At 49.2% G+C, this 121,896-nt stretch overlaps 2 protein-coding genes and 1 pseudogene across 3 annotated transcripts; 1 reads left to right on the top strand and 2 right to left on the bottom strand.

The window, feature by feature from the left end:
- Window positions 1-1,313: 1,313 nt before the first annotated feature.
- On the bottom strand, window positions 1,314-27,234 carry LOC130839657 (AMSH-like protease; annotated as a pseudogene).
- Window positions 27,235-27,762: 528 nt separating this feature from the next.
- PRKAR1A (protein kinase cAMP-dependent type I regulatory subunit alpha) lies at window positions 27,763-45,355 on the top strand. 2 transcript variants are annotated; one of them, XM_057716583.1, is made up of 11 exons: window positions 27,763-27,918; window positions 31,168-31,347; window positions 36,015-36,185; window positions 36,968-37,059; window positions 37,265-37,326; window positions 38,165-38,211; window positions 38,871-39,029; window positions 40,305-40,365; window positions 41,429-41,550; window positions 42,493-42,574; window positions 42,907-45,355. In XM_057716583.1, exons 2-11 carry the CDS (start codon window positions 31,174-31,176, stop codon window positions 43,077-43,079), a joined length of 1,143 nt encoding a protein of 380 aa, XP_057572566.1. In that variant the 5' UTR covers window positions 27,763-27,918; window positions 31,168-31,173; the 3' UTR covers window positions 43,080-45,355. The 2 variants fall into 2 exon arrangements, with proteins under 2 accessions (XP_057572566.1, XP_057572565.1); XM_057716582.1 differs by lacking the exon at window positions 27,763-27,918 and adding an exon at window positions 29,034-29,188.
- Window positions 45,356-45,611: 256 nt separating this feature from the next.
- FAM20A (FAM20A golgi associated secretory pathway pseudokinase) lies at window positions 45,612-95,869 on the bottom strand. The gene is made up of 11 exons (XM_057716581.1): window positions 95,387-95,869; window positions 61,425-61,609; window positions 60,684-60,734; window positions 59,246-59,324; window positions 54,812-54,904; window positions 53,830-53,945; window positions 53,143-53,323; window positions 52,141-52,250; window positions 51,377-51,458; window positions 50,895-50,954; window positions 45,612-49,678 (listed from the first exon to the last, which is right to left on the bottom strand). Exons 1-11 carry the CDS (start codon window positions 95,749-95,751, stop codon window positions 49,414-49,416), a joined length of 1,587 nt encoding a protein of 528 aa, XP_057572564.1. The 5' UTR covers window positions 95,752-95,869; the 3' UTR covers window positions 45,612-49,413.
- Between the last annotated feature and the right edge of the window lie 26,027 nt (window positions 95,870-121,896).

Here is a 121,896-nt window from a genome sequence, read left to right as displayed (position 1 = left end):
GATTGGTTCTAGGCAAACGTGGATGTCCTCAGCACACCTGAGCAGCAGGGAGAGTGTAAGCAAAGGTGATTCGCAAAATCAGACGTGCATCTTCGAAGGCTCATTGCAGGAGTGGAGGACAGAGCAGAGGCACGAGTACATAGAGGCAGAGATCAGGCTGGAGGCTGGTCCGCTGATCCCGTCTGGAGGTGAAGAGACCCAAACTTGGGGGACAGCTGGGGAGGGAGGTCGAAGTTACAGGACTCAGCGGCCAATTAAACCACATGCTGATGTCCATTGTGACAGCACCGAAGTTTTGTTTTTCCTTTCCCGTAGTTTTTCTGCTTTTAGTAAAATGGCCATTTGTTTTCTCTGATCTTAGGTTAATCGGGTGAACTACATTGATTAATTTTTTAAATTTATTTTTATTTTATTTGTTGGTTGTGTTGGGTCTTCGTTGCTGTGCACGGGCTTTCTCTAGTTGCGGTGAGTGGGGGCTGCTCTTTGTTGTGGTGCACAGGCTTCTCATTGCAGTGGCTTCTCTTGTTGCGGAGCACGGGCTCTAGGGCACGCGGGCTTCAGTAGTTGCGGCACGTGGGCCCAGCAGTTGTGGCACACGGGCTTAGTTGCTCTACAGCATGTAGGATCTTCCCAGACCAGAGATGGAACCCGGGTCCCCTGCATTGGCAGGCGGATTCTTAACCACTGCGCCACCAGGGAAGTCTGATTAATTTTTTAATTGAGGTGAAAGTCACATTCAACCCCTCTGTTTATTTGCAGCACAACTTATTTTCTGGTCACAGTATTTGGATATATTAATAGACATAGATTTAACACCTTTGTGACTTCTCTGGAGACAGAGCAGCCCAAAAAGAAAACTTCAGAATGTACATGAACAATAAATACCAAACTTTCTGATCTACAAATGTGTACTTAGAAAATACCAGCCATTTCTGGAATCATCTTACAAAAATCCGGTGACCACACGTTCACGGCTAGGTGTCTGGTGTTGGCAGTGCTAATTGTTGGAACGTGTCACATCCGATGGGCCCAATTATGTTTATGGCATTTCCCAAATGTGCCTGCAGAGACGGGGAGGCCTGGGGTCCTTGGTGGATGAAAGCCCTTCTCTTTACGAGCAGAAACCCCAAGCAGGCCGGCTGCGCTGGTGAGCCTGAAGATGTCCCTGTCTTTACACTTTGGTGAACAAGACCAGCGCTGGACGAGACTGCAGTTCGGGTCGAGGTGTCTGGATCCATCCTGTTGGCCCTGAACGCGGAGTAAGTCTTCCACTTTCTCTGTGTGGCAACCGTCCTGTCCCACAAAGTGCTTCCTCACGACCACGTGAATGACAGTGAGTTCACCTTGCGTCCGTTTCCACGGGTTTCCATTCCTCTCGCGGTGTGAGATCTGCCAGCTGCAGAAATGGGTGGCTGAGATCTCTTGATAAACTGTGCATCGCAGCCTTTCAACCGCTAGATGCCGCACATTAGATAAGCGGCTGCTACAAGGCCCTGTTTACGAGAGGGCACTGGCGAGCGGAATTGATCGCATCACTTTATTGGGCTGATCGGTGGATACGTCAGCAAGGAGCTGTTCTGGTGCGGTGGAGAGCGGGCCAAGCAGCCCCGTGAATCTGCTCGTGAATCTGCCCCCGCGGAGCGGGGTGGGGGGGGTGGGGGGCTGGGGGTGTGCGGTTCCGGGCTCCCCTTGTGACCTTGGGCTAATTCTTGCTTCTCGAGTTGACCTTCGGACACCAGAACCTGCTCCCACGCGAGCGTCTGCTGGCCCACCTGAGCAGTTTGCTTCCTTTCTGTCTCTAAAAATCTCAGATGCTTCCGTTTTTTGAAAATTTCAGCTTTATATTTGTTTTGCTTTGCGAATAGTCTTGGTATTCCACGTTCTAGTTCTTTAAAAGGTCCTTTTTCAGTTCCTCCGTCCTTGGGAATGCCATCGCCTCGGTTTCTTCATAATATCCCGCTTTTCGGGTACTCCGTATTGCTGGTGGTCCTAACCCCTGGGAAGCCTTTCTACAAACGAGATAATAAAGTGATTTTGAAGAACAAAGGCATTTTCCAAGTTTCTTTCTCCCAAATCCACGAATGCCGTCCTCCTCATTTCTATTCCAGATCTGAAGTAGTGCCCCCGACCCCCAGGCAGAAAACGAACTTAGGGTTACCAAGGGGAAAAGGAGGGAGGGACAAATTAGGAGGTTGGGATAAACATAAACACACTGCTGTATATAAAATAGATCATCAACAAGGACCTACCGTACAGCACAGGAAACGATACTCAATATTTTGTAATAACCTACGAGGGAAAAGAATCTGAAAAAGAATATATATCTACATATATATATATGCACACGTATGTATAATTGAATCACTTTCCTGTACACTTCAAACTAACACAATATCGTACATCAACTATACTTCAATTAAAAATTTACCAGAAAAAAAGGAGTGGCCTGGAGTGATATCTTTCTTGATGGCAGTATTACGGCTAAGGTTGCCTAGAACACGGACCCATGCTTCCGGGCTGAGGGAAACATCTCATTGCCAGGCACAGATAGCAGCTACATTTTCCCCCAGAATTCACAGAAAATTTCTGATACGTGTTGTCCTGTCTACAACATAAAGGTGTTCGCTGCTTCTTCTCAATTACTTCATCATGGTGCTTCAGTCTAACCGGAAGTGTAGTGGGCCACAAGAGTTAGATCAGTGGTTTATTAGAAAAGGATGTAACTCAGGAACAGGCAGATGGAAGAGATGCTGAGGGCGAGGGATGTGGGAAGGCGCTCGGAGCTCCCGGACCCTTCCCACCTGCCGCTCCCCCAGCACCTCCACGTGTTCACCAACCTGGAAGCTCCAAAATTAACCTTTTTATAGCAAACGTGTCAGTGGCATTTAGTATATTCACATTACTGTGCAACCGCCCCCTGTATCTAGTTCCAGAACAGTCTACTGCTGCAAAAGGGAGCTCTGGACCGTTAAGCAGTTACTTCCCACCTCCCTGTGCGCATCTCCTGGCATCGCCAGTCTGCTTTCTGTTTCTGTGGATTTACCAATTCCGAATATTTCATACACATGGGGGCCCTACCATATGTGACCTTCTGTGTCTGACTTCTTTCGCTGAGCATAAGATGTTCACGGTTCACCCATCGGAGCGTGTACAGTACTTCATTTCCTTTCATGGCTGAAGGATATTCCGTTGAGTGTGTACACAATTTGTTCATCCATGCATCAGCTGATTTGCTCCTCTTGGCTACTGTGAGCAGTGCTGCGCGAACACGTGTGTGCATGTAATTATTTGAGTCCCTGTTTTTAGTTCTCGTGGGTATAGACCTAGGAGTGCAGTTGCCGGGTTATATGGTAAGTCTACGTTCAGCACCTTGAGGAACTGCCAAACCATTTTCCGCAGAGGCTGCACCATTGTACAGTCCTAGCATTGCGCGAGGGCTCCAATTGCTCCCCGTCCACGCCAACACTTGCTATTTTCTGGTTCTGTTTTGTTTTTAGTTACTGTGGCAGGCCCCGTGGATGTGAGGAACACTGAGGTTCTGTGCCCTGCCTGCGGAGTTCCAAACGCCTGGGACATCCAAGCAGTGCTGGGGCCCCCAGCTGAGCCAAAGCTGTGCTATATTCTCAAGGTTCCCACAGCTATTCTGGGTCACACTTTGGGCAACAAAGCTTTGTATCATATAGAAATTCGTTCAGCTTCAACATGTAAACAAATGTGAATCCATGGGGCCAAGTCAAGGGACCCGTATCTGAAGCAGGTTCTGGGCTGCCATCTCTGGCCTGTTCTTTCCATTCTGATCTTTTATTCTCTAGGTCGGTCCTCTTGAGGCACCACTGGTTCTCCAGACATGCTGGAACGTACTCCTCAGACAAGCCGGGGGATCTCCGCCCTGCAGGTTTCTCGTTAGGGTGGAAGGTGGTGCCAATCACGGCTGATACAGGAGGACAAACAGCTTTGGGGACCAAAGGCTTCGGTTCCTTTGAACCAAAGATACTGCGTGACATCAAAGAGGGAACATATTAGAGGCACATCTCAGAGGCGGCTAATGCCTGTATCCCAGCCATAGCGTAGAAATATGGGATGGAGAGAGAGAAGCAGATCATTGGCGAAGAGGTAGTGGCTGAAGCCAGGAGAGCAGGTAACGTGTAACAGAACATGCGTCAGTTGGTGGAGAGCTGGAATGAAGTGTCCTGGTTTGATGTTTGGAGTATTCCTTTATCTTTAGTTACACTACCGGGAGGGAGGCTGGCTCGCATGCTGAGCTGGCCAGGGCAGCTCTAAGTCACACATTGCTGATGAGTGAGGACCTCTGTTATAAATGGAAATGTGAACTGTCAAATGCTCATTGGCTGAAACTAAGTGCCCCGCTTTATTTTGGTGCCTAATATCCCCAGGATCGTCTGTTTTCCTTATTGATTGCAAATACCGCAGGGGCTAAAAAGCTGGTGTGTTTTCCAAAAACACGACTGAGAGTTTTCATGGCTGCATATCTGAAGTGGGCGTGATTTAGACATTTCATGATTTCTCTGAGGTCAGAAACATCCTTTGGTGGGGTCCCAATTTCCTATGGAAGTTTGGTTCCAGAGGTTATTTAAGAGCCTTTAGGGAAGACATCGAGTGGACAAGACGTATCTTAAAATATTGAAAGTGGCAATTTCCCAGGCCCTCAGTTCTTCCCTTTCTGCTCTCTCCCCAGGGATCTATTCCCACACTTGGGGGTTTAAGTCAGCCTCTATCTACAGATGACCCTGGCCTGACCTCGCTCTCTGGAATTCTCTGCCTGCCTCTGACTTCCACGGCTCAGCCACACGCACTCCGATGGCATCCCTGATGGCATCTCTGTCTCCTGAGCCCTCGGAAGAATCCCGCTTCAGCAGCCCCCAGGGCGTGGTGAGACAGGTGTTCTTTAAAAAGGGACTTGCTGCACACCAAGGACAGGAGTCGTTTGTTTTGCACCCTTTCATGCATGGACCATTTGGTCCTTGGACGGCTGTTCATTTCCATTCTCCTGGTCTCCCGGTCTATGAACATAGCATAGATGCTGAGGTCTTCCTGACCCAGGTCTGTAATCTCCCGTGCACAGTAGCCCCATGCCTTCCAGCCCCCGGGGTTTTTATCCCATTAGCCTGTGTGTTTCCCTCAGAGCACTTACCGCAACCTGAAATGATCTTGTTTGTTTGTTTGCATGTTTACTGCCCATCACCTCCAGCTAGAAGGTTAAACTCCAAGAGAGCAGGGTCTCCTCCTAGCATCTAGAGCAATGCTTGACCACGTGGTAGGAGCTCATGAAATATTTGCTGCATGACTGACTTACAGAGTCAATAATTTAAACATCATATAAAAGTCATTAATTAAACTTATAAATTTATAAGTTATAGTCAAGCGTTCCAGGAACGCGTCATCAGTGTCGTTTCTGGTCTCTCTCAGACAATGATGCGTCCACAGTTAATCAGTATTGTGACCAAACGTCAATTAACTGTATTAGTGGCTCTCGAACTTTTTGGATCCCCTTGGCACTCAGCAACTCCTGAGAACCCCACAGGGCCAGTGTTTGTGTGGGGCACACCTATCATGATTCGGTGCCATAGAGGTGCAAACGGAGAAGAGCTCAGAATATTTGTTAATTGATTCATTAAAAATAGTGTGGGGCACATCTATCATGATTCGGTGCCATAGAGATGGAAACGGATATTTGTTAATTGACTCATTAAAAATAATAAACCCATCATATATTAACATTAATGCCATATTTTTTTTCCTGTTTCCAAAATGAACAAAACATGGGGAGGAGGGGCATTGTTTTACATGTTTACAAACCCCTTCAGTGTCTGGCTTAACAGAAGACAGCTGGGTTCTCTCAGCGGCTTCTGCGTTGAGCATGTGGTGGCATCACGTGTCGTGTAGCCTTCGGCAAACCCCGCTGTGCACTTACGAGAGGACAAGAGTGAAAAAGGTGAGGCATTCCTTAGCGTTATTTTGAAAATAGTTTTGAATTCACAGGTGCCTCAGGAGATTCTTGAGTAGCCGCAGAGATCCCTGAAGCACATTTCGAGAGGAAATGAACAATTTTAATGGAGAGGAATACTTTTCTTTGCCTTTGAACTACATCACCTTTAAACACTATATCTTCCTCTTCAACATCCTTTGCTTAGCTTACTATAAAACTCTATTCCTCAAAAATATGTCCTTGCCAAAGGCGGCCAGGAGGCACAGTGAGGGTTGAATGATGGAAAAGTGAACCGAAGGTCAATGTTGATCGCTCTCTGACCCGTTCACACAGAAACAAAAACATCAATAATAAAAACATGAGCCTTTACTGCATGCTCCGTATTCTCCCAAGACTCCCTGCTCTTCACAACAACACTTCCGGGTGGGAATTACTGGCCTCGTTTCTGGACAAAGAAAGGAAAGCTCAGAAAACCTAAGCAACGTATCCACGGTCCCCAAGCTGACGAGTGACAGAGTGATGACTCTTTTACTCCGAAAGCATATGCTCTTTTACCCTCACATGCTAGGTTACCACCCCACGGGAAGAAAAAACCCAGAAACAATGGAGAGTTCACTGTACAAACCAACCTTGTTTTGCATAAATGAATCAAAGAATTTTAAAAATACAGTTTTTCCTTTCTCTTTCAATTATGTGTAACTGAAAAGAAGTCAATGCTTTTTTTTCCTGGTTTGATAAGTAATACATCTACAGCAAAAGACTGAAGAGCAACAAATATCCATCAATAGAAGACAGGTTACATTAACTTTGGCCCGTGGATAGATGGGTGACTATGTGGTCATTGGAAACAGGAAGGCGCTTCTCCAGGTACTGACATGGAACCATCCCTGAGAAGCGTTCTATGAAAAAATAAGGTAGTGCAAGGTCTGCTTCTAATCAAAAAAAGTGTGTCTTGATGTGCACAGGTAATGTGTCTTCCGTGAACTCAATGAGAGGACAATCTGTGACCCTGGTCCCTTCCTCCCGCATATGCACACTTTGAGGTATCGTCTGGGCAGCTCCCTAACTTTTCAGGTCCTTCCAGAGAGTAGAACGAGTCCCTCTCATAGCCAATCCAAAACCACCATCTCTACCTTTCCTCCTTCCCCACCTCCTGCTCCCCACTCCATCTCCAACTTCTTCTGCGTTGAGACCAGGAGAGATTAGGGGACTGGGGTGAAATCTGGGTCCGTGACATCCCTGTAGGTTTCTCCCCGCCCCAACCCTCTCCCCCATTAGGGCAGCATCTCCAAATGCCTCCAAAAGCCTGTCGCTCTCACGGGCCCCCTTTGTGGTTACTCAGAGGGCTCTCGTGGGCCCCCCGGCACTGCCTGCTTCCTGATCTGGGTGACGTGCTCTTTGGCTGACCTCCCAGGGCTCTCATCCTAGGCTTCTTCCCCCAGCAGCCATCCACAGCCTCTGTCTTCTGCTGCACTGGTGGGTGGCAGGTGGGGCCCTTCAAGTAGCTTCTGTCTTTTTTTCTCCCATACACACTACTAGATATAAAATATAGAACCAACAAGGACCTCGGTAGAGCACAGGGAACTCTACTCAGTACTCTGTCATAACCTATCTAGGGAAAAAATCTGAAAAAGAACAGATATATGTATGTGTATACGTGATTCATTTTGCTGTGCACCTGAAATGAATGCAACATTGTACATCAACTATACACTACTATAAATAAGAATTAAATTAGAAAACAAAAGGGATGGCTTCTGTCTTGACAGTTTCTCCAGCCTCCGTTACTCTGGGAGCTCACCAGTCCTCACTCTGACAAGGCTGGGTAGAGACTTCCCCACCACTGTCCTCTCTCCCCTCACCCTCCATCTTTCTCCCCCATCTTCTAGGGGACCCAGGACGAATGCCCAAGAACCTTCCTCCTCTCTCTGCTCAGACACACTGGCTTGGGCCTGAGAGTCTTCACAGCACAACAAAGCTTCTATCCAGGACCAGCGGCATAATTTTCAGGACCCACTGCAAAATGGAAATGCAGGGTCCTTTGTTCCAAAAGCAAGAAAAAGTATGATTTAAGGCACTAAACTATAAAGCTTTTTCCTTTAAAAATATTTTATTAGTTGTAAAACGTAATGGGGGACTTCCCTGGTGGCGCAGTGATTAAGAATCTGCCTGCCAATGCAGGGGACACGGGTTCAAGCCCTGCTCTGAGAAGATCCCACATGCCGCGGAGCAACTAAGCCTGTGTGCCACAACTATTGAGCCTGCGCTCTAGAGCCTGCAAGCCACAACTATTGAGCCCGTGTGCCGCAACTATTGAAGCCCACGTGTCTAAAGCCCGTGCTCCGCAAAAAGAGAAGCCACTGCAATAAGAAGCCTGCACACCGCAATGAAGAGCAGCCCCCGCTCACAGCAACTAGAGGAAGCCCATGTGCAGCATCGAAGACCCAGTGCAGCCAATCAATCAAGCAATCAATCAATAAAACGTAATGGTGATAAGAAAAATACACGGGTGGCAACATGACGTACAAACAGCAAACAATACCATCTGGGGCTGGAGTGTATCTCACGCAGTGCTTCGCTGCTGTGATACACTGATTGGTCTTCAGGAGTTCCTGGCTCACTTTTCTGCTAATTCATTTATGCGGTTGTCAAATGTTATGCTTTTAGTAACCTTATTTTTAATCGATGTGATTGAAAGTGATGTCAGCTGCTTTCATCAAATGCCTGATTGTAAACCTTTTTGAAGTTTGAGGATTACTCTGCAGGAGCAAGTTTCAGTTTCTTGTACGATCCCCGTAAGTTACAGCAGGCATCAGAGGAAACATTAAAATTGTTAGTGTACAAATTTACACATAAATAACTCAGACTACACAGAACAGATTCTCCTGATCTATTAAATAAATGTACCCATCAATTGGCCTGTGTCTCTTGGATACGCATCACTGATTTCTGGAAAGGGGGGTGATTTCAACTTTGCTTCCCATTCCAAAAGCCTTGGAGATTAGGGGAAATGGAGTGGAAGTGGGGGCTTCCTAGGTGGCGCAGTGGTTGAGAATCTGCCTGCCGATGCAGGGGACACGGGTTTGAGCCCTGCTCCAGGAAGATCCCACATGCCGCGGAGCAACTAAGCCCATGCGCCACAACTATTGAGCCTGCACTTTAGGAGCCTATGAGCCACAACTATTGAGCCCATGTGCTGCAACTACTGAAGCCCACGCGCCTAGGGCCTGTGCTCCGCAACAAGAGAAGCCACAGCAATGAGGAGCCCGTGCACCACAACGAAGAGTAGCCCCCACTCACTGCAACTAAAAAGAAAGCCCACGCACAGCAAAAAAGACCCAACACAGCCAATAAAATAAATAAATAAATAAATTTATTAAAAAAAAGGAGTGGACGGGAGCTTACTCTTTTATTTGTAGGATTTGCCACTGTTTGGCTTTTTTTTTTTTTTAATTTTTAAAATCTTTGTTTTGCTTTTTAAACACGGGCACATCTTAACTGTTCAATTTGAGAACTTGTTGACAAGAAAAGGAACCCTGCAAGAAAGAAACGCATGGTGCCTCGCAATCTCAGTGCCCAGCCGCTCACTGGTAATATGCGGGCCCTTGCTAATCTTCCCAACGCCGTTAATGGTTACATTTTTATAGCATTCCTTTTGTATTAGACACAACTATCAGCATCTCCAATTCAGCTGAAAAATGGTAAGCTTGAAAAATTGCCAAATGTCAAGCATTAAGTCAGATCAACTCTGCTTTTTCCTGGGGCTAAGTTTTTGGAAAGGTAGGGGGTCAGCTGTCATTTTGGTGGTTGTTTTTAGAAAGACGAGGTGTGCTTGCTAACGAATGAAGAGGATGCTGACAGAAGGTTATTTCCTGCATTGAACACGCTGTGTGTGTGTGTGTGTGTGTGTGTGTGTGTGTGTGCGCGCGCGTGTGTGTGCACGCAGGAGGAGCCACGGGCTGGCTGCCCTGCACAGCGGTGCCCCAGGGGCTGCTTGAGCTCTGGCTGCCTGCCATCGGGCGTAGTGGGAAGGCTGGCACCAGGCAGGCAGGGCTGCCTCCGGTCGCATGAAGAGGTGTCAGCAGAGCAGGATGTCAGGTGCTTGCTCTCACAGTGGCCCCGCATCAAGGCCTCTCCATCAGCTCCTCAGATAAAAAGCCAAGAGCACCAACATTCAAAATCGCAACCCCCAAGTCTTCCTATTCGGTGAAATAAGTACATAAAACATTTAAATGATCTTTTTGTAAAAATTACAAAATCCAGATCCGGTTTATTTCTATTGATTTCCATTTGCATGGAATATCTTTTTCCATCCCCCCCCTTTCAGTCTGCATGTGTCCCTAGATGAGAAGTGGGTGTCTTGTAGACAGCATACGCACGGGTCTTGTTTTTGTGTCCATTCAGGCAGTCTGTGTCTTTTGGTTGGAGCATTTAATCCATTTCCATTTTAGGTAACTATCCATATGTATGTTCTTATTGCCATAGGTTAATTGTTTTGGATTTGTTTTTGTAGGTTGGATTTATTTCCATAATGAGAGGACGGTTTCACACTCAAAGATCAATGAACACATTTAATGCAATTTTAACATATTAATGGACAAAGAGGGGAATGTAACCCTCTTGATAGATCTTCTAGTCGATTGATACGTTCCAGTTCATTCAGGATGTGAATTCTCAGCCAGCTGGAAATAGAGGGGAATTTCCTTAACCTAATAAAAGGCATCTACCAAAAACTTCCAACAAATAGCACACTTGCTGTAGAAACATGGCAAGAATTTCCTGGGAGTCAGGTCTGCATATCCTATGTCTCTGCACAGCCCTTAGATGAGATAATCTTTATCAATCAGCAAAAAACCTCAAGAAGCATAACACTGAGCAAATAAAGCAGGCAAAGTAGCAGAATGGGTGTCACGCGAAACAGTTCCTCTAAGTCCTGCTTTAGCCGCGGCCCAGCTGTTTCAATACATAGTCTTGTCATCCTGCTGATGTCAGAACATTTTCTAATTTCCATTATGGTCACATATATATATGTGTGTGTGTGTGTGTGTGTGTGTCTAAATATTTAAAAGAATACTAAAAATTTTACTTTTTTAGTATTTATATATGTATACGTATATTTAGGAATACTAAAAAATCTCTATGTGTCAAGTTTTTATTTGTTCTTCCTATCTTTAAAGTGGATTTCAGATTTTACAGAGAAGATGATGACGTCGTGTTTGTTTGGGGGTCACTTGATTTCCTCCTAGCCCAATGCATCTGCGCGTGTGTTTGTGCTGGGGGGGCCTGGTCCATCCTGGTACACGTTGTATCGTGTTTAAAAACACTCTGATGCACTAACTGTTGGGTCCCAGAGCTCTCTCCATACGTTCATCAGATCAGTCTTTGAAATTGTTCAGACCTTGTATTTTCTTGCTGATGTTTCGGGTTGGTCTATTGGACAGTTACTAGGAGACAGGATGTTAAAAAATCATTCCCCGTGGCTAAAATGGTTGTACATTCTGTATAGAATCACCAGGTATTTGCTGCCCAAAGGATTTCTGGATATCTACTCTGTCACACTGGGGAAAGTAGAAGTCTCTGTTTCTCCCTTTCTTAATTATAAGAGAGATTTTTGGGGAATAGCTAATATATGCATGTAGTTCATAATTTGAAAGTACAGAAAGGCATGTGAAAAAGTATGTCCCCATCCTCCCCCGCCTCCACTGCCGCCCTGGCCCCTCCACCCGGGGCCATGGTCACCCAGCCTCCCTCCCTGGGGGGAGCTAGTCTTACCTGTTTCTTGTGAATCATTCCAGAGATTGCCTGTCTGTCTGCCTTTCTCCTTTTCTAACATAGACATTCATGCAATATAGACGGTTTCCTGTTCTCTACCTAGTTTTTATTTTTTTAAAAAAAATTTTATTTTTTTATATTTATTTTATTTTATTTATTTGGTTGTGCTGGGTCTTCGTTGAGGCAGGCCGGCTCCTTAGTTGCGGCTCATGGGCTTCTTAGTTGTGGCATGTGACCTCTTAGTTGTGGTCCACACGTGGGATCTAGTTCCCTGACCAGAGATCGAACCCAGACCCCCTGCATTGGGAGCTTGGAGTCTTAACCACTGCACCACCAGAGAAGTCCTTCTACCTTGTTTTTACTCCTTTAGAGATGTTCAATGAAAAATCTCACCATAGGAGAACATTTGTTTCATCTTTGGATGGCTGCTTTTTCCATTGTGAGAAAAAATATATATCTTTATATATTATGTACGTTATTATATATCTTATATGTATTAGTGAACTACCCTCTGTTAATGGCTATTTGTAGTGTTTCTAATGAAGATTCTTGCACCTGTACCGTTCCTGTGTGGACCTGGAGGAAGCACGTCTGTGAAGTTCAAGGTCATGAGCACCTTAAGTTTTTCTGGATGACTCGCCAGTTCTCTCAACATGGTGCACTGGGGAGTTCATTCTCCCCTTGTCAGCTGGAAATGCTGTCTCTATTGAAAGTTAAAATGTCTATATGTTTGAGTCTATTTTGATCTTTTCTTTCCTGAGCCCCTGGTGTGTGTGTGTGTGTGTGTGTATTCATGCCATGCTTGGTAATAAATATATTAATATCTGGAGGGACAGTCCCGCCCTCATTATTTTCTAGACTATTGTTCATTTTTCCATAGGAGCCTTACAATTTGTTTACTTTTGCAAAACAAAATCAAAGCATAAAACAAAAATATAAAACTTTGTGTTTTTTATTAGTTAGATTTATGAATTTGTTTGGGGTCATCAACACTGCTGTGATGCTGCAGGACGAGGAGACGTGTTCCACGTGTTCGAGCCGCTGAGCGGTCCTTCCGGGCGCTGCTAGTTTTCTCCAGGTGGGTCTGTCACTCCTCTTGTTAAGCTGACCTGCAGGTCCTTCATGCCTTTGTCACACGGCTTCGTACATTTCCGGGCCACGTGGTTAGGGATGTACAAGTACGAAATTACTACATCTTCTCTTTTTTGCTCTTTTATCATTATGTGACACATCTCTATTTCTAATATTATCTTTTTGCCTTAAGTACTGTATTTTTCTCCAACATTAATAGAGCTTTATTAGCTTTCTTTTGACTAGTATTTACCTAATATATCTTTTCCCCATGTTTGGCTTTCAACTGTTCAATGTCATTTTAGGTATACTACTTTTTTAAAATTGAGACGTAATTGAGATATAACATCATATATTTTTATTTATTTTAATTTTATTGAGTATAGTTGATTTACAATGTTGTGTTAATTTCTGCTGTATAGCAAAGTGACTCAGTTATACATACATACTTTTTCACGTTCTTTTCCATTATGGTTTATGCCAGGATATTGCATACAGTTCCCTGTGCTACACAGTAGGACCTTGTTGTCTGTCCATCCTATATATAACAGTTTGCATCTGCTCATCCCAAACTCCCACTCCATCCCTCCCTCATGCCCTCCCCCTGGACAACCACGAGTCTGTTCTCTCTGTCCGTGAATCTGTTTCTGTTTCGTAGATAAGTTCATTTGTGTCATATTTTAGATTCCACATATAAGTGATATTATATGGTGTTTGTCTCTATCTGACTGACTTCACTCAGTAGGATAATCTCTAGGTCCACATCCACATCATATTAGTTTCAGGTACATAACGTGATTTGATATTTGTATACATTATAAGACGATTACCACAATAGGTCTAGTTATCATCCATCCCCACACAGAGTCACAAAAATTTTATTTTTGTGATGAGAACTTTTAAGATCTACTTTCTGAGCAACTTTCAAATACACAATGCAGCCTTACTAACTGTAGTCACCGTGCGGTGCAGTGCACTCCAGCACTTACTTTCTAATTGGAAGTTTGTATATTTTGACCCCCTCCACCCATTTCACCTCTTTGGGCAACCACCAAACTGTTCCCTGTATTTATGAGTTTTGTTTTTTGTTTTTTGTTCTTATTTTTTTAGATTCCACATATAAACACTGTGACATCATACAGTATTTATCTTTTAATGTCTGACTTATTTGACTTGGCATAATGCCCTCAAGTTCCATCCACGTTGTTGCAAATGAAAAGATTTCCTTCTTTTTTATGGTTAAATAATATTCCTTATTTTCCTTTGAAAATTTTTTTTTAAATTGAAGTATGGTTGATGTACAGTAATATTATACAAGTTACAGGTGCACAATATAGCGGTTCACAATTTTAAAGGTTATGGTCCATTTATAGTTATTATAAAATATTGGCTGTATCCCCTGGGTTGTACAATATATCCTTGTTGCCTTTTGTTTTTTATAAATGTATGTATGTAAGTATGTATGTATGTATTGGCTGCACTGGGTCTTCGTTGCTGCACGTGGGCTTTCTCTAGTTGTGACGAACAGGGGCTACTCTTCGTTGCTGTGCATGGGCTTCTCATTGCTTCCCTTGTTGAGAGAAGCACAGAGCGGAGCACAGGCTCTAAGCGCTCAGGCTTCAGGAGCTGAGGCTCGTGGGCTCCGTAGTTGTGTCTCACAGGCTCTAGAGCGCAGACTCAGTAGTTGTGGCGCACGGGCTTAGTTGCTCCGCGGCATGTGGGATCTTCCCAGACCAGGGCTCGAACCCGTGTCCCCTGCATTGGCAGGTGGATTCTTAATCACTGCCACCAGGGAAGCCCCTTGTGGCTTATTTTATACCTAATAGGCTGTACCTCTTACTCCCTTCCCCCATCTCCCCTCCCTGCTTCCCTCTCTCCGCTGGGAACCACTAGTTCGTTCTCTAGATCTGTCAGTCTGTTTCCTTTCTGTTATATTCACTAGTTTGTTGCCTGTCTTTAGATTCCGCAAATAAGTGATATCGTACAGTGTTTGTCGTTCTCTGTTAATATTCCTTATTTTTTTCTCCACTTATCCACAGATGGACTCTAAGGTTGCTTCCACGCCTAGGCTGTTGTAAATAACGCTGCAGTGAACATGGGGGTGCAGATATCTTTTCGAGTTATTGTTTTTGTTTCCTTTGGATAAATACTCAGAAGTGGAATTGCTGGATCATAATGTAGTTCTATTGCTAATTTTTTGAGGAACCTCCATCCTCTTTTCCACAGTGGCTGCACCGATTTGTCTTAGAGATATCATTGTCCTGGGACTACTTACAATGTTAATTCATCTGTTCAAGGGTTCCCAGACAATCCAGCTACTATACAGATCCACTTGAGGCTGGAGGTTTCAGAGGAAATTTTCCATTTTACCCGGAACTCAGAGGAAGACAGGCTTCTTTGTCTTTCTGAGCTATTGCACAGTTTTTCGCCCTTTTACGGTGGGGGTAGACCTTCAAAGACGTCGCTTTTATGCAGGGGTCTTAGTTTCATTTCCCTGCCTCATGTAGGTCTAAGGCTTCACCTCCTATTTCTGTGTAGGCTACACAATCTAAGCCTGCTGTTCACCAGCCCTAATAGCCTGTCTCTCCCTACCAGTCATAGCATTGGCCCACCCCCTCCCAGATCTGCTCTTTTTGTTCATACTTTTTATTTGCCACGTTTGCCTGTGCCATGTTGTGGCTGCTCAGGTTTCCCTTTCCTTATTGGGAACTTAAGCCAAACATTGAAAACATTGTTATATGCACTCGAAAATTCCCAGGTGATAATAATCAGAAACTTTCCCTTTTACCATAATCTTCTGTCTTCATAGTGACTCATCCATCCAGCCGTTCGTTCATTTATTTGTGTGCTATTACTTCAGCACCTAATACGTGCCAGGTGCTGGTGATACGAAGGGGACAGGAATACATAAAACCCAACGGCACCCCCCCACACGCACGGTCACTATGTGAGTTGATGGCTATGTTAATTAGCTTGCTGGTTTAATCATTATATAAGGTATACTTAATAGCAAAACATCACATTGCATACCTTAAAATATGCAATTTTTAAGTTTGTCAATCATACCTCAATACAGCTGGGGAAAGAAAGACAATAGAAGCTAGAGTTGACGAAGAAAACTTCTCAGAGGGGGTGGAACTTAAGCTGAGCCGTGAAGATTAAGGGAAAGGAGACCGAGGTGTATCGAGCGCTCAGTGTGGGCTGGGGGCTTTCTTGGTGCTCAGGTGCAAAATGGGAGAAAAGCTCTACCTTTTTTTTTTAAACTTGGAAATGAAAACAAAACAATTTTATTATATCTTGGATCAAAGAAGAAATAAAAGTTAAAATTACATTATGTAGAAAATAATAATAACACTATATTTTTAAGGACTTTTATTGAGATATAATTGACATACAATAAGCTACATATATTTAAAGTGTACAACTTGATATTTTTTCTTATTAGTAATGTATATATGCAATCCTAATCTCCCAATTCATTCCCCCCCAACCCAGCAAATCATCGTGGAGAAATCCTGAGAAGAGCAGTAGCTTATACACACAGTACTATTTGTCTAGAGTCAAAGGGAAGCTCAACAGAGAAGAATGGGAGACCTTGACAGACTTCATTTCCACAAAGGGTTGGATGCCATGTGAGCTCTTAAACCAGCTATTGCCGTCTGTACAAGGATATCATCGCAGACCTCGGAGTGACCCCGTGTCCTTGGATTATGTTGTATTAATACAGCAGTAGGTTTGCTTTGTGAAAGACGGAGGGCAGAGTAAAAACAAGAAGACATCTGCTACTTCTAGTGAGTTAAGCCTTCTAAAAATATTTCTCTTTTAGTGACCGCTTGCTCTTTTGACCCTTTGATCTTTTACTCTGGAAATAGGGCCTTTTAAACTTCCCTACTTCCCTCTCTATGTTTGTAAAATGGTGATAATGCCTGAACCACAGAAGCAGAGGCTTCACTCGGCATCCACAGCTTTTGGAGATGAGAGGTTGTGGGGATAAAGGAGGAAACCTCCCAATTCTTGCAAAGATGGAAGAGCTTCATTCACAAAAATCATGTTCGTTCCATTGATTCTCAAGAGATATTCTTGAAGCTCAGTGACCACGTCTGACCTGTTTAGTGATTCAGTGAACGGCTGACTGATCAACAAGAGAGAGAAGATTCTCTCAGGAACCAGCCAACTTCGCAATCCATTTCACGTTCGTCAGACCGATGTTGGGACCAGGTTTTGCAATGTCTGCATGATTACGGAGTCCTGAAAGCTTCAATGGCTTTCCAGGGGACTGTCCCGTGAAAGTCATTGGGTTGGGGTCTGCGATGGTGTCAGGAGGCACAGGCGTTTGAGGTTAAGGAGATGCTTCTTCTCTGTTTTCCTCTCTCTTCCTCTTCCTCTCTCCTCCCTTCCTACCCCCTCCTTCTCCCCTTCCCCCCTTTCTCCTCTTCCTCCTTCTCCTCTTTTTCTTCCTTCCTCTTTTAAATAAGCGTTCCCCCTCCTTCTTCATAGCCTAAGAATAAGATGTCCTCACTGTGGAAAGGAACAGCGCGCTGTGGCTCCTGCTCCAGAATCAGCCTTGAGTCAGAAATCCGGCCCCACTGCCGATGCGCTGGGTCACCCTGCAGAAGTCGCTCACCGGATCCACCCCAGCTACCCAGGTGTTAGTGGGTGTCCTTGGGCTGGTTACCGCCCAGAGCTGACGTTGTGTGGATTTCACCAGCGCTTCGTGGTCACATGTGTGTCAGACACGTAGCGAGAGCGCCAAGTACTGTTCTATTCATAAAAATCCAAAAAACAGAGACAACTAAAACTACCCATAATTCACGGCTGGGAAACACGTGTTACCTGCAGGTACACTTTTACCATCTCAAGCTTTCAAATGAAGGTCAGCCGAATGAGTTAATGAGTATCTATTTAGCCGGATACTCTGCTATGTAGCGAGAGGCATGTAGCCACAGTTATAACTTAGTCAACATCTTTTGGCCGTCTCCTGTGCTGATTACCTTTCTAGTGTTCATTTCTTCATCCTGGACTCATTCAAAGGCACTTTTTAAGCACTTTTTTATGAACCAGATGCTGCTATAAGTACCGGAGGCACAATAGGGATGAAAACAAAAACTTTGCTCTTGTGAATCTTACATTTCTGTGTGTGTGTGTGTGTGTGAGAGAGAGAGAGACAGAGAGAGACACACACAGAGAGACTAAAACTAGCAGAATATATATAATACGTCATATAGTGATAAATGTGCATCGGATGCGGTGGTATTGGAGGTGGGTAGAAGGTTGCGTTTGGAATAAGACAGGCAGCTGGCGTGTGAGCACAGACCTAAAGGAGGTGGGGCCGCGCCCCAAGGCCGTCAGCGGTTCAGGTGGACGGAACAGCCAGCCCTGAGTGGAGGTGGGTCTTCCGCGTCTGAACAACAGCAAGGACAGCAGTGCTGCTGGAGGATGGATGGGCGGGCTGAGATCGGAGGGGCGGGCAGGCCGCTGGGAGTCTCCTCTGCACCATTTCCAACCTCGCTGGCCTGAGATCTGCTTTGACCAATGAAAGGCGAGAGGAACCTTCCTGCACGGAAGCTTTAAGAGCTAGCATTTCTGTCCCGCTGCCACGATGTTCTAGAAAGAGGCCACTTTTGAAAACTGAGATCTGGTGTGAAGACAATATGGAATGAAATTTCAGGCCACCTGGTAGGTCTGTAGCGTGAGTGAGAAATAAGCTTTCAAATGGCTCGTTTTCCAGCCTGTTTCTGGCTTGGGCTTCTCCTGAAGTTGCACTTGCAAAGCACTTCTTCTAACGTTGTACAAAGTTAAACTGTCCAACAAACTAAGTGCGGGGAAGCTCCTGGGTCAGCCAACGTCTCCCCTCCCCCTCCCCTGCTTTCTGCCTCCGAGCCTGGGAGGGAGCACGGCCTCCACTGTAGCAATAGCAGCCCCATCTGTCTCCCTGCCAAACTCTTCCCCACACTGAAGCCAAAGTAATGTTTCAACATGCACATTTAAGAATGTCTCTTTCCTATTTCAAGTCCCCCAAGTGGAAAAGTACAAAAATATATGGAGAGTCTGAGAGAACAGAACGTCAAAAACATTAAAAGGGAATTCTTCCCAGTGCTACGCGATCGTTCCTGGATAGTGGGCTTGCGGGTGATTTCTAATGTTCCTTTTTTGTATTTTTCCATATTGAAAATGTAAAAGAAAAACCCCACACAGTCCAAAAAAGAAACAGAAGCCCTCTGCCACCTCCCTATTCTGTAACAGACGTGGCAGGTGAATGACGGCCCAGGAGCTCCGACGCGCCTTCCATCGAGAGATGAGCTTCGAGGCCCTTGCCTTTGGAACCGGGCGGGCTGAAGTCTTGTGTTTGACCAAGAGGGTGTGGTGGGAAGAAGTTCTGGGACTTGCGGGTTAGGTCATCAAAAGCCATGCGGGTTTCACCTGGCCCTCTAGGGACTCTCTCTCGGGGAGGACTGCGCCCTCGTGGAAGACGTCTGGCATCTTGAGACGTCCGTCCTGTGAGTCAGCAGAGGCCCTGTGAGTAGGGCCACCTGATTCCTTCCCACCAGCCAGTCCTCTGGCTGAACACCACCCAGTGACCTCAGTGGGCACCGCGTGGAGCACAGGAATCACCCAACCGAGTTCTGCCGACATTCCCGGTCCACGAAGTCAGGAGACACCTTACAACGACTGCTGCATTAAGCGCTGGGTTAATGGTGGCGACGGGTAACTGGAATTCCAGGATGCAGAGAAAGGCTCGGGCAGGGCTGAGGGCCTCCCAGACCTGCCTCCACCCATGTTTCCCTCCCTCCCTCCCTTCCTTTCCTACCGAGCTCCTGCTAATCTCAGACTTCTTATAGGTTCTTGAACCCGCTGTGGTCTTTACTCTCTGTGCTTTTGTCCATGCTGGGCCTCTTTTTTTTTTTTTAACAGCAGCTTTATTGAAGTATAATTGATATTTTTTTAAAAAAGGACACGTTGAATGTATATGTGTGTGTGTGCGCGGTAAGAGGGCTTAACGTGAGATCTGCCCCCTTAACGAGTGTTCAGGTGCACAATATTCTAACGCCGGAGACAAGGCTTTACAGTAAGTAGATCGCCAGAACTTACTCATCTTTAAAAAAATTTTTTACTTTATATTGGAGTATAGTTGATTTACAACGTTGTGTTAGTGTCATAGAACTTACTTGCCTTGTGTAACTGACACTTTCTACCCTTGAGCAACATCTCCCCACGTGCCCCTCCCCCAGCCCCTGGCAACCCCCTTTCTAGTCTCTGCTTCTGTGAGTTGGACTGTTTAGACTCCTCCGAGCAGTGGAATTTTACATGCTGAGGGAAATACGCCAGTCTTTTCTCTTCTACTAGTCTGTGTATGAGTACCTGTTGCTGCTGTAACAAATTAGCACAAGCTTAGTGTCTTGAAACAATGCAAACTTAGGATCTGGAGTCCTGAAAGTCAGCAGTCCTAGGCGAGTCTCACCAGATTAAAATCAAGGTGTTGGCAGGGCCACCTTCCTTCCTGGAGGCTCCAGGGGAGAACTTGCTTCCTTGCGTTTCACGTTGTCTGGAAGTCACCCACGTTCCTGACTCAGGGCCCCCTGCATCTTCAAGGCCGGCAACAGCTGGTCAGGTCTCACATGGCACGTCTCTGACTCCGGCTCCTCTGCCTCCATCTCCCATATTTAAGGATGCTTGGGATTACCTCGGGGCACCCAGATAAGGGCACCTGCAACCTTAGTTCCGTGTGGAACCTTGACTCACCTTTGCGAGGTGATATAAGATACCACAGATTCTGGGGAGTAGTGTGTGGACATCGCTGGGGGCCATTATCCTGCAGACTATAGTCTGCGAGCTCTTCAAATGCACAGGCTGTGACTTCTGCATGACTCCCCTCCAATGCACAACAGGACACCCACAAATAGGTCTTCCAGGATACAGAGACGGGAGATTTGTGCAGAAGGAGCTCAAATGCTAGAGCAAGGGTCAGCAAACTATGGTCCGTCCTTTTCGAACAGCTCACAAGCTAGGAGTGATTTCCCTGTTTTTAAGTGGTTGAAAAAATCTGAATAATATTCTATGAAATGCGAAAACCATAGAGATTCCATAAATAGAGTTTTCTGGGGTGTGGCCATGCCCGTTCATCTATGCATTATCTGTAGCTGTTTGGATGCTACGTTGGCAGAGTTGAGTAGTTGCAACGATGTGACTGCAAATCTAAAATAATTACTGTCTGAACCTTTACAGGAAAAATAAATGCCAGTCCTTGCTGTAGACCCATGCTGTCCAATAGAACTTTGTGAGAATGGAAATGTTCTAGGTCTGCTGTCATCCAGTATGGTAGCCACTGGCCACCCGTGGCACTTGACACGAGGCTAGAGCCGGTGAAGAACAGACTTTTACACTTTTTTTTAAATTATAATTAATTTCAGTTTAAAGAGCCACCTGTGGCCACTGCAGTGGGCAGCTCAGCACTGGGAGAGGAGATGATGAAGATGAGGATGCCATGAGTTCAGGTGTCAGGAACCCTGCAAAGAGAACAAGGACGATGTTCTTCTAATTCCCATTGTACAGATGAGAAAACTGAAGCCACGGGAGGCAAAATGGTCTGCCTAAGGTTATGTGGCTTCTCAGTGTCAAAGGCAGAACCTAGGTAGGTGGACTTTGAAGTTGTCACTCTAACCACGGAGCCAGAGGAGTCGTGTCCACACTGAATTGTAGCGTGGAATGTGCTGTGTGCTATGAAATAAGGGAAAACGGGGCAGGGAAATAAATGAGGGAAAAACATCTGACCAGGGAGGAAAGAGGCATCTTCATGGGTGCCAAACTCCTCAAGCTGAGCTTGGACACCTGGGCAGGATTTTTTTTTTTAAGCAGTAATCTTTTTTTTTTTTTTTTAATAAATTTATTTTATTTTTGGCTGTATTGGGTCTTGGTTGCTCTGCACACGGGCTTTCTCTAGTTGTGGTGAGCAGGGGCTGCTCCTCGTTGCGGTGCGTGGGCTTCTCATTGTGGTGGCTTCTCTCGTTGCAGAGCATGGGCTCAGCAGTTGTGGCTCGCAAGCTCTAGAGCGCAGGCTCAGTAGTTGTGGCGCACTGGCTTAGTTGCTCCGTGGCATGTGGGATCTTCCCGGATCAGGGGTCGAACCCGTGTCCCCTGCATTGGCAGGTGTATTCTTAAACACGGCGCCACCAGGGAAGCCCTGGACAGGATTCTAACTGAGAGCTGTGTGCTTGACCCAGGTCAGGGAGTGGCCTTGGGAGAGGAGAGCGCTGCAGGGGGCCGGGAGAGCAGCGCAGTTGGAAAACCCATGTCAGAACTCCGCCAGCCCAGGGCCACGAAAGTTTTCTCCACAGAGGGGTGCACTTCCTCTTTTCTATCAATAACAACCACGTACAGGACCTTGTCTCCCTTCTCACTTTGACTAGGAGCTTAGCGTCAAACTTGAACGTGACAATAGCACCAGGAGGAGAATCTTACAGCTTGAATATTTGTCTTTCATCCTCACTCTCCCCCCCGCCCGGCTTGATTTCTGCTCTCATGTATGGGTTTTTTCCTGATTTAATATTTGCTCTTATTCATGTTCTAGCAGAAGTTCCTTATGTGCTTATGAACGTGTCCGGGTGTGCATAACCCAGTAGGTCCCAGTTGGACGAGGATCGAGGGTGAATTCCGAAAGCTAAGTTGGAAAAGTTAAGTTGGTGTCAGCATCCCCGCCCTCGCTGCCTCTAGAGGTCAGGCTCACGCAGGCAAACCGCCCAGAGCCAGCCAGGTGCATCCCCTGCAGCCTTGGCGGGCTGTTGGTCAGACCCCCCACTCCGTTCTCGGAAACCTGGCGATCCCCCCAAAGCCAGCGTGTGCTGCTGCCCCGCTGCGTCCCGGGCTGGCCCTGATGTCTGCGGGCATCTTCTTTCAGGGTTAACTCCCAAATATCCTTGGTTTCAGCCTTGGCATCAGGGAACGTGTGCGCATCCTATACGCTTTCTAAAGCACGCCCTGGACTCGCCACACAATTGTGACTTTTGACGAGGTGACCGCAGTCACCCTCCAGTGGTTTTTTCCCTTGGTTGACATGAAGACTGTGCATTAACAAACAGGTCATTTCCTAATTATTCAACGAGAGCCTGGAGATTTTTATACTGCTATTTTCCAGGAGAGGGTAAGGGACTTATATCACTCAGAGTTCTTTTATGTAAGCAAAGAAACAAACCCTTGATGACACAAGTAGAAAAGGAATGTACTGAACGTTTGCTGGGTAACTCCCAGGACTTCTGGGAAGGCAGGAGAACAGGCTCGGGCAACATGCCAGGTGGGGGCAGCACCGGAAACCACGGTGCAGAGGTGGCTGGGAAGAACACCACTCGGGGTTCACTCCGTGGGCTGTGAGTAGAAAAGCAGGCACTAGAAACAATGCAGCCTTGACCTCTGTGTATTTTCCCCGTGCCTTTCGAGGGATACAAGTTTCAGCACAACAGCCTCATGATTATTTATTGTCTAGTCTCTGGCTAGCTGGTCACACAAAGGCGTCCACGTGGAAAAACAGCTCTGAGCATCCTTTCCCCCTTGATGGCAGCTTGGAAGTGTCATCTTGGTTCCTAGGGTTCCTCCTGTGCTGTGAATTGCCCGGACTCTTCATTTCTTATTCCGTCTCTTGGCAGCATCTGTCTTCTTCTCAAAATGCTCACTCCCCTCGGCTTCTGCAACCTCTGTTCTCTCCTGGTTCGCAGCCTGGTTTCTGGCATCCCTTCCTCCCGCTATCTTCTTGTTCTTGGTCCTCCTCGTGCCATCATCCTTCTTCCCTTTGCTTTTCTCTCAACACCCGCTCCCAGGAGGGATGTCAGTCACGCCCATGGCTTTGTAATTAATAAGCTGATGATTTGAAAGCCCTCAGCTTTCTTCTGAGCTTCCGACCAGCACACAACCAACAGCCCCTCGTGGATGACTCATGGCCCCCCATCCCACCCACCCTCGCTGCTCCTCCCGTGTCCTCTGACTCACCGAAGGGCAGCAGCGTTGAGTCACTGGCTGAGACAGAAACCTGGGGATCATGCTTGAGTCTCCCCTCCTCCTGGTGCCCCACATCAGTCCCCAGGTCCTGTCTCTCCTGTTTCTTTAGTATTTCTGGAATATGCCCAGCTCTACTCACCTGCATCAAAACATTGTTAGTTTAAGCCATCCCCACCCCTCCCCTGGATCACTGCAACAAAATCCAACAAGTGTCTTTGCTCCAAGCTCCCTCACACACCTTGGCCCTGCCCTCGTTTCCTTAGAGGCGGAGGGATGAAGTGTGGACTTGGCCATGTGTCTTCCCTGTACGTGACCGTTGGATGATTCCACAATGGCTGTAAGGAGAAAACCCAAACTTCTAAGGCAGGGGCCGGCAACGATATAGTCTGTGGGCTGACTCTGGCCCATGATATGCTTTTGTGCAGCTCAGAAGCCGCAAATAACTTTTACATTTTAAAATTGTTGAAAGAAAGCAAAAGAATGTGATGTGAAAATTATATGAACTTTATTCAAAATACACAAGGAACTCTTAAAACTCAACGATGAGAAAACAAACAACCCGATTCAAAAATGAGCAAAGGATCTTAATGGACACCTCATCAAAGAAGATATACAGATAGCCAATACACATGCAAAGCCGTGCTGAACATCACAGGCTGTTAGGGAACCGCAGATTAAAACAGCAATGACATAGCACTACCTACCTGATAAAATGCCTAAAACCCAAAACGCTGACAACAGTACATGCTGGTGAGGATGTGGAGCAACGGGACCTGTCATTCACTGCTGCTGGAAACGCAAACTGGCTCAGCCACTGTGGAAGACAATTTGGAGGTTTCTTACAAAAGTAATCATAATGAGACTTCCCTGGTGGTGCAGTGGTTAAGAATCCACGTGCCAATGCAGGGGGCACAGGTTCGAGCCCTGTTCTGGGAAGATCTGGAGCAGCTAAGCCCGTACACCACAACTACTGAGCCTGTGCTCTAGAGCCTGCGAGGCACAACAACTGAGCCGATGTGTCACAACTACCGAAGCCCGCATGCCTAGAGCCCGTGCTCCAGAACAAGAGAAGCAACTGGAATGAGAGGCCCGTGCACCACAATGAAGAGTAGGCCCCTCCCCCCCACTCGCTTCAACTAGAGAAAGCCCACGTGCAGCAATGAAGACCCAATGCAGCCAAAATAAATACATAAATAAATAAATAAATAAATAAATAAATTTATTCAAGTAAAAGGTAATCATACCATGTGATCCAACAGTTGTACTCCTTGCTTTTGAGGGCGGGGCCGTGGCTCATGCTTCATCCTTCTCTGCATCCCAGGCACCTAGGGCCTGCTGTGTGGATGCTCAGGAAATATCTTTTAAGGCTCCTGAACCTGAGGTCCAGGCACGGATGAGTGTCAGTATCTGTGGACCCACTGAAATCAGACACTAAATGTCATGTGTGGATCTGCTTGGGCATATCTTCTGGGGAGAAAGAAGCCCATTGTTCCCGTGAGCTTCTCAGAGGAATCTATGACCAAATTTTTCTTTTTACTGGAGTGTATATGATTGACAACATTGTGTTAGTTTCAGGTGTACAGCATGATGGTTCAGTTGTCTTTATTATATTCCATTCTGGGTTGTTTGAAGATACTGACCAGAACTCCCTGTTTACATGGTAAATCCAGGCAGCTTATCATCACCATGTTTTCTTTAAAGCCCCAAACCTGTGACCTATGATTCAGGGTTAGCATGAGTTAAAACTAGCAAAGGCATAGGAGACCCACGTCTAGGAGAAGAATATTTAGAAGAGACTCGTGTGTATATCTGGGCTTGACTCGACGCGTGCTTGTGACAGTTAATTTTATGAGTCAACTTAGCCAGGCCCTGGTACCCAGTTTTTGGTCACATACTAGTCTGGTTGTTGTTGAGAAGGTATTTTTTTTAGATGTGATTAACCTTTAAAGCAGTACCCTGTAAGTAAAGCAGATCACCCTTCAGAATGTGGGTGGGCCTTACCTAATCAGTTGAAAGCTTTCAGCAAAAAGATTGAGGTTCCCCGAGGAGGAACTTCAGCCTCCAAAATGTCTTCAGAGTCAAGGCTGCAACATCACCTCTTCCCTGGATTTGGATTTCTGGCCTGCTGGCGTGCCCAGCAGATTGGGACTTGCCCAGACCCACAGCTGTGTGAGCCAATTCCTCCAAATAAATTCCTCTGTCTCTCCCTCTCTCTCCCTCCCTCCCTCCCTCCTATTGGTTCTGTTTCTCTGGAGAACTTGGCTCTGTATATAACTCTCTCTCTCTCGTTGAACGTTGTGGGCTTAAACACGCTGCTTTGGATGAAGATGTTTGGGCTGAAGGTATTTTTACCTGGAAAACTCTCTTTAGTATTAAAGCGAAAATTGCCACTCTTCTGGTTTTGTGGTTAATATTCTCAGTGAATACTTCAGATAAACCCCCACCCTCGGTATAGATGAACATTTGCCAGTGAGGAAAGTGGAAAGACTTTTGGCATTGGAATGCTTGCTGGAATTAGGTCATCTCTGAAACCACAATCTTGGGTTCCACAGGAAGGGTATATACTTGGCACAAACGCGATCATCTGAAACGTCCTCCTCGGAAATCTGGAGTACGTGCCTCCGGCCTCGGCCAACGGAAACTTTACACATAAGCAGCACTAAGAAATGGGCTGCCAGGGTATTCCTTCCTTTTAGACACTGGCTTTCTTAGTCCTACTTCTGCTTACCAAATGCACAACTGATATTTATTTTGCTGTTGGGATTGTTTGCTACTGTCTCACAAACATTGTAACAGAAATTAAGGAATTTTGTTTTAAGGAGAAAAATTTGCTTACACCCCCACGACTGCAGAAACATTCTGTGGAGCTTTTTCAAGGACACGGATGAAAAAAAAAAAAAAAAAAAAAAAAGGGCAGACAGACCTTGGAATCCAGGGCAAAAGGAGAAAGCCTCTAGAGAAGGGGAAACCACACAGACACGAGGGTGGAACCATTGTCATTTCGGAAATGAAATCGCTGAGCTGAAATTCTCCCGGCGGCCCCGCGGCCCTGAAAGAGCATTCGCACCTCTTGGAAACCGCCCCGGAGGCTGTGTGGCTTTCGCGAGCAGCTGTCTCAGGGAGCTCTCCCCCGGCTCCGCGATCTGCTGCACGTCTCCCTTGTCGTCTTTCAGAGCCGCAGCCCCCGCGGGCTCGACAACTAGAACAAGGCTGAGCACGAGGGTCACCGGAAACGGCAGCCCGTGGCTGGACTGGGGCCTGAGCGCGGCGGAACGGGGACACCCAGCCAGGCCTCAGCACGGGGTCGGCTGGCACTCAAAGCACGGGCTCAAAGTCACCAGCTAGCTGGTTTCCCTAGTCCCAGCGTCTTGCCGGTCTTAGGAAGGTAGCCCTGATGACGGGACAGAGTACAGCTCAGTCTGAGCCCAGACGGGTGGGTCGCTGGTGGGGACGGGCAACATCGCCCTGCCCTGCGCGGGGCACTTGCTTGTATACACGCTGCAAGGGAGGGTGATTCAGCTCCCTGCCTGGGCACGAGCCGCCCTGTCACTTCACGGCTCCAGGCCTCATTTTCCTCCCGTAACAACAACAACGACACGGATGCTAGAGTTCCTATGAAGATGCAGGGAGTCGCTGCGTGTGAAGCACGGAGAACACTGCCAGGAGCATCGTACGTGCTACCGACCCGTATGCCCTTGTCACCTGTAGCACTTCATTTTAGCACAGGCCTGTTCCTCCTTCCCGATGGCGGAAACGGAGGCTCTTGGGGATTAAGTCAACGAGCGGAGGTGGCAGAGCCTGAGAGCAAACTCAGATTGATCTGACGGCACTGTTTTCTTCCCAGAGCACGACCGGGCCTGCTCAGTGCTATCGGATTCCCCCTCCCGCGTGCCAGCGCGGAGCTCAGTGTATTCGCCTTTCTCTGCACTGACGAGGGTGAAACCCTATACGACGGAGGCTCGGCCTTTCATCTCCCTTCCCACCCATCCACAGAGAAAGACCGGTGGGGGAGTGGCTGCGAGAAGAAACCTCCCTGCTGCGTCGCCCTCTTATAAGACCCGAGCTGGCCCTTCCGATGTCGCCTGCGCTTCCTCTGACTTTCCGAAAGCGGAGCATACCCGCAACGAAATAAAAGAAATACTCTGGTAAGCAGGGGGCTTTGTTGTACTGCTGGGGTCAGGGGAGCCGCTGGCCTGTCGGGAGAGGGATGTCCTGCCGAGACGCTGTAAACACGAGCCATACAGGCAGTTAAAAATTTCCTAGTGGCTGTATTAAAAGGGTAAAAAACAGGGGCGAAATTAATCTTGATGATATTTCACCGAATATATCCAAAACGTCATGGTTTCGACCAAGAATCAATATAAAACTTAGTGAGACAGCTATATATTTGTTGCACCGCGTCAAGTCCATCGTGTATGTCACACACACAGCCCTAGAGCTACGACAGGCCCGGCCGGACACAAGGACGCGTGTGCTCCCAGGGCGGACACTGCGATGGGGGAAAAAATAAAATGAAAAGAAGGCCGGAGCCGTGCAGAAGCCGCCCCCCCGGCCCCCCCCGCCGGCGGCCGAGGGTTCCCGGGTCGCGGGGGCTCGTCCCCTCCGCGTCCCGCCCTCGCCCCCTCGTCCCCGCGCGGGGATGGCCGAGGCCGGGGGCGCCTCGGGCCCCCCGAGGGCCCTCCCAGCACCGCGCCCGGGGGGAGCGCGCGCTCTGCCGAGCGGGCACCTGGGGGAGCCCGGAGCCCGCAGGCCCGGCCCCCGCCGCAGGGCCGCCGCCCCCCCGGGGCCCGGGCGCCGCAGCAGCCCCCTCCCCGGCCCCGCGACCCCCCACCCCGGCAGGGGCCGCGCGGCGCAGTCGCCCACCCGCCGTCCGAGACGCCCCCCGGGGGCCGGCCTGGGCGGGGGGAGGGGGGAGGAGGAGGGGGGCGGGGCGGCGGGGGGAGGGGAGCCGCAGCGGGGCCGGGCAGCGCCCGCGGCCTCCGGGCCGGAACAGGTGAGGGCGGCGGGCGGACAGAGCGGGAAAGCCCCCGCCGGACGGAGCGGGGGAGGAAGCCCGAGGCGAGCGCAAGGAGGGCTGCGGGCGAGGGGCGGGGGCGGACGGGGAGGCGAGCGGGAGGCGCGGGGCGGGGGGTACCATCCGAGGCGGAGGAGGGGCGAGGCTTCTTCAAGGAGCGGCGGCGGCGGCCCCGGGGCCGCGGCCCCTTTAAGGTTGCCAGGGCGACGGCTCTGGCCAGAGCGAGGCGCGCGGACGTCAGCAGCCGGGCGCTGATTGGCTGCGGCGCGGCCGTTTCCGGTGGAGCCGCCGCGGAGCCGCTATCGCCGAGCGGAGCCGGACCGGGAGGGCAGCGCTGAGGGAGCTCCGCCGGCCGCCGCCTCGACCGCCGCCCGAGCCCGCCGCCGCCCGTCCGCCCGCAGGTGAGACGGCTCGGCGGGGGCCCGCCCCGCGCGCCCAGCCCCGCCGCCCGCCGTCCGTGAGGGGGCGGCCGGCCGATCCAAGATGGCGTCGCGGGGAGCGCCCCGCGGGGGGACGGCCGCGCCCCCGCCCCACGCCTCCGCGCTCCCGCCGCGCCGCGGGGGTCGTCGCCCGGCCCCTCCGCCGCCTGGGGCCCGCCCCCGCGGCCTCCCCGGGCAGAGGAAGGCGGCCGGGCCTCGCGGCCGTGCCTGCGGCCTAAGCGGGGCGTGGGGCGCGGCGCCGTCGTCCCCCGGAATCCCTGGCCCCCGCCGGGAGGCTGCTCTGAGGGCGCGCGCGGCCCGAGCCCGCCAGCCTGGCGCGGCGCGGGACCCCCTGCCTGGCGCGGCGCGGCCCCGAGACGGCGCTGCGTCAGCGCGCGCGCTTCCCCGGGGGCGGGGGCGAGGAGCGCGGGGAGGAGCGGGCGCGGGGCTCGCGCGGGCGGGCGGGCTGCGCGCACCAGGGGAGGCCGGGAGCCGCGCGCGTGGTGGGGTCCGCAAGGGGCTCCGGCGCGGTGTCTGCTCGGACGCCCGGCCTCCTGCCGCAGCGCCTTCGCGGTCCCTGTGGCTGTCTGGCCGGGACAAGAGGCCGGCCTAGGGCTGACCCGGAGCACGTGAACTCTTCCTGCTGGCTTTCTCTTTTTTCGGTGTTAGAGCGTTTGTTTCTGAAGCAGCAGCCGGAGCCTTTTCCTGGGGCCTCTCGTGTCTGTGCTTGTCAGTGAGCTGCAGACGTTCTCCTGCTCTGTGCATCACTCGTTATTGACCTTTAGCACGAACGTTGTCAAAACAAAAAGAGTGACGGCCCAGCGCTGCGGCTCTTCTCTCTGCTGTCTCTTTCTCCTTGGAAATGTGCAGTTTCATCTCTGGTGTTGTGTGCAGCGTAGTTGGAAAAGACTGATTGGTATTGAATTCAGATGCACAGTGGAGGGGACCTCACGTTTATCTCCTGATCTTAATTCCTTGATAGCTAGGAGTTGGAGGGAAGACAGTTTGACTCTTTTGTTAAGTTAGTCAGCTTTTAATTCCAGGGTAGGGTGAGCTGCCCATTATTATATTCGTTTATCTTATCGAGGTAGTTTGAACCTTCTAAAACTCACTAAATGCAGTTTATCGAGTTTTCACGTGAGTTTAAAACTTAATGTTTTAACATTTCTGGTCCAGAGGAAGAAAACGTTTTGACATTTTCCTATCCATATCTTTTATAGTTTACTTGGTAAGGTGTTCTTTTTATTTTATTTATTTTTTCTGTTAAGGATTTTCCCTCTTACTAGTGTGTAAGTGTGTTAGCTTACACACTAGAGCAGAAATCTAGTAAAAAGAGGGTCTGGGATTAAAAGTTGCTTTTATAACTCATCTGGGGTTTCTTTTGTGTTTTAAAAAATTTTGATGATGCTAGTAGTTGGCTAATCAGAGCCTTTGCTCCAGTGGTTTGCTGGGTGAGATTAGGACACTCCTCTGGGATCCGGGTTATGTATAGGGAATGTCAGATGTTCTTCCGTGTGCTTTGTTGCTTTCACTTAGTGCTGACTTGTGTGCCCTTGTTACTCTCTGTCCTGTTTACCACTTACACACGTCCCACGTCATCATGATTTCTTTTGCAGGAGGAGAACTGAGTGAATTTCCCTTAAGGGCCTGACTCCTCAGCACCCCGCCTCTGCGGGGATAGTGGCTCATACTTCCTCCCGGGCACTGAGGTTATTGCCTCTCACCGTTGCTGCCTGCAGAGCCTAGGTCCCGTGCAGCACTACCTCAGTGAGACACGGCTTTGAGAGAATGCTGTTTCTGTACATGTTTTACTCTATAGCCTTCATCTCTGTTTAAAAAGAAAAATCTACTTAGAAAAAAGTCTTTGTGAATCTGTTGCCTAGTGAATTTGTCAAGTCACAGGCCACGTGGATGTGTGCGCGTTGTCAGTAGTCTCACAAGCATCTGCGTGTCTCCCGTAGTGAACCATGGCGTCTGGCAGCATGGCCAGTGAGGAGGAGCGCAGCCTCCGGGAATGCGAGCTCTACGTCCAGAAGCACAACATCCAGGCGCTGCTCAAGGACTCCATCGTGCAGCTGTGCACCGCGCGCCCGGAGAGGCCCATGGCATTCCTCAGGGAATACTTTGAGAGGCTGGAGAAGGTAAAAATAAGTGGGGGGGGGGAGAGCATGAGATGACCCTGCGATGGTTAAACGTCGTGCTGTAGGATGTTGCTGATCTGTGTCTCTTGGAAGACAAGGCCTTCCGACCAGACAGTAATCTGTAATCATTACCCCTCACTGTCTGCAGCAGAGCTTCAGAAGAGAGAGGCAGGGAATGCGTTTTTAGTAATTTCTAACTCTAATCAGTAGAATTTATCAGAACCAATCTTTATGCTACGTTTACTTGGCTAACAGGTTTTCCAAACATAGTTCTTTGTAAACTGTTTTAGTTAGTACAGACAACGGACTGAGAGAACTGAGTAGGTACCCTTGGTCAGAAGTAGTACAGTGCCGCGCAGCAGAGACTACCACAGCCCTGTAAACCAGCTGCACTCCAGTATCAATTTTTAAAAAAAATAGCATGAAGTGAGAAATTCTACAATACTTGAAAGCATTTAATGCTTTTTTCTTCAGCAAAGCAAGGAAACATGTTTTATCCCACCTTTTGAAATCACTAATGAAACATTGGAGTCTGGCTTGTGGCCGACGTTTCAGAGCCTCTGGGTTAGTGAAGTGTGTTACTGTGGGCTGTGTCTCAGGTGAATCGATGCTAGAGCAGAGAGATCAAGATTGATGGTTATCCGGATTTTACTCTATTTACAGTTTTGGTCAGGACTTGTTTCCTCTTGAAAAAAATTAGTCCAGTTCTTCGCTGTCGCCTTCAGTCATCCTCGTTGCGTGTGTCCGAGGCACCTAGGCGCGTGGCATGTGCCTTTCTAAGCAAGATGGTCGTTTTTATCGCTGTCAGTGCTTCCATTCATGTCCCTCAGAAAAGGATGAATGAGAGCGTCTGGATTGTTAAATGTTTTGAATGCTTTGATTTGCTTCTGAGATTCAGCGAGATAAATTTACAGGTTTTCTGAAGCGTATTGAAGCTTCAGTGTGGTTCATAATGGTTGTGAACCCGTTGGGAGGCACTTTCTTAGGGATATGATTGTTAATTAATCTAATTGTATTGCAGAAATGTTTGTATAAATTGTTTGGATAGTTTCTTAATCATCATCATTTATTAGTAAAAGGATCTGTTTTACTAATTAAAGAATGTTTGGGTGGCTCAGTGATCAGGCATTTTCTACTGTTTTCTTGAAAAGCTGTTGAAATCGGTGTCTAGTCCCAGGATTAGATTAATTAAAAACAACAGCAAAAAACTAAGCAGTCCCAGTGAGTGTAGCCTCGCTGTCTTGGAATTGTGGTAGCAAGTCTGGTTTCCTCTTACGGAAGCCGTCCCTGGTAGCGAAGCACTGCAGCGCCAGGCTGCTGGGGGCCTTCCCTGTTTGGAAGTGGAGTGCGTTCCTGGAGATCTGGTTCTGAAGTCGGTCACTGTAAGGTGATCCCTCTTCTCTTCGGACATCAATAGAAGCCATCCGATGAGGGTGGTGAGGCATGAAGTGTGTGTCTTTTTATAGGGAGTGTGGAGTGCGTGGTGCTGGTTTCAGAGCCTGCGCTTCCGCAGCCCTGGTTAACCAAGGGGAGAACAGGAGATGGTCATTAGGGTCGTTTCTGTGCACATGGGGTTTTTAGATTTAATGTGTGTCGCCTTCTTTACCTCTTAATAAAAGTCACAGCCTAACACTTGTTTCCTGTGATTGAAGGATCTTTGTTCACTGGCATGCATTCCTTTAGCAGGGTTCAACGTAAATACCTGGACTTTGAAGTAACTAGGCTTTCGGCTTTTCCACAGGGCACTGTTCTGTGCATTAGGTGTTACGTGTCTGGAAATACAGCCACACTCTTGTCACCCCCCCCCCCCCGTGTTAACCAGGGACTGTGCTCTTGGTACCCTCAGCTGCTCAGTGAGAAATGTAGCAGTCTTCCAGTTGGTCCATTGAAGGCTTCTGCATTTTACTTCAGACTGTTATTTGTAATTTGAATCTTCTTTTCTACATATGTTTATTAGAACCTTGCCTATCCGATATAGATCCGAGGAATTTTAATAGCTCCCACCGTGGAGTGACTTCTCTTTGCCAGGTACCGTGTGAACCCTTTACATGCGTACATGCTGGTCACTCCACAACCACCATTTTACAGAGGTAGCAGGTAACACTAAGAGAAGTCAGGTAACTTGGCTGTGGTCGTACAGGGTAGGAGCTTTTGTTGCAGCGATATGACCCCCAGATTTCAGTCGTCTACTGCAAAAGTCCTCATTTCTTGGTCGTGTGCAGCACTCCTGGGCTCAGCCCACCTTGTCTTCGTGGTGCCATGTGTCTTGTTCTGGGCTTGAGGGGAAGGAGCAGCAGTATATAAAGCATGCTGTTCTCAAGGCAGAGGGGGATTGGACGCTCCAGGGGCCAGTCTCACGAGAGGACCTGGTACAGCAGAACAAGCCACATCCCAGGCCCCGAGTCCATGGGATGGGATGTTTGCTTCACCTGCAGGGAAGGATGGAATGGCAAGGGCAGGGAGGGGACAGATGGTGATTGTGAAAACATACCAAGTGAGTGGTGGGCACAGCGTCTGAACTTCATACTCTAGGACGTGTAAGTGGACTGGGAGGAGTTCTTTTGTTTTTGTTGCAGTATGTGAGAGAACTGAGGAGGGAGGGGACTGACCGAAGAATGACGACAGCAAGAAAAAGGTTGTAAGGATGTGTCGTGATACATCCTAGAAATCGATGATCTGAGTAATGGCTGTGAGTCATCAGGGTTAGGTTCTGCTTGCTGTTGAAGACGAAACCCACGAAGCAGTGTTAAGATCAAAATGCTTTTGGTATTTCAAAATTGTAAAAATTCAGTTAGAAGACAGTTCCAGATGAGATATATTACTTGTGAAATTTTTCATGAAAATTTTGTGACATGTCAGTGACAAATTTTGGGGGTAGAATGTGTTTTTTCATTTATACTCTTGAAGTTTAGACTTTGGGGAGACTTGAGTTTTAAAGTGCTCTGTTAATATGAAATGGGAAAATCTTACCTGTTATTGGAATTACCAGAATGAAAATGAAGTGGGTTTTCTTTAAAGGTGTACTTCTCTAAAAACAGTTACATATTTGCACATGGTTCAAAATTGTGCAGGTAGAAAAGGATAGGACAATGAAAAGTCTTTTTCCCATTTCCTTGTCTCCCTGGAGTGCAGCCTGTGTTCCCGAGATAACGTATGGGCAGTTACAAATCATACCCGACATGTTCTGTCCAGCGCGTGTGTGGTATTCCATTGTATGGGTGTACTACAATTTGTTTAATCACCAGCTTGACCATTTTGGTTGTTTCCAGTGTTTTACTATTAAAAACAGTGATATAATAACTTTGGATAGCTGTCATTTCACATACATGCATATTTTAGAATAAATTCTTGGGAGTAGACTTACTGGATTATTTGGTCAACAAGTAAGTGCATTTGTGACTAAATATGCAAGTATATTAAAGTTATTTTTGTTATAGGCTTTTCTTACTGTTTTTAATTAAAGATTAGAAAATCTAGAGAAATGAGAAAAACCCAGTTCCTCCCTCCAAAAAATAAAAAGCAAGCATGAGTCTGTAATAGAAGTAAACACTACTGATACTTTGCTTGTTATCGTTCTGGACTTTTCTTGCTGCCTTTATGTGTTCTTTTATTTGTCTTGATGCCACATGCAGAGCTGAGTACCACACAGGGGAAAAAGTAGGGCGCTCCTTAGTTTCTTTCTAATCAAAAATTTTCAGAAATAATTAGTAAATGCTGAGTTCACTTAGAATTTGAAACATGGTTTAGAAAAATAATGGGAAATGAGTCAGATGAATGAGAATGTGATAGCTCACATGCTTTTGACGTCTTTCATTCTGATTTTACGTCAGGCATAACTCATTCTTTACTGAAGACCTGAGAGGAATTTCTTTTTAAGGCCCTAGATCTGAAAAATAAGAATGTTAAGCAGTTGATCTCAGTCTTATATGGATTGGTTTAATGAGAAGTTTCTAGAAGCAGGTAAACATTTTTTGTTTTAACAGCTGTCAACCCTGACCATAAAGAATGCTTCCAGCTCTCTTAGGAGAAGTCTTGTTACATTTGATCTTAGTTAAGTTCTAGGTTATCATCACACTACATTATTTGTTTATACCTGACACTCTGCAGGCTCAGGACTCTCTCCTGTTGGTTTTCATATTCCCCTTGCCTGCTGCAGGCTTGGCCTGGCAGGTGCAGAGAATACCATGGGATTAATGGAGTAACCCAGTAATCTAGACATCCTGATGGCACTGTGCTCTGCCTGAGTGGCTGTTCCTACGTGACGTTCTCGGGCAGGGCGGGGATCTCACGCTGATTTCCCAGGATCTTGTTCTGCAGCTTCTTACTGTTGAGTGCATTACAAATCATTGTCGATATATTATTATAATGCGTGTATAATTTTTCATTTGCATGTTATGTGCCCTTGTACCAGTGGCTTTTGTTGTAAAGTATAGCATCTATTACCATCTGAGAAACAGTAAAGTCTTTTCAGAGTATTTCTTTTCAGACTTGACTCTCCATGCCCCCCCCCCCCCACCATTTGTAATTGACTTTTGCCCCTTAACTTTCACCTTGGTACTAGGAGAGATTTGAAGTGACTGAGAAAGACTGTCGTTGGAGTATGAGAATACCAGCTGAAGAATACCATGCTGAGGGGGCTCATTTTATAAACTTGTGATCTTTTTCAGGAGGAAGCAAAACAGATCCAGAATCTGCAGAAAGCAAGCTCTCGTGCAGACTCGAGGGAGGATGAAATCTCTCCTCCTCCACCCAACCCGGTGGTAAAGGGACGGAGGCGGCGAGGTGCCATCAGTGCCGAGGTCTACACGGAGGAGGACGCCGCCTCCTATGTTAGGAAGGTAGTGTCCGTAGCTGAGCACTGAGGGGCGGTTTCGGGACCCACGTGGTAGTCATCCTGTCTCCTTTGATGAATGCATGCACTGTTTCCAGTCGTGAAACACATACTCTGTCCTGTACAGTCCTGGGTCCTCGGGGAACGGTTTTCTGTAATAACATGCCATCAGAGGAGGTAACTAACAGTAATTAGAAAACAGGGCCTAGTTGAGTTTGGGGGTTTTCTTTTCCATGTTGTTGGTTTTCAGTAGAAGAGTAGGCAGTACTCCTTTTTCTCTAGAATCATCGGGTCAGTTTCTTGACATCCTATAATTTATGTCGTGGCTTTTAACCTTTTGCCCTACAAGCACTGTTTGTCTCAGTTGGCTCTTTCTTAGAGCCAGCCTGCCATTTCCAGTTATGCTGGTAGCCTGAAGGGGGAAGAGAATTGTGCTGGTAGCAGGTTGTGAGACTAGCAGTATGTGATCACAGTTTAGAAAATGGCCAGTTGTCATAAAATGCCTAGTTTTGCCTCATAATGACCTTGGGCAAGGTGATTCTGGTTTGTTCCTTTAGTTGACTAGGAACCAAATACCAGCCTTGTAGGCAGAGGGGATTAATTAGTCAGTATTTGTTGAGTACTTTGTGGATCAAAGGCAGTGTGAGAGTGTTGTGTTGAAAATATTTAACTCAAAGCAACCTTGTTTAAATACCATAGAGTAGCTTGACATTTAATTGTAATTAAGGTTGCACACATGACGTGGTCTTGGTTTATGGAATTGTCTTTTGACTTTCTGTTCTTCCTTAGGTTATACCGAAAGATTATAAGACAATGGCTGCGTTAGCTAAAGCCATTGAAAAGAACGTACTGTTTTCACATCTTGATGATAACGAGAGAAGGTAGGTACAGCTTGTTACGTTATTTTTCCAGCACAGTTGGGGTCCCGGACTAGTCTCCTCACTGTTGTGAGTTTTAAGGCTCTGAGTAACGTTCACCTGCTGACACACGGGGCTGCACGCCTGGGAGCTTTGATTCCAGGGTGAATGTTTGAGATCCGTGGAAGAGGCGCATGAGATGTAACGTGAGGCCTTCTCTCCCTTGCAGTGACATTTTTGACGCCATGTTCCCGGTCTCCTTCATTGCTGGAGAGACTGTCATTCAGCAAGGTGAGGGCTGCTGCTCGGTGGTGCGCAGGGTTGCTGTTCACATGCGTTTCCCTCTGTGAGCCTGCCTTTCTCCTTCTCTTACACTGTTGGATTCTCATATCTCTTGTCTTGTAATTAAAATCTTCTGGGCTAAAAGGCACACTTTGCCTAAAGGACTAGTATTTCCCTAACATCTGATACAGTTTTGTTTATGTACAGTCTTGTTTACTGTGAAGGGAGATGCCTGCATCTCTGCTCTGGGTGGGATTTCAGAGCCACACGCACCCCACACGTGCCTTGCGTGGGTTAGTTGCCACTTAGAAAGTCAGGTCAAGTAGGAAGTAAGCAGAGCACTTCTCTTCTTCATCATCCAGCCCCGCTCTTTCTAAGGTTATTCTGCTGAGTCTTACCTGTCTGCCCACTTAGAATAGCAGGGCTCTCATCTTTTGGGTGTTGCCTCTTTTTTCTTATTTCCTCTCGATATTTTCATGGGTCTTCGTAATCCATATATTTTCTTGTTTAGTGGCAATCTGATATTTTGTTACTCACTGTTTGAGTCCTTTCTTGATTTGTTGTTATAGATGATGTAGCAGTTAATATCTTTGTACACGCAGGTGGCCTTTTTTTTTTCCAGTTATTTTTCAGAGGCATTCTTCACCATGGGATGGCTAAAAACTTGATCAGTTTTATGACTTTTAAAATAAATTGCTGGGCTTTTTTTCTTCAAAGCTTGTGTTTGTAGTATACTCTTTTCTCTCACAGCATGTCTGTAAGTTCATTCTTTTACATTATTTTGGTTTGATTTGTGCTTCTATAATTTATGATATGCTTCTAACTTTTTTACTCTCCTCATTTCTAGGTGATGAAGGGGATAACTTCTACGTCATTGATCAAGGAGAGATGGATGTAAGATTTAATAATAGCAAAAATGTGTTGATAATCTTTGAAGTCAACTTGATATTTATTGCTTTTAAGAGTTTCTGAAGGGCTCTTACATCCTTATGTATGTTTGATTTCTTTTGTCAAATATTTTACTGACACAGAAACTTCCTAAAGATAGTTTCTCTAGCTAGACATACAGTTCAAAACTTTTGCTAGATTAGTGGTGAAGGCAGGTGTGTGTGTGCTGTGGCGTAAGACAGGTGTCAGGGAGCACCCAGACGGTCGTGAGCTGGGAGCCTTGGTACAGCTCTCCTGTTTCTGTGAGTCTTGTACCTCCCATGAGGTCATCAGAAAGCTCGGCACCTCCTGCAAGTGTGTCCTGCTGAGCACGGTGCCCGGCACAGTGTCCCGTAAATACACGCGGTGGTGGTTGATGCTTACTTCACTTTTTGGCCCCGCTCATCCCTGCAGAGGAGCTTTTTCTCACCAGATGATGAAAGCAGGTGAATTACGGTCGCTCTGAACTTACTTAACTCATTGTCAGGGGTCGGCTCTTTCGCTCTGCTGTGAACGGAAAGCATAACACTTACAGTTCAGGATTCTGACCTCTTAAAAATGTGTGCGGGTTTTTAATACTTACGTATTTGTGTGTGTAGGGAAAAACCAATGCTTTTGTATTTTAGGTCTATGTCAACAGTGAATGGGCAACCAGCGTTGGGGAAGGAGGGAGCTTTGGGGAACTCGCTTTGATTTATGGGACACCTAGAGCAGCCACTGTCAAGGCAAAGACAAACGTGAAACTGTGGGGTATCGACCGAGACAGCTATAGAAGAATCCTCATGGTAAGACACCTGGTTTTTGGAGTGTGACCCGCAGACCAGTGTGTAGCTAATGTTTAAGTAGTATCACCGCAGTAAAATGAGAATGTTTCTTACTTTTAATGACTGAAGCTCGTATTAAGCCCGGCTTAGCATTGTTCATTATGCTGTCTGAGACAGTGATCTTTTAGAACAAAACTTCGGCCAGAAAAAACATGGGCAACATGTGCTGTATACGCAGTGGTCGGCTCATGTTTGTCCCTCTCTTCTCTTGTCAGTCCGTGCCTCCTCCCTTAGTTGAGCTCTACACGCACACAGACGGCCTGACAGGTGCTTCCGAGTGCACGGCGTTACTGGAGGCCGTTCAGAAGCGATGAGCTTCTCTGAACTGAGAGGAGGTTAGCAGTGCTGCAGGTTTCATGTCCCCTCTCGCTGTAGAGGGGTAAACGAAGTGATAAAGCCATTGGGGCGTTCTGCTGATGTCATTAGACTTTCTGACAAATGTATGGAGTAGCTTGGGTGTTTAAGTCCCAGTGAATGGTACTAGTCATCTTGAATGGCTGTCTTAAATTTGTGAGGTACGTGTCTGGCTATTTGACAGTATGCAGTTGGATGTACTTAGAGAATTTTCTGTATTTGGGGGATGGAGATATGTATCTGTTAGGTATATACTTATATATGTAATAGGTACGTATTGTAAATAATAAATATGAACATACAAGTATAAATGTTAATACATGTTATAGACACGTGTTCATAAGTGTGTAAATGGGTGTGTTTATCATAGAGGAGCTCCGTGGTTCCCCGTTTCTTTCCCCAGATGTATTTAGCAAACCTTGCATGTAAGACATTTTGGTTGAGTTGGGGTTATGGCACTTTTTTTGGTTGGGGGGGGGTGTTTATATGGTAGCAGTTTTATTTCCTTCCTTCCTTGGAGGATTGGGGTTGTGGAAAAGGACCCTGGGCTGGAAGTACATTCAGGTGTAGTCACGTGTTACTTGGGGAACATACATTTTTGGAGAACTGATTGTTTGCTTTTTTGACATTTCACTAAGTGGTGAATTCTTTGGCCACGTACCTGGTGTTCCTTTTAGGAGCAGGCTGCTAAGTGCTTTTCCTTGAACTGCACAGCGGGCTGGTTACCATCTTCAGCAGGAGGTAAATGGCCACGTGTTGAGCAGCGGCAGCCAGCTTGCGTGTCTCTGCTGTTGATTTACTGGAAACAGTGTTTCTTACTCCGCAGCATCATGTGAATGACACGTGCCAGAGAGGTGACTTTCTTACTTTTCTCATTTATAGGGAAGCACACTAAGAAAGCGGAAGATGTATGAGGAGTTTCTTAGTAAAGTGTCTATTTTAGGTAAGTTTTGGAAGATTGCCTAGAGAATTGTTAAATTGAAGTGTTAGTAACACTTAAGGAAACTGATTGTGTTTCATAAAGATTACTACAGTTATCAACTCTTTTTTTTTTAAATATTAATGAAAACCACATGGAACGCAGAGTTGAAGTTTGGCTAAGTTAGAAGTGATGTTAAAGTGTGTTTAACTTGCTGGTATATGACAAACCTCTGAGTCAGAAGTAAGTACTAATTCCTCCTGGAGAGACAGAAAGGCCGGAAGTGTCCTCCTCCTGACACGGACAGGCACAGTTATATCCCCTGGGACTTCTGTCTCTGTTGCTCTATCAGTGAGTTCATTGGTTCAGGAAAGTATTTCCAGGAATGCATTTCCTCTGTAGAAAGATTAGGTGTCATTTGCTGGCTTTCTCTGAAAAAATGTTACAAGTTTGGGGAAATTTTAAGTAGGGTAATTGGAGGTACCTGTGTGGACTTGGAGACATTATTACAAGCTGTTCTTTGGGAGGGGAAAGGGTGATTTTTATACAGTAACACAGTCTTGAATCATTGCTTCCTTACAGTGAATTGACTTTTTTTGCCCTTATTTGTCCTTTCTCTGAAATGGTTACATGTGTTGAGTGTCTTGGATGTTAGTTTGGTGTTTGGGAACAAAAGTTATTTTCTAGTTATTTGTGTTGGTTTTGTAAATAAATTCTACTGAGGATTTAAATAGGTAAGTCATTTCTCTGAATCTCTGAAACGATTGCTTTTGTCTGGGCCCTGTAATGGTAGGTTTGATTTGCACTGATGGCAGTCTAGGAGTGCTTCCTGGTTACATTCTTTTCATTCCTTTACCATCGGATGCAATCGGTGTAGATAAACCTGGCCTCTGGGCTCCTGAGGGAAGGCTCTAGGGTCACCCGTAAGTCACGGGGAGGGTCTTGCTGAGATGTAGTTGAAGATTGGTGCCGTGTTGAATCGGAGCCACTGGTAGACTATTTTGGTTGACTTCCGTATACTTTTTGTTTCGAGATTTTTAGCGATAGCAAATAATGCAGAGAAATTCTTTTCATTCCTGCCTTTTAGAATCTCTGGACAAGTGGGAGCGTCTCACAGTAGCTGATGCGTTGGAACCAGTCCAGTTTGAGGACGGGCAGAAGATCGTGGTGCAGGGGGAGCCGGGTGATGAGTTCTTCATTATTTTAGAGGTAAAGACGGGGCAGCACAGGGGAAGTGGGGGCACCGGTTCTCATTTACAGCTGCCGTTCTTAACATCACCCAACAGTTTTATTTAAGAACTACCGTTCCCTTTGAAATGCCATTGTTCGGTTTTCTGCCAGGCCACCATATTTTAAAGAAGTTTGAGTCGGAATGGTGGAAGGGTTGTGCATGAGGTAATAGCCAAATTCTGACCTGCTCAGATTCATCCTCTTCATACAAGCCAAACAGAACTCAGCCGTTTAGCACACAAACTGTGCTGTACTGCACGATTCTTGTTAAAATCGTGTATTTGGGCTATTTGGCAAACAAGGCTCAAAGGCAGGTATTTACATTCTAAATGTTACTGTGTTTTATGTCTTCCCAATCCATGGAAGTGTATAGCAGATACTCTTGCCAGCCACGGAGACCCACATAGCAGAGGTGCCATGAGTGTGGCTCAGTAGATGAGAACCGGTGTTATTTAAACCAGGGCCAGACAGTGAGTGATTCAGGCTTTTATGAGCTGTAGTGTTTCCGTCACAGACTCAGCTCTCGTCATGGTGGGAAAAGCAGCCATGGACAGTATCTAAATGAATTGGTGTGTTGTTCATATAAAATCTTATTTCTAAAAAAAGGCAGTGAGCTTGAATTTGGCCCTCCTTCTACAGCTGGCCAACCTGAGTCTGAACCCGGTAAGTACCTCAGCTGCGTGGAAAGCACCCCTAGCAGGGAAGGCTCTCCGTCAGAAGCTGCCGGGGTCCGTGAGGAGTGAGCCCATGGCCACTCTCGTCAGCCGTCTTTATCACATGAGCAAAGAGGATTTGAAGTAACTGCTGAATCTTTTCTTTTCTTCCTTTTTTCATAGTAGCTGAAATTGCATAGGATATTTAAAATGCCACCCAGGATTTGAAAGTATTAATGTGTTTTGCTTTTTGGTGATTTTATTGTAGGGTTCAGCTGCTGTGCTACAGCGTCGTTCAGAAAATGAAGAATTTGTTGAAGTGGGAAGGTTGGGGCCTTCTGATTATTTTGGTGCGTAGATTTCCTCACAGTGAACACACAGTTTCTTTAAGTCACTTCTCAGTGAACTCTCACAGTCTTTCATAATCTTGTTTTTTCTTCTCCTGAACTTTTTGATTTTAGTTTTTTGGCCCTCAGAGCAGTAGTGTGAGATTTTGACCTTGACTCAGTTAATAATTAAGTTATTGATTGTCCCACTTCTGTCCGTTGGTTTTCCCTTAAGTGCAGATGTAGCGTGGCCTGTCCTAAGTTACTAAGAGAGAGAACACGGGTTTTGCTTTCTCCTCTAAGAAAATGTTTCCGTGGACATGAGCCCACTCTCAGCCTGCCCTTCCCTCCCGCAGGCGAGATCGCGCTGCTGATGAACCGCCCGCGAGCCGCCACCGTGGTTGCCCGTGGCCCGCTGAAGTGCGTCAAGCTGGACCGACCCAGGTTTGAACGCGTTCTCGGCCCGTGCTCGGACATCCTCAAGCGGAACATCCAGCAGTACAACAGTTTTGTGTCCCTGTCTGTCTGAAGCCTGCCTCCCTCCGCCTCTCCCCGTCCAGGCTTCCCCACGCAGACTGCTCTCGTCCCTCTTTGCAGCGCCACGTGGCCACTGGCACCGCCGCTTCGCGTCGGTTTCTATTAAAAGTTGCTTTTATTGCACTGTTTTTATTTTGGAGCATTACCTGCGTGCGCGTCCACAGTTCAATAAATAGAAGGAGTTCCGTGGAGACTTGCTGTCCCTGCTTCTCTGTGCATTGTTAGTGTTCGCCCTGGGCCGCGCGTGCCGTGCTTTCTGGTGAGGTCAGACCCTGCGCCACGTGAATTACTGTAGAGTCATGACGTAACAGTGCAGGATTTTCTTTAACGTGGCACACTTCCTGTTATCATAAGCATATTCTAGACTGTGGCCATATGTGCTGTATTTCTTTATAGAATAAATGATTTCTCAGTCAGCTCTGAGGATTAGCAGAAACAGGTACAGAAAAATCTTAGTGTAGTAGAAAGACATCTGGCTGTGTTTAAATTAGTTAAAGGGTGGAAAAATGCCCATTTTTGCTAATTATCAGATGGAGGTGGTCTGTTCAGCTCTTTTTTTTCTTTTTAACAAGAATTTTTATTTGTCAGGCTGATTTGCCTGGTTTTTTTTTCTGTCTTGCTGTTAATGTTTCCTCTCCAGTGCTAAAATATGTTGAGGTGTGGCTACCTATACCTGCCTTTTGAGTTTCACACCAAATCATAAGCTGCAAATATTGGGTTACAATTTAACTGCATCTGTCTCAGCTTACAGATTCTGATTACACCTTCATTTGTCCCGCTAGTGCCAAATATTCAGCATCAGGTGCTGAATTGAGAATGAGAATTTGAGGTGTGCACGCTTGCTTGTTAACTGAGAGCTTCCGGTCAGTGTACACCCTTCAGTTGCCCCCAGGATAATGATCTCTTACGCGCTCTCTGCACTGATTCCGGGAGATTGGGTTTGCTGGGAACAGACAGACTACATGTCGGGGTGAAAGGAGAATGGAGGTGGGATTGCTAAAAGGAGAGACGGCAGGTGGGCAGAGTACAGCGTTGGGAACTTTGCCCCACAGACGCATTGGGGCGGGAGGTTCGGGAAGACGGTTTCTCCTTTGCTTTAACCTTTCCCCTCGTTTTTACGTCAACTAGAATTTATGTTGGGTTGGGGGTGAGGTGGGACGTTCAGTGTTTGGAATTGGTCTAAAAGGCCGTCCTGCTAAAAAGTCCTGCTTTCCTGTCCACCGTTTCATTTCTCTGGCAGACTCTTGTGTCATCTTGTGTTTGAGTCTTAACTGTATTTCAGTATTTTCCAGCCTTATCAGCTTACGTGCTGTTACATTATTCCAAGTGCACCAATGATACGCAGCTGTTTATCTTTGTTATTGTTATTTTTGAAACAAAATTTCACAGTTCCGTAATGTAGGCACTTTTATTCGCATTGTGATTTACGTAAGACGTAGGGTTATACTTGGGAGTGCCTGCGAGCGTTTTCTTCCCTCTGTGTGCAGCTGGCTCTGATCAGTCCCCCCTCCTGCCCTTTCCCAGGTAATTTAAATTGGTCATGGTAGATTTTGAACAGTTTTTAGGTTGTTACTAAGTTTGGAGTATAAATCTGGGAAAGAGATTTTATTTACATTTTAGTGTGGGATAGAAAGCCACCTTATTACACATTTTTTATTTTTCAAAATCATCTATACTAAATGAGGATTTTCTGATCTGTATGTTGTGTTTAGCTGCCTTTTTATATTTAAAAGATTAAAAATAAAAATTATGTTCTTATTAGCTTAAAGTTTGATTTGATCTTTGTTTAAATGCCAAAATTGTACTTAACTAAATTATGTAGAATGCCATGCAATTTGCCGTCTCATGTGTGTCTGTAGCCATGCTCATGGATGTGTAGATACACAGCAGTGCTTCCTCAGTGAGTGCTGCTCGTGAGTCGTTTGGCTTTGCTGTTTACTCCCCTTATGGTAGTTTTTAATCTAAGAAAATTTAAGTCTGCGTTTCAGAGCGATCACATCTAAAGCTCTCTGTGCAGCCTGTGTGAGGAGTCACGAGTGGCCTCATCTGTGTCCCTGGCTGCTCAGGGCTCTGGGCGGCGGTGTTTCTGGGCTCGGCAAGTGGGTTTCTGAGCCCCACTGCCCTGGAGAGCGCGGATGGCCGAAGGACCATTTTGTACTATTTCCTGGACGCTAGTCTGATTATACTGTGTGTGCTATATACGCTCTTCTTTTTGTTGTAGATTGTCTTAATGGTAGGTCAAGTAATAAAAGAGATTAAATGATGCAATTCTTGAACGAATCAGTTTTTCTTCCCTTTCTCCTTTCCTTCTTTTTTCCCTCCGCCCTCCCCCAGAAACTCCTCATCTGATGGGCAAGAATGAAAATCGAAAGTGAATTAGGGGATCGGTGTTTTGAAAGAATCGTGTGTTTGTTTTCAGTGTTTTCTAATTCAGTTTGCCAAAGAATGGATCTAAAAACCTTACTTTAAGGGTAATTGAGGTGTAACAGATCTGTTTACTGAGAAACGGAAGGAAAAGATTAAATCAGAAGTCAAAGATTTCCTTTTTATTGAGGGTAGACTGGTTCTCTGGCCTTGGAACTTTCCCAGACTTAATGGGGAAGTACCATTTCTAGGTCAGCTCACTCTTTGGTTTAAATTGGTAGTCATTCATATATTTAGGTGTGCTTGTATACTTTGCAAGCACAGAAGTCATTTCTAATATTTATGCCTCAGATTTCTGAGGCGTGGGATGATTAAACTGAGTGTTAGTTCCTGGAGTTGGTTTCTTTCTGTCCATTGCAGCTGGAGAGTGTCATGTTGCCCAGAACAGGAAGCTGTGCTGCTCCGGAACCCACGCACTTTGTCCAGACTGGGCAGGCCTCCCTCAGCCCGCTGGACGCGGGATCTTCTTAGTCGCAGCAGAATACGATTGAAGATTTTCCTGGGGTGACTGTACTGGTTGTCGTTTAATTTCCCGCTAAAACACTGGCTCCTATGAAATCCCTTTTTGTTTTTCAATGACTTAAGCATTGACATTGTAAAACTGAAGTCGTACGATGTTAGTTTTCTTAGTGCCGCTTTCTCTCCAGCTATAGATTAGCAGCTGAGCCCTTTTTGTGTGTTTGCTAGGCCCTGGCAGTGCATTTCCAGACGGGCTGAAACAACACCGAGAAGCAGTGTGTAGATCACCGTCTAAGGTGGCCCCGAAGCAGCCATCAGTAAAGACTGGGGGGAGGAGAACACAAAAGGGAGGGTGGTCAAATCTCCCCCTTCTTACCCTGTGGGATTCCACCTAGAAATCCGTGTTACTGTGCACATAAAAAGTTACAGTTTGTGGACCAACAGAAGTTCAGAGCTGTGCCGTTTTAAAACTGGAACTGGGAATGAGCAGTTTTTCACTCTGAAAGCTCTGCGAGTCAGCTGGGGTCGCCTGTGGTTTCCCAGTCGCCACTAGATGGAGGGCTTCAGAGTCACTCACGGCTGGTCCTCCGTGTTCACGGATGCTGTGTGCGCATTCTGCAGATCTGCCTCCTTGCTGAAGTCTGTCTGTGATCCCAGGTCACGACTCACAGCACCGTCACAGGCACTCCCAGACGGGCGCCGAGTGGACAGGACCCTGCGTCTCCAACCCGCGGGTGCCTGGCCGAGGGCAGACCAGGGCACGCGCTGCCTTCTCGTTTCAGCTGAGAGCAGATGCCCTTTGTGTTGGTCTATTTAGTGCTACTTTTTTGCATTTTTGTACTTTCTGTTGGTGATTTTGCGGTTTGAAATGGCCCCTAGCGGAGTGCTGGAGGCCTGGCTAGGGTTCCCGAGGGCCAGAAGGCTGTGATGTGTCTTAGAGAGGGTGTGTGCTAACTGGCTTCTCTCAGGCGCAAGTTGCAGTGCTGCTGGCCTCAAGTTCAGTGTTCATGAAGCAGCAACAGTATTAACTTAAAGTGTCTTCCACACACCCTAACACAGAAAACAAGGTCATCTGTTGGCTGGCTGACAAAAATGTAACCGGAGGCTGGCAGGAACCTACAGCCCTGTATTTCCCCTAGGGGCAAGTGGTGGTGTCCGTGGAGACTTATCAACCATGAAGCTCCCACAAGTAAAGAGAGTCAGTTACGCTTTTTACAGTCTTCCAACCATAGTGTCCTCCCGACTTCAGGGGAGGCTGAGTGCCTCCAGCAGCTCATGGTCTGTCTGCTCCCTTTCATTTTTTTAGTTTGCTGTCAGTAGCACTGACAGGAAAACATGAAAAGTTTCTACATAGAGACAGGAGAGTTTTTATGTCGTGGAAAGTTGAACAGTGGTCCAAAATGAATACATTGGAAGAGCTTGACAGTTCTAAGACTGGGGTCTTTTGTTTTCTGGTATTTTTGACAAATGGTAGAATCTTAAATTTGGTATTAGTGAAAAAATAATGGAGTGTTCAGGATTGATCATGAGATACCTAGGCACTCAGTTCTGTCACTCAGTCTGTGCAGTACGGCTGTGTTTTTATTACACGCCGTCTGAGAACTAGTCCATCGTCACAGCAGAGCTGGGTCGGGGTGGCACTGGGCTGCCCTTCCCGAGGCTGCGGTTTGGAATCTCAGGCCACTTTCATACGTTGCCTGAATGTGTTTCTCTCGTTCCTCCGTGTGTAATTACCTGGGTCCCCCTCCGAAAGGAAACGTTGGCTCGAAGTAGAAGAAACCGTTTGTGACGTGGGAGGCCCTGAGCCGTGGTGGAAACCCCTCAGTAACACAAGGCTCAGTAACAGGGGTTTCCTGTATTAAAGACTGACTTCTGTTTTAAAGCCAACAAATACAACTTCATACATTGGGTGAGACACTGTTGAGTTTTTGTGTTAACGTGGAAAGAACGCTTTGGGATTGTTTTGAATCATTACGTAGTGTGATTTTCGTTAACCTTCCCGAGCCTTAGTTTTCTTGGAGGTACACTGGAGGTCAGGGGCTCTGCCTGTCTGTCGGGGAGGGTGGGAAGCCTGTGTGTTGATCCTCGCACAGGTAGCCGGAGCTCTGTGAGTGGCAGTGATCTTAGTATCATGGGGACATAGGTTCAGGGCAGGATACCAGTAACGGGGGAGCCTGGCAGGGCCCGAAGCACCTCTGTAGTTTGTCCCATTGGGCTGTCCCTGGGCACGTGGCAGGAGGATGACGTCTAGGGACGTCTTGACCCGATACCCACTTTAGTGGCAGCTTCTTCCCACCCAGCTCGTACCAGTATTTGTGCCCCTGGCCTTTACCAGAAAAGCTGATCTGATGAAATCCGCTGTCTTTACTTGCTGATGGATTCATATGAATAGGCGCCTGTCCTGTGTGTTTTCATGGACTGTGGGACAGGGAACAAAGCCTCCTGTTCAGACAGGAGCAGCTCAGCAGGGAGAAGGCTGAAGAGAAGGGAAACCCCTGAGATAACCCACTTTTGAGGGAGGCTTGGAAAGTAAACTTGGCTCAGTCCTTTCTGAGTGATGGTGGCGGGGCGGGGCACCCAGGGGGTCAGACTTCTTCAGGCAGCCCTGCTCCTCTGGGGGCGGGCCTTATGGGGAGGACGACTGTGGCTGGAGGGCTGTGGCCGGCCCTGGCTGTTCTCCTGTGTTAGTCGAGGCTGGGGTACCTGTTGGACCCATTCTTCCGCTGTCCCACCTTCAGGACCGCCCTTGCTTTGCCTCCTATTGTTACTGGACGCTAGTTTTGACCACCTTTATGATACTTCAGTTGATGTTTACTCTTCAGATTGAAACATCCCTTTTCTGATACTCTGAGCAAATCCCTGTGTTATTTTTACCTCTTGAAGGAACACTTCTGAGAAATTACTTTAGGACCAGTCAGCAGGGATTATGTTCAGACTGGGCCGCGGTGATTGGAATATGAATAGAAGGTGTGTGGTCTACTTTGAACCAGTTGGAGGGTTACCATGTCTAGGGGTGTTTGTGTGTGTGCTTGTGAGATGCCAGATGTCCTGTCTGGATGGGGACCTGTCCCTGTAGCCGTAGTGAAAATATGGGGGTGTCCATCTCATGTCTGTTATTGGCTACAGTTAATGCTTTCTCCTGGGAGCCAGGCTTGTGGGCCGGTCCCGGATCTGGGTTTCCCAGGGGGCTCAGCGCGTGGTCTGTGGCTTTGATGAAGCAGAGCTTCCGGGGAGCCAGGGCAGTGCTCCAAGGAGGGAAGTTCAGTGGGTCCCACTTTTTTGCTCTTTTGGAGTCCTCCCAGTGCCCTGCCTGCTTCCCAGTCTCCTGACCCAGGACCCCTGCTGGGGTGGGCCCGGCCACACCCATGGAGGACGTGGTGGTCCATGCCCCGGAGCCCCCCGCGGGCTCCAGGTGTCGTTTCTGAGGTTGGACTCGTCCAGCCCTAGCTGGTCTCATCACCCCGGCCGGGGTCTGGGGCCGGCGGTCCTTCAGGGCCACTGGCGACGACGCTGTGCTCTCCGTGGGCCTCTATGCAGCCCTGCACGGTCCTGAGGACGGTCTGGAGTCTCCGATCCAGGGCCAGGAGGTGTGGCTCCGTCAGCACGGGCGTGAGCGGGTCTTCCAGCAGCGACTCCCGCATCACGTCGCTGAGTCTATAGTCGGCTTGGGCCAGCAGCTGCAGGTGCAAGAGCGTTTTCCTTTTTATTCTGCAAGGACAGAGTCGTAGGAACCAAGTAAGTAAAGGTAAAGAAAGAAACTTCCCGAACTTCCTTCCTTCCCGCCCACAGCGGTGGGGGCTGATGTTCAGAGAGCCTTCGCCCCCAGTGTCTTCTTGGGCACGTTTTAATGAACACCAGGTAAGAAGGGCCTGGAGGAAGGGTGACAGCTGGTACTTTGCAGTGCTTTGCCCAGTCCTGCCGAGCATCTGTGCCCTAACAACTGTGATGCCACACATGCCTGCTGCTCCTCGGGGAGTCCAGACAGGAGTGCCGTGTGATGACTTCTCAAGGAAATTCAAAGCTAACGAGAGACGTTTCCAGTAGGTGAAATGATGAAGGTGTTTGTCGTCTCAGAGGCTGTAGGTACTGTTGGGCCCCAAGTTGTTTCTGCTCAACTTTGTAATTCTAATTTCTCTGTGTCAGGTTCTAAAATCAGGGATGGAAATGGGTAGGGCCAACCTTGCCTGTAGGATTTTGATTTCTTTTTATGTGGGACTGTGACTTGGACTCGGATGTGCAAGCAGTTTAAGTGTCCAACCTTTGTCATACACAACCCCTGCCTTTCCTACGCAGCACGTGTCAGTTACCCCAAGAAGTGGTGAAAGAAAGTTCAGGCCCTGCTCTGAGTTTTCCAGCTGGAAATGGAGACGGTTTTGCTGTGTGCAAATCATATTTCTAATTAGCTCCAGACCCTGTGGCTGAGCAGGTGAATAACCGTGACCAGCTCGGCTGAAACACCAAGAGGTGTGGAAGCAGGTTAGAGATTCTCCGGAGAACTGTTGGCCAGGCCAGAGGTCTGATGCTTCGTTTAATCTGACATGAGTTTATGGGACTTCAGTCAGGGTTTTGCTTAGATGGTGATCGAGCGGTAATATTTACGAGCTTACGTGAGCGCAGGCACAGCAGAGGTCTGCTTAGTCCTCTCAGAGGCTGTCAGGCTCTGTGAAAGTGACTCTCTGAGTGGGTGAAAGATTAAAGCTGGCGACTGAGAGGTTTTAAAAGATCAGATCCTAAGGCATCCCCTGCTGAGAGATGCAAGTGTGAGATGCGAAAGGTGCTGGGGACAGTTCTGTGGGATGAGAAATGAGGTCGGTCCTGTCATTCTACCCGCCCACGTCCTAGACCAGTGAAAACTGATGAAGACCTTGGTGGCAAGCAGGACAAAGTGTCACACTTGTGACCCGTCCCTGAACAGAAGGCTCACCGACAGCACTGGGAGAGCGGCGCGAGGATGGAGATTTCGTCGTGCGAGTGCCGTCCAAACCTGAGGGGAGGAGAACAGGCTTTCACAGGGGGCAGAACCATCTCCCGCCTCAGCGTTTTCTCCCTTCTCTCCCCCTGCCTGTTTTGAATCACAGCTTGGGGTAAAATGCCACTGCCTCTGCAGCCCTTCTCCGTCAGGTCGCAAGAGCCTCTGTCCAAAGATGGCAAAACCAAGCATCCACTCACTCATTATCCAGCAACCACAGAGGGCCAAGGCTGAACACTGAGGATGAGTCATGCACTCTGTCCCCAGGAGTGACGTAGAGTGAAAGTTACAGAAAACGTGGACCTGTTTCCCTAGTGCTCTTAGGCTGGAGGAGAACCAGGTAGTACTTAGCGAAGGCCAAGAAGAAAGGAAATGGAGCCAGGAGGGCCGGGAGGCGAGAACGTGACCGTGGAGGGAGGGGCCGTGGCGACACTCACCCCCTGGCGTTGTCCAGGTGAATCAGGAACCCGTCATCCCCGAACTTGGTGAACAGCTCATAGTGGTGCCGGTCCATGTTTCCTGTGGAGAAGGGGAGGCACTGGGGCCCTGTGGACACAGGCTCCTGCCTCTGAGTCCTCTCGGGGCACAGAGGCCTGTGGGCTGCTCAGAGGCAGGGGTCTGAGCTCGGGGGCCGCGAGCCGTCATCCCCCCGGGGTCATCGGTGAAACCGCAGAGGGAGGAGGGAGCCAGCTAGGCAGGCCAACCCTGGTGTGAGCTGCCGTCAGGTCCAAGGCTGCTCCCACCCGCCCCAGCCCCCGGCCAGATGCGTGGCCTTCCTCACCCCCGTGCCCCCGCTGAGGCCCGGTTCCCAGGTTCCAGAAGCACACGGATCAGCCTCCCGAGGGCAGCAGCGGCCTTCACCCCTGCCTTTGGCCCCAACCTTCCCCGGCCCCCGAGGGACTCGGAGGCGGGCTGGCTCGTCCTTTCCCTGGGCCCTCCCAGCGCGACGCTCCCTGTGCGCCCGCTCCCATCCCCTCCCTCGGTGATGGGGCCGGGTACCTCCTGACCCACGGGGCCTGCGTGCCAGCCCTCGCAGGGACGGCCCTCCACAGAGGGGAGCCTCTTCCCGTCCGTCCCCGGGGCCCCTGCCGCTGCGCGCCTGTGGGTGCCGCGAGCTTACTCAGCCCTGGCAGCCTGGGTCACAGAGGCCCCTGGCCGACCGCGGAGCCCACGTGCCGGGCGCCCCGAGGGCCGCGCCCACCTGTCAGGAAGTCGAAGACGGCCACGTCGATGATATCGAGGAGACGGCTGCTGCTGTTGTGCGGGTACACCTGCTTCACCGCGTCGCAGTAAAGGGGGTTCACCTCCCACCTGTGGGGGACCAGGGCCTGGGCTGGGAGAGCCCCGAAGATGCGGTGGCGGCCCCTCCCCCGTAGCCCTGCCTCCCCGGCCCTGCCAGGCTGGGGACGGCTCCTGAGCTGCAGGGGGCGGCCGGGCACCCCCAGGAGGACCCGGGCAAGGACCCCCGAGGGGCAGACGCGCTGGGTGAGGCACTTCCGGACCCCTTCACCGCGGTTACCCGAGCACCCGCCCGGCTGGGCGCTGCACTGACCGTGTGCCGGGGGGTCCCCTGCTCCCTCTGCAGCTCCCCCCCCAGCCTCGTGGGTGGCCCTCCCGTCTCCCGAGCCCTCCGCAGCCCCCCTGCCAGCCATCCTCTGCCATTTCTCTGTCACACGGGCCCCTCCGCCCACAATGCCCCCAGGTCCCTTTGCGTCTGGGGGGCTCTCCCTCAGCCTTCACGCGTCCCTACGGCGCTGTCATGGCCCCCAGAAGTTCTGGCCTGGTTACTGCTCTTCCCATCACGGTGGGGGGTCTGGATCCACGAGCCCGTTCACTCAGCGTCAGTAGTAACCGAGGACCTGCTCTGTCACCAGGAGCGTGCCTGGCCCCGGGGAACAGCCCCAAGGTCCCGGCTTCTCGGGGTGCACGCAGCGAGCCTGGCCCCGGGGGTGCCTCTGCGGGAAGCAGGTGTGCCCTGCGTCCTCACAACCTGGCTACTGTCGCCGCCCCGCTGGACCGCGGAGCTTCTTGAAGGGGCACCCGGGCCTGTCCTTCCCGTATGTGCCAGCATCTCGTGCGGGTGTGCAGTGGGCTCTTCATAACTGAACATGTGAGCTAAAGGGACAGAGCTGCCACCAGCGCCCACAGAGGGGACTGTGGCAGCATCAGGGCTCCCAAGGCCTTGGTCCAGGGACCAACTCACTCCTCTCTCCCCGCCAGCGAGTAGGAGCGCATCCAGGGGTTGGCCACGGACAGCCGGGGGGCCAGGTTGAGGGACGGCAGGAACGCGGACAGGGAGCCCTCCAGCAGGTGCGGGTTGCCGCACACGGCGTACTCCGTCTTGCACATGTACGGACACTTGGCGAAGAAGCACACGTTGCTTGCTGGAGGCCGGGAAGGAGAGCAGTAAGAGGAGGACGCACTTCACCCTCCCGCCCCGCGAGATCCACGAGAAGGGAAGGGAAACCCTGAACTCGCGGCTTGGGAAAAGGCTGGGGAAGACGAAAACAGCGCCTTTTCCAGATGCAGGGGCTCGTGGATGCTCTTCAGCCACGCATCCCGGGTTCCAGCTATCAAACGTCTCAGAGTAGAGACAGGGTGGGACCAGCCTCGCTGCATCACGGCCATACGATTAGCACCGTCTTCGGGTGGCTGACATCTGATGCGGGGGCGGCCGGCATCAGAGTTCAGGGCACAGGGTGGTGAGCATCTCGTGTCCAGCCGCCTCCCATCCCCAGGTCACCTCATGTGATGCCCCGGGGGCCCAGGCTGGGAGTGTCTGTTGGCAGCACGTAGCCACCCAAGAATGGAGGGGCCGCCGGCAGGAGGTCAGACCATGCTGGCCGACCATGCTCTTAGACCCAGAGTGTTGCTCCGGCCAGAAGCCTACCTGGAGAGACGAAGAAGACACTCTGCAGGATCTCATTCTTGGTGACCTCTAGGATTTCCTTGGTGACATTGACCAGCCTCCCCACGGTCGGTGGTACCCGTCGGAAATCCAGAATCCTGAAAGAGAGGGAGCCCAGTTCAGACCTGGGGGGATGCCTTGCTTGTTAGAAATGGACCTGCTGGGTCCAGTGGTTAGGACTCTGAGCTTCCACTGCAGGGGGCACGGGTTGGATCCCTGGTGGGGAACTAACATCCCACCCGCAAGCCAAGCGGCACAGCCAGGAAATAAAAAAAAAAAGAAATGGACTGGCCTTCCCGACCACACCGAGCTGAGGGCAGGGGTCTCCGCAGTGCTGAGCCGACCGTGCCCGTCTAAGGGGCTGGGAGAAGGGGTGGGGAAGGAATCCTTATCCCATCAGGCCTCCTGGGCAAACCTTCCACCCTCCGAGCTGTGTCCTAGCTCAGAGCGTCTCATGCTCCAGTGACCACAGAAGTCGCCCGCGATCTAGTTCAGGTGCAGCTCTGAGTCAGTGAGTGCAGGGTGAGGCTGAGAGTCTGCATTTCTGCAAAGCTCCGGCGGGTGGCCAGGCTGCTGGTCCCCAGAGCACACCTCGACCAGCAGTGACCGGCAGACGGGGAGTTTGGAAGTTTAGGAAGGTGCTTTCATCTTGTAACATTGTAACCTTGAGATTCTACGGGGGAACGGCAGCGGGCACATTCTCCCCACTTTCAGGTCAGGAAACTAGAGCCAAAGTGCAACGTCAGGTTCAGGTGCAGTTTGGGCAGCCAGCAGGGTTAGTTTTCTACAGGAAAAGGCCTTGTGATTTTCAGTCCACGGGATTGGATGGTCGTGTTGGGTTTGAAGGCATCACCGAGCTGAAGACCAAGAGCCAGGAGGGAGGGAGGGAGGAGGGAGGCAGGGATGCAGGGTCTGCCCGGGGCGCCCTCTGCAGTCACTGCTGCCTCCGTGGGGCCAGACCCACCTGTCCAGGTGGAAAGCCGCAATCTCAGCGTTGTGTCTCTGGAAGTCGATGAAATAGAAGAAGTCCTCGGGCGTCTCTTCATCTCGCTGCTGTCTGGAAGGAAGGGAGGAGTCACGCCCGGGACTCAGACCTCAGCTGGGAGCCTGAGAAGAGAGCTGATGCACATGACCAGGCAGAAAGGAAGATGCACTTTTGTGCTTTTAATGTTGGCACAGGTGACGGACGGCACATCAGGCACGGCCCATGGCCCCCTTGGCTTGGGGAAGACCTGCAGGTAGGAGGGGCCGGCTTCTTGCAAGACGCTGACCATCCTGTAGGCACACACTCCCCCCTTGCCCCCCGATGCCAAGCCTCCCACTCAAGCAGCTTTGGTGACAGCGGCTGATTCTCAGAAAAACCCAGCAGTTGAGAGGGAAGAAACCCATTCTCCTGCAGACACGCAGGAGACAGGGCACTGGCCAACAGACCAGAGGCAGTGTAGACCCAAGCCAGATGCCAAGGATAAGAGAGGTAGGGTATGAGACAGAACTTTATAAAAGGAAAAGTGCTGAAAGACGCACTGAAGAGCAGAGAAGTTCTGGGTCTGGGAATCGACCGTCCGCTCAGAGGCACCTCAGGTGGGTCACGAGAGCGGGTCCTGCCAGAGATTTAAGGGAGGCTAATGTAGAGGGTACTTATTTATAGACACGGAAAACTCTCTGCTGGAAAGCAGCATCCTGCCTGCACGACGGCTGCAAAAGCGACGTGAACGGGAATGAATGTAATGTCGCGGAGCTGCAGGGGCAGAGCGCCCACAGCAGAAACAGCAATGTGCGCTTTGCCCCCAACACCAGCCAGGCCTGGAAACCACGGCGAGGGGCTGCCTGGAGTGGGGACTCTGTTTTTTTTGGCTGCTCTGGGTCTTAGTTGAGGGGCAGGCAGGCTTCTCTCTAGTTGTGGCACGTGGGCTCAGTAGTTGCAGCACATGCAGCATGTGGACTCTTAGCTCCCTGCACTGGAAGGCAGACCCTCAGCCACGGGACCGCCAGGGAAGTCCCCCGGGGACTCGCCTTTAAAAGGTGCAGCCACATTTAGAGCACAGGCCTCCATGCCCAGGCCTGGCCCGGGGCTGTTCGTATCACTGCTGAGTGTCCAGGCCAGCAAGGACCGTCCGTGGGTCCTACGCTTGTTTTAATTCCTGGATTTTGCATGTAAGAGTACACAATCGGGGACTTCCCTGGCGGTCCAGCAGTTAGGACTCAGCACTGTCACTGTTGTGACCCGCGGGTTCCAACCCTGGTTGGGGAACTAAGATCCTGCAAGATCTGTGGAGCAGCCAAAAAAAAAAAAAAAAAATACACAAGCTCTCAGATGCCCTTCAGAATTTTTTAAACCACCATTTCTTCATTTTTGTATGGCATATTTAGACATGATTTTTAAATTTTAAAGTCATTTTTCCTTTATGCCAGTACTTCCCAAAGCATGAGAAGCACAGATGTATTTCTCATTGTATGTGTTGTATTTTATTACATTAAAAACAATCATTGTGGTCATAATTTATATTACCCAAAGATAAATTACTCCTTCCTTTTTTTAAAGAAGGGCAAATGCTGTTTACATTACTTACAGAAAAAAAGGCATGCTTTTTCAAGGAATACATTTTAAAATGACACTCTGGCTTGGGGCTAAATTTTATAAACTGCAGATTAGACTCTGTACTGTTCCATAAGCACAGATCAAACGGGTTTTGTGAACGAACGTCGGAAGCTTCTGCTTTAAACTCAGGAAAACAGCTTGTTCCTTTGAGCACTTTCTGGGTTTTGTTTGTAACTGACAAGGCAGAGAAGAGGTTTCAGGCTGTTGCTTCCAGTGCTTTCTCGCACATAAAACACTGCAAGTGTGAGTAGTTTGTCCTCCCCCAAATGGCGCTCGTCCACTTTCTATCAGCTTCCAGTGTTTAAAAACTGCAGATATCTTCACATGCCATGTACGAATTTTGCTCAGAAAATGCAGTTCTGGCGATACGTGGTGAATTTGCAGATTTATTATTATCTCGATGTTTCTCTTTAATGTCTGGTGTTTCTACATGAGTGTTCCTTCTGCTTCCTCTCTTTAAGTGGGGCTCAGCACCATACGTTCACCGTGCGTGGCTAACCTGAATGATGATATAAAACTCTCTAACGGCCCAGACACGACGGTGGCTCTGTGCTCAGCTGAGTTGAACAGTTCAGCTCTGAGTTCAGGCGCCCGAGAATCTCGCGCCTGGCCCCGGGACCTGGGCTGACTGCCCTGTGTGCTCAAAGCTGTCGCTCTCTTTTAAAAGAAACATAATTTCTTTTTAGCACTTTATATGCCTGAATATAAGATGAGACCTCCTCCCCAGCTGTCCCTCAGAAAACGGGGTCTCTCCACACTCAAGTCCCAGTTTCTTTACTTTGTTTGGGACAGATTCATTCAGCTGAGATGCTGGTTTTATTACCTGCCTGAACGGGTTAAAACAGGCTGGTGCTGGTGACAGGGGCAGAATTTAACATGGATTTAACATTGACCCCAAACGTGACTCCAGAGATCCTGGGGACCACTGTCAAAAATCCTGGATGCATGACGTGCAGCTGGGGGGAAAAGCAATATTTCCAAGTCTCTGTATTGTTTTATAGGATAAGACCTTTTTCATCGGTAAATTATAGGCAGTCATTCCCTCATTTCATGTACATCTTTATATATCAGCATTTAAATTGACCAAATAACTAGGTTTTTGGATTTTCACATGAAAGAATGGAGGCTCTCCTGAGGTGGCAGTGGTTTTCAAGGCTGTCCTGGCCTTGGGATCACAGGGAGCCCCCAGACCAATCCCATTGGACTCCTTGAGGGTAGGATTCAGGCATCGGGGTTTTTCAAGGCTTCCCAAGTGATTCCAACGTGCAAGCCAATGTGTTACAAAGCTCTCCTCAGTACTTTATATGCCTAAATATGCTAAGTACTTAGTATTTAATAAGGGCTTTTGCTAGGGCAGTGCAGGGGCCAGAGTGAAGCGCTTGTTCTATTCAGTGCTCCTTGTACCATCAGACCCACCTACTGGGCCTTCAGTATGCCTCTCCACTGATGGAAGGCTTGGAATCTAAGTCACCCGACTGGGATTCCACCGGGAGATGGTGCCTTCCGGCAGAAAGCATGACTTGGGTAACGGGACCCCTCTTGAGCCATTTTCTCTTGGGCGTGTTATGTCCAGGGGACCATGCCTGATTCAGGAGTCTCAAAGCTCTGCTGCAGACCCTCTGGGGGCCAGGAACCCAAACGCACACGAAGCTCTGTCTGTGGACTGAATACATATTTCGTCCACACAGACACACCACAAAATTTTAAAGGCGTGTATTTGCTGCTGTTACGGATAAGACAGAAATTAATTGACAAGTGTGACGGGCTCCCGTGTAGCCTTTCTTCACTGTCTAGTTTTTCAATCAAAACAAGTATTATGCAACTTGGATGGACCCAGAGATTGTCATACTGAGTGAAGTAAAAAGAGAAATATAGTATGATATCCCTTAGATGCGGAATCTAAAAAGAAATGATACAAGTGAACTTATTCACAAAGCAGACGTAGAGAATGAACTTACAGTCACCGGGGCAGGAAGGAGGGGTAAGGGACAGTCAGGGGGTTTGGGATGGACACGTACACACTGCTACACTTACAACAGAGAAGCAACAGGGACCTGCTGTACCGCACAGGGGACTCTGCTCAGCGTTCTGTGGCAGCCTGGGCGGGAGGGAGTCGGGGGAAGGATGGATACCTGCGTATGTACGGCTGGGTCGCTTTGCTGTGCACCTGCCCATCACAGCATTGTTAATCGGCTCTCCTCCAATATAAGATAAAAAGTTAAAAAAAAAACATTCATGCCACAGTGATGCTCTTACACCCTTGAAGTCTAAGAACAATAATCTTCCATAATCATCTTTTGTAAAAAACAAACAAACAAAACGCAAGTATTATTATGTAGATATCTGTAAGCTTTCTGAGGGTCCCAACCCCGGAAAAAAGCGAGGCTCCGTTCCGGTTCCGGAGGCAGAGTGTGAGTCCGGCAGTCCGGCTGCCCGGGCTGAATCCTGCTTGCGCTGCTTGCAGCTGGGAGGCTGGGGCGAGCTGGCCTCTCCCCGCCTCAGGGTCTTCACCCGTAAAGTGGACACTGTAACCGTCCCCGACGCAGAAGCTGGCTGATGACCCAAAGACACGATGTGGTCAAGTGTGTAGCAGAGAAACTAGCAAAGACCCAGCTCTAACTATTTTGAATTACTATCGCCAAAACAGTCACAGGCGTGCGCCATGGCCCCAAAGAGAGCCTATAGATGCTTGGCTTAAAGAACTTAGACCACTTTTATTCTTTTTTTTTTTTTTTTTTTGTCAAAACTCCCCCAGGGCTGCCGCAGCTGTGCCTGGAGGCGAGGAAAGCAGTCACTTACCTCATAGGTTTGAACATGGCCTTCCCGAAGTCCGAGAACCTCAGGACCAGTTTGAGGTGGACCCCACTGGGTTTCACGACTGTTTGGGGAGAAGGGGAGGTTAACGCTGCTTCTGGGCCCACGCTGGGGGCTGTGACCCTTTGTTCATTCAATAAACCCAGCCCACGTCTTCTCTTCGCTCTTCTTACTTGAGACCCTAAAGATGAGGACCTGCCCTCAAGGCCTGCGGGGTCAAGTCCATCGGGTCAGGCCACGGAGCGTGTGTCCAGGGACCCAAGATGAGACTTTTTCTGCTGTTTCGGGGAAAGGGCAAACCATGCAGGTTTCCCCAGAGGGACACGCACTGAAAAGCCCAAAGGATGTTTTCCTAAGAAGAGCTGACCTCTCCCTCTTTGTGCTTCAGCCGCGTCCTAGAGACCGATTACGTCACCCGTTACACGGCACTAGACGGGCTATTAATCTCTTCCTGTCAAGGCCGGACACCTGGGCTGGGACGGGGCTTGGTGGCACCTGAGGCGCCCCTGCACGCGCCTGACAGCGGGCGCTGCCCCCGACGCGTGTCCTGGGCACCTCCCTCACCTGGCCCTGCCCCGGCCCCGCTGTCGGCCCCGTGAGGGAGGGGATGATCACCTCTGCCTTCCGTCAAATGGCAGACGCGGGGGCGAAACTAAAGGAAAGGGGAGCCCCGGCCCTACACACGTGTGTCTTTAACAAGTCACGACACACGGGCGTTTCGACGTGTGTTCAGTGCGCCGAGGTCGCTGCAGGAGGCTCCTCACGGCCGGCGGTGACTGGCGGGGGCCTCAGTGTCCGGCACACCGGCACCCAAGTCACAGCGCCCTGGCAGGGACCGCGCGGTACCTCACAGACCTACCTTTTTGATTCTACTCATCCCCGGGGGTCTCAACCTTGGCTGCATGAGGGTCACCTGGAGAGTTTTTATATACAATGCTGATGCCTGGGTCTCCCCCGGCAGTCGACGTGAAACCCCCTGCGGTGGAGGCCAGGCCGCAGCCCTTTGTACAGCGCCCCAGGTGACTAATGTGTTGAGACCCACCCTCGGGCACCGTCGCTTCTCAACTCTGATCACGTGCTCCCATCCCTTGAGGATGTTGTGCAAGTCCAGAGTCTCACTCAGACACTCGGCGTGGGGGCTGCGGTTCTGCGTTTCTAGCAAGCTCCCGGGCTGCGCCATGATGCCGGGCCCAGGACCACACGCTGCCCAGCGGGGTCCCACCCACGCGCCCCTCTCACACGCCTTCCCTTCTGCGCGGGTGGGGGGGGAGAAAAGCGGGTTCTCAGGGATGAGGCGGAGGGCCGGGACCCCCACGGAGGGGACCGCGGGACCTTCGCGCGGCTGCCGGCTCCTGGCGTGCACAGCTCCGCGCGCTGAGGGGGCGGGGCCGGGGCGGGGCCGGGGCGGGGCCAGGCCACTCACTCTGGGTGCAGTCGCAGGCTCCCAGCAAGGCTTTCTCGTCCTGACTGTAGTCTGCGGGGGAGGAGCAGGGCGGTGAGAACGTCCCGCCCGTCCGGCCGTGCTCCTGGCAGAGCCCGCGACTCTGGTTCAGACACCAGAGGGGGACCTGGGAGGCAGCCTGGGGCCCGGCCCTTGCCCGTCCCGTAGGGCACGTCCCCCAGCCCCGTGTGCGGCCGCAGCCTCCCACCCCGCGGCATCCTGCCCCACGCTCTCTAGCCCTTCAGTGGACACGCCGGCACCACCGGGTGGGGAAAGCGATGCTAGCTGGGTGTCTGCGAATTCCTCGGTGTGTCCCTTAGCCTGGCGTAGGGCTCGAGGCCTGAGGCAGCGGGCCACCACCGGGGGCCTCTCTGAGCCTCAGTTTCCCCATCTGTAAAATGGCCGTGATAATGTCTACATCATGAGGTCACTGTATAAGAGAGAGTCGCCAGGTTCAAAAGGATCGCGGGATCGATGGTGGCCATCACCTTTCTGTAAGCCACAGAACACCTCCTGGGCCTCCCTTATGGGGCTGTGATGAGATCATGGTTGTAAGATCTCTTTCAAAGGGAAAAAGATTAACGTCTGTGTTTTTCTTCTCCTTATTCTGTTGGGTGTGAGAATCAACCCTTTACTCTTTTACCCTGGAGCCTGGCCTGAGATGGTTTGCCCAGCCTCTCTGGGAGAAAGTCAGTCCCTCCCGCCTGGTCCTGGGACCCTCACCAGCGCCGACGGTGGGAAAATGCCTCATGTCGTGGAGAAGTTTGCTGACCACAGGGCTGGACCGGGGGTACAGGCCATGGCGATTGATCCCCAGGTGGAACTGGACCCAGCTGGCCTCCAGGCGGAGCTGCAGTGGGGGGTCCACGGAAGTGAGGTTCAGCTGCTCTTTGTAGATCTTCTGTCGTCTGAAAGAGCAGGAAGAGTTTTCTTCAGTTGGGGGAACAAGGATGCGCAGACCTGCCAGCGTGCCGGGTCTGGACCCTCCCTCCGTTCTCCCATCCATTCGGCAAGAGTAGGAAGCACCTCACAGGTACGGGGCTTGATGCTGTGGGGGCAGGATACCGTGAGGGCCGAGCAGCCACAGGGCTTCCTTGCCCTCGGAGAGCTGACAGGCTAGTGAGAAAAATGGGCGAACAGTTACACGATGCCCCTCCCCCCCGCCCGTAAATACCCAACCGCGGACCACGACAAACACTGTGAAGGGAAAGGGAGGATGGTTAAGAGTAAGATTGGGGGCCTCATGTAACCTGGGATCTCAGGGGTGATCCTGGGCTTCTTCCTGCCCTTCCCCATGTCAAAATCTGTATTTTTTATTTCCCAATAGTTCCTGACCTCAGGGGTCAGGAGGTAGAAGAGAGACGATAATTGGTGAGAATGAAAAGAAGGAGGGTCAGGATTGTAAAGGAGAGCTGGAAGCCGAGTCAGATTAATCAATACGTCCCGGAAGAAAAGAAGAATTGATTAGCCACGTACTGTGTGTCCTGCTCAGGAAACTTTTCTGATTAAAAGAAAAAAAGTGAGAAACAATGCACTGCCACGTGGGGGCTCAGAGTCTCGTCTGGGGGACGAGTGGTGCGTCTGTGACGTCATCAGAGCAAAATATAAGGCGGTTGTACATCAACTGCTGGACATGTGTTCAGACTAAAGCGTCTTCACATTTTGGGGAAGGGAAAGATGAATGTATGATGAAGTGGTCAGAGGAAGCCTCCGATGGGAGAAAGTGGACTTCAGCTGGGTCCACATGGGTGGTGTTTGGACTGAAGGGGAGACATGGGGTGTGCTCCTGGATTGGGGACAACGTGAACACTGTGAGAGGCAGGCGAGGAACACGTGTATCTGAGGATTAGAGAGGAAGGATGCATAAATAGATGGTTGGGTGAAAAGATGAAGCCTTTCCGATCGGAAAGCAAGGCAAGTTAGCACATGTCATCTGGCGAGGCAAAGCTGGCTGTGAGGGCCAGGTGGGATTACAGGCGGGGTTTGGGTGTCCCTATAATCCGTAGTTCTCAAACCGTGACACCCTACCTCCGAGGTCTGTGATGGGGTAAATAACAAAACAAACACAGCCGGTATTCCTGGGGTGTCAAATGTTCTCACTGGTAGATAGTTTTAAAAATTACTTTTATATTTTAAAAAAATAGACATGTCATGGGGAAGAAAATGAAAATCATTTTTAATATAAAACAGTAGTTTTCCAAGAAAATTTCACTTGGTCATCTCAGACTACCTTTAAGAGTCCAACCCCTCAGGAGGGACTGGTGTTTGGTTTTTTTCCTGCACTCACCCCGCCCTGTGTGAACAGAGTCCAGTGGTAACACTGTCTTGGAAGAAAGACATCTGCCTCGAGGAAGAGGCGCAGTTTTATAAAGTGATGTGGAAGGATGCCTGTCTGGTAGCTTTTGGTCCTGGCCTTCTCAGTACCTGCTCCGGGGTCGTGTTGGCCTCTGGGCACCCCTACTTTTGGAGACCTTTACCTTATATCATATCAAACGTATTAAAATCCACCCCAAAGTCAATATATATATGTATATTTTTGCTATCCCTTTTGAGAGTTTTCTTTTATCCTTTTCAATCAGTTAAGAATAAAGTAAAAATAAACAAACAACAACAAAGAACAAAGTACCTAGTAATATAATCGAGTCGACATTGGCTTGTTCTGTGGACATTTAATTGTATTAGTTCATTTTGATTTTGGAGGGTTTTTTTTTCTTTTCTTTCTTTTAAACTTTTTATTATATATTGGAGTACAATACCACTTATATGCAGAATCTAAAAAGAAAATGATACAAACGAACTTATTTTTTTCCTTTCTGAGCCAATCCATTCTCTTTGTTCAGGCCTCCGAGTGTTGTAAAAGCTTTTGCGTGTCTCAGGCACCGTGACCACGTTGCGCATGAATGGAGATCCCTGACTTACTGTCTCGGTCAGCTCCGGCTGCACAAACGAAATATCACGGGCTGACAGCTCAGACAACAGGAATTTATTCTCTCACAGGTCTGGGGGCTCAAGTCCAAGGTCAAGGCGTCGCCAGGTTCGGTTTTTCCCGTGGCCTCTGTCGTCAGCTTGCAGACCTTGCCGTCTCCTGCCACGGCCTCTTCTCTTGAGGGCACGTCCCTGATGTCTCCTCCTTTTCTTGTAAGGACGCCAGTCCTGTTGGATTCGGGCCCCACCCCACTGCTCTTCCTTCCAGGTTCTCACCCCGCGATGCTTCCTAGAGAAGTAGCTCTACTGGCTCAATCTGAGGAGTCTTCCTGGGAGGACCCCTTCTCCCTTTTTCAATCTGTCACTTCCTGTTTTCTGTTACTCAAGCCTTCATTCTGAAAAGAGCCAACTGGAAAGAAAGATCCGGTGACGATGGCTTCCAGACCGTGGCACTCAGCATCGTGGCTGAGAACAAGGACACGCAAACCAGGCAGAGCAGGTCCAAGTGGAAGGCTTGGGCCAAAGAAGCAGTTGTAAAGGAAGCCAAGGCTGCTGGGTAACGAGCTCAGGCTTGGAAGGGATCTGAAAGACCCCTGGACCCAACTTCTTACTCCACTTACAACACTCCTATTGGGGAGTTGCCTGTTTTATACTTGAGTGGCTCCAGTGAAGGGGACGTACCACACCCAGAGCAGCCCCGTCCACCTGGCCAGCTCTGTTAGAAAGCACGTTCCAGTACTGAGCCAGTCTTTCTAGCTCTTCCACCAGGGAGTCCTGGCTCTGTCCCCTGGATGCATGCGGAACAAATTCCTTCCTTACGTGGTCGCCTTGTAAACATTTGAAGACGGGTGTCATGTGACCTCAGTTCCCATCTTCAGGCTGAGTGTCTGCATGCGCTCCACCACCTTCCCGGGCCACAGCGTGCACCCACGTGTGAGTTTGGTTATGTGGACCCACTTCCCTCTGACGTATGACAGCCGGAATGAAACGCAAGGCCCAACATGGACTGCCCGGCACAGAGCCGAAAAGGATAATCGCCACTCCTGTCCTGGATGTTTTCTTTCTATTAGTGTAGCTGAAGAATGAATAGATGTGGGGAAACCGAGCATCACATGCCTCTGAGAAAACAGAGATGCTGTGGTGGGCAGAATTCTAGAACTGGCCTTCACGGGTCCATGCCCTGATGCCTAGAACCTGTGAACAGGATGACCTGTCACTGCCAGGACGGTTCTGTGCTGCGTGGCCAGCTGACCTGGGATGAGGAGATGAACCGGCAGGACCTGAGGTGGTGACATGAGCCTAAACGCAGACACTGCTCTCTGGCTGGCAGCAGAAGGGACTGAAACGTCTGTCGGAGGATGAGTGGACAAAGAAAGTGTGGTACATACTCATAACGGAAGATTATCATTCAGCGTTAAAAAAGAAGGAAACCCTGCCTTTGGCAACAACCTCAGTGGACCTGGAGGATAATATGCCAAGTGAAATAAGCCAGGCGCAGAAAGACAGACACGGCGTGATCTCACTTACGTGTGGAATCTAAAAAAGTCAATCTCATAAAAAGCAGAGAGGATAGTAGTGGTTGCCAGGGTGTGGAAGGAGGGGGAAGAGCGGGGATACTGATCAAAGGGCACAAAGTTTCAGTTGTGCAGGTTGAGTAACCCCTGGGGACCTAATACACAGCATGGTGACGCGAGTTACCTTGTGAGACGTGTAAGAGCTTAAGTGTTCTCACCGCACACACCCGCACGCCTCCACACACGCACAGTAACCCTATGACGTGATGGATATCTCACGCTTGGTGGTGGTGATTATTTCCCAGTGTACATAGACGTCAAAACATCGTGTTCTGTGCCTTCAGTATGTACGACTGTTGTCCTCTGTACGTCAATAAAGTTAGAAAAACAACAACAAAGTAGCCGCCAACTTGCCTTCTTTGCCCTGTGCTGTTAAAGCGGACATGAAGACACCCTCCCCGCCCCACACAGCGCTGGGGAAGTACGTGCACAGAGGAGGAAAGGCAAGGCAAGAAACACAAGTATCCGAAGACTTTGTTCTCCAAGAGCAGGTGAGAGAAAGGTGGCAGGGACGTCCCCCTAAGACCGCAGGCTCTGGGCAGGCAGCCTTCCAGCCGGCGGTGCGGGGAGACTTGAACGCTTGGTATCATCATTGGAAGTGTCTCATGTTAAACTGCTTCCGTCTTAGCAGTTCACCAGGTCTGCAGGCCGCCTGCCAGCTTTTCCTTACTTTGTTCACATTTATTTTTATTTTAAAAGAGAGCCGGGCCAGGCTCTAGTTCCCAAGGCTACTTTGAGGCTCAAACTCTGGGACTGCTCAGCGCTCTTGGGAATCTGGTGGAAAGCCTGCAGAGTCCGGAGCTGAGTCAGTCACCCTGAGCTAGAGCAGCACAGAAAAGAAGTCGGGAGAAAGAGCAACAGTGCTTCTGGCTGAGCTGGGAGGTGGGGGCCGCGTGGGGAGGGGTGGAGCTGCGAGCGGATGGGTTCCAGCTACAACAACAGAGAAACAAACGTGGCAAACTGAGTGCAGCTTCCGCAAGAGGACATGTTCTTCAAAATGCTCTTATTTACTGCTGGGTGGGACACATGGCTCTCTGGTTGGCTATTCTGCCCCCGCCAGAGCCAGCGGCACAAGCTGGGGGGGGGGGGGGGGGGGGGGCGGGAGAGCAGAAAGAAAGGGCCTCACGGGCTCCTTCCCACTGGGTCTTTGTTTGTTTCTGTTTTGTTAATGGTTAAGGTAGAGCTGCTGCAAGCCGTCTTTTTTTTTTTTTTTTTTTTATTATGAGAAACATTTGTGTGTCCTTTGTTCCTTGGGGACAAATGGCTTGGACAGGTAGCTTGACTTCTGCCATCGTGGGAGAATTTACACCATGGACATTGGCACATGCTACACATCAGGGCTTTTTTGCCCCCAAACGAGAGCCCGTGTTGCAGCACGCTGGCCTGTGCTCTGATTATGGTTCTGTGCTTGCAAATATAAAAATGACAAAATAGATAACCAACAAGGACCTACTGTGGAGCACAGGGAACTCTGCTCAATATTCTGGAATAATCATCTAAATGGGAAAAGAATCTGAAGAATAGAAACGTGTCTATGTAGAACTGAATCACGTTGCTGTGCACCCGAAACTAACACAACATTGTTAACCAACTATACCCCAGTATAAAATAAAAATTAAAAAAAATGGTGAACAAAGACGTTACCTGATTTTTTTTACCTGTTTGTTATACCCAAGGGAAAAAAAGAAAGTAGGTTTCTAAAAATGCAGCTCAATGTGGCAATAGTAAGTATCACTATATTAAACAAATATTATATATATGGGGGGAGGGATTGCCACATACAGTATCAGCCTAGATAATTCTGGTCTTTAAGCTCACCTTGCTTCTAAAGGAAGAGATAAAGTAGATACAGAGGGGGGAGGGAGAAGCTGGGACGAAGTGAGAGTGGCATTGACACATGCACACGACCAAATGTAAACTAGACAGCCCGTGGGAAGCTGCTGCAGCACACAGGGAGATCAACTCGATGATGGGTGATGACCTAGAGGGGTGGGATGGGGAGGGTGGGAGGGAGGCTCAGGAGGGAGGGGATGTGGGGGTATATGTATAAACACAGAGGATTCGCTTTGCTGTACAGCAGGAACTAGCACAACAGTGTAAAGCAATTATACTCCAATAAAGATCGGAAAAAAGTAGATATAAAAAATAAAGCACAAAGTATTGACATGTTGCTTTTCATTCATAGAAAGAAAACAAAGAACGCAAGTTGGTTACATGTTGGTTACATGTCCCGTGACCTTGAGGGGAGGAGTAAAAACCACTTTGCTCTTTACCCTCTGCAGTACTGGAGTTTTCCACAAAAACTGTTTCCTGAAAGGAGCAGCACTTCTTTTAGATTAAAAAAAAAGAATATTAAAATGCTTAATTTAGTTTATTTTTGAATAGGAAATATTTACATACTTCAAAATTTTTAATTTCAAAAATCTCCCTTCCATCCCTGTCTTCCCGTTCACAGACTCCCGTCTCCAGAAGCAACTGACGAGGCCAGTTTTCTCCCTCGTTTCTCTCCCCTTTCATCCTACAGGTTCTGTAGCATAAAATGCACATTGTCCTGAAATGTGCTTTACTCTCGTCACTAGGGTTTGGCAGCTGTTCCAAGTCAGCACCCAGAAGGCTCCTGATTCCTTTGTAAGGCTGCAGAGTATTCCACAGTGTTTGGGAACCACAGACGTCATCTAATTCCCTGTTGGCGAAAATCTAGGTTGTTTGAAATCTTTTGTTGCCACAAGCGCTGTTGTGAAGTCTAACCCGTACGTGTGACGTCTCCCTTGGGTGGGAGGATGTGTGTACAGTGAAATCCTAGCAGCGTGGGTGATGGGTCAAGGTGGATATTAATACATTTGTCACTGTTACAGAAATTACCAGCCTGCCCTCCTCCACCCCAGCTCTCCCCGGCAAGCCCTGTCAGAGACTCTTTTCCTGCAGCTTTGCTAACAGTGTTACTACACTTTTTGATCTCTGTCCATCTCATAGGTGAAAAATGGTATCTGCGTGTATTTTACACGTGCGTCTCTGTCTCGTTACGCGTGAGGCTGAGTGTCCTCTCGCGTGCTCCAGAGTCACTTCTGTTTCCTCTGCCCATGTTTGCAGTGGGGTGTTCCTCGTTTTCTTACTGACTTTGCACATGTAGAAAATTAGCTCTTTGTCCCTGATATGATTTATTTCCCCCCAATTTTGGCACTTTACTTAGGGATGATCTTTTTCATGCAAAAACGCTGATTTTTATAAGGTTAAAATGACCACGCCTTTTATTCAGGCTCTGACTTCCAACGCTGTATCAAAGCTTAGAAAAGCCAGTCTCACTTTGAAATGACAGGAATACAAAGCCGAATCAAAGCACACCAAGGTTCCCTCTAGCAGTTTCTGGTTTCATATTTTCCACTTAAAGATCTGACATGTCTAGAACTCATTTAGTAGAAGGTATTAGGTAGGCATGCATCATCCCCCTCCAGACTGCTAGCCAGTTCTCTAAAAGTCATTTATGAAACAATCCACTTTTTAAAATCTCAACGATTTAAAATGTCATCTTTTTCACACAGCACATTTCCGTTTATATTTTTGGGTTTGTTTCTGGGCTCTCCACTCTGTGTCATGTTCTGTTTAGCCATGCTCTGGACTCTTTTTTTTTTTTTTTTTTAACTTTATAAAACACTTGAACAGCTGGTAGGGCTAGTCCCCCTTTGTTGTTCTTTTTAAGAGTTTTCCTATGTCGTCCAACTTGAGTAGTTATCTACAACGACAAAACGCTTTTAAATGGAAACCTTGAAAGGGTTTAAACAGGCTTATCGAGTAGCATTATTATAATGCTTTCTTGCATTATTGATGGACGTGTTAACTGGCACACCTTTTCAGAGGGCAATTTTCCATTTCAAAATGTATAATGAGTGTACCCTTTGACTCAGCAATTTCATTTCTGCGACTTATCCAACAGAACTGTGTGCACAGCTGTGCAAGAAAACATGTTCAAAGATGTTCCCTCTAGTGCTGGTTATAAACTACACGGATGGAGAAAATACAGATATCTACGATAGGGGTGTTTAAGAGATGGCTCTCTATTTAGTGACAGAAGAATTTCTAATTTCAGTACAGTTCGTAGAGTGGATCTCATGCTTTTGTTGTTGTTAAAAATATCATATACATATATAAACACGAACACACAGTCTGTTGTGCGTGAAAAGAACACACACACCCCCTTAATGAGGTGGTTGGCTTTAGGGGTGATGAGAAGCAACCTTCACTTTTACTTGATGTATTTCTGGACTTTCACATTAAACAACTGACACAAAAAACTGCCTTTGCGTGTGTCTCTCCCTCACCACTCCACCCGTCTCCCCACCTAGCATCTCTCCACGTCACTCTTTCTCAGCCCTGCGCCCCCCTCCCCCGACCTTGCAAACAAGCTCTCCTTGTACGTGGCTGGACTGTGACCCACAGTTTCACTTCGGAATGTTGCATCTTCCTGGTCTCAGTGGTTAATTCAGGCACGTACACGTGACCCAATCCTTACGTCTTTAAGGATTCCTAAAGACTTCACAGGGGCTTCCAGAGACGAGCCATTCTCTTTTTCTGGGATTCTCACAGAAGGTGGCCAGAAAGCCTGCCTGCTGTGGTCACCACTGAGGACACGAAACTGAAAGGTGAGCTCAGGGGACACGTGAGCACCAGGTTGCCTAATGACATGGTTTGAGTACCTGGATGCAGCTGTCGTGCTGGGACGTCAGAGTTACCTGCGTGAAGCAAGTCCTCTAGCTGCTCTGGGTAGGTTTCCATCACTTGTCCTTTGAAAGACATGACCTCACACCTGATGTGTTGCACACTCGCATGGTTTTGGGAGACGGTGTCAGCTCCCATGCTACGCAGCCACCCACCCCATGGAGGGACGGAGCCCGGCCACCTCATCGACCTCCCGGGTTCCAAGCAGGACGTGAAATTCGTTCCCTACGTCCACAATCATTAGGTCCGTAAAACACCAAAACCACGTCCCTAATCTCATCGTCCAGGTGAGTCAACGTGACGGGTGCCTTTCTCAGCAACCTTCATTATTGCTCGGTGCCTAATGAAACCTTGTTTCATTTCCAGGCTGAATTAAAACGTTTTTTTCCCTAACTCACGTGAAATCTTCTCCTTGGCATGCCCCTAAGACTTGTGTCCTTCGCGATAGCAGTCTTCAGCTGGAGAACGTCTACAGGGACCCCCTCAGAGGCTGCCACCTCCCGCACAGACCTCTCCTTGACGCCCCCAGTAAAGAATACACAGCACAGAAGCAAAGCACGAGGCCTGGTCTGGGTGACGGGGACAGCGGTCTACCCCCGCGGGGACGAGGTGAGCGGCAAAGAACACAGGCATCAGGGAGGACACTGCAGCTGTGCAGGAGCTCACCGGGAGCGCGGCGGCACCCAGCACACAGGACACAAAGACCTGGTCCTGCCTCCTACCAGCAGGATGACCTTGAACACTGGGCTCGATGCCACTGCCCTACACACAATGGCTCGTGTGAGCCCACCACCTCCCCGCGGGACACGTATTCTCACCTCCAGTTTGCAAGTGAGAAGACTGAAGACACGGCATGGCCTTAAAAAAGTAGGTTAAGCCCTCTAAGCCTCGGTTTCCCTCCTGCGGAAAATGGGGACACTGACGCCTATGTCACGGTGTGTCGTAAGAATTAAGTAGGTGCCCAAGGATGGTGGCCGTTTTTAATTATTATTACTGTTTATAAAGACTAAGAGTCCAGGTGGATCACATTTGTAGGGGGTCACTAGAAACGGCCAGCTTTGAAAGCCACAGCAAAAAAATCCTCAGAACGTCCCGTAAGCAAGGGAAGGACCTCTCTGTCTCACTGCTGCGCTAGACACTGCCCTTCACCTGCCCTGGCACGTCTGCAAGGTCTCAGCTCATCCCAGGGGCCCGGGAATCCCGCCATGGTGTGTCTGCGGTCTCTAGGTTGCTAAGGAAGTGGTAGCCAAGTCAGCTTTGGGGCATTAGAGAAAAATGCTTTCTCCATCCTTTGACTGCTCAGGCAGGTCTGGCCTGGGGTGGGGTGGGGTGGGAAGCCTGGAACGGGGCACCTCAGCTGCTCCCGCCGGCTAAGTGGGGGCCTGGGTCCGCTCGCCGGGATGTGGGGGGCCGAGGGCAGCGGGAAGATGCCCACCCGGCTCTGGTCCCTCCTGGGATCCTCAGGGCAGAGCCCCTGGGGTGCGGTGTTCATGGGCCAGGTGCTGTGAACACAGCCGGCAAGGAGGGGAGACAGCTGTGACTCAGAGGGTCAGGGAGGATCTGGAAGGGTCTCAGAGGCTTGGACACGCCCCCCATGCTCCCAGCCACTGAGCGCATGGCTTCGGGTCTGAAAAAGCTCCCCAGTCCCTCGGTTTCCTCGTCTGGAGGAAAGAGAAGGGACAGGACTGACCTCTCCCCCGACTGGGCTTCAAGGCATAGACGCCTTCACAGTATTTACAGGCTCCTCGAGGGGTGGGGGCAGGCCCTGCGGGGGTAACCGGGCACCGGACGGTGCACGTCCACACGCAAGAGCGCTGCCTGAGGGCCCGTGACGAGGCGCGTGCGGGGCTGGACCAGCAGGGGCGGTCAAGGCCCCCTCAGTTCTGGGAACAGGCCAGTCGCTCCAGGTGACCCGCTGCGAAGCCCGGGCATCTCTGACTCCTGTCCCCTCCAAGTCGTCCCTCAACCCGTAGCTTCACCTCCGTGGCCTCTCGAACGTTCCCTGTCCAGCTGCTGCCTGTGCGAGCTCAACCCTCGCATCCCGCCTGGAGCCTGCAGCAGCCTCCACGGATGTGCGGGACTCCGTCTCCCCGCTCGTCTCTCCCGGCCCCGATCGCGGCCAAGGTATCTGGAAACCACAGCTCCAAGCACCCGTCTCCCTCCCGCAAAGTCCTCCACCACGTCCTCGCTGCCCTGAAGTCTGCTCCAGACCCCTAACTCTGTGATCCCCCAAGAGCCGCTCTGACCCTTTCTAGTCTCCCCCCCACCGACCCCGCCTCCCCCTCCTACCTACGCGCTACGTTTAATGCTCCCAGACGTTCCTCCCTGCGGCGTGCTGCTCCTCCCGTGGGAATACCGACTTCCACAGTCTCGTCTCCAGCTTCCAGGGCCAAACTCCCAGCAACGTCCGCTTTGAAGCTTTTCCAGTTCTACAGCTGGGTATGAGCTTTCCCTCTCGCTCCTGCAAACGGGTATACACCTCCCATCCCTTCTGTCGCTCTTGCCGTATGCAGCAGGTGCTCGGGAAAGCTTCGGGGAATGAATGAATGTGCTCCTTATCTCACCCACGGTGGGTGCACGGCTCTGTAAGAACTACCCTCTGTATTTCTCTGGAAGACGGTTAATGGGAATCACAGGCCTACTCAAGAGAAGCTGATCTGCGTGCTTCTGGGATAACGTATGTTCACCCTAACGCTACAGTTTCCAGAAATCCTGCCCGCTGTCCTTCCTTCTTTCTAACTGTATCATCTCGTAAATTTCCCGGTTCTCCTGAGTCAGGACAGGCTGAACTCAGCCTGGGAATTAATTTCTGTCCTTTCTGCTGAAATAACGAGTCTCTCTTTGGCATCTGGACTCACGTTCCCTGCCAAAAGCAACGATGCCAGGCCCTCTAAAGCAGAGCTATTTCCACTGCATGCCTGAGAATTTGTATTTTGCTGCAGTCGCTGGTTATGAAGCTGTGATGAGAGATGACATGCCCTCTGCGTTAAGGGCTCACACTGAGGTCCCCTGGGGACCATTCACCCATCAATTATTTTCTAATTGGCTGACCTCCCGCTCGTTCCTTAGAGCTGTTCATTCCCCTGCAAGGCTGGGAGATGCTTGCCAGCTAGAGAAGCGTGATGGGGCTCCCCGAACCCCTTCACCTGGCTTTTAGGACAGATCACTTGTGGAGGTTCAGAGTCCAGACCCACTGCACCCAGGGTCCTGAACAGGGGGCGGGGCTGTCAGGCACACAGGCCACATGCCCTCTGCTGGAAACTCAGCTGAGTGGTCACTGTGCAGTAGCCTCGGGAGAGGGAGGGGGCGATGCTGAAAGATTTCAGAGCCACGTATGTCTTCTTCCCAACTAAGCTCTCGTTCCTCGAGGGCAGGAACCTGCCTGAGATTTCCTTTGCATCTTCCTTAGCCTTGGACAAAGCGCTCTGCGTGCGGGAAATGTCCTATAAATACCTGATTCTTAGATGCCTGAACAATTTTCCTGCTGCAAAAACTCCATCAGACTCCAACACGCTCGTATCAAAACTTGCACACAGGAGTCGCACTGGGATTCCATCTCTGTTGGGAGGGAACTCACAAGGTTACTTCTTATTTATTAACTTACTCATTTTGTGGATTTCCAAAAGCACTCTGCCACGAAGGACTTATAAAAGCATCGTGGCGAGCCTCTCAGGGACTTGGCTTTCAATCTCAGTCTGTGCATCTGCTTGATACCTGGTCTCTTCCAATATCCTTATCCTTGACGCTGGTCTTAGAAAGAACATTTTCCCAGGGGTGTTTTGTCTTGGTGGTGACAAGTTTGGGAAAAAAAATCTTCCTTTGTCTTGTCCTATTTCTCCCGTGAACAAGAAGGACCCGGGTTTAGTGGGACCTGACGCTTTCGTATTCGGAGGACCACGTCTAAGAGTACAAAACTGTGAATACCAAATCAGGCATGAGAGTGACGGTTGCTTTGAAATGAGAAAAGATGTCAACAAATGACTAATGCCTTGAAGCTTCAGATTCCCTTTTCCCCCGAGACTTCATACTAACGTAGAAATACGTCTCGATTGCAAACTGCCTCCCGTCCTAGCTAGGCGCCCCTCGCCGCCCCATTCACAGCTTCCTACACCCACAGGGGAAGCGAGAGGCCCTGGGCTGAAGCTCTATCAGTGGTGAATCTGCCTCTGCTGGGCATTTACACAACCCGCAACCCAGAGCTACCTGCGGAGCACCCTCACGTCCAGGCATATCGTTTCAGGGACGCCAGGGCTTCATCTCAAGGAGCCTCTTGATGCCCGAAGCCAGGACCTGAGTACGCGGACGTCAGCCCAGGAGCACTGGGCGCAAGTGACGGGGGCCAAGAAGGCGGTGGGCTTTCGGAAATGCCCTTTCTGTTTACTGCTCGAAGGGGCTTTATGTCTGAGACCACTGGATCCCTGCAGGGGACCTCAGCAGACTGTTCTAGGTAATTCCTCCCTACAGAATCATCTGGAACAGCCAATCCTCCTCAAACGCACCTCAGCAGACTGGGAGGCTCACCATCAAAACCCCGTGGCTTCAGGGAACTATATTTAACATCCTGGGATAAACCGTGATGGAAAAAAATATGAAAAAGAACGTGTGTGTGTATATATACATATAACCAAATCACTCTGCTGCGCAGCAGACATTAACACAACACTGCAAAGCAACTATACTTCAGTAAAAAAAAAAAAAGTTACACATCCCGTGGCTTTTCACAAACAGGCCCGGGACGCTGAGGGGTGTCTCCCAAGGCTCCATCCCACGGGCTCCAAGAGCACAGCCCCCACTTCCTCCCTTTCTGCTCACCTGCCTCCCCCTCCATGTATCTCTGTGCCTTCGAGGCCAGTCCCCGGCACGTCCCCGGAAGCTGTGAGCCGGATCTGCCACCACCTGTCAGGCCCCAAAGAGGGTCCCCGACCCCTCCTCACCTCCGTATCTCACTTCCCAAGACAGAAATGTATTCACGCCCTGGAGTCTGTCCTTCAGCCCTGAGAGAATTTCACTTCGCAGGGCTCACGGGCTACAGCTTGACTTTCAGGGGCAGGTGACGGGACGATGGTGCTGTATCTGTAAACCAGAGTCACCGCTAGTGACGAGACTGCACATCCAGAGAGATGGGGAGGGTAGGAGAGGCGGGCGCCTCACCCAGAATCCTGGCTCTGCCATGCACAGCACAGCTGTGTGACCTAGGGCAGGTCCCTTGACCTCTCTGTGCCTCTGAAAAGTAGGAATAATAAATGTACTATCTTAGGGGGTTTTTAGTGAGGATTAAATAGTTAATGGTTGTTTCATGAGTTTTACCAGGATGCCTAAGATTCCGTGTGTAGGGGGCGGGGAAGGAGGGCGTGGAGGAGGATGGCCACCTCTGTTCCGGTTCCCAGTTGCCCGAGCCCCGCTCGCGGGGATGAACGCAAGGGCTCTGTGCTGCATCCCTGCGGCGGGCTGAGCCCCGGGCCGCGCCGTCCACATCCTCACCCGGGACCCGCAAACGTTTCCTCCCCCGACTCGCGGAAGTGACGAGGGTAGGATCTGGAGATGGGGTGACGAGCGTGGCCCCGCAGGTAACCCCAAGTGTCCTCATCAGACAGGCCTGCAGGGGAGGGGACGGAGCACAGGAGGAGGTGGCGTGTCCCCAGGGGCTGACCCTGGCGAGCGCGGCCTGGAGTCTACAGAGGCTGGAGGAAGCCAGAAAGGAACGTCCCCTGAGCCCCTGGAGGCTGGCCCTACCTACACCTCGAATTTGGACTCTGTCCTCCGGAAATGTGAGAGAATGTCGTGTTAAGCCCTGCAGGGCGTGGTGACCTGTGATGGCAGCTCCAGGAAACGAGTCCAGGCAGCCACTGGGGCCACAGCTGATGGAGCCAGGCAGGGCGCGATCCTGGGCCCCGCTGCCCCGAGAACACGTCCACGGGGCTCCTCCAAGGAACCGACTTCCCCACGCCCGGGAGCTGCCACCAGAGGAGCAGCGGATGCTAGGAGCTTGGAGAGAGACTGCTGCTTCTCATCCCTCTCAAGTTCTGCTACGTGGCTGCCCGCTGAACCATTTCAATGGACCTGGCTGGCCAGGGAGACAAGCTCCCAGGAGAACACGAGAGCCAGGGCAACGGCTGGGTGCTCGGCCGGCCCCTCCTGGGCTTGGCCCCCTCCTCACAGCTGTCCCCGGCTCTGCTCTCACGTGGAGTCATCACGCCCGTCCTGGGAGCACCCACACGCGCTGGCCCAGGGCCCTCCATGACCTCCCAGGGAGACAGGGACACTGTCGGCCTCATCTTACAGGCGCGCAGGCCGACCTGGGGTAGGGAACTGTCCTGAGCTAGCTCAAGGTCATCTGGCTGGAAAGCGCCAGCTGCAGAGCAGCCATGTGAATCTGGCCCATCGGCGTCTAAGGTCAAGCTCTGCAGCCCCCTTGATGGGCCTTCCACACCGGGGTCCACGCCCCGCCCTCTGGCTCCGCAGACGGAAGCAGCTCTGAGCCCAGGCTCCTCTGACCTCCCAGCTCCTCCTCAGGGACAGGGACCCACAGGCACGTGATGTGACCAGGAGCTGCATCCGGATGGGGGAGCATCGCTGGAGACAACTTCTAGACACCTGGGCCGGGTACCACTGAAGATGTTACTACACGTAGTTGGGGACGTAGGGACAGAGGGACTTGCCCGACCGACAGAAACCCGAGATAAAGTGAGGAACCTAGGTCCCTTTGACCCAGAACGTGATCTTGTTTTTTCCTCTCAGTCCTATCAGATTGGTTAGACATGCCCATCTGGCTCAGACCTTGCTGATTTTGTTTTTGGGCTTTTTCTATTTATTTTCTTACTTTTAATTTTATACCATTTTTAAAGGTTACTTTCCATTACAGTTATTACAAAATATTGGCTATTTTCCCTGTGTTGCACGATACACCCTTGAGCCTCCCGTATACCCGGCAGCTTGCATCTCCCACTGCCCCGCCCCATCCCTATGTCCCGCCCCCCCCGCCCCCCCCCCCGCCCCCCCGGTAACTGCTAGTTTCTCTGCCTCTGTGAGCCTGCTTCTTTTATGCTATATTCACTAGTTTGTTGTATTTTTTAAGATTCCACATATAAATGATATACAGTATTTACCTTTCTCTGACTTATTTCACTTAGCATAATAGCCTCCAAGTCCATTTGTGTTGCTGCAAATGGCAAAGTTTCATTCTTTTTAATGGTGGAGTAGTATTCCATTGTGCATACATATGTGTGTGTGTATATACAGAGATTGATCTATAGATAGATGATAGATAGATAGATAGATAGATGACAGATGATAGATATAGACATCAACAGAGACATAGATATATCTGTTGATGGACACTTAGGCTGTTGCCACATCTTGGCAACTGTGCACAGCCCTTGCTGGCTGCGGATGGCCTAAGGGAGCGCGCTAGAGGCCTGTGGCAAGCCGGGAGGGACAGTCCTAGAGCTGGGGCTGTAGCCTTAGTGAGGAACCTGCGTCTCCAGCCTCCCAACAACTTGCAGACCCATCGCCGGAGATGAGAGCAGACCGGACACCCTGGAGAAGCTCTCGGGAAGGTCCTGGTCTAAAGAGCCCCGGAGCCGAGGCCGGGAAGGAGGAGAGAACGTCGAGCTGGGCCACGTTTCCCAGACGCTGGTCCTGGGCACGGAGCTGAGGGCCAACAGGACAAACGCGCACCCCCGGCTCCGCACACGTACGCTGGAAAGCGTCGCAAACCGTCACCTCTCGGGGAGCGCCACAGCCACATAAAGTCGGCAAAGGCTCTGAGAAGTCTGCAGCCAGGTGTCCTGTGCAGAGGGCACCGCCTAGACCTTTCCTTTACGGAGCACGCCACGACACGCACTGGATCCTGCGTGGCACACAACGCGTTTTGAGAAACGTGAAATATTAACGCTGACCCCGCATCCTCGCCCTGACACGGGGACGCACAGAGCCCAGGCCCCACCCTGTCCCGCGGGATGCGACCTCTGCGGCGCAGACTAGAGGTTCTCCACTGGGGGCCACCTCAGCCCTCACGGAGGGCAACATTCAGGGACGTTTTTGCATCACAGTTGCGGGGGCGGTGCTGAGGGATACTGTGAACCGTCCTGCAGTGCGCTCTCCAGCTTTGCTTAGTTTTCTGTTGAGACTAGCTCGACGGAAAGTCACCTGCCCCGCGTGTCAGCAGCGCTGAGGCTGAGAAACCCTGGCCTGGGGCCCCCGCGTCATGAGCAAGTAAAGCAGCCAACCCCCTGATAAGGACCCGAAAGCTGCCATGACGGATGCTGGACTCTTGAGCGACTTGGTATTTTGCACAGACAGCACGAAGCCTCCTCGGGGTCTCCTGCACGCCTCCTACGCCCTCTGCACAGCAAAGATGTAAATATTATTTAATTGTTTTAGAAAAAACCAAATGTGAGTCAGCGGTCATTTAGCTGTAAGGCTTATACTGACCTAACAAGCATGTGGATAGAATACCAGCACGCGTGTTACCTGCAAAGGATGCAATATTGAATTCTGGTTCTTGTCATCCTCCAACTGCGCGACCTAAAATAAACAAATATGTTTCTCCCTCTCTTTCTCTCTGTCACACACACACACACACAAACCATTAACAGGTGACTCTGACATTGGACGGCCGTGTGTCCTCTCTCCACCATTTTCCCGAGTGCACAAAGCAGAACTGAGGTCTAAAAGCAGTGCTCAGAGCGGACTGAGAAAAACAAGGGGCCTCATAAAGCCACATGCTGAGTCCCTCAATAAACAAAGGCTGACCTGAATACACTTCTTTTCCAAAGTGTCTGAACGTCGCCTGACTGCCTGTCACCAGGCGTGGGCACTGGAAGGAGAGGAGGATCTGAAGGCAGGGGGTTCGGGTTGGGGGGCACATATTTTCATGGTTCGTAGGCAATTTCCTTGTGACTTCCCCGCAGATTAAGTTCTTTCAAGCCCTTGGCCTGGGCGCTGGTGCCAATTTGCATGATGTTATTTTTCCATCTGATTTACACACAGGAGAGGATAACTGGCCTCTTTTCCTCCTCGGCACGAGACGTCACCGTGGGGTAGGAAAATTTATTGAGATATTAATGTGGCTTCTGTTCTTGTGGAATTTTCCCCATCCCCTCTTCTAAGAAGGTGGCTGGACCTCGCGGTTCCTTGTCTCAGGGGGTGTTTGTGATCCGGGACCAGGCAGACCTTCAGACAGGCTTCCCCACGCCTTCTGTGGCTTTTAAAGTTGTTTTATTTTCGGAGGGCCTAAACCCAGTGCAGGGAGAGGCTGGCGAGGGGAGAGCCGGAAGTGCGGGCCGAAGCACAGGCTCTGGGGGCACAGGCAGGTCGGCCGAGATCAGGAGAGGGATGCTGTCTCGGCCCGGCGCGTCTGGAGGTGCCGGGGGCAGAGCGGCTGTGCGGGCGCCCGGGGAGCGCATCTCCAGCTGCAGCCAGGAGTCCGGTGCCCGAGCCTGGCACACGGGCAGCACGGCCGCCCTCTTGCCGGGGACCAGGGGACGGAACGCGGACTAGAGGGTCCTCCTCAAACCTTCCGCGGCCTAAGACCCTAAGGACATTCCCCCGACTCGGGGGTCTGGGGAAAGGAATTCCAGTGATGACTGAGGTTGAATTTCCAACCAACCTCTTGGGAAAGGGGCTTAGAGTCCCAGTGGATGGGGTTTTAGAAAGAGGCATCCTGTTACACGTCTTCCACACTTGCATCCGCAGTAAAACCAGGTTCTGGGGAGAGGTAACGTGACCCTCCAGCTCAGTGGTTCCCCACGACGAAGGTTTATTTCTCACTCAGGCTACTTGTCGAACGAAGGTCAGTCCGTAGGGATTCTGCTCCAGGAGATCCAGGGTCAGCTGGATGGACACCAGGACCCCAGCTCATGGCTCACAGCCAGCAGGGCTACAAAAGGAACTGGAGGGTCAGGTCCCGGCTTTTAAAGGCTCTGGCCAGGAAGTGATGTAGATCATTCCAACCCACATCCCACGAGCTGGAAGTCGGTACATGGTCCACTCAGCTGCGAGGGGGCTGGGACACGCGTGGACTCTGGTGTCTTTGCCACAGCCTTCTGGTACTTATGTGATGTAGGAGGCATCATTGTATTTGATACTATTAATCTCTGCGTTTGCAAAGAGCTTCCTGCAAATGCATCTGGGGGGTTCTTTCCCTGTGTTGTCTTACTCTAGCCCCCCGAAGTCCCGTGACCAGATCCCCCTCCAGTCTGCAGAGAAGGAAATGAAGGTCTGCACAGTGGAGGTAACAGCAGTCAGTGGAAAAGCAGAAAGTAACAGCCGGGGTTCTGACCTGAGCCTCTTCTGCCCTCCCGGGGAGGCTGCGGAGACAGTCAGGGAGTATTTAGAATGTTGATAGAAACCCCTTAAACATCAGGGAGGTGGTGGAAACACCCAACCTGCTTATCTGTCGTCTGTTGAGAAAGTAATAACAGTACTGAGATTTCAGTGAGATTCTGCCAAAGGGGCCGATCTCCCGACACAAACCCCTTGCTTTGTGGCTGAAATACAATCACTTCCTCTGCTTGGAGCTGTGTTGCAAAAGACGTCTGGTTTTCACTCCGGGCTTCCCTGGGTCCTGGCCCCGTGCTGACCTCCCAGACTCACAGCTCTGGCTCGGGGTGGAGTAAGAGCTGCCCAGAGATCAGGGCTTCTGAGCTGCAGGGGACGGGATGCGAAGAGGCACGTCAGAGACCATCCGAGGTGTGGGAACCACAAGGACCTCTGTCCCTGCGGACAAAGATCAGATGGAGGAGGAGCCAGTGACCCCAAAGGGTCAAGAGGTCTGAAGAATAATAAGGAAAATCGCCCACCCTTAACCTCACACGGACATCGTGCCAAGCACTGTCTGAAGCGCTTTGCCATTTTAACTCCGCGAGGGCCCCCAGAAACTCCGTATAAGGTCAGCGTTATTGTCACCACCTCCATCCTAAAGATACGGGACCCAGCTGAAGGCGGCACAGGTGAGCTGTCCCAGGTCGCCCTGCTGAGAAGTGGCAGACTTGTGATGAAACCCAAGCCTGGAAACAGAACAGGAGTGAGAGATTCCACCAGTAAAGCTCCCCCCGGCCCCCCGCCAATTATAAAAACAAAACTCTTTTCAGTATAAAAATAAAAAGCAGGTCTACGGAGTATACGGACCGGCGAGCGGGGCTCTCTTGGGAGCTTTGGATGCTTACTGACAACTGCCTCTCCAGGAGGACCACAGCGGTCTCCCCTCCAGAGCGGCGCGTGGCAAGTGGGGCTGCCCTGCCCGCCTCGGGGCCTTGCAGGGTGGGGGCTCTGCCCACGGCCCCCTGAGCCTCCTGCGCTCCTATCGCATCTCAGATTTGCCTCCAGGACCCCAGCTGAGACGTGAGGCACAGTTAAGGGTTGCATCTCTGCGTTTCTGGTGTAACCCGGCTGCTCTGAGCCTCCACCCTCGTGCGAAGATGGGGCGTGCGGTGTCTCTGCCGTGGGGCTGCCCTGGGGGTTAGAGAGCCGGTCCTGGAGGGGTCCGCCCTGCGCCCACACAGAGTGTCAACACACCCCCTCCCCAGAGGCGGGGGCGGCGGGACAGGTCTCCAGGGAGCAGAGACCCGCCTGCTTCACTGGCTTGGTAACTGCTGTGTGAAAAGAAAGGAGAGGAAGGAAGAGGAAAAGGAGGGTTCCTGCCAAGTCAGTGAGGGACGTTGGCTCACTGCCCTTCCCTCAGGAGGATGCGTGTGTGTGTATATGTGTGTATGTGCGTGTGTGTGTACGTGTGGCATGTGTGTACACGTGTGTGTGTGCACAGGTGCACGTACGAGGGGGATATAATTTCTGAAGCAGGTAGACGAACTGCGGACCGGCCCCAGGTCTGTGTTTTCCCCCGTCTGCCAGCACCGGGCATTTGATGTCAAAGTGACTGCGGAGAGATGAACGCACGTATTTCTCTCTGGAAGCAGCAGCTGAGGCTGTGGCCAGGACTGGGCTGGAAGCACTGGTGCTTTTCCCTGGCATCTGGGGACCACAAAAGCTGTCTCCTCCTCCCCCTCCTCCACCCAAGTGGGCATCAAACATTAATGAGTAAGGCTGACTACTGATGGATATCAAATCACCCATACGGAACGTAGAAGAATAACGAACTAATGGTCCTTTACCTAGTGGTGAGTCGGGGCTGTGGGAACCAGGCGCCCTGCCCCGTGGGTTACACACGTGACCTCACGCTGCCCTCCCGACACCCCCAGGGTAGGTGAACGGCCCACTTTACAGAGCAGACACCAAGCAGGGAGGAATGAGCCTCAGGTCTCCCAGTGCTTAGGAGGCAGAGTCAGGCTTTACACCGAGAGCTGCCCAATGACAAAGCCTCCGGGGAACTCTCCTGTTCACTCGTTTACCAAACACGTATGACGCGCCTGCTGTGTATCAGTACAGCAGCACTGCAGACCCTGGGGTTACACAGTCCAAGAAGCATCCCACCTTCTGTGTGTCTCCTGTGGCGGCCTTAACACATGACCTCGAACTTGGTGGCTTTGCAGAAATTTATCCTCAGCGTTCGGGGGCCCAAGAGTTCAAAAGTGCGGCACGGGCAAGGCTGGGCTCCTTCCGGGTTAGGGTTGGGGGGACAGCCTAACCCCAGGGGCCTGGGGTCTGCAGGGGAGAATCCGTTCTTTGCTTCTTCCAGCTCCGCTGGCTGCTGGCCTTCCTTGGTTTGCAGCCACATCACTTCAGCTTCTGCCTTCGTGGCCACAACGTGTCCCCCTCTCCTGCCTGTGTCTCATCTCGCTCTGCTTCTCCCTTACAAGGACACGTGTCCCAGGATCGAGGGCCCACCCACTCGAGCCGAGATTCTTACTTACATCTGCGAAGACATTTTTTTCCAAAGAAGATAACGGTGACATGTTCTGGGGGTCAGGACGTGGCTCTCCCCACTGGATTCCACACATCCTTAAAACGCTTACCATCTAGCGAGGGCACACCCGGAGCTTACCGGTAAGCAAGAGGGCATTAAGTCATGTGACCAGCCCTGAGGAACATGAAGCAGGAATTGGAAAAAGAGGGCCTGGGATTCCTTTAGGTTGGAGGCACAGGAACGATCTCTCGGAGCGGGCAGTTTTGCAAGCTGACCTAGAGGACAAGGCTCAGCGGGCTGTCTCCCGTGCGGCCCCGTGTTCCGGCCGCCTGCGTGTCTGTTTGCTCCTTAGTGAGTAAACAACACGTGGGGTGCGTCGGGCACAGCACCTCCTGCCCGGAGAGCGAGGAGGAAGCATTTTCATAGATGCAGACAAAGTGGTTTTACTATCACGAATGACAAGTCACCTAAAGAGACCGCTAGCTCGGTTCCTGCCAGAAAGAAGGGCTGCAGGTCAACTGCTATAAATCCAAGCTCATCGCTTTGGGCCGACCTCCCCAGACCTTCCGATGGATTTACAGCTCGTAACCGAACACAACGCCACCTCATCCAGGTACCCGGGGTGTATGTTTCTCCATGAGCTTAACCCGGAGGGGCCCCTGGTAAGTGACACGGCTCAAATCAGGCATCCGATGGTTGCTTGATTGATGGTTTTTGAATACCCAAGGTGGGCACTGGCTTATCATCCACTTTAATATTTTTCCAGCCAAACACTTTGCAGTCGCGTTCCCCGGCACACGGCTGTGACGCACTGATGCCGGTCAGCTGGCCTGTCACAACAGATCCAAAAGGACTGGCCAAGCAGAGTCCAGGCTGCTCCCGGCCCTGTGGCCCCTCTCCGGACAGAGGTCGGCGGCTTGAGTTCACGCACGGATCCCGTCTGACTCCACAACCTCCACAGAGAGCCTTTGTTCCTACCTCCAAGTTCAGCTAATTAGCAGACCCACTTCTCTATCCTGAATGACAGCCGGACAGGCTGCATTCCAGGCGCCGCCAAGCGTTTCATCCTAAATGCACTGCCCCTCAACGTCTACCAGAAGCTCCAGCACAGAAAGCAAGATCCATTATGCAAACGATCAAATACTCTCCCTATGTAAATCTTTTATGTAAATGGTAAAAATAATCTTTTTACAAAAATAAAAATAAAATGGCACCTGCACGGCCTTCGTAGTCATCGTGAGACGTGACTGCAGCTTTGGGGCGCTGCAAGGGGCTCCCCTGGAAGGTATGTCTGTGACCTAACCTCTGAAACCTGTGAAAGTGACCTTATCTGGAAAAGAGCGCCTGCAGCGGTGAGTAAGGCTCTTGACAAGAGACTGTCTTGGATTGTCCAGGTGGGTCCTGAACCCATGACACGTGTCCTTAGAGGAGAGAGACACAGACAGAAGAGGAGGCAGAAACGCACAGAGACAGAAGAGGAGGTGATGTGATCAAGCAGACGGGGGCTGGAGTGATGCGGCCACAAGCTGAGGGATGCTGGCAGCCGGAAACATGGGAAGAGGCACAGAGCGTGTTCTCCCCTCAGGCCTCTCGAGGGCCTGCTGCTCTGCCCAGACCTTGATTTCAGCCTGCAGCCTCCGGAATCGTGAAGGAATAAATTTACGTTGTTCGAGCCACCAACAGTGACTCTCACAGTGACAGTTTGTCACGGCAGCCCTAGGACACAAATACGGTCACTGAGTTCTCTTTTTAGACCCTGCTGGGGAGATGCCAAGAGATCTGAAGGCTTCAAGACGTGCCTTCCAGCTCCCTAGACGTGAGCCGTCTCAGGCACCCAGCTGTGGCCTGCAGCTCATAAAGGGATCTCTGCCAAGGGGTCCAGGCTACTGAGGCAGAAAAGTCTGTCAGGTAAAACCCATCCTGGATGGTCTATGCAATTTTTTAAGAGCAAATCACACAAGAAGATCTCAGTTTCTCTCCATTATGTTAGAATAACACACTGATTATAACAAACGAGCACACACTTTTCCCTGTGCGGCTCTGAGGCCATCGAATTGCACTGAGGGTGTTTTTGCCCATTTCGGTGGAGGGTCCTCTGAGAGGCCTGGCCTCTGAGGGTCTCAGGACAAGGCAGCACCTGTGGTTCCTGCTGAGTCTGTTCACCAGGGCTCCTACGTGGAGCTCACTGAAGCCCCGCCAGCCTGGGGCAAGGCCGTGGATACTGCTTTACAGTAAGATACAGATTGACGGGACATCTTTCCAGGGGAGAATACTCCGGTCAACCTCGTACTGGCTATAAAGACCAATCTTTTTTTTCCAGTAATGAACTAATTACAGGCTGTTTAAAGAGCTTCAGGACGTAGAAAGGACTCTGCCTATTCATGGTGTTAACAATATTAACAATTATTTTCACAGATGCTCTATAGATAACTGGACAGATAATGGCCTTTGGAAATTTGTTTATAAAATACGGGCTCTTAATACACTTAATAAGGAGGAACAAATCTTCATTATTGTTCTAAATATTATGTTGGTTAATATGACAGTGTTTAAAAATTTATAAAACAAGGTCTAAAATCCTTGTGAGAGGATGTTGTGTACTCAGCCCATTCAAGCGGAGCATCTGTGCCCTCAGGGAGGAGTTGGGCTACTACAGGAGGAATGCAAAGAGAGACAGATGGCCGATTTTCAGCTTTTGACCTCAAAGATGGCCTCCAGAAGAAGGTGGAACTTAAAGTCCATCCATAAATAAACAGATTGAAAAGAGAATCACTGAAGAGCTAAACACGTGGCCCCAAGGAAGGGACTGAGGCCATCTTGTCTGGGAGGCAGGGAGGCCAAGAGGCCTCTAGAGGCTGGAAGGACCACACCGGGAGGAGGAGGGAGACAGTTTCAGAGATGGCTTTGCCTCTGCCCCTGGGGGTTAGAGTAGAGCTGAGCCTAAGTCAGCACAATTTGTGGGGACATGGTTCAGTCCACAGCAGTTTCATTAGATTTGAGATGGGTTATATTAGATTATTTTTCCCATCAACACACAGGAAGGGCTCTTACCGCTGACAGCTGCCTGTCCACCGCCCAACAAGTCACCAGGAGAAAGGACCACCCTCAAGCCTTTGCTCAGCAGAACAGTACTAAGTTGTGCAGACCACCTCCCCTTCGATGGCCAGGGTACCCGCATCTCCACATGTGGCCTTGGATCTACTGGGACCAATTGAATCTTGCAGAAGTGACATTTGTAAGGTTTTGGCCAGGACCTCAAGAGGCTATGCACACTTCCACTCTCTTGGTGCCTTGCTGCTACCACGTGAACAGGACGGACTGGCTGAACTGGGAGATGAGAGGCCACGTGGAGCCAAGATCATCATCTCAGCCTAGGTCCTAGACACAGGATTCCATCGGAGGAAGGACATCCCAGACATAGACCACAGATGCCCAAGGGAGCCCAGCAGAGACTAGAAGAACCGCTTGTTGAGCCCAGCCCAAATCACTCACCTGCAGAATCATGAGTTAAGTAAATGGTTCTTGTTTTAAGTCACTAAGTTTTGGAGTGATTTGTTAGGAAACAAAAGCAAAGAGATACAGGGCCTGAAAGATGCTCTTTTATGCTCAAGTGGCCAGAAGCATTGGCAAAGTGGTGGTCATTAGAGTGAATGAGTGATAATAGCTGGGAGTAGGAGACAAGGGGAGCAGAAGGCTTGGGTTGTGGGCGCATCAATTTTAGAAAAGAAGGAAAGAAATCTGCTCAATTTCTGTATATGCCAAATCAGTGGTTTTCAAAATTGTTCTAGAAGTGAAACGTTCTTTTCAAAAGAAATCTTACACAGAATCCCCAGGGTATGAAATAGGTCAAACTTGTAATATATTTCTATACATTGAATTTAGCTAGTCAAATATGTAAAATTATTTTTTGAAGTTAATCAGGGCTTCCCTTGTGGTACACTGGTTGAGAATCTGCCTGCTAAGGCAGGGGACACGGGTTCAAGCCCTGGTTCAAGAAGATCCCACATGCTGCAGAGCAACTAAGCCCGTGCGCTACAGCTACTGAGCCTGCACTCTAGAGCCCGAGAGCCACAACCATTGAGCCCACACGCCACAACTACTGAAGCCTGTGCGTCTAGAGCCCATGCTCGGCAACAAGAGAAGCCACTGCGATAAGAAGCCCGCACACCACAACCAAGAGTAGCCCCTGCTTGCCACAGCTAGAGAAAGCCCGTGCGCAGCAACAGAGACCCAACGCAGCCAATAAATAAAAAATAGATAAATTTTTTAAAAGTTAATCAATAAGAAGAGGAGGGGTAATAGGATTATGAACTCAAGCACTCAACATCGGGGGTGCTGGAGGACAGGATAGGCTTATTCCAGTACCCAATTAATGCCTGCATATTATTTTGGGAGCAGAGTATAAAAAATCGAGATAAACACACAGAAGTCATTGGGACAGGCGACAGTTTTTAACAGCTGACCTTGCAATCTCAGGACACTCCTCAATGAAACAAAGATGGGAGGAGAAGCCATCTGTCCACATACGTTATCCAGGGCAGGCTCAAGGTGCTACCTTGTGCGTAACACAACCAGGCGTGCATTTGCTCACGTTCCATCGAAATTGCCTTAAAGTACATGCTTTCCAAAATGCAAATTTAATCAACCGTTTGCAGAACCTGTGAAGCACCTCCAGGAACCCTGGAAGTTCCTGAAACACACTTGGAAAATGCTCGTCCTGTATTTTCACTCAGACAGAAGAAATCCTGGTTGAAGATGTGCAGAGCTTGGAAAACAGAGCTGTCAGGGCCTTTGGGAACCACAGACTCACCCTCTTCACGTCAAAAGGGGGAACACAGGCCTGAAGAAGGCAAATGCTTCCCTTGGGCTCAACACACAGGCATCTCGGTTCCCAGAAGGGTTCTGGGAGAAAGAGACATGAGCCCATGCACGGGTCCACATGAACTCCTCCTTTAGGCTCCCACGAAGAGAGCACGGCTGATTTAAGAGAAAGCCCAAATAAATAGACTCCTATCTTCCTGCGGGAATTTTAATGGGTGGTGTAAAAAGTTCTGCACGTTTGCGAATTTGTTACGAATGCGTTTGTTTTTAAAAAGTCTTACTAAACCTCCAGGACGGTAGCTGTAAGAGTCAGAGACTGCAGCAGGCACAAGTCGAGAAACTTTCTAGCATCATTCTGGTCACAGAAGCACTTCTGGGTCACTTGAGGTCCGGGCACCCAGCCGGGTTTGGGGGGAACTGCTCTTCCCACACAGAGCCACGTGGCTTGACGGGCGAGCTCAATGGAGTTCCCAATGACTCCGCCCCCCAATGCCCGTGATTGGTTGAAGCTTGGCGTCCTCCTCAGAACCGGGCCAATCAAAACCCTCTACAGCCTAGCTCTAGTCCCAGACCTGGCCAATCAGCGGCTTTGCCCAGGATCTTTCTTTTTGGAAACCTGAGACGCCCTTTGCTCTCTCTGGTCCCAGGGTTTTCGGGGCTGGAAACTGCAAGAGGGGATTAAAACAAGCAGCAGAACTAAGCGTAGGGGGAGTCGAGACAGCTGAGTTTTGGTTACTTGATTCTCTGCGTTTCCTTTAACTGCATGCGTTGGTTGGAGTTGGGTTTCTGTCACTTGACATCAAAGCATCCTGAGTGAGTGTAAGTAACATTTTGCAAACATAATGTATTATTTCCTAAGAAAATAAACACAGGCACAGAACGCAAAGTATGCATAAGATGTAAGGGAAATACAGACCTCATCCCTTGAACTCAATAGGATCCAATGACCCCAGTTTAAAACAAAAACAAACACCTTGCAATGAAACGGTGGTTAATCGTGGCTTGATTTGATGATGGAATCGTGGCTGGTCAGTCTGACTTCCTCTGGCATCTCTCAGTGATCAGAGGTGCACAGAAGGCATAAATTAGCAGCTGCTAGTTGTGCAGAATTCTGAACTCAGAGTGAAAAAAACATGAGCTGGGCTGTGGGTGCAGATAAACACAGTTATGCTACAGGATTTGTCACTCTTCAGCCATTGAAGAAAATGAGTCAGAAATACAATAATCCTATTGAAATGGATGAAACTGGGATGACCACACTGACCGGGAGAAACAATCTGTCCCTCCACACGGACTCCGTCCTACAGAGCATCACGAAAAGTCAAGGTCAGAGCCTGACCCAGGTGTAGGCAGTTGAAGGCAAGTCTGCTATGTGAGAGCCGAACTTGACTTCCCAGGGCTGAACAGCTCTGGTTTCCTTCTGCAAGCAGAGCTCTCTTCTAACACAGCCACCTCTCCCAAGTTGTCTAAAACCCCAGCTCTTCCCAGGCCATCCTGTGTTTTACGGTCCAGGTCCTCCGTTCCTCTGCCCCTGTGCCAACAGCTGCTCGAGTTTCTCTCTCCTCTCCACATTTTGCTGAATGTTATTACAGGTTCTTGGCTTCTTAGGAACCACAGTCCTCTGTTATTTTCTATCCCCTGCGGCTTCCCACATTTATCTGGCTTGTTACTAGAGAACCCGATAAAATAGGCCCTTTTCTGGTTCTTAACCGTGCCTCTTGCTCAAGCTGGATGATGCTGATTTCCAGCTCTCGGCTTCCCAGGTCAGCCTCCAGGGATCCACAGTCCTGGATGCTGGCATTTCCCAGACACTCAAACTCAGTTCTGTGCTGATGTCACATTTCAAGCACAGGACATCCTGCCAAGGGACAGGCCATAAAAAGAATGAGGCCTCCCCCCTCCATATGATGGTTTTCATTAGGCCTGTGTGCGTGTGCCTGCCCGTGACAGGTACACAGACGTGCACACTCTTAGGAACTTCTGCTCTACCAAAGCTGCAGCTGTTCAGAACCCTCACTCAGCTTCCAGCCACGCGAAAGCTGACTGCAGCAGAATGCACAGATTCCCATCAGCCTCCAGTTTAATGAATAATCACAAGGAAAACCCAGGTCAGCACCTACCAAGGGGTGAGCGGGGAGTGCTCTGGCTCAGGCAGGGTCTTGCTGTGGTTCCTGTTTTTCTTTAAGGCATGACTTTTTGGCCGCTCTTTCTCAGAAAGCTCAGGAAGCTGAGGAAATTCTCTCTTCTTGGCAAGTGGCACCTTCTCAGCTTGCCTTCAGGGTTTGTTTGTTTTTTTTTTTTTTGGTGTGTGTGTGTGTGTGTGTTTGGAAATTGATTTTATTTCTGCTACTGCAATAGAGAGAGCACCCCAGATCCAAGGTCCAGAATGTCTCAGTAGGCTGGTTTCGCCTTAGACTTTTACAGGGAGGAGGAGACAGGTTACAGGTGGGATGATTTTACGGTTAAGATGGCTTTTGTTCAGGCTTTTTTCTCCCCATGGGGCTAACAGGCCATTGACTAGCGGCCCACAAATCCTGAGGTCGTCTGTTCCCAATGATCTGTTCCATAGGTACTTACCCTGGCTCTTCCCTATGGGGAACCACGAAACAGATGTACTCACGCACCCATGTGCAAGCTGGGGGCTTTTCACATCAGGAGCAAGTGGCCATTTGTGCTCACATGACAGCTGCCAAGACACCGCACGGTCATAACAATTAACGTGATAGTATCTGGAGAGGATGCGTCTAGTCAGGGAGGGACCAGAGTGGGTGGAGGTAGTCAGAAAAGCCTTTTCAGAAGAGGAAGAGTGAGGATCTGTGGACGTCCAAGGATGCAGAGGGGTGGAGCTGATGGTTAGAGAGCGTGGATTCTAGAGCCAGACCCTCTGGGTGCAAAGCCTGCCTGAGGTTTGCTAGCTACCTGACTCAAGAAGGCAAGTTATAACCACCTTCCCATCCCCAGTTCCCTCCATAAAATGAACTGAACAGCAGTGCCGAATTTGTTTTCCAGCCTTGTGGCTTTGAACAATACCCACTGATGAGCTCCCCGAGCTATAGGTCAGAAATCCAGCTTAGCGTGACTGAGTTCCCCACACGGGCTTTACAAGGCTGAAGTTGTCATCAGCTCAGTGGAGTTCTTGCCTGGAGATCCTGGGGAAGAGTCTGCCTCCGTCTCGTTCTCGTTGCTGACAGCATTCATTCCTTGTGGCTGTAGGACAGAGGTCCCTGTTTCCTGGCCGGCTGTCGGCTGGGGCCCATCTTAGATCCTGAAGGTCACGCATCTCTCCTGCCACACGGCCCCCTCCATCTCCAAGTCAGCAGTGGCACTTCCAACCCTTATCATACTTAGAGTCTCTGACCTCCTCTTCTTTGACCAGCCGGGGAAAAACTCTCTGCTTTTAAAGGGCTCATGTGATTAGGTCCGGCAGGCCTGGGTAATCTCCCTATCCCAGCGTCAACCGATCTGGGACTTTAATTACATCTGTAAACTCCCTTTACTGCAGTATCTAGATGAGCACTGGCTTGGATAATGAGGAGGTGTGTGTACACCAGGGCCTGGCCTCTAGCGGGCGCACCTTGGAATCCTGCAACTCCTTCTCAGGAAATTGTGAGGCCTGAGTTAGCAAGTGTATGTCGAGTACACTTGGCACCTACCAAGCATGTCTCAGGTAGGACGATGTGCACGCAAAGAATTAGCCAGTTGAGCTCCCAGATGGATGAGGACTCGGTGGGGGTCAGAGCGGGGCGTCAGGGGTCGGGGCCGATGGAACAGCTGACGAGCGTCTTCCAGTTCTTGGCCCAGGGGCTTCACTCTGATGTAACTGGAGATAGGAGGTGCCCGTCTTCCTTGAACGAACACTGGTATCCTCCCTGGTTTAGGTCTTTGCTGTGCTGACCGCAGCAAGGACTGGGCTTTGGAATGAGGGGCAGGCACCTGGAAATGACCTCTGGATGAGCCCTCTCCGAAACCATCTGGAGCTTCTGGCTCTGAGAAGAGTGGAGAGGTTTCCTCCGGCTAAAGTCCAGGGATTCAGAAACCACTAAAATCATAGCTTTTCCCAACCAGCCAAGCAAGGCTCTAATTGGGAGAAAAGAGAAGTGGAAGTCTGGATTCCCACTCCCTCTGCTAACCACACACAGGTCGTGGCTGAGGTCCCTCTTCCAGATCCAAGGAGGCCCATTTCCTTTCTCAGCCTGGCATCACTGGTGCAAGAACCAGACAAGGGGCCCAGGCCCTGCTGGCTCCGGGTGAATGACGGATGGCCGGCATCCCTGAGTAAGACCCTGCGCTTTTATCCGCTCTGTGAGCCTAACTGCCTGTTCTCAATAACGCTGCGCTCCAAACGATCTGGGGCCAGCATGAGATAAGCAGGAAAGAGATAAAAAGGAGGGGGTGAGAATAAAGAGATTTTATTTTTCATTGCCCAGATGCCTTGGTGGGAAGAAGCTTTTCCTCCAACAGTTCCTAGACTGGACCATGCTAGTGCCCAGCTGAAACCTTTCTCGTCTCCTCTGGCTCTCTCCCCGCTCTCCCATAGCTGCTTCGGCTTCTGGATCTTCTCAAAGCTTCTCCCAGAAAAACTGGAGCCAATTTACTCCTCTTGAACAACTGTCATTTTTGCAAAGCTATCTCTTGGCTGTGATTTTCAAAGGAAGACTCAGGGCCAGGCTTTCTTCAGTGACAGCAAGTGGGGGAGGCGTAGGGGGTGGGGAGGAGACAGGAGCATCCGATGGAGGGGGAAACAGATATACACGCGCACGTTTGCGAAACGCTGAATCGGTAACTGCAGGAAAATCTAACCTTCCTGATAGCTGAGGAAGAGGTCAAGAAAGAAAAGCAGAGGGTAGAGAACTTCTGCACCAGGGAGGCACGACCCTGTTTGACCTTGACTGTCAGAGCAGAGGGTTCCAGAGGAACCGACCAAAGATATGCGGGCAAAGGGCCAAACCAAGCTGACTGGCTTCGACATGTCAAAGGACAGACGCTGTCTGGCTCGGGCAGCTCCTGGGCGGGGAAGAAACCCAGAGCTCGGCCTCTAAGATGCGAGGGCAGCCACAACGTGAACCTGGGCTCCAGGTAAGCCCTGCCCTCCATCGTTGCTTTGAAAGGAAGAGGCTTCATCTGGCCCGTGGGTTTAAGGTCTGAAATAGCAAAGACCTCATTTCCACGGCTCCCTGTGCTCTCCCCTCGTCACTAGGCAAGACAGGTACCAAAGGTGTCATCACGCCTGATGGAGGCTGGCGCTGGACCGCTCGCCGTGGTCAGCGGCTGATGACCCGCCAGAAACATGTTCCCCGATTGCATTTTTAGCTTGGACTGTGCCCCACTCAGTTATATTCTGAGGGGGAGAAGAGAGGAAGGCAGGGAAGAGCAGCTCGTTGAGGAGGTCCGCAGAAAGCTTCGTGTCAGCACGAGGACAGCCCACCCTTCTCAGACGTGCCTTCTGCACCGCTTCAGCTTAACCAGATATTGGCATCCCAGTAACAAATATCGACCGAGGACCTGAAATATTCAAAACAGTGTATAAGCTCCATCTTCCGCTGTCCTAATTCCGATTGGTAATGAGCTCAAGTTGTAGAAGGATACTTTCGACTTCATGCTATTACTCATTAGTGTGGTGGTTAAAAAAAATCACTCACTCAGACGAATGGGCTCCTCTGGGCAAGCGGGGAGGAAATGCTGATGTGGCTGCTTTATCCCCTGCACGTCTCCCGGTGAGGCAGATGGTTTGCCGCCACACTTATTCTGGATACAGTCAATGTTAAGTGATCGCTGGCGTGCACGTATGTCCAGAAAGCCCTGGTGTTTCAATATTGTCTGGGGTTGTGGCTACAGACAAGGGGGCGCGGGTGCTGGTCTGCGCAGGAGGGAAACAGCGGACACAGTCATGCCCCGTGTTCTCCTTTGCTGTTGGTTCTAACTGTCTGCACGGAAACCTGGAGCCTTCCTGGGCCCTGCACACGTAGCAGGTACTTTCACGGGTCCTTACCTCATCAGGCCACCACTTCACGTAAGGTAATGAGCAGCCATCTCTCACAATAGAACGCTGAGTGCAATTCCCAGGTGCCCTGGCCAAGGAGCAGTCCTACAGACACAGGTAACCAGGCACACGCTCACTGACATCCTCGCCTTGACGTCCACAGTGCAGTTTGGGTGAAGGTTCTCTGCCTTGGGGTCCAGGTTCAACACTTGTTTAAGTGTAGCTCCCCTCCTGTTACAGCCCACAAACCTCACTTGAGATCTCAAGCATTAAAAGGCAGCCATGAGGAGGTATCACAACGGCCACATTCAAGCGACCACACGAAACTACTCTGTTACATCTGAGCCCAGCAAGGTCCCCAGCCCCAGCAGTCCTCTGTTAAATGCCCAAGATCCTTCCTGCTCAGCAAATGTGTTTTTCTGACACATAATGGCACAGAAATCAAGCTCAAAACCATATCTGTAGGACAGATTGGTGAGAAAGATTTTTGCTTTTCTGCCAAAAATATTCCCTTTGACTCTTCTCAAGGACAAAAGTACCGTAGGGAAGTTTAACGCCACAGAAATGTGAATAGCTGAATACTGATGAGCACTGACAAAAGCAAGTGACTTCTCACACGGTCCCTCCTCAAATCCTCAACAGACGTGCACATAATTTCCCAAGGGCAACATTTCCTAGTTCGCTGATCTGCACGTTATTGATGAAATAAAGGTAATATCGAAAATGACAGTGTCTGAGAAGCAATCTCAGCCTGCCTTTTCACTGCATCCCATGAGCAAGAGAATTGAGAACCACTTTCCTTCTAATATAAAATCATCAGCCAGTTGCCACTGAAACACACCACAGTGACTGGGGCCAATAACTCTCAACTTCTCTTTTTAATACTTTCTGAAGGCCCCCTCCCCCGCAGTCACGCTCAGCACTACCGAATATGGAGCAGTTAACCTGGGCTAGCACTGAACTTCCACAGAGATTTACGCCTACCCATCCTCAGAGGGATGATAAGACCGGCAAAGACATCTCATTTGGAAATCTCTCTTGTATTAAGAAAAGTGACGGGTGTGGTCCAACACTGGCCTGAGCAATCTTTAGATCAGCCTGCACTTCAAAACAGAGCCCTAACTCCTACGAAGGCCTCTGTCATCAGCTGCGGATCTTAGCACTGGACGCACATTCCAGCTTCTCCGGCACCCGCCCGCCCTGCCCTTCCACACACACACACACACACACACACACACACACACACACACACACATCCTTCTCAATATTATGCTCGATATGTGTGGCACGTTTCCCCTCTACCTTTTGCCTTAGAGTAAAAAAAAAAAAAAAAAAAATTCCCAGGTAGATTTTTACCTCCTTCGTTGAAAGCATGAAGCCTCAGCTCCAAGTCACCCAAATGCCCACGATAATAAAACTGCCTGCAGGTTATAACACTGCCCCCAAAGGCACAAGCCACGTTTTAAGTACAACGGCGTGGCGGCCCCTTGGGGAAACTGAGCCCCGACTTTCTGCCCGGCGGACCCCTCGTGAGCTCTGGCCCCGGGGCAGAGGAATAAGCAAAGGGGACGAGCCGGGCTGCGGGTGTCGCCTCGGCTTGTGGAAGACGCCCAGGTCTAGAGTGCGTGCTGGATTGCAAGCAGCTCTGGAGTTTCTCTGTTTGGGAACCTCATTCTGGGAAGGCGAAGTCCTCCGGCAGCGGCTTCCCACATCAGGACCGGGGGAGAGAGGGGGCGAGATGGCCCCGGGGACTGAAGCCGCCAAGGAGGCACCCCCGGGGCCCGCGCGGAGGGGCCGGGGGCCTCTCTTGGCGGCGCCGCTGCCCAGAAACTTTTCCTGGCGCGGAGACGGGCTCGGGGCCGGGGCTCACCTGTTCCAGCGGGCCACCTTCCTGCGGTAGTAGTGCAGCGCCTCGGGGCCGGCCAGCAGCGCGTCCTCGGGCAGGAGGAGCGGCGGCGCCTCGGGCTCCTGGTACAGCGGGTGCGCGAAGAGGGCCCGCAGCTTGGAGCCGCGGCCGCCGGCGCCCGGCCGGGCCGGGGCAGCGGGGCGCGCGGCCGGCGGGGCGCCCGAGGGGGCCGGGCCGGGGGCGCGGCGGGCGCACGGGCAGCCGGGCGGGCGCTCCGGGGGCCGCAGGCGGCGCCGCACGCGCGGCCCGAGGTGGAAGTAGAGGTCGGCGGCCAGCAGCGCGCCCAGCAGCAGCAGCGTGAGCAGGCGGTCCCGCCGCAGCCCGGGCATGGCCCCGCCGGGGGTGGGGGTGCGGATGGGGATGGGGGGAGGCCGGGGGCCGCACGGAGGGCCCCCTCCCGGGGGGGTCGCCCTGGCACCCGCGGCCGGGGGCCGGGGTCTCCGGGCGCCCGGGTCCCCCGGCTTCTCTGCCCCGCGCCCGGCCGCCCGGGAGCCCGCGGCAGGTGGAGGCGCGGGGCGCCGGGGCGCGGGGACGGGCGGCGGCGGCGGCGGCGGAGGAGCGCGGCCGCGGAGCCCCGGGCGCCTCTCCGGAGGATGCGGTGGCTCGGGCTCCTCCTGCGGGCGGCGGGGACGCCCGTGCCCCCGGCGCGGCGGGCCGAGCTGGCGCGCGCGCCCGGCCCCTAGGGGAGGGTGACGCCGGCCGCCCCCGCCCACTCCCGCTGGCACCTGCCCCGGCGCCGCCCGCCCGCCCGCTCCGGGCCCTCCTCCGGCCCCGCGCGTCCACCTGGCCGCCCCGGCCCGCCCGGGACCCCCGCTCGCCCGGCGCGCGGCTCAGGCCGGGCGCTTGGTTGGGGCGGGGGGCGGGGGTTGCCCCGCGGCGTGCGCGCGAGACCTTCGGTTTTCACGTTTATTTCCTAGAAACAAGGCAGCTCCCTGAAAACAGCCTTTCTCGCCTAAGAGGTGCCAGGTGTGTGTGTGTTTTCTCTCTCTGCCTCTTCCCGCGAAGCACCTACTGGATGCTTAAAACTGTGCGTCACGTGCTTGGCGCTCGGGAAGCAGCCGCTCAGCCAAGGAAAAAGTTTGACCTTTACCAAGAAGGCACTGGTTCTACCTAGAACCTTGGCGACTTCCTGTTTGGATGGAGTTTGGTTCCAACCGTGCCTGCATCCAGCCAGAGGAAATCTGCCTTGCCGTGAAGGAGGGGGCCCCCCCGCCCCCCACCCCATGACCCCACTCCGCACGCTTGCACTGAGCTGGGTGTGAAAGCGGGTCCACCCAAATGAATCAGGCTTTCTCCTGATATCCTGTGAGGTCATTTACACCCCCCCACCCCACTTTCCCTTTGAGGAAGAGGGAGGGAGCGAGGGCGCGGTTGCCCAGGCCCTGAACTCCTGGCTCTCCTGTTTAATGACCTAGTGGGATGGCGAAGTGCTAGGCTGAGGGGGGGGGAGGCAGCCCCTGCCCTGCTGGATGTGGAGGAAAAGGCATGTTTGCCGTGAGTTGCCTGTCCAGGCAGCAGAGCTTCCCGTGTCTGTGAACCTCGCCTCCATCTCTCCCTGGAGTTAGGAACCGTCAGACACACTTGGACTTGCGGCTTCAGGCTGGAGTTCTTCCCGCTGTGGTTCGCTGGGAGATGCTCGTGACCCTTGCCACATCCCCCCTCCCCTGCCCCCCCCCCCACGCATCTGTAAATGAACCTGATACTAGAGCCTACCCCATAGGGTTATTGTGTGGCTCGAGCTACTTAAAGTCTATAACTTGCTTTGAACAGCCCCTCACAGGCGGTACGTGTAAAAGATGTGTTTGCCAGAAATAGGGTTACTTCTTGATTCCCTTGGTACATTGGGACAGGTTCGTAAATGGGACAAAAGTAGAAAAACATAGAAAAAGATGATGCCAGAAAGGAACCATTGTCAGCAACACAATGTAGTAGCCTAAAATGCCTGGTGCAGGTGAGGAGTCCTGAGATGATACTACTGGCGGCTGCTCCACTCAGCTGGGGGTGCCGGTGGGATTGTTAGGGCTTTTTTTGTTTGGTTTTTAAATTAATTAATTAATTTTTGCCTGCGTTGGATCTTCGTTGCTACCCGCAGGCTTTCTCTAGTTGCGGCCAGTGGGGGCTACTCTTTGTTGTGGTGTGCGGGTTTCTCACTGCGGAGGCTTCTCTTATTGCAGAGCACAAGCTCTAGGCGTGCAGGCTTCAGTAGTTGCAGCACGTAGGCCCAGTAGTTGTGGCTCACGGGCTTAGTTGCTCCGAGACATGTGGGATCTTCCCGGCCCAGGGATGGAACCCATGTCCCCTGCATTGGCAGGAGGATTCTCAACCACTGCGCCACCAGGGAAGCCCAGGGAAGGGAGACTTTTAAAAAGACATTACATAATGATAAAAGGGTCAGTTCACCAAGAAGGCATACTAATCCTTAATGTGTGTATTTTAACCACATGTATGTTAACGTGTTTTTAACAACATGAAGTAAAACCAATAAAGCCAAAGGAAGAAATGGACAAATCCAGCAATTATAGCTAGAAACTTCAACTTTTTTTTCCTCTGCAAGACAAGGAAGGATATAGTAGAACTGAACAGTGCTTCAGCCAACTGGACCTAAGTGACATTTACATCATAGTCACTCAACAGCTACATAATACATATTATTTTTAAGTGTACGTGACATTCACCAAAACAGACTATATCCTGGGTTATAAAACAAACCTTAACAAATTTAAAAGAATCAAAATCATGCAAATTATATTCTCTGAACATAACAGGATTAGACTAGAAATCAATTACAGAAAGATAACTAGTAAATTTCCAAGAATCTGGAAAGATAAACACGGACTTACCATGTGACCCAGTAATCCCACAGCTGGATATTTACCCAAAGGAATCAAAGACTCACGTGTGCACAAAGACCTGTCTGTGACGGTTTAGAGCAGTTTTATTAACAATTGCCAAAGATCGGAAGTAATGCACATGTCCGTCAACGGGCAAAGTAAAGCACGGTACATCCATACAATGGAATACTACTTAGCAACAGCAAGGAACAAAGTACTGATACACTCTGCAGTGTGGATGCATCTCAAAGGCTTAATGCCGAAAGAAGCCAGCCTCAACGGTAACATGTTACGTGATTCCATTTGTCTGACATCCTGGAATTGGAAAAACTATGGTGACAGAGAATGCACCAGTGGTTACCAGGCAGCAGGGGCAGTGACAAAGGTGTGACTACAAAGGAGGAGCCTGTTAGAGTTGTTCTGCGTGATGGACCTGCTCTGAATCCTCAGTGTGATGGTGGTCCCACCAGTCTGTACGTGCCTTAAAATTCTCAGAGCTGTACCTTTTTTTTTTTTTAAATGATGTATAGTTGATTGACAGTGTCATGTTAGTTTCAGGTGGAGCTGTACCTTTTTTTAAAAAAGGTGAATTTCATTGGTCTTGTTATTCCTTATCTCTATATTAAAAACAAAATAAAATAAAAAAAACCCAAAAGATGCATACATCTATCCAAAAGAATTTTCCCTGAAGCCTACCTTACAATAGCAAAAAATTGCAAAAAATCTAAATGTCTCTCCATAGGAGAATAAGTAAATAAATTGTGGTTTGGTTATACAATGGGAAACAGCAGTTAAAATGAAGGAACTGTATTTTCTGGACACAGATACATCTTCAAGGAGAGAAGGGATATGAATATTTATATAGGATACATATGTGTGTGTGAGTGTGTGTGTAGTAATAGGATGCTATTTAGATAAACTTCAAAACTGGCAAAGCACTTCTCGATATTATTTATGGGTAAATATAGACTAAGTAAAATTATGAAAACATGCCTGAGAAGGAAGATTACCAAATTCAGCGTAGTGGTTAAAAGTATGGGATTGAAGTGAGAGCAGTGGGATTTGGAAGATTATAATGCTTCAGTATATGCTGGTAGTGATTTATTTCTTAGCAAAAAATCTGACATGTATATGACAAAATGTTTGAATTTGACAAAGTTGGGTGCTGTTAGCCGTATCATTCTCTATGTTTGTTTGTATACTTACCATCTTTCATTAAGGACTTGCTTTTCCTTGTAGTCTCATATCCTGGGGTATTCTGTCTTCTTAAAGAGACCCTTGACCTAGAGAGTTGGGTTTTGATATTCAGATTAAGCTGGTTAATAAAAATCCGCTGTCAAGAAACTTGCCCCGTTTCTTTAAGAACGAGATACATGATAGAGGGCAAAGAATAGGTGTGAGAACAGCCTGGACTCAAATCAGCTGTATGACATTAAGTTCTGTTTTGAATTGGAAGAAATCCATAAACTTAAGTGTAGCTGCTTCCAGATCATGTAATTCTTCTAAGCAGCACACTTGTGCATATTATGTGAGTTTTATATACTCACTGAACAACAACAGATGTGTTTTCTCGGGTTCAGTGTTTACGACCTTGATGGCACAGCTGTTTTCAGAAGGTGGGAAGTTGGGACTTTGGGGGTCTTTAGAAAGCCAGGTCTTCAAGCATTTTTCTGTCTAGCAACTCCTAACCTATATGTGAATTCACAGCTAGTGGGTGAGACAAACATTAAACAAATATAACACAAATAAACATCTTGTTCTGGCTCAAAGTCCAGCCTCCAAACATCAATACAACTGAAATAAATAGAAATGACTCCAAAAAGCTTTGAAAATTAACCTGCCTTCACTCAGTGTCTTTTGACAGGGTGGAGAAGTGGAAAGTACCTTACTGAGGTCTTTGATGATTTGAGTACCTTTCTAAACCTCTGGGTAATTAAAGAATCTTTCCTCCCTGAAAGGAGGATTTCAAATATTTGTAACACAATATTATCATATTTTAGCCCCATCAGACAGAGAATTTTACAGTTATCAGTTGTGAGAAGTACAACGCCATCATCTTAACTCTCTTCATAGTTTTTGGTTTTTAAACATTTTTTAAGTTAATTAATTGATTTATTTTTTTTTTGGCCACGCCCAGCAGCATGTGGGATCTTAGTTCTCCCACCAGGGATGGAACCCACACCCCCTGAAGTGGCAGCATGGAGTATTAACAGCTAGACCGCCAGGAAAGTCCCAGTTGTTTGTTTTTAATTGGGAAGCAAGGGTGAAAAGTGTGAAAGATGACGAAGCATTTTGGAAAAAGATCCATGACTATAGCCCATCTCTGCGCTGAACTAATCATGCCTTCTTCTCTCTGGGTTAGACTAAGTCCCACGTTTGCAAAGTTCCGTGTCCACCCCGCAGTTAGGAAGAGGCACACGGACCCTGCACTGGTCCCTGTGTTCTCCCTGTGTTCTCCCCTGGATGTGTGGTGACCGTATCTTATGAACCGAGCATCTGCACGTAGGGTCCAGCCCATGGTTTCACACGCGCTCTAACCATGTCCCATGCCCTAAAACACAGCAAGTAGAACTGCTGTGACCAGGCACAGATGCTCAGTCCCTACTCCCTTTCAGAGTTTGAGATGCAGCCTTAGAGAGGTGAGGGCCGGAGCCTGTGGTTACAGGTCTAGATAAGCCACTTCCAAAGCTGGTTGCTGAGCTCTGCTGAAGAAGTTACCACGCTGACTGGTGCCAGCCGCGTGGAGCCGGAGAGAGGTGGCAAGCACGTTCTTGTCGTGATGGGTGTATGCTTACTTATAGAAGTGATCCGTGAATATCTTCTCTGTGGATAGTATTTGGACGATATACAAGATTTTAGAGTAATATGTGGACCCTCCCCTCCCTCCTCCCTCTCCTTGACCTCAGTCCCTTCCCCAGAGACCAATTATTGCTTTGATATAACTCCTTCCAAAACAGCATATACTTAAATAGTCTTTCCTCCACCTCCCTGGTAATCAAGGAAATGCAGATGAAAACAGTCGACAAAGGATACTTGCTTTCTTATCCTGTTGTCCTTGCTAAAAATGAATGAAAATATCTAGAGCTGGTTTGGGCTCGGGGAAGGCACTGTCCGTGGCAGCACCTGTCCTGGAGCTGAATTTGGTCCCGTCCGTGCATTGAGATGTTCTATTGGCTAGGCTCAGCTAGGAGACTGGAAGCACGATGGTTATTTGAACAAGCAAGATTTAATCAACGGGACTGGTAGCAAGTGAAAGGGACAGGACGCCTCTCAAGGACCCAGGAGTAGCACGTGCAGAAGAGAAGCTATTGCACTGGGGCCGAGGAGAAGTGGACAGCGAGGGAGCAGAGGGTGAGGAGGGCTCTCCCATCCCTGACCCAAGGCTGAGCTTTAGATCTCCTTCAAGGTCGTGTGTCCACCACTGGAAAACCCAGCCATGGGGGGTGGAGAAACTGTCCACACAGCATGCTGTGTTGATCTGTAGACGTGTCCACGGAAGGTGAGACGGATGTCTGAGGCCACGGCCAGAGTGCCTGTGGAAACAGCTACAGTGTGGGTACGTTGGCGTGGCCTGAGAGTGTGGTTGGAGCTGGTCTGTGATGGGCTCCTTTGCTGCACAGAAAAGAGGGGCTGGGACCGAGAAGGAAGTGTCTTCCTGCCACCACTGCCTTGCGGTATTTCTCCAGCAGCCTCTGTGCCAACTGGTAGAGGAGAAATGTTTACAGGTCCAGCTCTGGTTTCACAAGGCAGGGGAAAGAAGGATAAATTTGGAACTGAGATAAGATACTGATAACTGGCGAAGACTTTGACCTCTAAATTCCATTTTAAAAAATTCAAGGACGTCATCAAAGCTGTACGTAAGTAGTTAGATAAAGAATGGTTATTGCAGTATAGAAAAAAAGGTGGAAACTCAACGTTCCAAAGTTGAGAAGTACTTAGGGCAAAATCTATAAGAAGAAGCTCTATTTATTATCATGAAAATGTATCTCTCTTAGTAGGTAAAAAGATGTATTAAGATCAACTTTTACATTGTAACCCATTAAAATATATTTATACATGTATTTCTATGTACAGGTAGAAGAAGACTTTGAAAGATTTAGTGTCTTATTCTTCAACTCCTTGGTATAATATCTAGCTCACACTTGCTGTTCAATAAATATTTACTGAACAGATGTATTGTATTAGCTTCCTAGGGCAGCTATAACAAATGCCCACACACTTGGCCCTTGAAACGACAGAAATTTACTCTCTCGCAGTTCTGGACACCAGAAATCTAAAGGCAAGGGCCCTGCTCCCTCTGAAGGCTCTCGAGGAAGTTTTTTTTGTCTCTTCCAGCTTCTGGAGGCTCCAGGTGTTACCAAAAGTGGGGTCTGGCTGCTCCCTGCAGGAAGGCCAGTACTCAAGAGCAAGGTTGCTGAGAAGGAAAGGCTGCTTTGTTCCAGAGGCTGGGGGCGGGGGGGGGGGGGGGGCGGGGGGGGGCGCGGGGGGCGGACTCCTGTCCGAAGGCCGACTGCCCCGCTGACAACCAGTGGGCAGGAGGTTTTAAAGGGGAATTTCAGGGGGGCACAGGCGGAGGGAGGGGCTCCGTGTGGAGACAGCACAGGCAGCTCTGACAGTCCGTCATCTCACCATCGGTCCGTGGTGTCTGACCCGCGTCCTCTTGCGTGTTTTAGGTACGGTTAGTCTTCAGCTCCAGGGTCGGGCGGTTTCCATTTCTTTGAGCCCGGTTCTCGGAATCGTGGCCGCTGACGTCATGGCTACAGCCTGGTCATCACATGGTTAACGTCTTCCAGCTGGCGGGGGATTCAGCATCTGCAGGACCGCGCACAGGACAGGGCTCAGGTTATTATCTGTAGCCCTTGAGAAGGAACCAAAGGTCCTTGAGTCTGTTTAATGACTCAGCTATTATGATTTTGGCCCGTTTGCTTTCTGCATTTTCTCACGTCTCGGATGAAACTTACTCTTTGGCTAAAGTTTTTCTACAGGCTGGTGGAGGACATAGAGGGAAGGACCATGGGGTCCTGCTCCCGTCACAGGCGTTCCTAGGCCCCTGGCAGCATCACTCGAGTGTCTGCTTCTGTCATCACGTACTTTCTCCTCTCCTTAGGAGAACACGTGCCATTAGATTCAGTGCCTATCAGATAATCCAGGGTGATCTCATTTTGAGATCTGTAACGTAATCACATTTGCAAAGAACCTTTTTCTGAATCAGGTCACATTTCCAGGTCTGGTGGACGTATCTTTTGGGGAGGGGGCGTGGATGAGCCCCTTTGACCCACTACGTATATGACCAAATACTTAGCAACGTGTTATGGTGGCGTCCTCGGGTGGGAGGATTTATGGGTAATCTGATTTTTTCTTGTTCTTTTTTTGCTTACCAGTATTTTTATGATTTTTATGCAAAGATCTTTGTATTACTTTTGAAATAAAAGGTAAAACAATTCTTGGCATATGACAAATGAGGGACTGTATTGAGAAATGCCGATCGCATCCTCTTGAAGATGTGGTTGAACCCACAGTTCACAAAACCCCGAACAACTGTACCCACTCAGAGAAGGAAACAGGAGGAGGAAGTAAGGCAGCTCAGGAGGAGGGCAGGTTCATCACACAGAGCCCTGTGTTCATTTATGCTCGAGGGCCAGCCTGAAGAACTCCCAGCTCAAAGCTAGACGCAGAAGTTGGTGACCAGATGTCCACACTTAGCCTCCTGGGCATCTGACTCGAGCAGCCTTGTGGTCTGTGCAGCCCTCCCCATCTAGAGCAGCAGGTCAAGTCTGGAATCTCCCCGCATCACTTTCTTTCAGGGCAGACCTCCTCCTCTTCTCTTCCTCCTCCTTCTCAGGCTGTGATTCATTGATGAATTCCTAGGAAACGGTTGCTCCATTAAAATAGGAAGGTCTGTGACGTCAAAAGATCCGGGGATGAAAGGCATGTTAGAAGCCTGACATCTTCTTTTACTTAGAGAGGCGATCTTTCCAAAAGGAAAGAAAGGAAAACATGGCAGTTAGGGCATGATTATCTTTTAATTTTTCTTAAAGCTATAGTTCTATTTCCAGTCTCTTTTGGAGATTAATCTATTTTCTTTTAAAGCTTGAAGTTTAAAGCTAGCCTAAAACATGGATAAATATCTAGTGCTATACTCAAGAATCTAAATGTCTCCTGGGTGGTAGATGTTTTTAAAATTAGGTTCATTAAAAAATACCAGTCACTTTTTAATTGAAAGAAAAGGAGAGTACTCATTATAATCTTCAAAAATCATTGCTGATTTCAGATTGGCACTTTTAACAGTGATGTTAACATGTTGAGATGTCAGTTAAAATGTTATGAATGAACAAAAACCTGAAATGTGAGAAAATACCACGCTTTTTTAACTAGGATGATTTTTTTTTAAGGGCCAGGTAGTAAATGTTTTAGGCTTTGTAGTCTAGATGGTCTTTGTTGCAGTGATTCAGCTCTGTCATCGTAGTAGGAACGCAGCCAGAGACAATACGTAAACTGACAGCATCTCTGTGTTCCAATAAAACTTTATTTACAAAAGCAAGTGGTGGGCCAGATTAGGTCCATGGGTGGTCGTTTGCTGACCCCTGAAAGAAAACATCAGAATGTTGCAACAGGATACCAGTAATAGAGTACTGCCTCTCTAGAATCTGGGAAAGCAGATTTTTATCTGCTTTGTTGTTTTTCTTGTAAAAAGGAAATGACAGCGTTTGTAGTTTTATGTGCTTTTCTTGGAAGATTAATCTGGGTTCAGTGATGATTGGTGTAAAAGGAAGAAAGAGAAAATGAACCTCCGTCTTTGTGAAATAAATGGTGCAGTTCTCAGAAGCAAGAATCTTTTCAATTAACTCTATTGGCAAGGCTTCTGTCCATGATATTCTGGGAGCAGGTTTAATACATGCCTTGAAAGTTCATCTTTCTATACAGAGCTCTTGCCATATGGAGTCAAATGCTGAATGATTGTGGTTTATGTCGTAATGTAGCTGAATGTGGAAAATAATCAGTGATGACATACACAGAGGGGCTTGAGTGGATTCTCTTACACGTGATTTATTAATTTATCCTTGTTTATTTTTCCTACGTAATATTTGACTGCAAGATAAAATTCAAGAGGAAAGTAAAACAATAGAAATTTGTGATATTTTGGAGAGAGTACTGATGGAATATGGTTATATTCTGGGTTAACAGAGATGAATCAGGGAGAATAGAGACACAGACGTAGAGAACAAATGTATGGACACCAAGGGAGAAGGGGGGGTGGGATGAACTGGGAGATTGGGCTTGACACTATACACTATTGATACTATGTATAAAACAGACAACTAATGAGGACCTACTGTATAGCACAAGGAACTCTCCTCAATGCACTGTGGTGTCCTAAATAGGAAAGAAAGCTAAAAAAGAGGGGATATATGTATATGTATAGCTGATTCACTTTGCTGTACAGCAAAAACTAACACAGCATTGTAAAGCAACTATACTCCATTAAATTAAAAAAAAAAAAAAAAAAGAACCAGGGAGGACTGAGAACATTAATTAGAAAGCGAATTGCTTTGAGTAGGAATACCTGTATTTGGTAGTTTGGGTTCGTTGAGGAAATCACTAACCTCTTTACTTTAGTGCCTATGAAATGCTTATTTAACCAAATCCGATAACAGGCGTTCATGCCTGTCCTTGGCATCAGTTGGCTTCTCCGGGATGCAGATGCTGCGTGCACAAGATTCGCTGGGCAGGGCGGGAATCTGCCCGGGACGCACCTCCGGGGTCTCTACCGGCCCAGTGGAGAGCCCGGAGCCCGGAGTGCCCGATGGAGGTGTCCTGTGTTGGTGGGGATTTTGCACCCTGCTTTGCTCCATCATTGGCACGGCTGCCTTAGCTAAGAAGTGATCTTGGCAACTGCTGCCTGGCTCAGTGAACCACCATAAAAGCTCTGGTATCTCAGGCTTTCGTCTTCCAATCCATTCTTCATGCTGTTGCTGAAGCTGTTTCTGCAGAATGTAAAGCTGATCATGTGTTGCACAGCTTAAAATCGTACACAATCTACACTATTAAGGCGTAAATCTTCAGGAAGGCATCGTTTATGGTCTCATGACTGCTCTCATTTCGCCTTTATCTTTGGCCACTTCCTGCTGTGTACCCTGTCTCATCCATGTTTTTATACCCCCCATCCATTGTGAAATACCTAGCGTACCCAGATGGAGAGAAGCCTCATGGAGACATAAATCTTAAATTCTGTCCTGTCTACACAATCCCCGCCCACCACCGTCTCGGAAACTCTAGCTAGGTTGAAACTCACATTCTTCTAATCAAGCTCAAAGGGTTTCTTATTCTGTATGAAGATGACAAAAGACTGGCTGACTTTAGGGGAAAACTGATGAGTCTGGATTTGAACATGTTGCTTCAAGCTGATGGTGTGAAATCTGAATGGAAACACCTAGGGCTTGGGGAATCTAGGGGTGGGAGAGACAACTGGAGAGGAGGATTTTGGTGAGGTCAGCATAGATATCACAATGTGTTCTGTGAGGATGGAGGAGGTAGAGTTTTGGAAGAATGCTTCGATGTATTTGGGTGCAAGTAATAGAAATACAGCCAATAGTTGATTACTTACCTCTAGACTTACTGTTATGCAAGCACATGGGAAGTTGCGGCATTGGCTTGGAAGTTCCTTGATGTCAGGGGACAGTTAGTCGGGTAGAAAGTGGCCATCAGTGTTGAATGAAGCAAAGAAGTCAAGAAGAACAAGTAAAGACTGATAAGGACTGAAGAATGTGACAATAAAGAAATTGCTGGTGAACTTTAAGAGCAACTCCTTCCTCTGAATGCTTGGGTTGGAAGGAAAAGGTCCCGGAGTCCTGGAGCGATTCAGTGATGTGGAAATACAGGTAGAAGCTGTGTAGTAATGGTTGCAGGGCGTTGAGAGTGGAGGCAGCTAGAGGCAGGCAACGAATGAAGCGAAAAGTGAGCGGTTTTTCGAGACGAAGGGATCTGGGTGTGTTTAAAGGCAGGTGTGAAGGAGCCAGGAGTGAAAAGAAATAGAAAGGATGTAAAAGGAATGGAGAAAAGTGGGTCTCCCGGGTTCAGAGGAGGGTGGAAGTGAAGAGCTCACTTTGGAGGAAGAGAGGCACAAACTCAGAGACTGGAGAGAAGGATGAAAAAGGTTGGGGGATGTTTTGAGATGTTAACGAAATAAATGCAGAGGCTCAGAATGCATCTTAGAGAAGCAGGAGATCTGGGCATCTCTAGAATTTACAGAGGAAAAAAAGTGGAGAGTGGAGGAGGAGGGAAGGAATAGGTTAGAAGTGATGGATCGAGGAGAGAGGAGAAGGTCTGGAACATTAAGAATTGGGAAAATTTTACGACTTCAGAATAGAAACTAAAAAAAGAAAAAAAAAAACCTCCTGGGAAATTAAATTTGATGACCAAAGGGAAAAGGAAGCCAGAAACCTATAAATTTCCATGAGAAGGGAAGGATTTATAGATGAAGAAAGCTTTGACATGGAAAATCCATTTTTGGCTTTTCCCAACCGCCTGCTGTTTGTGAAATAAATGATGTTTCTCAAACCCCAAATGTTTCAATTTCCTCAGTTGAAAGATGCCATGTTGCTGTTGTACTATTTATAAAGCAAAGCTTTGTTTGCTCAATCTCACTCAGGATGAGAAAGCTGAAAATAAGTCTCTGGGACAGAATTCAAGTCAGTTAAATCAAGGACGCATATAGGATACACACTGTCTGTACGAAACACTAGGTTTTGAGTGGACCTAAAATATAACACCCCTCTAACCTGCCTTAATTGGAAAGAGTTGAGAAATAGACAGAAGAACCAGGCAGATGGAGATAAAAATATCACCTTTCTTACTCACAAAGCATTATATTGGAGGGCATGGGTTAATCTGGCAAATAGGTTTGTTTATACCCCCTGGATCAAACTTACATCCCTTCCCCAAACTGGAGGCCTTCTTTGCTGGAATGATTCTGCCCCAGTAAGCTTTCTGGATGGCCAAGAAGAAATGAGAATTCAGCAAGAGTACAGATACAGGGTTAACTATAGGTGGCTGGTTTCTCAAAGAGAGAACGGGGCGGGGAGGCTGAGTGAATAAGCAAACTCAGACCCTTTTGCCAAACTCATGCGTCAGATAAGTCATCCTCTCCTTCCCTGGGTGCAGTCATTGAGGGGGGAGGAGACAGCCCTGAGTCTCACTCTAATAAATATCGTTCCCGGGGACTACATGTTAAGTACCCCTCCCCAAACAACGCACTTGTATTGGGCACAGGGGCACCGCGGGATATAAAGACAAATAATACGTGCCCTAGGGTTCAGGGAACTTATGATCTAGCACGAGAGGGAAGATACAGCACGATGCACGGGTAGGACTACAGAGACGCAGGAGTGTAGGGCAGGTGGCATTCGGTAGAGGCTGGAGGAAATGGGAGACGCTGAAGTTGAAAGGGGCCAGAGGGGGCCTTCACAAGCTTCACCAAGGAATTTGGTCTTTATTAGGCAGGACGTAAGGAGCTATGGAAAATTTCTGGGCACTGGAGTGGACAGTCGGGTTTTGTTACCAAACACACGTTTGTGTGCCCGCCACACAGTGAGGCCAAACAGACCGCGACGCCGGAGTTTGGAGTAGAGGGAGGTTTATTGCAGGGACACGCAAGCAGACGGGTGGCTCCTGCCCCCGAAGCCCCGAACTCCTCAACTGGTTTCAGCAAAGTATTTTCAAAGGCCAGGTGAGGGAGGGGTGTGGTTGGTTATTGCAGACTTCTCGGTGCTGGAATCCTTTGTTCTTGCATCTGTCCACTCAGGTCACTTGATGTTTCTGTAAACCTGCAGGAAGACAAATGTTATTCTCTGTTTTGCAACTTCTTATCTCTATGTGAAGGGAAAAGTGTTATACCTTTAAAGGTCAGAGCGCTGAGAATAGGCTGTCCTGTATATTCAGGCTGTAGGCAACATTCTTTTACGAAAGGTGCAGAGTCAACATGACTGAGCACAGGCCACAGAGCACAGAGGTGGAAGTCAGAGAAAGAGATTCCACGTGGAGGGAGACTCGTTCCTCCCTATGACAGCCTAGGAAGGAGTGTGCAGGATGGACTAGAATGGAGGAGAGGCTCAAGGAAGAGGCAATGAAGACCTGACTCAGGCAGAACTCAAGAGAGAGGTCAGAGATGGAAACCACAGTGGAGGGTTGGGTTTGGAGTATTGAAGAACAGGGGGACAGTTGAAGGACCTTCCAAGACAAAGGAGCAGCAAATGAGAAGACATTGAGTTTGGTTTTGCATATTTCGAATTTGATAGGTTGGAAATGTTTGTGCTTTTCTAGCAGGGAGTTAGACGTAAACAAAGATGCACAGGTAGACAGAAACAAATAAATGAACATTTACTGTGGGGTGAGCCCTGTCTTAGGTACCAGAGACACAGCGGTAAAGATGTGAATCTTGTCCTTGTCTTCATACAGCTTACGGTGGATCCACCATCTTCCCACCTGCGCGTGGCAGGCTCTCAGCCCTCATTTAAATGATTTCCCAGATGTTGAGGGGACTCTCCCAATGGATGGACCCAGAAACCAGTCTGTCCCCTGCCGTGCACCTGTCTGCTCAGCCCTCCTTCTCCAGCTCCCATTCGTCTGTTCTATTCCCATTGCCTGAAAAACCTGTGCTCGTGGGAGCATCCATACCAAGGGCAAGGGTGCCACCCTGGACTGGGCTCTGTCTATACTTTGTGCTACAGGCTGTCTCCTGAGGTTGCAAAATATCCCTTTTTCTGTCCACAGTTTTACAACAGCTGCACTGGCTTCCGCCTCTGCTGCCTTCCCTCCTCCTGGACCTGTGAGGCACCCCGTGCACGGACCCTGTTTCGTTTGCCTTCGTTTGGTTCGTTCTCCAAATTTCCTCTTTCCAGTGCCAGGTACAAGTGGAGGAAGCTCCCATGCATGTGAAAGGAGATGGGGGGCGGGGGAGGGGGGTTGTGTGTGTGTGTGTGCGCACGCGCACGTGGTGTGGACCAGCAGCAGGCAGATCAAAGTGCTTTGCTTCTCAAGTACTTGCAACAAAGTACAGTGACTGATGTGTGGAGGGAGGTAGAGGGCCCTACGAAGGCAGATGATAGCGGATCTCATGGTCTAGGACAGAGACCCCCAAGCTTCCTGGGTTCACAGCCTCCCTTGTGCCTTAGTCGTTCTCCCACAGCAGGCGAGGCGGAAAGAAATACCGGAGCTCTGCTTGCTCAGGGGTCGGGTCCAAAAAACTTAGTATTTATGTCCTAACAATTTAGTAGACGTTTAAAAAATAATACACATAAACGCGCAGAAACCTCTTTTACTTCGTTTTTTTAAAAAAAACAATTCCTGGCCAACGCGACGTGAGTGCCTGCTGGGTACAGCTTCTCAAACGTCGGGATCAGATCGGATGCCGCTTACCCTCGGGTCCTTTTCCACCGTGATTTTCAGGTGGTCCTCGCTTTTGATCACACCAACTGCCCCAACCCCAACTTTACTCAAATTTGATCGAAAAGGATGCAGTGATCTAATGTGGAAACTGCAACACACCTTGAATTAGGAATTCTGTGTCCAACAGATGTCAACCACTGTAGGATTTCCCTTGAAATTAAAAAATACCCCGGGGTGTTCCCTGAGAATTCACTACCGTGCCCTGGGGCATCACGGTGCATTGGGGGAGGGGCTCAAAGGAGGCCTCTGGGGGAAAGGAGGTTTGAACCAAGATGGTAACTGTGGTTAATGAACACTAATTAATGGGTAGGAATAGTCCGAGCAGAAGGGTCCCTGTAACACCCTAATGAACAGGGTGACATTTTGTGAGGATGTCTTTTTTTTTTTAATTTTATTTATTTATTTATTATTTTTTTGGGGGCACACCGAGTTCAGTCATCTGTTTTTATACACATATCCCCATATTCCCTCCATCCCTTGACTCCCCCCCCCTCGAGTCCCCCCCACCCTCCCCATCCCAGTCCTCTCAGGCATCTTCCATCCTCAAGTTGAACTCCCTTTGTTATACAACAACTTCCCACTGGCTATCTGTTTTACAGTTGGTTGTATATATATGTCTGTGCTACTGTGAGGAAGTCTTATTCGTGGAGGAATGTGGGTTTTATAGCCCTTATCACCATCTGAGATTACACACACACACACACAGTAATATATATAATTGTATTTTATATATATTTTAAACATTTTGTATATTATGCAATAGCATATAGTTTGTAATACATAATTATACATTATATACTACGTTACTTACATTTTATATAGTATGTAATGTAATATACTTTACAAACTATATATATATATATGTATGCAGCATATATACACATATGAATATATACTCACAGCTAAGTGTCTTCTCGCCATTGTGCGGGGATAAGGGATGTTGTTCGCTGGGCGTGATGAGCCAGAGAAGGTGCCCAGTTGAAGCTGCGAATCCTGGGTTTGTAGCAGAATCAGTTGGCACGGTTTTAGAATTTCCTCCAGCAATATCTGGGGGGAGGAGCAGAGAAATTGATGGTTGGCTTTTTTTTTTACAGTCGGGAGTTGCTAAAAAGAGCAAAAAATGTGGCCGAAAATCAAGGGGTTTGAAGGTGTGACGATTCAGAAAGTTTGCTGTCTTGACCTCTAAGCGTGGCTCACGCAGTGCCTTGGTGGGGGAAGGGGGCACTGTTGGAGGGGCGCTTTTTTGGCTTTTTATCCCTGATGTATAAAATTCCGTGATGACATGCCTTTGATGTAGGTCTCTTTTTGCTCCTGAGCTGGGCTCCTAGAATGCTCTTTCAACCTGCAGGCTTCTTCCTCCTTGTGTGTATAGATTTCCTACCCGCTGCTTTCTGTTTGGAACTAAGACCCCGTTCTTATTATTTGGCTGTTCAACCTTCTGCGTGCATCCTTCCCCTCACGTCTCTCTCCCGTCCACCCAACAGTTTTCATCCCCTTGTCTCTATTCATTCCCTTTCTGGGAGAGAAACTAGGATGAACTATCTTCAAGTTCATCAAGAGAAATTTTTATTTGGCGCTCTCTGTCTTTACTTTTCGCGGACTCTTCTTTGCTCTCTGCTTAATAAATTCTTGTTTTATGGATACATTATCGCCTCATATCGCTCCAAAGATGTTATTTAACATTAAAAAATTTTGCATTCTCTGTTTTCCTTTCCTTTCCTTTCCCTTTTACCCTTCCCTCCCTCCCTCTCCCCCGCCTTCTTCCTTTGTCTCTTTCTGTGTCTTTGTTTCTCTCTCTGTTTTCCTTAATTAACCAAAGTTCTGAGCAAAATGAGAAATAAAGCAAAAACTTACGACAGACGGGAGATCAAAACAGCCCTCGTATTAAACTCTTGACAGCTCGGGTAGGGGTGTGGCTAGGGTGAGAGTCAAGTGGGCCTGTGCCGAGCCTCAGAATTGGCAGATTTACACGCACAGTCATGGGCACACAGGCCTCCTCTTATGGTGAGGCTTGGATCAGGGAAGAGCAGAAGGAAACATGCTCTCTCCTGGACAGACTCTCTCCCAAGAAGAAAGAGGGGGGCTGAACTAAGCCTGACCAGGTCTCCCCCGATGAACCATTCCTGCCCCGTGGGAGGAGCAGGTGAGAGTCTGGGCGGAGCCAGGAGTGCGTCACATCTCCACCTGGAAGGAGAAGTTGGTAGGTGTCCCTGCGGACGGCTGCTTGGAGTGGACGGTCCATGCCTGGCTCCTGGAGGTCAGTGCACAGCAGGAGGTGACGGTGTTGGTGCTCATGGATTTCGGCTCCCACCCCATCCTCCAGGGTGACTCCTTGTGTCCCCCTCCCATGCTCTGTGATGTCAGACATCCCGCTGTATGTGTGTCTTTGAGGTCCGGCAGTGGGGAGAAGCAGTTCTTTTCTCAATCCTCTGCTTTTCTTTGTGGTGTTCTCTGCCCGGCTAAATCAGCAACTCCTCCTGCCCTGCTTTCCATTCTTTAAGATTCTGTTGCTCTCTCCCATTCACGCATATCCCTTCTCCCAAAGTCTCTGTCCTTGAGAATTTATATTTCTGTTCCTTTGCTGTGTAAAGAGCTTCACAAAAGCACAAGCTCTGGAGTCTTACACTTGCTTTGCCACAAATTAATTGTACGGCTTTGGACAAATTCCTTGACCTCTCTATGTCTTAGATGTTTTCACCTGTGAAACAGGTTGTTATAAGGTTTTGTTACCAAGTCCAAGTTCGTACTGCCCACCGCGGGACAGGCCAATAAATCAAGAGGCAGGATGTTGGGGCGAGGAAGAGCAACTGTGTTCGGAAAGCCAGCAGAGTGAGAAGATGGTGGACTCGTGTCCCAAAGAACCAGCTTACCTCAGTTACCATTCAGGCTTCTTTTATACTAAAGGGGGAGGGGGTGTGGTTGGATGTTGCAAACTTCTTGGTGCGGGAACCCTTTGTTCTTGCATCTGTCCACCTAGGTCAGGTCAGGATGTTCATGTAAACCTCCAGCAAGACCAGTGTTATCCTCTGTTCTGCAACTTTTAATCTCTACACCAGTGGGAAAGTGTTATATCTATAAAGGTCAGAGCTTTGAGGATGGGATCTCCTGAAAAACGCTCATACCAGCGTCTGACACATCGTGATCAGCGTTCATTACCACCACTGTAATCTCATTATCTTCTTAGCAGAGTTTGGGAAGGCTGGGATGTAAATGTGAATCTTCTAGCGCCATCTTTCTATTCGGTCTTCGCAGTTCTCACTCTGATGGGTGTTTCGTCCAGACTGTGATGTCCCTGAAGGCGGAGTCGGTCTTCCTTTTATCCTTTCCTGTGCCCACTGCGCTCGGCACAGCACAAAGCACGTGGTACGTGCCCAGGAGCTAGTGTAGGGTGAGTCAGGGGAAACACATTCACTCCTTACGCTCCTCGTCACAGGCAATACTGTGTAGGGCATGAGAACGTGGGCCTTGGAGTCAGACTTCTCGGGCTTGAGTGATTGCGGGGTCACCAGCTGGTTGTATAATATAACCCTGGACACATTCTTTTTTTTTTTTTTTTTTTTTAGATTTCAGTGTGCAATTTTTTTTTTATTATTTTTTTGGGGGTACACCAAGTTCAATCATCTGTTTTTATACACATATCCCTGTATTCCCTCCCTTCCTTGACTCCCCCCCTCGAGTCCCCCCCACCCTCCCCGCCCCAGTCCTCTAAGGCATCTTCCATCCTCGAGTTGGACTCCCTTTGTTATACAACAACTTCCCACTGACTATCTATTTTACAGTTGGTGGTATATGTATGTCTGTGCTCCTCTCTCGCTTCGTCTCAGTTTCCCCTTCACCCCCTGCCCCCTCCCATACCTCGAGTTCTCCAGTCCATTCTCTGTATCTGCGCTGGACACATTCTTGACGTCTCCAGTTCTCAGTGTCCACGCCTGTGACGTGAGAGTCAAACTGCCTGCCTCCCAGGGCTCACATGAAGACGAAAAGAAATGAAGTGTGTGAAGCCCTTGGCACACTGCCCGGCACGCTGTAATTGCCCCGTGGACGTGAGCCGCGGTTGCTGTTAGCATTTCTCATTTTCTGCACGCCAGTCACTGGGACAGGTACAGGATACGTGTCATTCATTGACTGCCTACACTTTGCTGTAGGCAAGTGGCCAGGGTTTGAATTCGGGCCTCAGGTGAATGAGTTTGAACAAGTTACTTGACCCTGTGGACGCTGCCTCTCCGTGCGCGTGGAAGGAGGTTATCACGAAACCCATCTGTTGGGGAGTGACGAGGCAAACCGTGTAAACCTTAGCAGAGAGCCCAGCGCAGGGTAAAAAATGCTCAGGAAATATTGGCGGTGTTGGTGACGACGATGCTGGGGCTGACTGTTGTTCCCGAGGGGTCCCTGGCCTCCTTAAGCAATGGAAATTGACTAGGGACCAGACAAGGAATCAGGCAAGGCTTTAGTGGGGCCCCCGCTGCAGCAGGAGGGAGCGCGAACACGTGGCAGGTTTCCTAGCTCGCTCAGCGCAGGGCCAGCCGGTTCCTCGTATGGGGTGAGGGTAGGGGTGCGGCCAGGGCTTGGGCTGGAGCGGGGGCGGAGGGGGTCTGCCCACCTCTCCAGTGGTGTGGAGTGCAGGGGGCACGTGCAAGACGCTTTCGCTGCGGACCCTCTGCTTTTGCTCCCAGGTCTTCAGAAGTGGAAGTTGGGTGTTTTTGTGCTTTTTAATCTTTTTGTATCCTTTGTCCAGAATTTGCTCCAGCCGGGCATGAGCACAGTTATTTTTAGTCCCTTATCGTTTCTTTGTATTTTGTTGCTGGAGGAGACGTTTGTCCAGGTGTAAGCGCTGCAGCAAGAGGTCCCAGGTCCCAGCCCGTCTCACTAGGACAGTGATGAGGAGGACCACGGCAGAGAGGGCTGAGAGCGGGGGTGATGGTGATGACAGTGCTGACCGTGATGCTGGGGACGAGGGTGACTCTGCTGGGAAGCGGTAGAGCGTGGAGGTCACGTGCTCTGGTTATAGCGCCAGAAGGTCCTGTAGTGGAGTATCTGTTCTCTCGCACTGAGTGTGTGACTTGGACAAGTTCTTTTCTCTAGTTACGTTTCTGCATCTTCATCTGTGAAAAACAGCACCTATTTCACAGGGCTTTAGGGAAGTTCAAATAGGATACTATATGTCGTCAATTCTAGGATGTATATTGTCTATATTTTAACATATCTGAACCCAAGAATGCATCTTACAGTTACGGCCAGACAGGTGGCGCATAAATTGGATGTTTGTGAAACACGTGTTCATCATTGGAGAAATGACCGTGTTTTTTCTTGCAAAAAAATGACTGCTTCGTGAGACTTAAAGAAGGGATTCATGAGTTGATAAAGCTCTGTTATTTATTTATTTATTTTGGAAATACACACAGGAGGATTTTTTTTTTATCCCGTACTAACCGATGCAACTGAAGGCCGGAGAAATTGTGAAGTTCCGCAGACTAGATGAAAGAAATTTCAAAGCCGTGAGAGGTTGCTGTGATTGCTTGTAGCATGATCAAGAAAGCACCAACATCAAAAGCTGCAGAAAGGGTGTCAGTGTTAAAAGCACATCCCGGAGGAGAATTGTGGGTCGCCTGAAGGGTGATTTTGGGTGGAAAAATGTGGACGTTGATGACTCGGGTTGAAAAACAATTTAGAATGTTCAGACTCTAAATCTCTTATATTTTCTTCCTCATTAAGACACACAAGGGATCCATGATGAACAATCACTCACCATGTGTCTGAAGCGGCCCTTCCAATAAGTAGATAATAAACATTCAAAGTGAAAAGAAAGCGTCATGCCATCATTTGTTGGGAGCGTTTTCTTTACTTTTAGGGGGCGTGTCCTTTAGGGATGCGTGTAGACCTCTTGGCACAGTGCTGTAGCCTTTATTTACTTATTTTTGCCGCGCTTTGCTTCTATGAGTTTTCTTTAAAGAAATTTTATTGAGATACAGTTGACATTACAATAAACTGCATATATTTAAAGTGTACAATTTGATTTTTTTTTCATATTAGTAACATATATATAGCAATCCCAATCTCCCAATTCATTCGCCCCCAACCCTCCCCGCTTTCCCCACTTGGTGTCCATATGTTTGTTCTCTACATCTGTGTCTCTATTTCTGCCTCGCAAACCGGTTGATGTGTACCATTTTTCTATATTCTGCATGTACGTGTTAATATACGATATTTGTTTTTCTCTTTCTGACTCACTTCACTCTGTATGACAGTCTCTAGGTCCATCCATGACTCTACACATGTCCCAATTTCATTCCTTTTTACAGCTGAGTAATATTCCATTGTATATATGTACCACATCTTTTTTTATGCTTCTATGAGATTTACAAAAAGGTAGAAAAACATATACCGGTGGTAGCCAGCCTTCAAAAAGCTTCCCTGGCTTTCATGCCCTTATGTACGTTTCATGCCTTCCGTGTTGAACGCGATGGACACGTGTGGATCATAGGCTGTAGCAGAAGTGGCAGAGCAGGGCTCCTGAGGCTTGGTCAGTCAACACAACAGCATCCGCCCTACTCCCAGGTCACCTGCTCTGAGGGAGACCAGCTACTTTGTCACTGAAGACACAGCCGTCCCGAGAGAGGGCACACGTGGGGGGACGCAGAGCCCTCTTGCCAAGAGCCAGAGCGGCTGTAAACATGTACGTATGTAAATAAGACTGTCCTCTGTGTGTTCTTCTGTAACCTTCTTTTTAAAATACAGTAATGTCTTGTCTCTCTATACATGTGTCTGCCCATCGGGTCAAGATTCACTGACTGTTACGTTTAAGATTTTGTCCTTTCCTGTATATATACTATTTCTCAATATTTTTTTTATACTGTATGTATGTTTTATATCTGACAGCTTGATCGATGGGAATAGTATATCTGTTTGTTTGCATGTTTGATCTTGCCAGGTGGGCCATCGTGATGCCTGAAAGAGGGCCATCAAGTTTCTTTGATTGTCTCTCAGTACATTTTTTTTTAACAATTAGAATTTTCCACCCTGGCCAATTCGTGAAAGCTTTATTTGTATTGTTTACGCAAATCAACATGAATCCTCCTTGGTGGATGTAACTTAAAAAAAATAAAAGACAAGAAAGGACAGTAATGCCTTGGGATTTCTTTCCGTGATAATAAATAATAGGCCACCCGTTGGGAATAAATGCAAAGTGTTCCTTTGTGCATATTTGCCGTATTTTGCTTAATCAATCCTCTAATAATGGACTTCTAAGTGAGTTCTAATTTTTCTCTTTTGTAAAGCACGCAGCACTAAACATCCTTGTGCAGTTCCTAGAATTGTGACTGCCGCTTGAAAGGTACATATGCTCGTTTCCACTTTGACACATGCTGCCAAGCTTGTCAAAGCTCAGAAATACTGCTCACCATTGTTTGATTTTTATGTGGTAAAATCCATCTCTTTACTTTTTGATTTCTTATATTACTTCAAACCTTAGTAGACTTTTTTTTCCCCAAAGACTTGGTATACCTTTTGGTAATTTTTCTATAATTTGATTTTTTTAAAAAAAGATATGACTTTAACCCAACTGAAGCATGCAGGCTTTTGATTTCCAGTTTTATTAGAAATAAAGTGACTAACCTTTTCTTCAGGGCAGTAGTCAGGTGGTTGAGGCAGGGTTTACTTTTTTTTTTTTAATAAATATTTGTTTATTATTCTTATTTCTCCAAGTTACTCATGACTTGTGAAAAAAATACAAAAGTAAAGCACAAAGCAAGAGATAAATCAGCAGCCCACGGACCTTTTCAGCCACTCCTCGACCATCAAATCCATAAACCTGGGTTTATCACTTTGGTGTGTATCCCACCATTCGCTTTCTTTTGCACTTACACAGATAACATGGGCGCATAAAGCCATGTAGATCTTGCTTTTGTTCTAACATCAATGTGATCACGCATAAGTATCCTGCAGGTTGCTTTTTCTACCCAGTAGTATGACACGGTTGTCTCTCTGTATCCAGACGTACTTTACTCCTTTATCTCATAATACGGGTGCACCTTTGTATCTTTAACCATTCTCAACTGATGGGCATTTAGGTCTTTTCGCTATTAAAAAAGATGGTGCTGTCGGCAACTTTGTATGTGTGCTTCTTTCGGGAATCTTTTCTCTAAGAGGGTAAGAGAAGCCGAATTTCTAGGTCAAAGGAGAAGTACCTTTGAAATACAGTTTCATTTCATTTTCAGTGTTTCTCAACCTTCTCTCCCCCATTATCACTGCCCCTAAGAAAAAAATTAAATTAAGCTTAAATTATTAAATTCAATTAAATCCTAAAATTAAAATTAAATTTCTCTCTGATGAGAGAAATTAAATTCTAGGGAAGAAGATTTTGTTGAGTAGAGGGGAACTTTGGAGGGTCACATACCATTCTCATGGCCAAGGTATTTTCACCTCCAACAACCAATTTTTGCCTCCACAGAGAACACATGATTTAGATAAACACAAGTTGATAACTTTTTTGTTGGTGGAAGAGATACATCCTTCTTTTCTGAGGACTGCAGGATGTCACATCCAAGTCTTGTCACCTGGAAGCATTTAGCACTTGTGACTTGCCTGGGACAACTCAAAAAATAGTTACTGAATTGAACTGAATGTTGATAATACAACATCCAAGGATGTTATCACGCTTGTCCTAAAGCAGAGCAGAGAGACAACGCTAATTCATTCTCCTTCCTCATACATTAATTAATGTTGTCAGGAATCACTAGAATATCGCTAGGTAATTCACAGAGGAAAAAACGTGTAAAAGAAATAATTGGGCTGGAGGCTGTCACTCATGGGAGCTCGCTCACACATTCCTTTTGTAGTAGCTTTTTTTCACATGTTTAAGGAGAATGGAATCAAGCCCAGGAGACTCAGCCTTTGAAATATGCTTTGTGACAAGCCGGATGGAAGGAACACCAAGCCACTGCGTTGGTTCCGCGGTAAAAATTTTGATGAGTGACTCCGGAAGAAATCGGGCCCCTCGGCGCTGGAAAACTGCAAAATGAAAGCCGTGACATTTAGAAATAATTACTTCTAGCTCTGCAGTATGAACCAACCATCCTGATGTGAAAGGAAGAGGTTCTAAACAATCACAAGAACAAGACAGACGTCACCAAGTGGGGAGGCTTGGGATGGGGTGGAGACACAGCTGCTGTCTCCATGCTGTTGGAGAGAGAAGGATGATCTCTCCCTCTGTATTTCAGAAAAGCTGTGGTCTAATCTTTCTGCCCTGCATGGGCCTCGTCAATCTCGGGCAAATCGACTGCTGATTCTGGTCCCCAGCGGAGCTGGACAAGCTGGAAGCCAAAATGCTTTGCTCAGGTCACTTGGGTGGAGAGATTTAATGTCAAACATTTAGAACTGCAGCTGAGAGCTAATAAAATGCTCATGTAGGAATGAAGAAACTTCCTCGAGTTCTAAGTCACATTTTTGTGCATGTGTGAGTGTTTTTATTTCCATAGTTATGGTTTCCCTTTAACGTGAATTAGGAAAAAAAATACAACTTAGCACTCAAACTACTGATTTCATAGGTCTTATTTATTGCCTAGGATATAGCTTCTAAAAACACCCAAATTCATTGTAAATTGATTTATGTAAAAATAATGTATAAGGGTTGTATATGGAAATGGTTAAAAAAAAAAAGTCAACATGTTTCTAGAATGAATAAAGTTTGAGAAACAGTGATGTAAGCCATTCTTTCCTAGAACTGACTACACTGGCCACTATTTAGCGTGGACCTGACAGAAGTAGTTAAAATCATTTACTGTGTCTTCTGCAGCTGAAAAGGAAGTGCAGGGAAAAAAATCTCCAAGATGGTCTCAGCGTCTTTGTTAGGTATCAACACACAAAGCACCTCCTCTTACAAATACTAAAAGCTGACGTGAATTGACAGCTCACTGTGCTAGGCTTACGGCAACCCTGGAAACAAAATCCCATTATTATCATCTTTGTCCCCATTTCACAGATTAGGAAACTGAGGCCCAGAGGGCGCTTTCTTAAGACTCTAGAGCTGATCATGAAGAGGGCAGGATTCAAACTCAGGCATACTTCCTCCAGAGCCTGTACTCATCTCTGTGCTTATCATATGTTTCACAAGCTCCCGCCATGAGCTGGAGCAGTTGGGGGTCTCATTTTTTTTAAAAAAGACTTTATGTATATGTTTTAGAGAAGTTTAGGTTTAAGACAAAATTGAGAGGAAGACACAGAGATTTCCCTTATATCCTCTGCTCCCTCCAGCCTCCCCCCGATCCACATCAGAACAGAACGTTTGTTACAGTGGATGACCCTGAATTAACACATCGCTGTCACCCGAAATCCCTCGGTTACCTTTGGGTTCACTTTTTTAAAAATTTAATTTAATTTAATTTAATTAATTTATTTATTTATTGGCTGTGTTGGGTCTTCGTTGCTGCATGCAGGCTCTCTCTAGTTGCGGCGAGCGGGGGCTACTCTGTTGTGGTGCGTGGGCTCCTCATTGCCGTGGCTTCTCTTGTTGTGGAGCACGGGCTCTAGGTGCATGGGCTTCAGTAGTTGCGGCACATGGGTTCAATAGTTGTGGCTCACAGGCTCTAGAGCACAGGCTCAGTAGATGTGGTGCACGGGCTTAGCTGTTCTGCGGCATGTGGGATCTTCCTGGGGCAGGGATGGAACCCGTGTCCCCTGCACTGGCAGGCAGATTCTTACCCACTGCACTGCCAGGGAAGCCCTGGGTTCACTCCTGATGTTGTATGTTCTGTGGGTTTGGACAGTTGTATGATGACATACAACCATCAATATAAAGTCATACAGAATATTTTCGCTGCCCTAAAAATCCTCTGGGCTCCTCTCTGGGGTGTGCAGCCTGCAATGCATTTCTAACGAGCGCCCAGGTCATGCTGTTCCTGTGGCTTCTTGGACCACACTTTGCACATAAAGACCGGAAACCTTTTGTGATTGCAGGAGGTACCTCTCTTGCCCTTTCTGTACTTGCACTGTCTCCAAGGCATCAGCTGAGTTAAAAGTGTGTGTGAAATCGGATACACACTCAGGATATTTGGCAATCAGAGGGGAACAAGATTTGGCACCTGTGTTTCTGTGGATTTCTCCCTTCCTTCATTTGTTGGCTAAAAATGTAGCCTGTCTCGCTCCTCGCAAAGAGCAAAGCAAACAGTGGCATCGAAGTCCGTAGAGCACAAAGGCAGAGGCCGT

This window comes from Hippopotamus amphibius, chromosome 17, assembly GCF_030028045.1.
Source record: "Hippopotamus amphibius kiboko isolate mHipAmp2 chromosome 17, mHipAmp2.hap2, whole genome shotgun sequence".
Classification (NCBI taxonomy): domain Eukaryota; kingdom Metazoa; phylum Chordata; class Mammalia; order Artiodactyla; family Hippopotamidae; genus Hippopotamus; species Hippopotamus amphibius.
Note: the sequence above shows the minus strand (reverse complement) of the source record. Positions and strands in the feature narration are given on the sequence as shown.

What these genes read in the sequence shown, in the direction of transcription:
- PRKAR1A (XM_057716583.1), top strand. Translation starts at nt 31,174, where the DNA reads ATGGCGTCTGGCAGCATGGCCAGTGAGGAGGAGCGCAGCCTCCGGGAA. An exon ending in CCGCCTCCTATGTTAGGAAG is followed by an intron (nt 36,186 to 36,967) that starts GTAGTGTCCGTA and finishes GTTCTTCCTTAG; the next exon opens with GTTATACCGAAAGATTATAA. An exon ending in CTTGATGATAACGAGAGAAG is followed by an intron (nt 37,060 to 37,264) that starts GTAGGTACAGCT and finishes TCTCCCTTGCAG; the next exon opens with TGACATTTTTGACGCCATGT.
- FAM20A (XM_057716581.1), bottom strand. Translation starts at nt 95,751, where the DNA reads ATGCCCGGGCTGCGGCGGGACCGCCTGCTCACGCTGCTGCTGCTGGGC. An exon ending in TTTTCCCACCGTCGGCGCTG is followed by an intron (nt 60,735 to 61,424) that starts GTGAGGGTCCCA and finishes CCTCCCCCGCAG; the next exon opens with ACTACAGTCAGGACGAGAAA. An exon ending in CACCTGGACAACGCCAGGGG is followed by an intron (nt 50,955 to 51,376) that starts GTGAGTGTCGCC and finishes TCCTCCCCTCAG; the next exon opens with GTTTGGACGGCACTCGCACG.